General features: G+C 43.2%; 3 protein-coding genes across 4 annotated transcripts; 2 read left to right on the forward strand and 1 right to left on the reverse strand.

The window, feature by feature from the left end:
- Window positions 1-1,430: 1,430 nt before the first annotated feature.
- Window positions 1,431-30,360, forward strand: LOC311111190 (polycystin-1-like protein 2; the record flags this gene model as incomplete). Its single annotated transcript, XM_084153886.1, has 40 exons — window positions 1,431-1,755; window positions 3,534-3,692; window positions 3,848-4,036; window positions 10,648-10,758; window positions 10,953-11,100; window positions 11,189-11,418; window positions 11,515-11,922; window positions 12,014-12,271; window positions 12,553-12,745; window positions 12,925-13,042; window positions 13,358-13,499; window positions 13,761-14,150; window positions 14,324-14,466; window positions 14,600-14,779; window positions 15,451-15,588; window positions 15,701-15,853; window positions 17,640-17,764; window positions 17,940-18,060; window positions 18,263-18,394; window positions 20,175-20,400; window positions 20,526-20,713; window positions 20,821-21,051; window positions 21,245-21,346; window positions 21,447-21,625; window positions 21,743-21,889; window positions 21,989-22,188; window positions 22,273-22,505; window positions 24,056-24,278; window positions 26,793-27,250; window positions 27,346-27,442; window positions 27,585-27,725; window positions 27,816-28,001; window positions 28,146-28,476; window positions 28,582-28,715; window positions 28,813-28,940; window positions 29,059-29,219; window positions 29,337-29,547; window positions 29,711-29,812; window positions 29,905-30,036; window positions 30,205-30,360. The coding sequence occupies 40 exons, from the start codon at window positions 1,431-1,433 to the stop codon at window positions 30,358-30,360; spliced, it is 7,629 nt and encodes a 2,542-aa protein (XP_084010012.1).
- Window positions 30,361-30,765: 405 nt separating this feature from the next.
- On the reverse strand, window positions 30,766-37,809 carry LOC311111191 (26S proteasome non-ATPase regulatory subunit 7). Its single transcript, XM_084153887.1, has 7 exons — window positions 37,640-37,809; window positions 37,075-37,166; window positions 36,879-36,971; window positions 36,680-36,777; window positions 36,441-36,521; window positions 36,072-36,163; window positions 30,766-31,376 (listed from the first exon to the last, which is right to left on the reverse strand). Exons 1-7 carry the CDS (start codon window positions 37,711-37,713, stop codon window positions 30,947-30,949), a joined length of 960 nt encoding a protein of 319 aa, XP_084010013.1. The 5' UTR covers window positions 37,714-37,809; the 3' UTR covers window positions 30,766-30,946.
- Window positions 37,810-41,741: 3,932 nt separating this feature from the next.
- LOC311111537 (nuclear factor of activated T-cells 5-like) lies at window positions 41,742-101,822 on the forward strand. Of its 2 annotated transcripts, XM_084154282.1 has the most exons (14): window positions 41,742-42,054; window positions 72,207-72,335; window positions 87,464-88,130; window positions 89,291-89,480; window positions 90,403-90,593; window positions 90,803-90,975; window positions 92,141-92,275; window positions 92,405-92,457; window positions 93,081-93,213; window positions 93,833-93,901; window positions 94,049-94,152; window positions 94,294-96,238; window positions 96,377-96,633; window positions 96,839-101,822. In XM_084154282.1, the coding sequence occupies exons 1-13, from the start codon at window positions 41,982-41,984 to the stop codon at window positions 96,613-96,615; spliced, it is 4,101 nt and encodes a 1,366-aa protein (XP_084010408.1). In that variant the 5' UTR covers window positions 41,742-41,981; the 3' UTR covers window positions 96,616-96,633; window positions 96,839-101,822. The 2 variants fall into 2 exon arrangements, with proteins under 2 accessions (XP_084010408.1, XP_084010409.1); XM_084154283.1 differs by lacking the exons at window positions 41,742-42,054; window positions 72,207-72,335 and adding an exon at window positions 75,521-75,728 and having other exon boundaries at window positions 86,791-88,130.
- The last annotated feature ends 21,891 nt before the right edge of the window (window positions 101,823-123,713 follow it).

Below are 123,713 nucleotides of genomic sequence, written 5' to 3' on the forward strand. Positions count from 1 at the left end.
TTTGAGCCAAGCATATGCTACTGGCAGGATCAACCAGGTAGCCCCTAGCAACATTGAGGTTAACCTTGGTGCACAGTGAGGAGGAGACCCGCTCGCACCCAGTGGGAGGCCTCGACCTATCCAGAGCAGCCAGCAGCAGCAGACCATGCGACACAGTCCCCCTAAAAAATTAACCATATTTGGTTGGTAGAGACCCTACTGAGTCTTTCCACCCCACTTTAGCTGAGACAGGTAGTAACGTTTTTTCTCTACAGCCCAATATTCTCAGCATACCAGTGTCAACATTGTGTTTTTGCATTATTGAAAAAAACGTTTTTTAAACCATATCTTTTGTTTGATTTCATAAATTACTTATGGCCTTTTCTTGTTGCCACAATAAAAGTGGCCATTGATTAAAATTCAATATCTTTTTAATCAGCTAATGAGATTACAATCTGTTGAAATGCAGGCTTTTATTTTATTAAGGTTTCCTCATTCCCCTATGAAAGTACATTTACATTTTAGTCATTTAGCAGACGCTCTTATCCAGAGCGACTTACAGTTAGTGAATACATATTTTTATTTTTTTCATACTGGTCCCCCGTGGGAATCGAACCCACAACCCTGGCGTTGCAAACGCCATGCTCTATCAACTGAGCTACATCCCTGCCGGCCATTCCCTCCCCTACCCTGGACAACGCTAGGCCAATTGTGCGCTGCCCATGAGTCTCCCGGTCACGGCCGGCTGCGACAGAGCCTGGATTCGAACCAGGATCTCTAGTGGCACAGCTAGCACTGCAATGCAGTGCCTTAGACCACTGCGCCACTCAGGAGACTAAGTAATGTCATCATTTGTGCTGCTGGCAGAATAGTACTGGGTTGAGAGCGGGAACATAGTTCATGGTGGCTCTAATACTCTACTACTAAAAATACAAACTTTTTTGATATGTCCTTGAAATACTTTGAAAAGGAAATTCTGACTGTAAAAATATGTTGATTTCTTATCATTTGAATAAGACAGGTTAGGGCTTCTGCTAGGGTTTGAATAGTGGTTGGATATACAGTATAAAGGTCTCTCTCTCTAACCAGAGTAGCCTACTGTAGTCTATAGCACTGCCTACTGGGCACAATTATCTTATACTGCATGGAGGCTGCAATGAGTGTTACATTATTGGCAGCCTTAAAGGCAGAGTAAAACTTGGAGGCTGTTGACAGAGGACCTTATTACAGCCCATTCACCATAGGCCTGTGCTCTGTTTGTTTGTGAACAAGGATAATGCGTCCAATGGGAACTCACAAAGCCAGATTGTAAGGCGGACAGCCCTTTGTTGGAGCCAGAACAGATCATTCTGTGGTGTTGAAGTGGTGGCAGGGAATTGCTGACGTCAGTCCCCTTTAAAGACAGCATGTCACCAGGCTGCCAGTAACAGTGCACAGGTGAAGGGGTGAAGATGGACAGCACTAATCTCTCTGGGTTGCTCTTGATGGTTCTGCTCTTAAGCCTGTCTTGTGCTGAGGATGAGATAGCAGCTTTATCCTGCCCAGAGTACCAAGAGGGCTTTGACGGCTCCTGTTATGAGTTTGTGGGTCTACAGCGTTCGCGTTCCTTCCTCAGTGCACAGGGTTGGTGTGAGCGGGGTGGTGGACACCTGGCCTTTATTTTAAACGATGAAACCCAGCAGTTCCTGCAGAAGCACCTGCAGCCGGAGCAGGACTGGTGGCTGGGTTTGGCACCTGCCTCCCCAAACCTAACACTGGACTCTGCTGCTGCTGAGGGTAAGAGGACAACTGAAGAAAACACTAATTGCCATCAACATATTGTATAATAATAGATATGATTATGCAAAGGAAATCAAATGTTGAGAGCAAACTGTTTTGTGCAAGGACGTATTTGCAAGGAGTTATTTTATTATTTGCCATAAACCTCTGAGGTGCCTTATTGCTATTATAAACTGGTTACCAACGTAATTAGAGCAGTAAAAATATACGTTTTATCATATCCATGGTATTTGGTCTGATATACCACGGCTTTCAGCCAATCAGCATTCAGGGCTCGAACCACCCAGTTTATAATGAAAGCTATATTTTTGAAAAATTAAGGCACATATAATTTTTTTCAACCATTTTCTATCCTAAATATTAGGAATAATGAGCAAAGGCTTTGATTGCTGGTCAAACAGATGGAAAAGGGGTCTTAGAAAACATCTACCAGAAAAACTTTTAAAAGTTCAATGACGTAAACGTCTATGATTGGTTCAAATTTTGTCTTGTTTTGGGAGGAGCTCGTTAAAATAATAGCCAGTGTGTAGAATAATACCCAAATATGCAAAGATGGATATAGCATATTTCTACCTGTGTACCTATTAAAGGTTACATCACCATGAAGAGCATGACTTTCATATCCATAATGATGCATTTCTGTGTAGTACAGATCAGGGACCCATGATTAAATTCTGTTACCGCAATTCTGTTACCTGGTCTGTAAATCCACTTAATTACTGTAGTTTAATAACCAAAATATCTTCAAGGTTAAAGGTTTCATGTCATAGCTGACACCCGATTGTTTCTGTAGACATCTTTGAATCTTAATTTGGGGCAGATATTTAACTGAGTTTTTGGACAATGTGGTCACATAAAAAACTGAGGGAGATTTTACCGAAATTCTGTTACCAAACACTCATCTGCACAGTTCTTCCAGTAAATGTTTTTTTGTAAAATGTTCAGTGTAAATTGTTAAAAGTAGGCTTATGTGAAAAAGTCTCAGCGCAATTACATTTCCATGGAATTGCCCATGATGACTTTGTGTGAGAGTAGGCCTAGATATTTAACTGATATTTGAAAGAGGTAATAGTGTCTTGTGTTTTTTATAGAACAATCCTACTCATTTACTGAGCTGTGGTGGAAGTATTCCTCCAAATCATTTTTTTCATGATTATTTTAATCAGAAATCAGTTCAATTCCCAGTCTCCTAAAATAACATGATCCGCCCACCTGCCTACCACTTCTCTTGAGACAAAGATGGTTACTCTTGGTCTTGTTTTATCAGTGGACCTTCTTTGATCTGCCAGTAAAACTGGAAGTAGACAGAGGCTGGGTTTGGTGGCTATCTCACAAGTCAGCTGGCCTGTCTGTCTCTCACTGGGAGATTTATAATGTATTTATCTCGCACCATTGCTAGGAGATGGTCACATTTGGATATCTCCTTTTAGCAGCACCTGGCTGTTGAGGAACACTTGTCATTCAATAAGGTCTTCAATAGGGTATGCTGTCCAGTCCCTTGATTTAGACAGGCCTTTTTTTATTCCCACACAAAGGATTAACTTTATCACCTATTCACAGCCGGCTCCTGTGGCATTGACTTTGCTTTCTTACGTCATATCCCTTACTCTGCTTTATTACGTGTATTAGAGTGTTAACTGAATGATGTATCAGGATGAACAGCTGGAATATCATTTTGTAGGAATATATGTCATAAATAGAATATAAAAATATAGAATAATTATATACTCTATATAGAATAGAATACTTTAATTGTGTGTGCTGTACATCCTCAGGTCCTCTCTCCTGGCTTGATGGCTCTGATGTCAGCTACTCTAACTGGGTGAACGACCCTGGTCCAGGGGCTGGCTGTGGTCACATACTGAGGAGCTCAGGGTTTCAGTGGGAGGCAACAAGCAACTGTAGCCAGGAGCTACACTTCATCTGCCAATTTGGTTTGTATTTGTTGTGTTTGTGTGCAAACACATACAATAGGTGCATGCATCTGATCATGCATGCAGAATAACAAGGTAGCGAGGAATATACTGTGTGTGCTTGCTATTCCCTTTCACTCTGAAATTATTCAACCTTATTTACTTCTTTGTCTCAGAGTCTGGGCGCTCCATTGCTTGTGCTGACCACAATGCCACACTACAGTGTGGTTCTGGTCAGGTAATAGAGATTGATGACAGCTTCTATGGTCGTAAGACGGTTCACTACTGCCGGACGAGTCCCGCTTCTTCAGCCACCTCCACACAGGAGGAGTGTAGCTGGATAGATGTTATAGATTCAGTGACAGGTATGGTGTGAAGTCTAATGTTTTTGAAACTGTTGAAATATTGTGCAAGGTGTATTTTGTCCATGAATGTTGCTCCATCCATCACTTAGGATCTGGATATATGTTTTGGTTTGACTATTGATTCAAGAATAGTCTTGTTCTTACATTGTATGAGTAAGAACATTAAAGGTCCAAAGCAGCCATTTTTATCTCAATATACAATTATTTCTGGGTAACAATTAAGTACCTTACTGTGATTGTTTTCAATTAAAATGGTCAAAAATAAATAAAAATAGATTCTTAGCATACAGCCATTTCTAAAGCAAGAATTTTGCTAGGACTGTCTGGGAGTGGTCTGAGTTGGAAGGGGAAAACTGAAAAATAGCTGTTATTGGCAGAGAAGTTTAGATTGAACTATATTTCTTATTGGTTTATTAACTAATTCATCGCGTGGTGATGTCGCCAGGCAGGACAAAAATTTCACGCAGTCTTTTCAAACAGCTCTTACACTAAAGGGGCATTATCATAATTTTCACAATTTCATAGTATTATTCCACCCTAATAGTGTGGAAATATACAGTACCAGTCAAAAGTTTGGACACACCTACTCATTCAAGGGTTTTTCTTTATTTTTACTATTTTCTATATTGTAGAATAATAGTGAAGACATCAAAACTATGAAAGAACACATATGGAATCATGTAGTAACCAAAAAGGTGTTAAACAAATCCAAATATATGTTATATTTGAGATTCTTCAAATAGCCACCCTTTGCCTTGATGACAGCTTTGCACACTGTTGGCATTCTCTCAACCAGCTTCACCTGGAATGCTTTTCCAACAGTCTTGAAGGAGTTACCACATATACTGAGCACTTGTTGGCTGCTTCTCCTTCACTCTGCCGTCCGACTCATCTCAAACCATCTCAATTGGGCTGAGGGTGGGGGATTGTGGAGGCCAGGTCATCTGATGCAGCACTCCATCACTCTCCTTCTTGGTAAAATAGCCCTTACACAGCCTGGAGGTGTGTTGGGTCATTGTTCTGTTGAGAAAAAAATGATAGTCCCACTAAGCCCAAACCAGATGGGATGGTGTATCGCTGCAGAATGCTGTGGTAGCCATGCTGATTAAGTGTGCCTTGAATTCTAAATAAATCACAGACAGTGTCACCAGCAAAGCACCCCAACACCATAACATCTCCTCCTCCATGCTTTACAGTGGGAACTACATATGCGGAGATAATCCATTCACCCACACCGCGTCTCACTCTAATGAACTTATCCTGTGCAGCAGAGGTAACTCTGGGTCTTCCATTCCTGTGGCGGTCCTCATGAGAGCAAGTTTCATCATAGCGCTTGATGGTTTTTGCGACTGCACTTGAAGAAAATGTCAAAGTTCTTGAAATGTTCTGTATTGACTGACCTTCATGTCTTAAAGTAATGATGGACTGTCGTTTCTCTTTGCTTATTTGAGTTGTTCTTGCCATAATATGGACTTGGACTTTTACCAAATAGGGCTATCTTCTGTATACCCCCCTACCTTGTCACAGCACAACTGATTGGCTCAAACACATTAAGAAGGAAAGAAATTCCACAAATTAACTTTAAGAAGGCACACCTGTTAATTGAAATGCATTCCAGGTGACTATCTCATGAAGCTGGTTGAGAGAATGGCAAGAGTGTGCAAAGCTGTCATCAAGGAAAATAATCTCAAATATAAAATATATGTTGATTTGTTTAACACTTTCATAGTGTTGATGTCTTCACTATTATTCTACAATGTAAAACATAGTAAAAATATATAAAAACCCTTGAATGAGTAGGTGTGTGTCACGCCCTGACTCTGGGGACTCTTATTTGTTGAGTCAGGGTGTGATTTTCTATGTTGTATTTTCTGTGGTTATATTCTAGTATGTGTATTTCTATGTTGGCCGGTGTGGTTCCCAATCAGAGGCAGTTGTCTCTGATTGGGGACCATACTTAGGCAGCCTATTGGCACTATTGAGTTGTGGGATCTTGTTCCGTGTGAGGTTTGTTGTTTGTGTACCTTGGACTTCACATTTCGTTTGTTGTTTTGTCGTGGTTTATTCGGTTAAATAAACATGTATGCATATCACGCTGCGCCTTGGTCTGACCCGTCTATGAACGAACGTGACAGAAAATCCCACCAAACGAGGACCAAGCAGCGTGTCCAGGAGCAGACAGCCTGGACCTGGGAGGAGATCCTGGACGGTAAGGGATCCTGGACTTGGGAGGAGATTCAGGCTGGGATGGATCGCCGTCCTTGGGAGGAGACAGTGGAGGCTCGGTATAGAGAGGAAAAACGGCGCCAACAGTGCCGACGACGGAGACCCGAGAGGCAACCCCAAGAAAAAAAAATTGGGGGGCACACGGTGTGGACGACGAGGCAGCAGGAGGCCGTTAAAGGGCGGGTCTGCAGGTTAGGAGAGGAGGCCACCATGTTACGGGGGCTATTGGTTCAGAGGGAGCAGGAGTTATTCGGTCAGAGGGAGGTGCTACAGGAGGCTAAAAGGGAGAAGGAAAGTGTAGAGGCACGGCGAGAGGAGCTGGTTAGGCAGCAGAAGGAGCGGGGGTTAATAAAGGAACCCAGTCCCGCTCCTCGCACCAAGCAAGTGGTGCGTGTCGCCAGTCCGGTCCGGCCCGTTCCTGCTTCCCGCACTAAGACAGTGGTGCGTGTTCCCAGTACGGCCCGGCCTGTTCCTGCCCCTCGCACCAAGCCAGTGGTGCGTGTCGCCAGCCCGGTCCGGCCTGTTCCTGTCCCTCGCACCAAGCCAGTGGTGCGCGTCGCCAGCCCGGCCCGGCCTGTTCCTGCCCCTCGCACCAAGCCAGTGGTGCGCGTCGCCAGCCCGGCCAGACCTGTTCCTGCCCCTCGCACCAAGCCAGTGGTGCGCGTCGCCAGCCCGGCCCGGCCTGTTCCTGCCCCTCGCACCAAGCCAGTGGTGCGCGTCGCCAGCCCGGCCCGGCCTGTTCCTGCCCCTCGCACCAAGCCAGTGGTGCGCGTCGCCAGCCCGGCCCGGCATGTTCCTGCTCCTCACACCAGGCCAGTGGTGCGCGTCGCCAGTCCGGTACGGCCCGTTCCTGCTCCCCGCACCAAGCCAGTGGTGCGCGTCGCCAGCCCGGTCCGGCCTGTTCCTGCTCCTCACACCAGGCCAGTGGTGCGCGTCGCCAGTCCGGTACGGCCCGTTCCTGCCCCCCGCACCAAGCCAGTGGTGCGCGTCACCAGCCCGGTCCGGCCTGTTCCTGCTCCTCACACCAAGCCAGTGGTGCGTGTGTCCAGTCCGGCACGGCCCGTGCCTGTTCCACCGGTGCCCAGTTCAGCTCCGGTCAGCTGCTCCACTCCGGAGCCAGAGCAATCCGCTTCACCGGGGTCCAGTCCAGCTCCGGTCAGCTGCTCCACTCCGGAGCCAGAGCAGTCCGCTCCACCGGGGTCCAGTCCAGATCCGGTCAATGGCTCCACTCCGGAGCCAGAGCAGACCGCTCCACCGGTGCCCGGTCCAGCTCCGGTCAGCGGCTTCAGTCCAGACCCAGACGTCAGCCCCTCTCCAGGTTCGGGGTCTCCCACACCAGGATCCAGACAGGGCTTGGAGTATAGTGGGAGGAAGGAGAGGGGAAGCAACGCGCCGATGTCTAGACCAGACCAGGGGCGCAACAGGGAGGCGAAGAGTGAGAGGTCGTCACGCCCTGAGCCGGATCCGCCTCCGAGGCGGAATGCCCACCCGGCCCCTACCCTGTTATGTTTATGTTGTGCGGTCGGAGTCCGCACCTTTGGGGGGGGGGGGGGGGGGTACTGTCACGCCCTGACTCTGGGGACTCTTATTTGTTGAGTCAGGGTGTGATTTTCTATGTTGTATTTTCTGTGGTTATATTCTAGTATGTGTATTTCTATGTTGGCCGGTGTGGTTCCCAATCAAAGGCAGCTGTCGCTCGTTGTCTCTAATTGGGGACCATACTTAGGCAACCTATTGGCACTATTGAGTTGTGGGATCTTGTTCCGTGTGAGGTTTGTTGTTTGTGTACCTTGGACTTCACGTTTCGTTTAGTTTGTTGTTTTGTCGTGGTTTATTCGGTTAAATAAACATGTATGCATATCACGCTGCACCTTGGTCTGACCCGTCTATGAACGAACGTGACAGTGTGTCCAAACTTTTGACTGGTAGTGTATATATAAAACACAGGAAAATCATGTTTTTGACAGCATTGGGCCTTTAAGCAAAGTGCTTGTAATGGGTCAAAGTAATTGCCTGCTGTGCAGTATTTGATCATTGCACTTTTAGGACATGCGGCTTAAAGTAAAAAGCAGAAATGTAAATATTGTAAAGCTAACACAGATTCAATAAAGGGCCCAGATACAGTTGAAGTCGGAAGTTTACATACACTTAGGTTGGAGTCATTAAAACTCGTTTTTCAACCACTCCACACATTTCTTGTTATCAAACTATAGTTTTGGCAAGTCGGTTAGGACATACACTAAGTTGATTGTGCCTTTAAACAGCTTGGAAAATTCCAGAAAATGATGCTAATTGACATCATTTGAGTCAATTGGAGGTGTACCTGTGGATGTATTTCAAGGCCTACCTTCAAACAGTGTATCTTTGCTTGACATCATGGGAAAATCTAAATAAATCAGCCAAGACCTCAGAAAAAAATGTGTAGACCTCCACAAGTCTGGTTCATCCTTGGCAGCAATTTCCAAACGCCTGAAGATACCATGTTCATCTGTACAAACAATAGTACGCAAGTATAAACACCATGGGACCATGCAGCCGTCATACTGCTCAGGAAGGAGACGCGTTCTGTCTCCTAGAGATGAACGTACTTTGGTGCGAAAAGTGCAAATCAATCCCAGAACAACAGCAAAGGACCTTGTGAAGATACTGGAGGAAACAGGTACAAAAGTATCTATATCCACAGTAAAACGAGTCCCATATCGACATAACCTGTCCAGGCTCTATCACAACCGGCCGTGATTGGGAGTCCCATAGGGCGGTGCACAATTGGCCCAGCGCCGTCCGGGTTTGGCCGCTGTAGGCCGTCATTGTAAATAAGAATTTGTTCTTAACTGACTTGCCTAGTTAAATAAAGGTAAAATTAAAAAAATAAAATTAAAACCTGAAAGGCCGCTCAGCAAGGAAGAAGCCACTGCTCCAAAACTGCCATAAAAAAAACAGACTACGGTTTGCAACTGCACATGGGGAGAAATGTCCTCTGGTCTGATGAAACAAAAATAGAACTGTTTGGCCATAATGACCATCGTTATGTTTGGAGGAAAAAGGGGGTGCTTGCAAGCCGAAGAACACCATCCCAACCGTGAAGCACAGGGGTGGCAGCATCATGCTGTAGAGGTGCTTTGCTGCAGGAGGGACTGGTGCACTTCACAAAATAGATGGCATCATGAGGAAGGAAAATTATGTGGATATATTGAAGCAACATCTCAAGACATCAGTCAGGAAGTTAAAGCTTGGTCACAAATTGGTCTTCCAAATGGAATATGACCCCAAGCATACTTCCAAAGTTGTGGCAAAATGGCTTACGGACAACAAAGTCAAGTTATTGGAGTGGCCATCACAAAGCCCTGACCTCAATCCTTTAGAAAATTGGTGGGCAGAACTGAAAAAGTGTTTGCGAGCAAGGAGGCCTACAAACCTGACTCAGTTACACCAGCTCTGTCAGGAGGAATGGGCCAAAATTCACCCAACTTATTGTGGGAAGCTTGTGAAAGGCTACCCGAAACGTTTGACCCAAGTTAAACAATTTAAAGGCAATGCTACCAAATACAAACTGAGTGTATGTAAACTTCTGACCCACTGGGAATGTGATGAAAGAAATAAAAGCTGAAATAAATCATTCTCTCTACTATTATTCTGACATTTCACATTCTTAAAATAAAGCGCTGATCCTAACTGACCTAAGACAGGGAATTTTTACTAGGATTAAATGTCAGGAATTGTGAAAAATTGAGTTTAAATGTATTTTGCTAAGGTGTATGTAAACTTCCGACTTCAACTGAACATTGAGGCAGCAATTCAACTTCATTCCACTTTAGCAAGAAGCTATTGCGAAACAACAACCTGATGAACAATATTTAAACATTGAGCTCTTAGAACATGCTTGCATTTGCAAAGCATAGAGCAGAACTGTAAATATTGTAAAACACACACAGCTTCAACAACGGCACCAGATGCACTGAGGCAGCAATAAAAATGTATTTGCGTCTCATCGAAAACCATAATAGAGGTACAGACGCTAATACAATGTCAAGACTGAAAGCAAAGCCACAAAATATATATCCCTTCTTTTGAAATTACAAGCTTTAAATGGTTGTAATACCATGAATGAAATCTAAATGTACTGCACTAAATATGGACCTTAGGTTTAAGTCATTGCTTAAGCTAGTGTTTCATTTATGAATGGCAAATAGAATAGGTGTTGTGATAATAATCCTTCCTCTGCACAGTGTGCACACATGATTCTTATTTTCAGACCACTTGCATAAGTCTATTATAATGATGATGTGGATGATCTTAATGATGATTTTGATAATAATTATGATGGAAAACTCTCCTCTTCTATTTCTTCACCTCTCATATCTCTATTTAATGTGCATCATTTCCAGGAGACTGCCTTGGGCTGCAGGCGTGCCAGGCCACAGCAGATGTGGCCTCCTTTGGTGAACCTTGCCCAGGGCTGGGAAGCTACCTGTCTGTGGAATACCACTGCAAAGATGGTCAGAACACTCTACCTCTGTCTCTCTCACTGTCTCTCCTTTCCTCCCTTCTACATTCCATTTAAATACCCAAATATGTTTTAAGATAGTGAAGGCCTCGATTTACGGTTTTCTAATGTTGTATTTCAACACATTATGAGTGGTGGCTAGCACACACAGTCACAATTTAACCTAGCCATATCTGTGGTTCACAGGTCTCCACTTATTAATGAGCAAGTTGGCTGCCGTCTTTGACAACGTCTCCATAACAGTGAAGTGGCTTCTCCATCCATTCCAGGGTAACCTGACCTGCACTCTAAGTGCTGGAGATGGGCACAACATTGATCCTTATAGTCCAGAAGAGTGAGTAACTGAGTAATGTAAATCACCCAACATCAATGGCAAAAAGTCCCTAATTCATCCACAATTAATGGAATTTCCACTCTCACAGGTTGGAGAGCAGTGTGGTTCATAAATACACCCGTCCGGGTGTCTTCATGGTTGGGGTGGAGTGTACCACCAGTGAGTGGCATGTGACAGCTCAGAAAGCCATCACCATTCAGGAGCCCATCGGGGAGTTTGGCGTCATTAAGTGCTATAGCATGAACCAATCAACAGATAGCGTAAACTGCAAGGCCATGTATGGAAGCCCCCTTCAAATCCAGGTTGAAGTAGAAGCTGGTAAGTAAAAACAACATAGGCAGAAATAAAAGCATCTGGTCTTCCATTTCCGAGAGTACAATTCTTGGTAGAATGAGACAACTTTGCTATCTACAGGTACGAATGTGACCTACAAAATCCACAGTGGTGAGATGTTGGTGGCCAATTCATCAGCAGTCAGAGGAATCATCCCCCACAACATCACAGTGGGACCAGAGGTGGAGCAACAGCTGGGCTCTGGCTGCCATCAGCTGACCCTGCATGCCTCTAACGGGGTCTCTGTCTTGGGTGTGTCCACTGAGCTGCAGGTGTGTCTGCTGGAGCCTGTGGAGGGCCTCCTGGGATCAGTGATGGCTGAGGAGGGAGAGTGTCCAGACTCAGACCTTTATGTTAGAGTCTCCCTGGATCGGGGAGCCCCGGTGCAGCTTCTCTTCCAGGTGTCTGGAGCCAACGACAGCATCTCTGAGACCAGAGACATGCAAAACAGCAGCATGCAGGTTTACAATATCTCAACCACTATCCAAGGTACCTACGCAAATACAATCAGAAACATTGACAGAAGATAGGTAAAGATTAAATGTTTCCTTGTTTATTTATATCAGCTGTTTTGTTACAGGATATTTGCAAGTGAAAGTCAGGGCCTGGAATGTCTTCTCACACATGGATGTGGATGTGGGGAACACAACAGTTGTTTGCCACAATAAATCAGACTTTCAGACAGAGGAGCATAAAAGACTTTCCCAAACTAATATGGAAATCACTTCCGATCCAGAACGTCCATCTGACTTCACTCAAAATATCACACTTGGATTGACTGGCTTGAGTGGAGTACCCAGAATCAGTGAGCCTGGGATACAACTTGAATGGGAATGCAGTAAGTACCAGGGCTGTCAATGAGAACACTCACCTCTCAGTTCAACTCATTAGTAGGCTACAGTAAACATTTTGGTCAAGACTATTTACGTGGCTCACTTGTTCAAGTCGTATCTTCATGGCCTGTGCTAGATATAAATGAATTCTATGAATATAATTGTTCTTCTAAACTCACTAAGTATTTCTCTGGTTTCCAGTTGACAGTATCGATTGTCTAGGACCTTTAATGTGCTTTCAGCACAGATGTTTTACTCAAACCATGTTCCCCATTTATTCCAACAGATGAACAATGTAAATGCAGAGACAAAACAAACCAGGAGTCTCATGTGATTACAGCAGCCTGTCTTCCAGACCCATTTCTTTTTTATATATACAGTTTCACTGTGCGGAAGAAAAATGGTCCTGGGGCTCAAGTGGCTAAAGCAGAGAAATGCATCACTGTTACTCCGCCAGAATTCACAGATGTTGCCATAAGGTAAAACAAGGGAGGGAATGGCTCATTTGACAGATGTGTAATCCTGAGTGACATTTTGTTTGTTAGGAGAGGTTTGCATTATCAAACGAGGAAGCTAAATTTGAATCAAATTCTAATTTACAGTAATCTATGTCCCAGAAGATCTATTGTATGATAAAAGTGAACCTTTATTTTTTTAGTTGTTCTAATTGTAACCCAGTGAACATAAACAACGATGTAATGCTAAAATTGGAGTGTACCACCACAACGAGTTGCCCAACAGTAGTTTGGCATGTTGAGGACACAAGACCTTTGACAGTAAGTCTGAGACTCCTCTATTGTGCATATTTATGAATAGTGCTTTTCAGTGCATGAATAGATAGAACTTCTGTTGTCTCATTTCAGATTGAATCAAATAAGATATACTTTATTAGTCCAGACGGAAATGCGTCTTCTGCTATTAACCAACCCCTCCGATATGCACACAAACACACAGGTGTTTGAACACACATACACACATTAATTTGTAATTTGTCACATGAGCAAAATAAGTAACCGAAATGAATGCATGTGAAGTTCGATTGTTTAAAAGCTGTAGTCATACATATTTAATTTTGAGCTAATTTCTTCTAGGGCGCCCTCAAACACTGCTACGAAAAAGCAAAGCAAAGACCACTGCTACACAGAATAGATGGTGGCAATGAATACATGGTGACAAGTGAAAATCTAAGAAATGCACAGTCCAGGTCTCTGAATCTCAATGTGATAGCGTATGGTAGGTATTCATTGACTTTAGAGTATGTGTTGTTATATGGCTTTAGTTACAGGTAATAGTAGGATGAGTATCATGTATGTTCAACTTGACATCAGAATGTCAAATTAGCCATTGTAATGTGGGCCATAAAACTAATCACGGCGTTCCAATGTGTTATATTTGAGGTAATGTATCACTTGATCATGGATATTTAGAGTAAATACTGTACATCCAGACCAAAATATACAGAATGTATTTATTTATATTAACTTTTTTTTCTAGGTAAGACGACATCTGGAGTTGTCAAGTACACCATTCAGATACCAGGTGTTGCAACACCTGCACCTGTTGCCACTAACATACCGCCTGCTACTACCCTACCAGCTGCTACCACCATCCTACCGGCTGTTACTACTCGTCCAGCTGCTACTACCATACCAGTTGCTACCATCCCACTGGTAGCTACTACCCTCCCGGCTGCTACCACCATACCGGCAACTACTACCGTACCTGTAACTGTACCTGAAACCACAGCCCCAACTACCATCGCCAGCATCCCTTCCTGTATAATTTCCCCTCAGTCAGGCACAGTTCTAGATGCTTTTAATATCACCTGTGCAACAACCTCCTGCTCCACAGGCAAATGCCAATATTGTTTCAAAACTGACCAAGGTGAGTTGTCTGAAATCTGTCCACAATGTAATCTATTTCAGGAGACTTTCCCCTATCAAAGAAGTTGAGTAGCAGGACCGTAAATAAAAAATAAAGAATGATGTGCCGTGTATTCAGATAAAGCTTCATCCACTGTATGAGAATACTTTATATAATATTTATTTATATTTCAGATAAACATTTGCGCTGCAGTTACGTAAATGAAGTTAAGTCAATCTTCCTACCTCTCGGGAACAACAGTTACAACTACAGTCTGTCTGTGGTGGTTACTGTAATAAATGGGGATAGAAAAACCAATGCCACAATCACCACTGAGGTTTGTCATCAAGTAAAAATCATATCATTTACTTAATGATTTAATGCATGGAATATGTCCTGCCTTTCTGCTCCATAGAGCTCACATTTATAATTTAGTATATGGAGCTCTCATTTCATTGTTGTCCTCCAAGGTTTGGCCAGCCAACTCCAGTTCCCCAGTGGAGAATCTGCAGTCTGTGGTGGAGAACACTGTCGCTCAGCTACAGCAGCAGGGGTTGCTCACTGGGGAGACCCTTGGTCAGATGTTCAAGTCCGTGTCCGACATTCTGAATATGGGCTCCAGTGAGGATCAGAAAGGTGCCAGGGAGGAGGTGAGAACGGGGTAATATGCTAAGAAGGTCATAGGGCGTATGGGCTTTGATGCCAGGAATGTCTACGGCAGGGATGGGCAAGTGGCGACCCGCTTTTGTAGGCCCGTGGATCCATTTCCAAAAACGAGGCACCAATTATTAAATAGTGTTTATAAACTAATAATGAGCAGTTCATAAACAACGTATCAGGGTCGGCTCCAGGCATAAGCGACATAAGCAGTCACTTAGGGCCCCCGGCTGCTAAGAAGGGGACCAGTCAAGACAGAGACCAGTAAAAAAAATTGGCCCACCAGGTGCAAGGCCAAATCTCGTTTAGGGCCCCCAAAAGACTAGGGCTGGCCCTGGCTACTGGTATAATGCATTTAGTTAAGAGAGGTAAGTAATTTAACTGCACAAATGGATTGATTGCACAAATCAGTTGACTGCATGTGTGGGTATGGATGTGGGTACGCAGACTCGCGAGCCACTGCAGCTCCTCATGATGAGTTCACATTTTTTGTGGCCCCCACCCCCATTAAAGTTGCCCATCCCTGGTCTAGGGACTCTGTGTATTGTTGAAAATAAGACATTACACCAAACTAAAAGAGTTACGCTAAATTAGTATGAAGTTCAAGACAAAAGGAGTGTGTCTTCAGATGGATGTTTGTGAGGTATTCTGATTTATGTTCCAGCTGCGAGAACAGATGCTGAGCAGCATGACTGCAGTGCTGAAGAGTGTCCCCAACAACACTCCTCAGGAAGTGCAGGTGATGGCCAGAGCAGTGGCAGGGATCACCAAGCGGGGGGACGAGGTCAATTCCGCTGCTCAGGTACACTTGTAAATGAGAGCAAGGCAACATCATCTTTCCCAAACATGTATTGCTGAATAAGAGCAGAGATTTAGTTCCCAAGGGTCTATGTTGTGCTGTGGATCTTTTCCAGCTAGAAGCTAGCTCCCTGGTGGCAGACCTCAGCTCTTCCCTCCTCTATATGAATGTCAGTGAGCATGGTGGAGAAGAGATGGTGCAGGCAGCTACACCCATAGTAGAGGCAGCCAGCAATATCCTGGGAGTCTCTTCAAATGCAAGCACACAGGTGACATACAGGACATTCAGAAAGTATTCAGACCTCTTGACTTTTTCCACATTTTGTTACGTTACAGCCTTATTCTAAAGTTGATTATATTGTTTTTTCCCCTCATCAATCTACACACAATACTCCATAATGACAAAGCAAAAACTGGTTTTTAGAAATTTTAGCATATTTATTAAAAACAAAAAACGGAAATATCACATTTACATAAGTATTCAGACCCTTTACTCAGTACTTTGTTGAAGCACCTTTGGCAGCGAAAACAGCATAGAGTCTTCTTGGGTATGACGCTACAAGATTGGCAAACCTGTATTTGGGGAGTTTCTCCCATTCTTCTCTGCAGATCCTCTCAAGCTCTGTCAGGTTGGATGGGGAGCGTCGCTGCACAGCTATTTTCAGGCCTCTCCAGAGATGTTCGATCGGGTTCAAGGCCGGGCTCTGGCTGGGCCACTCAAGGACATTCAGAGACTTGTCCGGAAGCCACTCCTGCGTTGTCTTGGCTGTGTACTTAGGGTCGTTGTCCTGTTGGAAGGTGAACCCTCTACTCCAGTCTGAGGTCCTGAGTGCTCTGGAGCAGGTTTTGATCAAGGATCTCTCTGTACCTTTCTCCATTACATTTACATTTACATTTTAGTCATTTAGCAGACGCTCTTATCCAGAGCGACTTACAGGAGCAATTAGGGTTAAGTGCCTTGCTCAAGGGCACATCGACAGATTTTTCACATAGTCGGCTCGGGGATTAGAACCAGCGACCTTTCGGTTACTGGCACTACGCTCTTAACCACTAAGCTACCTGCCGCCCATTAATCTTTCCCTAGATCCTGACTAGTCTCCCAGTGCCTGCCTCTGAAAAACATCCCCACAGCATGATGCTGCCACCACCATGCTTCACCTTAGGGATGGTGCCAGGTTTCCTCCAGTCGTGACGCTTGGCATTCAGGCCAAAGTGTTCAATCTTGGTTTCATCAGACCAGAGAATCGTGTTTCTCATGGTCTGAGAGTCTTTAGGTGCCTTTTGGCAAACTCCAAGAGGGCTTTCATGTGCCTTTTACTGAGGAGTGGCTTCCATATGGCCACTCTACCATAAAGGCCTGATTGGTGGAGTGCTGCAGAGATGGCTGTCCTTCTGGAAGGTTCTCCCATCTCCACAGAGGAACTCTATAGCTCTGTCAGTGACGATCGGGTTCTTGGTGACTAAGACCCTTCTCCCCCGATTGCTCAGTTTGGCCGGGCGGACAGCTCTAGGAAGAGTCTTCATGGTTCCAAACTTTGACACAATCCTGCCTCGGAGCTCTACTGACAATTCCTTCGACCTCATGGCTTGGTTTTTGCTCTGACATGCACTGTCAACTGTGGGACCTTTCCAAATCATGTCCAATCAATTGAATTTACCACAGGTGGACTCCAATCAAGTTGTAGAATCATCTCAAGGATGATCAATGGAAACAGGATGCATCTGAGCTCAATTTCGAGTCTCATAGCAAAGGGTCTGAATACTTATGTAAAAAATGTGTTTTTTATTTTTAATACATTTGCAAAAATGTCTAAAAACCAACCTGTTTTTGCTTTGTCATTATGGGGTATTGTGTGTAGATTGATGAGGAAAAACATTTATTTAATCAATTTTAGATTAAGGCTGTAACGTAACATAATGTGGAAAAAGTCAAGGGGTCTGAATACTTTCCGAATGCACTGTATATACCTTCACTGAGTTCCCTGATGACAGTAATGAACTATGGTTACTTTTCAGCCCTTTTCAGGCCTACTGAATTTTGTTTGTCTTTTACAGAGAAAGGTCTCAAAGATTCTCCTTAACAGTATGGACAATGTGCAGAGTGCACTGTTAAATGGGAAAAAGGTTGGTCAGGAGCCTACCATTATCAAGAGCCCTGAGATCAGTGTGTATGCTAACAGGTAAGAGAACGAGCATTGGAGAGGAAACAATGCTATAAAAAATGTGAGGCCTGTAAAATAAATGTCATTTCAGATATGTAATTTATATTTACAATACAATATGTCAAAAACAAAATGCTACTGTTAAGTTGCCTCAATATTGAGTTACAGTATATTATACACTGTCTTCTCTTAGAATGTCTCCAAATAGCATTCAGATGCAGTCTATAAACATCCCAGATAGCTCCTCTGCAAGCTTTTCCTTCCCTCCCCTGGGTGCTGACGTCCTTTCTCCAGATGAACAAGTGGATGTGCGAGTAAGTGTGAATGTCTACGAGAGAATGTGTGGAGGTTAGTGAGGGATTTATCATGCAAGTGGATACGGCAGTGAAAGTGAGTTTTTTTTTGTGTCGAGCATTGGAGGGTTTTCATTTGGTTAATTGTTCATATAGCAATTGTCTATTAGTCTGTTGTGGACGGTTTTCATTCTCTTGTTTCATCCTTTCCTTATTTTTACAGATGCTGAGTTTTGAGAAGAACCCTTATTCTTGGAGTGAAGGAGGTAACATCAGTGGCGCCATGGGGTCTGTGTCTCTCACCAGACAGGATGGATCAGCCATCCCTGTGGAGAACCTGTCTGAGGAGATTGAGGTCAGAACGCTGCAAACATGTAGCAATTTTAGTGGGTATTTTCTCTTGAGTGCCCTTGATGTCCAAGACTTACAGTATACAGTGGGGGAAAAAAAGTATTTAGTCAGCCACCAATTGTGCAAGTTCTCCCACTTAAAAAGATGAGAGAGGCCTGTAATTTCCATCATAGGTACACGTCAACTATGACAGACAAAATGAGAAAAAAAAATCCTGAAAATCACATTGTAGGATTTTTAATGAATTTATTTGCAAATTATGGTGGAAAATAAGTATTTGGTCAATAACAAAAGTTTATCTATACTTTGTTATATACCCTTTGTTGGCAATGACACAGGTCAAACGTTTTCTGTAAGTCTTCACAAGGTTTTCACACACTGTTGCTGGTATTTTGGCCCATTCCTCCATGCAGATCTCCTCTAGAGCAGTGATGTTTTGGGGCTGTCGCTGGGCAACACAGACTTTCAACTCCCTCCAAAGATTGTCTATGGGGTTGAGATCTGGAGACTGGCTAGGCCACTCCAGGACCTTGAAATGCTTCTTACGAAGCCACTCCTTCGTTGCCCGGGCGGTGTGTTTGGGATCATTGTCATGCTGAAAGACCCAGCCACGTTTCATCTTCAATGCCCTTGCTGATGGAAGGAGGTTCACTCAAAATCTCACGATACATGGCCCCATTCATTCTTTCCTTTACACGGATCAGTCGTCCTGGTCCCTTTGCAGAAAAACAGCCCCAAAGCATGATGTTTCCACCCCCATGCTTCACAGTAGGTATGGTGTTCTTTGGATGCAACTCAGCATTCTTTGTCCTCCAAACACGACGAGTTGAGTTTTTACCAAAAAGTTATATTTTGGTTTCATCTGACCATATGACATTCTCCCAATCCTCTTCTGGATCATCCAAATGCACTCTAGCAAACTTCAGACGGGCCTGGACATGTACTGGGGGACACGTCTGGCACTGCAGGATTTGAGTCCCTGGCGGCGTAGTGTGTTACTGATGGTAGGCTTTGTTACTTTGGTCCCAGCTCTCTGCAGGTCATTCACTAGGTCCCCCCGTGTGGTTCTGGGATTTTTGCTCACCGTTCTTGTGATCATTTTGACCCCACGGGGTGAGATCTTGCGTGGAGCCCCAGATCGAGGGAGATTATCAGTGGTCTTGTATGTCTTCCATTTCCTAATAATTGCTCCCACAGTTGATTTCTTCAAACCAAGCTGCTTACCTATTGCAGATTCAGTCTTCCCAGCCTGGTGCAGGTCTACAATTTTGTTTCTGGTGTCCTTTGACAGCTCTTTGGTCTTGGCCATAGTGGAGTTTGGAGTGTGACTGTTTGAGGTTGTGGACAGGTGTCTTTTATACTGATAACAAGTTCAAACAGGTGCCATTAATACAGGTAACGAGTGGAGGACAGAGGAGCCTCTTAAAGAAGAAGTTACAGGTCTGTGAGAGCCAGAAATCTTGCTTGTTTGTAGGTGACCAAATACTTATTTTCCACCATAATTTGCAAATAAATTCATTACAAATCCTACAATGTGATTTTCTGGAATTTTTTTCTCTCAATTTGTCTGTCATAGTTGACGTGTACCTATAATGAAAATTACAGGCCTCTCTCATCTTTTTAAGTGGGAGAACTTGCACAATTGGTGGCTGACTAAATACTTTTTTTCCCCCACTGTATCTTCTAAGATAATGTCCAAGACTTATACTTTAAAGACTATATGATCAAGTAGACAGAATTATGATTACAGTTGTAAATATTACAACATCTTCTATGATTCTCAGATCCTCTTGCCGAGACTTGAAGGAGGGCAGGTGAACAGCACAATCCTTGACCTGGGAAACTACAGCACACTGATGATTGTCGTCCCTTCACCGGACGTAACACTGGTGCTAAAGATGGAGCCCTCAGAGGAAATACCATTTGTACTGTTGCTGGGGTATAAAGACTACCCAAAGGACAAGCAATATATAGCCAAGACTCAGATGCCTCACCAAGGCAATTCACAAGGTGATCAACCTCCTGAACTGACTTCTTGTTAATGGCAGAGACATATAACTATTGTGAAGCACAATGAACAACACTGAGTGTTTAGAAAGATAAATGTGTTTGTGTTGTGTTTATTTTGGGTACAGAGAGATACACCTGGGTCCTGGGTCCCAATGATTTGACAGGAAAGGTTGGGGTGCACTACCTTGTGGTGAGGCCCATTGTAGAAGCAGGGGTTAAATCTGTCAATGCCACTGTGACTGTCACCTCCATTGCTGCTCAGTGCAAATATTGGAATGAAACCAAATCCACCTGGAGTGAAGATGGCTGCAGGGTAAATGCAACAAGTACTACACAACACCTTTATAATAAAATATTGGCACATCATTGCAACCAGGCACTGCTAAAATCAAATGCATAAACTGACTGTGGTCTCCTTAGGTTGGTCCTTTAACCACGCCATTGGTCACTCAGTGCTTATGTAACCATTTGACCTTCTTCGGGAGCTCTTTCTTCGTCATGCCTAACCTTGTGGATGTGTCCCGTACTGCTGAGCTCTTCGCCACCTTCTCAGACAACCCTGTGGTGGTGTGCTTTGTTGGAGCCATCTTCGTTGCTTATCTCTTGGTGGTCGTGTGGGCACGCAAAAAGGACATCCAGGACATAGCCAAGGTCTGTCTTGAACAATCGCTGCTGCCATTTTCTAGACAATTTTTGTCCAGACTATACAGACAACTTGAGAACATGCTACTGTGTTGACCCAATCAGCAGATTTACAGTGCTTAGATTTACCGGTTTGAGAATGTAACATCCTGTTGGTTTGCTGTTGATGCAGAGTTTTACCTTCAAATGTTACTTGTTGTAGGTGAAGGTGACAGTGCTGGAAGATAATGACCCCTTGGCTGAATACCGTTACATGCTGAATATCAGCACTGGGCATCGGCGTGGTGCTTCCACCTCCTCTCAGGTCAGTAGCAACAGTTCCCACTGCTGCAGGACATCATATTCTGTTCTCTGATAAAACCACACTCAGTGACCCTGACCCTGACCCTGTGTTGCTGCTGCAGGTTACTGTGACTCTGCTGGGCACGGAGGGAGAGAGTGAGCCACACCACCTCACTGACCCTGACAAGCCTGTGTTTGAGAGGGGTGCAGTGGATACGTTCCTGTTGACCACACCCTTCTCCCTGGGGGAGCTGCAGAGCATCAGGCTGTGGCACGACAACTCAGGGGGGCACCCTGCCTGGTAGGAGAGTGGTTGGGGAGGATGTTTCACAGTAGTAGAGGGACAGATAGATTTGACATTCATTCAAGCTGACGTTTGAAATTGTGGATGTAGTTGACAATAACGGTTTTCATGCAGGTATATAAACAAAGTGATGGTGCAGGATCTAGAAACTGGACAGAAGCGGCACTTCCTGTGTAACTCATGGCTGGCCATAGATATGGGCGAGTGCATCCTTGATAATGTCTTCCCTGTTGCCTCGGACATAGAATTGAAGAAATTCAGGTGAGGTAAAGCATGGATCCACCTTGTTATAGCAACATATGAATCCCAGAACAATTGTCCATCATGTAACTAAATCTTCTTACACTGTATATTCTGCAGTAATCTGTTTTTCATGAAAACGGCAAAGGATTTCCGTGATGGCCACATCTGGTTTTCTGTGATCAGCCGGCCTCCAACGAGCACCTTCACATGTGTCCAGCGAGTCTCCTGCTGTTTCTCTCTGCTGCTCTGCACCATGCTGACCAGCATCATGTTCTGGGGCATCCCTACCGACCCCTCTGAGCAGACCATGGACCTGGGTATGGATGCCTGCACAGTATTGATGGCATTTGCAAATGGTAGGTTTTCAGAACAATAACTCTTTCTTCTTTTTACTCCTGTAGGTCATATCGAGTTCACATGGCAGCAGGTGATGATTGGAATTCAGAGTTCAATCATAATGTTTCCAATTAATCTCCTCATTGTGAGTATCTTCAGAAACACTCGCCCCCGAGAGACGAAGCCTGGAAAGCCCAAGGCAGAGGGGTCCAAGCAGGGGAAGACTGGCAGAGTGTCTCCCTCACAGCCCCCCTCCCCACAGAGGGAGAGAGACCTCACACCAGACACTGTCATCAAGGTAAAAGAAGTAAACAATTTCAACATAATTTATGATCAAGAGTCAGCCTGTTTGCCTCGCCACATTAGCAAAGCTGTTAATACAGTGCATTCGGAAAGTATTCAGACCCCTTCCCTTTTTCCGTATTTTGTTACGTTCTAGACATATTCTAAAATGGATTAAATAACAAAAATCCTCATCAATCTACACACAATACGCCATAATGTCAAAGCGAAAACAGGTTTTTAGAAATTGTTGGAAATGTATAAAAGATAAATAACAGAAATACCTTATTTACATAAGTATTCAGAACCTTTGCTATGAGACTCGAAATTGAGCTCAGGTTCATCCTGTTTGCATTGAGTCCACCTGTGGTAAATTCAATTCATTGGACATGATTTGGAAAGGCACACACCTGTCTATATAAAGTCCCACAGTTGACAGTGTATGTCAGAGCAGAAACCAAGCCATGAGGTCAAAGGAATTGTCCGTAGAGCTCCGAGGCAGGATTGTGTTCAGGCACAGATCTGGGGACGGGTACCAAAAAATTTCTGCAGCATTGAAGGTCCCCAAGAACACAGTGTCCTCCATCATTCTTAAATAGAAGAAGTTTGGAACCACCAAGACTCTAGAATCGGGGGAGAAGGGCCTTGGTCGGGGAGGTGACCAAGAACCCGATGGTCACTCTGACAGAGCTCCAAGTGTTCCTCTGTGGAGATGGGAGAACCTTCCAGAAGGACAACCATCTCTGCAGCACTCCACCAATCAGGCCTTTATGGTAGAGTGGCCAGACGGAAGCCACTCCTCAGTAAAAGGCACTTGAGAGCCCGCTTGGAGTTTGCCAAAAGGCACTAAAGGACTCTCAGACCATGAGAAACAAGATTCTCTGGTCTGATGAAACCAAGATTGAACTTTTTGCCTGAATGCCAGGTACCTGGCACCATACCTACGGTGAAGCATGGTGGTGGCAGAATCATGCTGTGGGGGTGTTTTTCAGAGACAGGGACTGGGAAACTAGTCAGGATCGAGGGAAAGATGAACGGAGCAAAGTACAGAGAGATCCTTGATGAAAACCTGCTCCAGAGCGCTCAGGACCTCAGACTGGAGTGAAGGTTCACCTTCCAACAGGACAACGACCCTAAGCACACAGCCAAGACAACGCAGGAGTGGCTTTGGGATAAGTCTCTGAATGTCCTTGAGTGGCCCAGCCAGAGACCGGACTTGAACCCGATCGAACATCTCTAGAGAGACCTGAAAATAGCTGTGCAGCGACGCTACCCATCCAACCTGACAGAGCTTGAGAGGATCTGCAGAGAAGAATGGGAGAAACTCCCCAAATACAGGTGTGCCAAGCTTGTAGCATCATACCCAAAAATACTCTAGGCTGTAATCGCTGCCAAAGATGCTTCAACAAAGTACTGAGTGAAGGAACCGACATTATGGGGTATTGTGTGTAGCTTCATTAGGGAAAAAAAAATTGAATACATTTTTTAATAAGGCTGTAACGTAACAAAATGTAGAAAAAGTCAAGGGGTCTTTCTGAATGCATTGTATATACGTTATTCTCTCAGGACATAAAGAAGCTTGCTCAGTCACTCTCCAAGGCTATGAAGAGCCCCATTCCACGCCTGGAGTTAGAGATGAAGCCTGGACAACAGACTGATATCAACACTCTGCTCTCTCTGGTGGAGGACATCATCCGGAAGCAGAACCGAGCCGGTGGGGAGTTCTACACTGATGCCTCCAAGAAAGAGGGGGCGCTCATTCTCTCACTAGGAGTAGCTAATCTGCAAGGTACAGCCCAGTTGGGCGGGGGGGGAGGGGGGGGGGGGGGGTTGTCGTCTGCATTGCACTGCTGGTTGATCTGATAACATGTTCTGGTAGCATGTCCAGAGATGCAATATTTACAGTATATAGTGGCCAAAGTTTCATCAATCAATCAAATCGTATTTATAAAGCCCTTTTACATCAGCAGATGTCACAAAGTGCTATACAGAAACCAGGCCTAAAACCCCAAACAGCAAGCAATGCAGATGTAGAAGCATGGTGGCTAGGAAAAACTCCCTAGAAAGGCAGAAACCTAGGAAGAAACCTAGAGAGGAACCAGGCTCTGAGGGGTGGCCAGTCCCCTTCTGGCTGTGCCGGGTGGAGATTATAACAGTACATGGCCATTAAGGCCAGATTTTTCTCCAAGACGTTCAAATGTTCATAGATGACCAGCAGGGTCAAATAATAATCACAGTGGTTGTAGAGGTTGCAACAGGTCAGTACATCAGGAGTAAATGTCACTTGGCTTTTCATAGCCGGGCATTTAGAGGTTGAAATAGCAGGTGCGGTAGAGAGAAAGAGCTGAAAACAGCAGGTCTGGGACAAGGTAGCACGTCCGGTGAACAGGTCAGGGTTCCTTAGCCGCAGGCAGAAGAGTGGAAACTGGAGTAGCAGCACGACCAGGTGGACTGGGGACAGCAGGGAGTCATCAGGCCAGGTAGTCCTGAGGCATGGTCCTAGGCCTCAGGTCCTCCGGGATGTCAGTCAGCCAAAGGATAATCATATGATATATGGCTTAAACCGAAACTCAGAATTTATAACCAGATTAAAAACAGCTAGGATCCAGAACCCTCTGTCACCTTACAAGAAACCAATTGCCTCTGGCAATTAAGGTAAGTAGCTTAGTGGGTAAGAGCGTTGTGCCAGTAACCGAAAGGTCGCTGGTTCTAATCCCCGAGCTGACTAGGTGGAAAAACCTGTCGATGTGCCCTTGAGCAAGGCACTTAACCCTAATTGCTCCTGTAAGTCGCTCTGGATAAGAGCGTCTGCTAAATGACAAAAAAATAAAAAAGGTTTAACGCAATAATTGAAGAAGAGCAGCTAGGGGACGATTTAGGGGAGGTTGAGAATTAACTGTACTTTACATTTTGATTTACATGATATTAAGAGTAACCTTGTTTGATAAAATTCAACAACTGAAACCAGAAATATTATTGGTTAGATACGAAGAGAAACTGGAATGGTAATTTAGAAAAGAAGTGTTCCTGGTTACAAATGTTGTTTCCAAAGCATGGAAGATACATCAAGATAAGCTACACTCAGTATACACAACATTAAGAACCCCTGATCTTTCCAGGACATAGACTGACTAAGTGAATCCAGGTGAATGCTATGATCCCTTATTGATGTCACTTGTTAAATCCACCTCAATCAGTGTAGATGAAGGAGAGGAGACAGGTTAAATACGGATTTGTAAGCCTTGAGACAATTGAGACATGGCTTGTGTATGTGTGCCATTCAGAGGGTGAATGGGCAAGACAAAATATTTAAGTGCCTTTGAACGGGGTATGGTAGTAGGTCCCAGGTGCACCGGTTTGAGTGTATCAAGAACTGCAATGCTGCTGGGTTTTTCACGCGCAACAGTTTCCCGTGTGTATCAAGAATGGTCCACCACCCAAAGGACATCCAACCAACTTGACACAACTGTGGAGTCAACATGTGCCAGCATCCCTGTGGAATGCTTAACAAACCTTGTACAGTCCATGCCCAAACAAATTGAGGCTGTTCTGAGGGCAAAAGGGGGTGCAACTCAATATTAGGAAGGTGTTCCTAATGTTTTGTTCCTAATGTTTTGTACATTGTTTTTGTCAAAATTGTTCAAGCTCAGTAAATTTGGTTGGGAATAATTTATGGACAACAATATTCAAACCTTGTCTCTGATTTTTAAGCTAATTTAAGTCAGGACTGAGACTGGACCACTCAGGAACACTCAATACCTATTGGAAAGCCAATCCGGTGTGTCTTTGGCAATACCCATAACATGATGCTGCCACCACAATACTTGAAAATACAGAGGATCAACAACATTGCATTCACTCCACATCACTGGCCTGTATGACAAAGTGAAAAGAAGGAACCCTGCGTAAAAACATCCACTCCAAATCATCCATTCTGTTTGCAACAAGGCAGTTAAGTAATACTGCAAGTCAACACGGCAAAGATATGAACCTTTAAAAATGACATGTTTTGGTCAAATACAACACAGAGTGAAGCCCTCTGTAATTTCAAGTATTGTGGTGGCAGCATCATGTTATGGGTATGCTTGTCACCGGCAGGGAATGGGGAGTTTGTCAGGATCAAAATAAATATGAAAGGAGCAGTTTAATTTTGACTGGGGAGTTTGTATGCATGCATATATATCATTATTTTCTTTGCTACTGCAGATACAGTGTCTTACAAGCCCATGTGGGCTGGGCATCTTGAAAATGCAAGACACTTTCATAATGTAATAAATCAAATCAATCAATGCTGTGTTTTCAGAGACCAGCCTGTGTGGGAGCCCTGAGAAGACTGGGGATGGGAGCCAGAAAAGGAGCAACAACAGCCAGTATCTGTACAGGCAGCTACGTCATGTAGAGAAGGAGCTGAGCCTACTGGGACCCTCTCGCTTCCCCAACCCAGACAGCTACTGCCGGGCAGTGCAGCAGGTCCAGGGCATGAAGGGACTGCTAGAGTCTTCCAGCCTTGGAGGGGACCAGCTGGCTCGAAGCCCCAGCCCAGCAGAGAGCAGTGAGGGAGACAGCAGCAGTAAGAAGCAGGGCGGGCTTCCCTGGTGGTTTGTGTTTATTGGCTGGATACTGGTGTTAGCCACCAGCGGAGTATCAGGATACTTCACCATGATGTATGGGCTGACCTATGGGAAGGACCGCTCTATAAGCTGGCTCATCTCCATGGTTGTGTCTTTCTTTGAGAGCCTCTTCATCACTCAGCCGCTGAAGGTGAGACCTACAGTACAATACATCCTGTACAATGTAAAATGTCCTGCCTCATGTATCTGAAATCTGGGTATTACTTTGTGGATTTCCTATCACAGGTGTTAGGTTTTGCAGCCTTCTTTGCTCTCGTTCTGAAGAAAGTTGATCAGGAGGAGTATGGGGATCCAAAGTTTGAGGGGGAGCTCCGAAACCCAGGTGCTTTATCTTAAAGCTAATTTCCCATATTTCAGGCATAACGGCATATCCTTTCTGCTTTCCTTATTCGTTATGGATATTCTGTTTACTTGTATATGAGCAAGCTAAGACTAGATACCTTTTACAACCATCTTGTCCACAGATGACCCTGATGCAGTGCGGGCTGTCAGGAGGGATAGCACATGCAGCTTCTACCAGCCCCCTCCTCCCACAGACATCGACAGGATGAGGAACAACATGATCAAGGAGCAGAAGGTCTTCGCCCTCATCAAAGAGATTCTCAGTAAGATGAACCGCTTTTTCATTCACTGCACTGTCATTCACCGCACCTATTGGTTAACATACATGCTTAAGGCCTATGATTCTTTTGCAGCCTACATGGGGTTCATGTGGATGTTGCTCCTGGTGGCGTATGGTCAGAGGGACCCTAACGCTTACTTCCTGACTCAGCACATTCGGCAGAGCTTCAGCCAAGGGATCTCAGACAGCATGAGCCACGGAAATGTGTTCACCTGGGCAAATACCTCTCTTCTCAGCAACCTCTTCGGAGAGAACCCAGGTAGCATTCTCAAAAGAGGAGGTTTATTTCATAGAGAACGTTAATTTCTAGAAGGTTAAAGAGAAATTGTATAGATGAAAGCGTGCTAGCGTTTTGTCTTTTAGTTATTCTTTGCCTTAACATTTTCTGCATGCTGTGTTATAGGTTTCATCACAGATGGGAACTCCAAACTGGTTGGTAATGCCCGTCTTCGCCAGGTGAGGGTGCAGAAGAACTCCTGCCGCATCGCCCGCTCCATGCGCCAGTCTGTTCCTGACTGTCATGCTCCATACTCATGGGAGGTGGAGGACATGGGCTCCTATGGGCCAGGCTGGAACCGCTCGGGGAGTGAAAACACCTCAAAGACCCTCCGCAGCCCCTGGCAATACCAAACCCAGGCCCGACTCAGAGCCCAACCTATCTGGGGTAGTGTGGTTCTCTACCGGGGAGGGGGGTTTGTGGTGGACCTGGGCCCTGACTCACAGAACGCTAACAGGTAAATTAACATTGACCAAATGTTTAAAAATTATCAGAGTTATCAAACCATATTTGTGGTAGAGAAATATGTTATTTTATTCATGCATGTCTTCTGTCCCTGCAGTACCCTTCAGTATCTGTTTGACAACACCTGGCTTGATATGTTCACCCGGGCAGTCTTTGTAGAGTTCACCGTGTACAATGCCAATGTCAACCTCTTCTGCATTGTCACACTCATGCTGGAGACCACAGCTGTAGGTGAGACAGTTGTTATATCACTCCATGAATACAGCACAAAGTAAGTATTTAAAGGCACCCAAAGCTCAGATTGTCAGCACCTGTCTTATTCTCTCAGGAGCGTTCCAGTTTCGCAGTGAGCTGCAGAGTGTCCGACTGTACCAGTCCACCGGTGGACTCCACACCTTTGTCATGGCCTCTGAGGTCATCTATTTCCTCTTTATCCTCTACTACATGTTTGTTCAGGTAAGCTGTAATTTAAATACCTTTCTTATGTGTAAAGAGTATAAAATCAGTGCCACAATGGTCTAGTGCCATTGTTCTGGAATTCCTCCTCAGTCTAACTCTTCTCATCTCCTCACAGGGAAAGCTGATGAAGCAGCAGAAGTGGGCTTACTTCAAGACAAAGTGGAACCTGCTGGAGCTTGCCATCATCCTCCTGAGCTGGAGCGCATTGTCTGTCTTCATCAAGAGGACCCTGTTAGGGAACCGGGACATGGAGTACTACCACAACCATAAAGACCAGTGAGTTCACACTGGGTTGGGGTATCATGGGTTTCTGCTTTACTTTCGCTAGTCTTTTATCCCTATTGTTGGTCAGTTGCTTCTGTGTGATGTTAAACTTCTCCGCTCTCTGTCCAGGTTTGCCAGTTTCCATGAAACAGCCATAGCAGATGCAGTGCTGGGGTATCTGATCGCATTCCTGGTGCTACTGGCTACAGTCAAACTGTGGCATCTGCTGAGGCTCAACCCCAAGCTACACATGATCACAGCCACACTGCAACGGGCCTGGACAGACATATCAGGCTTCCTCGTGGTCATCACCATTATGTTCCTGGCCTATTCTATTGCTGTAAGGGTCTTTCTGAAACACCTAGCCTATAAGTTGTCCATGGTGCTGTCATTCTCCAACTTCATCCTCATTCTCTTCTTATGTGATGTTGTGCTTGTGTATGATGGGTGTCCCCTTGACTTGCAGTGTGAGTGACTAAACTGTGATCATTCTCCGTCTGCAGTCTAATCTGATGTATGGCTGGAAGCTGTACTCATATAGGACTCTCCTGGATTCTGCTCTAGCCATGGTCAGCTTGCAACTGGGCATCTTCAACTATGACGAGGTTAGTAGAGGACAGCTCTACTAGACTGATTACTGCTGTAGTCATGATGGTAGCGTTGTGATTAAATTCTGTAACTTCTCCTTCTAATCCAGGTTCTTGATTACAACCCGGTGCTTGGTGCGTTCCTCATCGGCTCCTGCATTATATTCATGACCTTTGTGGTTCTGAACCTGTTCATCTCTGTCATCCTGGTGGCGTTCACTCAAGAGCAAATGCATCACAAGGTACTGTGCATCAATCTTACACTATGTAAAATTAACCTTCTCCTGGTCATATTAGGTCTTATTTGAACATCAATATATCAGAATCAACCGGGACCAATACCTTAATACATTTCGACTGAGGCGGTCACTTGACTATCCATTCTGAGCTGTCTGTTCACTGTTCCACAGCCCTCAGAGGAGGAGGAGATAGTGGATCTGATGCTGATGAAGCTCTGCAACTTGTTTGGAATCAAAATTAAGAAGAAGGAAGACAGTGACAGCCCCAAGGAGAATGGCATGACTGCCTCAGCAACTAACAAAGGATTCTTCACTATATCCTCATAGATGATTACTTCTAAGTACTGGTGTACCACTCTGTATGTATTCATAGGGAGCTGTCATTTTCAGTTCTGTTGCTTCATAGGAGCGGTGATGCATTTTGTTGACTTGTTGCCTCTAGCCGTTTAATTATCTAATATATCATGCATGAATGAGGCTATTTGTGCCGTTTTGTGATCTAATGCAAAGCTTTAAAAATATGTTAAGAGGAAATAACAGCTCCTTCTTTTCCCTCACACTTTTCTGTCACAAATACACACATGTATGGTTACTATGGTAATGTGAGGAGTAGACAACACTGAGGAGTAGAGCAGGATAAAAATATAATTCAAATGTTGTTGTATTAATGTTTGTTGTGAAATTAATAGCAAACTAGTATTTTGTCAACATTAACCAAATGAGCTACATAAGAATGAAAAATGATTAGACTTATGTGGAGTAGATAACCAAATAGCCAATTCCCTTCACTCTTTTAATACATAAAGAAAATGCGAGGGTCTTCTTCATAAAAAAAAAAAGATAAATAGTGTCCGACAGGTGGGAAGAACAAAAACAAACAGTCAGTCCGTAGTCAGAAATCAGCATTGCTTCCTCATTTTTTCTCCTTCTTATCTTTCTTAGTGTCTCCCTTCTCTTTTTCCTTGTCCTCTTTCTTCTCTTTCTTGCTGTCATCTTTTTCCTGGCCTTCCTTCTTCTCTGCATCTCGGTTGGCGATCTTGTTGTTGATGAGGTTGTGAAGAGCAACCACGGAGCGAATGAGTGAAGCCAGGTAAACCACCAGCATCTGGTCATTGGTCTTGAGGTAAAATGCCTTGATGAACTCTTGAAGGTTGACGTCAGGCAGCAGGTTGAAGACGTCCTGCAGCTGGTAGATGATCTGGTGGTTGATGGGCAGCTTACCTGTGGCAACTTTCTCCAAATACCCTTTGATATCCACTAACTTGCAGTTGAGGCCCTTTAGGCCGTGCACCTGGTTGGTGATGCGTTGAGACAGGGTGCCAACTGTTGTGTCCTTGATGTCTCTGGATAGAGATACAAAACATTTTATTTCAGTGACTTGCATGTTTTAAGTCAACCGGTTTCCCTTTTTGGTGGCAAAACTGGCCTTAAATTTTTATGGTAAGAATCAGACCTGGGTCCAAATACTAGTTAAAATTGTTCAATTACTTTCACATACACTACCAGTCAAAAGTTTGGACACACCTACTCATTCAAGGGTTTTTCTTTATTTTTTACATCGTAGAATACAGTGAGGGAAAAAAGTATTTGATCCCCTGCTGATTTTGTACATTTGCCCACTGACAAAGACATGATCAGTCTATAATTTTAATGGTAGGTTTATTTGAACAGTGAGAGACAGAATAACAACAAAAAAATCCAGAAAAATGCATGTCAAAAATGTTATAAATTGATTTGCATTTTAATGAGGGAAATAAGTATTTGACCCCTCTACAAAACATGACTTAGTACTTGGTGGCAAAACCCTTGTTGGCAATCACAGAGGTCAGACGTTTCTTGTAGTTGGCCACCAGGTTTGCACACATCTCAGGAGGGATTTTGTCCCACTCCTCTTTGCAGATCTTCTCTAAGTCATTAAGGTTTCGAGGCTGACATTTGGCAACTCGAACCCTTAGCTCCCTCCACAGATTCTCTATGGGATTAAGGTCTGGAGACTGGCTAGGCCACTCCAGGACCTTAATGTGCTTCTTCTTGAGCCACTCCTTTGTTGCCTTGGCCGTGTGTTTTGGGTCATTGTCATGCTGGAATACCCATCCACAACCCATTTTCAATGCCCTGGCTGAGGGAAGGAGGTTCTCACCCAAGATTTGACGGTACATGGCCCCGTCCATCATCCCTTTGATGCGGTGAAGTTGTCCTGTCCCCTTAGCAGAAAAACACCCCCAAAGCATAATGTTTCCACCTCCATGTTTGACGGTGGGGATGGTGTTCTTGGGGTCATAGGCAGCATTCCTCCTCCTCCAAACACGGTGAGTTGAGTTGATGCCAAAGAGCTCGATTTTGGTCTCATCTGACCACAACATTTTCACCCAGTTCTCCTCTGAATCATTTAGATGTTCATTGGCAAACTTCAGACGGGCCTGTATATGTGCTTTCTTGAGCAGGGGGGCCTTGCGGGCGCTGCAGGATTTCAGTCCTTCACGGCGTAGTGTGTTACCAATTGTTTTCTTGGTGACTATGGTCCCAGCTGCCTTGAGATCATTGACAAGATCCTCCCGTGTAGTTCAGGGCTGATTCCTCACCGTTCTCATGATCATTGCAACTCCACGAGGTGAGATCTTGCATGGAGCCCCAGGCCGAGGGAGATTGACAGTTATGTTGTGTTTCTTCCATTTGCGAATAATCGCACCAACTGTTGTCACCTTCTCACCAAGCTGCTTGGCGATGGTCTTGTAGCCCATTCCAGCCTTGTGTAGGTCTACAATCTTGTCCCTGACATCCTTGGAGAGCTCTTCGGTCTTGGCCATGGTGGAGAGTTTGGAATCTCATTGATTGATTGCTTCTGTGGACAGGTGTCTTTAAGAGTGTGCTCCTAATCTCAGCTCGTTACCTTTATAAAAAACACCTGGGAGCCAGAAATCTTTCTGATTGAGAGGGGGTCAAATACTTATTTCCCTCATTAAAATGCAAATCAATTTATAACATTTTTGGCATGCGGTTTTCTGGATTTTTTTGTTGTTATTCTGTCTCTCACTGTTCAAATAAACCTACCATTAAAATTATAGACTGATAATTTCTTTGTCAGTGGGCAAACGTACAAAATCAGCAGGGGATCAAATACTTTTTTCCCTCACTGTAATAGTGAAGACATCAAAACTAAGAAATAACACATATGGAATCATGTAGTAACCAAAAATGTGTTAAACATATTTTATATATGAGATTCTTCAAATAGCCACCCTTTGCCTTGATGACAGCTTTGCACACACTAGGCATTCTCTCAACCAGCTTCATGAGGTAGTCACCTGGAATGCATTTCAATTAACAGGTGTGCCTTCTTAAAAGTTCATTTGTGGAATTTATTTCCTTCTTAATACGTTTGAGCCAATCAGTTGTGTTGTGACAAGGTAGGGGGTATACAGAAGATAGCCCTATTTGGTAAAATACCAAGTCCATATTATGGCAAGAACAACTCAATTAAGCAAAGAGAAACGACAGTCCATCATTACTTTAAGACATGAAGGTCAGTCAATACGGAACATTTCAAGAACTTTTAAAGTTTCTTCAAGTGCAGTCCCAAAAACCATTAAGCGCTATGATGAAACTGGCTCTCATGAGGACTGCCACAGGAATGGAAGACCCAGAGTTACCTCTGCTGCAGAGGATAAGTTCATTCGAGTTACCAGCCTCAGAAATTGCAGCCCAAATAAATGCTTCACAGAGTTCAAGTAACAGACACATCTCAACATCAACTTCAGAGGAGACTGTGTGAATCAGGCCTTCATGGTCAAATTGCTGAAAAGAAACCACTACTAAAGGACACCAATAAGAAGAAGAGACTTGCTTGGGCCAAGAAACACGAGCAAGGGACATTAGACCAGTGGAAACGTGTCCTTTGGTCTGGAGTCCAAATTTGAGATATTTGGCTCCAACCGCCGTGTCTTTGTGAGACGGTGCAGGTGAACGGATGTTCTCTGCATGTGTAGTTCCCACCGTAAAGCATGGAGGAGGTGGTGTTATGGTGTGGGGGTGCTTTGCTGGTGACACTGTCTGTGATTTACTTAGAATTCAAGGCACAGTTAACCAGCATGGCTACCACAGCCTTCTGCAGCGATACGCCATCACATCTGATTTGGGCTTAGTGGGACTATCATTTGTTTTTCAACAGGACAATGACCCAACACACCTCCAGGCTGTGTAAGTGCTATTTTACCAAGAAGGAGGGTGATGGAGCGCTGCATCAGATGACCTGGCCTCCACAATCCTCCGACCTCAACCCAATTGAGATGGTTTAGGATGAGTCGGACCGCAGAGTGAAGGAAAAGCAGCCAACAAGTGCTCAGCATGTGGGAACTCCTTCAAGACTGTTGGAAAAGCATTCCAGATGAAGCTGGTTGAGATAATGCCAATAGTGTGCAAAGCTGTCATCAAGGCAAAGGGTGGCTATTTGAAGAATCTCAAAAATAAAATATATTTTGATTTGTTTAACACTTTTTTTGGTTACTACATGATTCCATATGTGTTATTTCATAGTTTTGATGTCTTCACTATTATTCTACAATGTAAAAATAAATAAAAACCCTTGAATGAGTAGGTGTGTCCTAACTTTTGACTGGTACTGTACATTTAAAGTACGTATTCAGAAACATTTCATTTGAAAAGTAGTTGAATATTTTAGTGTACACTGAACAAAAATATAACCGCAACATGTAAAGTGTTGCTCCCATGTTTCATGAGCTGAAATAAAATATCCCAGAAATGTTCCATACGCACAAAGTTTTTTCTTTCAAATGTAGGGCACTAATTTGTTTACATCCCTCTTTGTGAGCATTTATCCTTTGTGTCATTACACAGGTGCCACTTTTGCTGGGGACAATAAAAGGCCACTTTAAAATGTGCAGTTTTATCACACAACACAATGCCACAGATGTCTCAAGTTGAGGGAGCGTGCAATTGGCATGCTGACTGCAGGGATGTTCACCAGAGCTGTTGCCAGAGAATTTAATGTTCATTTCTCTACCATAAGCCGCCTCCAACGTCCAACCGGCCTCACAACCGCAGACCACATGTATGGCGTCGTGTGGGCGAGCGGTTTGCTGATGTCAACATTGGGAACAGAGTGCCCTATGGTGGTGGTGGTATGGTATGGGCAGGCATAAGCTACGAAAATTTTTATCGCTGGCAATTTGAATGCACAGAGAAACCGTGTCGAGATCCTGAGGCCCATTGTCGTGCCATTCATCCACCGCCATTTTCAGCATGATAATGCACGGCCCCATGTCTCAAGAATCTGTACAGAATTCCTGGAAGCTGAAAATGTCCCAGTTCTTCCATGGCCTGCATACTCACCAGACATGTCACCCATTGAGCATGTTTGGGATGCTCTGGATCGACATGTACAACAGCGTGTTCCAGTTCCCGCCAATATCTAGCAACTTCGCTGGAGGAGTGGGAAAACATTCTACAGGCCACAATCAACAGCCTGATAAACTCTATGCGAAGGAGATGTGTCGCGCTGCATGAGGCAAATGGTGGTCACACCAGATACTGACTGGTTTTCTGATCAACACCCCTACTTTTTATTTTTTTAAGATATCTGTGACCAACAGATGCATATCTGTATTCCCAGTCATGTGAAATCCATAGATTAGGGCCTAATTTATTTATTTAAATTGACTGATTTCCTTATATGAACTGTAACTCAGTAAAATCTTTGAAATTGTTGCATGTTGCGTTTATATTTTTGTTCAGTATATTTAGAAATACACTTGGAAAGCATTTGAAAATACTAAAATACACTGACTCAAATACACACCCATGCACTTAACTCTGGTATTTGAACATAGTATTTGAAATAGGTATTTGAAAATGGTCTCAAACACAATTTGCTAGACTATTTCGTTTTTTTACAAATAACCATTCAAATACTCTAATAAAAAAACTTGTATTTGAACCCAGGTCTGGTATGAAAAAATTATGAGCAATAATACAAGGAACAAGTACATACACATTGACCACATGCTTGGGTCCAGTCTTACCGGAGTAAATGCTCCACGCCCACTTCCTCTGCTTCTTCAGCGCCAATCTCACTGGTGACATGTTCAAATGTCTTGGATGTGGGAGTGCCATCCTAAAAACAAAAGGAATGTTCCAACCATTAGACCTTCTTCTCAAGCGAGTTTATCCGTTTTCCTCAACATTAAAGCTCAAAAAGGCATCCGTTGCTCCACAACATAACAAACTTTGATTTTTACAGTGACATTCTTTCTAATCCTACAATTTTTAGATTTTACTTAGTGGTAGATGTAAGACTGACATGCAGCATAAACCTTTGTTGCAGAGGTAATAGTAGAGAATTGTAATTCCACTATTACATTCTTTCAATAATTCCACTGATAAAAACGTACATCATGCACTTCCTCCACAGATATGTAGGCCTCTGTTGGTAGACCCAGGTCTTTCGGTTTCACATCAATGATGACTAAAACCTAAAACGACCAAAAAATCCAATTAAAATCTTTGTACCATAGTATATTTATTATTATATTTACTACAGTGACATCAGTAGTAATTGGCTAATTGCTAAGTAAAAAATTACATCAACGTTTTGTATTAAATTCAACTAAAATGTTGTACTTATACTTACAGAATTGGTACAATATTGCTTCACGAGTTCATTGATGGCAATGTCATTCTTGTGCAGTTTGGGGCCTGTGTGATACCAACCAACTATTCTTTCTCTTGCTGAAACACAATGGGAATACATGTTCAAGTTCAATCACATTGTAGAGTAAAATCTAGTGTTATTAAAATGCATACTAATTTACAAAGAACTCCATTCTTACCATTGACTTTCTTGAACATGTTATACATGTTCTCCAAATAGTCATGGTCCAGGAACCACACAGAATCATCCTTGTCATCCTCGTCAAAGGGCACTGTAAGAAGAGCAGGGGGGAGATCAGCCATATCAACAAGAAACCAGAGTGTTATCAAAGAATGGACCGTGGTTATAGAAAGAGGTAACGTTAGGAAACTCACCTGCAAAGCTGTTGGACACATCAAGAACCTTCTTATGCCATGAGCCGAGTAGTACACCCACAACCCTCTTCTGACTTCCAACTTTACCGATTCTGATCAAATTCAGAATGAGAATAGGCTGTTAGCTACAGACATGGGGTTTCTGAACTGTCTTTGCTACAGACATGTGACAGTGACATCCCTGACTAGAGAGCGGATGGCGCTAACGCGTTACAAGCTGGTTAACATTATCTAGCTACAATAGCTAATAAAGTGCATAAAACGATGCACTAATCGTAGAGGAAACCTGCAATTTGTGTAATATGAGAACATGTTGTGTATCTAGCTAGCTACTAGCTATACTGGATAGCAGGTGAATCAGAGCCTTCTGAGGTGAATCAGCTATCTAGCTACACAGTAGCTAGTTAGATAACGTTAGCTTGCTTGCTCTAACGTTAACTTACTGTCGCTAGCTAGTCGCTAACGTTAGTTAGCTATCTAAACTGTACTGTTATTTGGGAAACAACAATGAGTCCACATTTTTTAACAATCATCAACAACTGTCGAGCTCATTCGAATCCTTTACCTGTTAAAATGATCCACCACACTCAGGAGCACCAAGGGATGGACAATAACTTTTTCAACAGCTAACTCCGGCATGTTTATGTGTGAATTGAATTAAATATAAAATATTTTCGCCATAGAGCACAACAACCACAACCACTGTCAGTGCTCCACGATCCCTTCTTCTTCAGTGGGGTTTATCAGCGGTTGGCATCCAACGTTATGGTGCATTACCGCCACCTACTGTACTGGAGTGTAGGCCAGAGACAGGGAGAAACGAAATCCTACCTGCCAGCCCCGTTGCTCTTAAACAAGTTAACAAAATATGTGAGACTATATCTAATGACGTTCTACTCAATATACTCTTTAAACTAATTTTCTGTATCCCCTTCTCCCTCATACTAGATCTCATCCTCTCTCTTTCCCTCTGATACTGCCCACACTGTAGCAATACATGCTCCACTGTCTCTGTTTCCTGACAATAATCACACTTTCCTGTTGGATGCTTTCCTATCACATTTAATGTCTTATTCAACTGGCTGTGTCCCACCCTTAATCGACTTTCCTCTGTACTTGAAATACATGCCTTTCCTTATTATCTCTATTCCACTGCTCCTACCATCTCTGCACCAACACTTTATATACCTTTGCCTTGCTCATTGAAACTTCAACAACAGCATCCCCACTACTAAGTGCTTGTTTAGCCTGTTCATCTACTGCCTCGCTCCCCTCCACCCCCACATGGGCTGGGACCCAAGTAAATCTTATCTGAATACCCATCTGTTTAATCCTGCCATGGGTTTGTAGCACCTCTTAAAGCAGGTATTGTCTGCTACGTGAGCTAAAGGACTGGAGACTCATCAACACTGCACATGAATCAGAGCAAATAACTACCCTGTCTTGTTTGACTTCCTCCACCCCCACTGCAAGACCAACAGTTTGGCCATCAGCTCTGCCGTATATACAGCCAGCTGATCTGTAATACGTTTCCTGACTTCCATCCCACAACTCCACAATCCCACAATCCTTTGCTTAGGGTCTTGTGACCAAAGAGCCAAAGTGGATCGATTTGTCAAACTGCGCAAAAAAATGCTCCGTTTGGATTGTAACGTGCATTTTGCATTCATTTGAGTATCCTTTCAACAAAAAAATGTCGGTGTGGGAAATATCATAAATGCATTTGGCAAGCTATTTTTTTTTTTACCCAAACGAGTCGAGAACATACTTTGTGTAGATTCATTGCGAAGTTGCAGTTCAAGCTTTTTTTGTATGGATTCCTCCATGGGTTGGGCTGTCCCTGGTTTCAACACTAGAGGGCTGGAAATGCATAAATAAGCTCTTAGAGTTGGGGCTTCACTTTATAGTGAACTCTCTTCTTGCATTTCTTCAGAGTTAATAATAATCGTCCCTTGGTAACTTCATTACCCTCATGCTCATCCAAGGTTAGTAGTAGTTGCCACATGCTGTGTGGATGCAGGCCTCACCCTGGGTGTGTTATCTAAGGTACATAATATTTACAATTCTGGTTGTATGGTGTTTTCTACTAAGGTTGATGAGGCTTCTTGTGATGGAGGAGTTAGGGTAGTGCCTTTATAAACTAATAATGAGCAGTTTATAAACTACTTATAACCCTCTTTATAAATCCTTAGGTTGTTAGGTTGTTACAAGCTGGGCAGGGAGCTATTCTATCGCTGGCCTACTGTATTGTCTATTTTACTTCAAATGTAGCCTACTGGTCAAACTATTTTTTTGATTAACCGTTTTCTTGTGTCCACCATAGGTGACAAATTAAGATGTCACCACTGAACAGAAAGTATTGGGAAGGGTGGTCAGAGAGGCCTAGTTATCAACAGAATCAGAGGGACAATAAAGGCATAAAATCCCAAGGACAGGGTCATAAACACTAAGGCTGCAGGTCGTTTGAAGTTTCTTTTTCAGTGCTCCTTTCTTTTTATAGAAAGAGTAATGAACTTGTGAATTTGAAACAACTGACGAAACATTTGCTGTTTATTAACTCAATGCACTGAGAAAGTAATGATCAAACGCAGATTTAGACCATGGCATGTGAATGGCTATTTAAGGAGGTATGTGGTGAGTGCAGTGGTGAGATTAGGGATATGATTAGGTCTCTGCATTGTTGGGAATGGGCTCATAAGTAAGCATTTCACGGTGAAGTCTACACCTGTTGTATTTGGCAATACAATTTGATTTGATTGATTTGATGTCCAATGATGTTGGGATTTGTATTGTGCCATTCTCCAATCATCACTATAATGTCTATCTTCAAACCTGCAGGCTTTCTAAAGGGTTCATATGACATGAATAACAAAATCGTCTCACATACCTCACAACATCTACAGTACAGTGCAGTACACGCATTGTTACAGTCATGCCCCAATCAACAAACAGGTTTCTGCAATTACCTTGCTGCTGCGTTAACCTTGCTCTTGGCCATTGTTAGGATTTATAAGCATATCATTATTCATTCCATCAAGAAGCCCATTGTGTTTTATAAACGCTTTCATTTTTTATTTTAAGTCTGTATATCTATTTAAACGGATAGTTATCATACTTCAACAGGTGGCATAAGTGAAAAATATGTAACTGCCAAATCAAATAGTTTCTCACACTGAATCCAAATCCTCTTATTGCAGCAGATAGTTTGGCCTTATGAGATGCATATCATAGAACCTTGATCCTTCATTATACTCTAATATCAAATCAAATCAAATGTTGTTTGTCACATGTTAACACCTGTTTAGCAGATGCTATTGTGGGTGTAGCGAAATGCTTGTGCTTCTAGCGCCGACAGTGCAGTAATATCTAACAAGTAATATCTAACAATTTCACAACATATACCCAATACACACAAATCTAAGTAAGGAATGGAAATAAGAATATATACATATATGGACAAGCAATGACAGAGCGGCATGGACTAAGATACAGTAGAATATTATAGAATACAGTATATACATATGAGATGAGTGGTGCAAGATATGTAAACATTATTAAAGTGACTAGTGTTCCATTTCTTAAAGTGGCCAGTGATTTCATTAGGCAGCAGCAGCCTCTAATGTGCTAGTGATGGCTATTTAACAGTCTGATGGCCTTGGGATAGAAGCTGTTTTTCATTCTCTTGGTCCCAGCTTTGATGCACCTGTACTGACCTCGCCTTCTGGATGATAGCTGGGTGAACAGGCAGTGGCTCGGGTGGTTGATGTCCTTGATTATCTTTTTGGCCTTCCTGTGACATTGGGTGCTGTAGGTGTCCTGGAGGGCGGGTAGTTTGCCCCCGGTAATGTGTTCGGCAGACCGCACCACCCTCTGGAGAGCCCTGCGGTTGCGGGCGATGCAGTTGCAGTACCAGGCGGTGATACAGCCCGACAGGATGCTCTCAATTGTGCATCTGTAAAAGTTTGAGAGGGTTTTAGGTGCTAAGCCAAATTTCTTCAGCCTCCTGAGGTTGAAGAGGCTCTGTTGCGCCTTCTTCACCACACTGTCTGCGTGGGTGGACCATTTCTGTTTGTCAGTGATGTGTACGCCAAGGAACTTGAAGCTTTCCACCTTCTCCACTGCGGTCCCGTCGATGTGGATAGGAGGGGTGCACCCTCTGCTGTTTCCTGAAGTCCACGATAATATCCAAGAAGGAGTTGTGTGCTGTTACTTTTTAAAGTTATAGGAGTTGCAGTGCCACAGTCTTTGTTTACTAATATAATATCATATATATGACAAAACACGTCAGAAATAGTGGATGCACCTACATGACTTATATCCACTATGCCCGAAAGAAAGAAAGAAAGAAAGAAAGAAAGAAAGAAAGAAAGAAAGAAAGAAAGAAAGAAAGAAAGAAAGAAAGAAAAGCTGTGAACAATCTCATCAGGACCATTTGCTTGTGCATTATCCTAGAACTACATTGAAATTAGGGGGAGATCACCAAATGCAAGAATGGAAATGATCCCTTATTATTTGAGTAGGCCTAGAGTTTTTACACTTTCAATTATGCAAATTTCAGACTAGTTGTAGGCCTACAATCATGTGACAGATTATTGTCCAGTGGCTACTGTCTTATCTTGAATGACGGGTTTGCGTCATGGGGGGGCGGGGCTGTCCAGAAAATAGACGAACTGAACACATTTGACGAACACGCATGTAACGGAGTCAGAAAGAAGCGTGTTACACAGGCTAATAACGACTGGTTCAAGCTATACATAGTCTATATGTCAAATAGAGTTTTGTTTGTTGTCAGTAGTATTTATTTACCATTAATTCAGTGTCAGAGAAATATGTATTTCTAGCTTGCTTGCTCAGCGACGTTCACATCTGAGGGGGTCCGATTTCCCCTCTTCTTCAGAGGCATTGCGATGCCCTCTGATTTTATATCTCTACTCAGCGCGGATCTCGACCTGAATTCCCCCAAATCCCTATATTCCAAAGGTAATACATCTATTTTATATTAAGCAGAAACTGTCCTCTTTTCTTGTCTGTGTTTTAGTTATTTTCGTTGATATACGCTGTTGTTATTCTCGTACATGTGTTTTGTGAGAGCGCTGTCGTGCTGTTTTTTCCGCCCCGGTCGGCGTGAACGCCAGCGCACCGCATCCCTCTACGTCGCTTTGGCATTGCATCTAAACAGTAGAGCTATAGCTAATGCCGTGTTCAGAACAACTGGGAACTCGGAAATATCCGACTTCAGTGCATTCACGACAACTGGGAACTCGGAAAAGACGAGCTCCGACTGGGGAAAAATTGGTTTGAAGGGTCATCCAACCCGGAATTCTAAGTTGGAAACTCAGGCATCTTCCTAGAGCGCCGACTTTCCGACCTGAAGATCACTGATGTCATGATTTGACCGCGTTTTTTCCAAGTTCCCAGTTGTCTTGAAAGCACCATCAGTGCAACGTCACACGTACATCTTTTTTTTATTATTATTAGAATATTTGCTGTAACACTAAAGCTAGTTGAAGCATGTTTGTTTCCTCTATGTATTTTCGACGACTATGTCATTTAAAAAAGGAGATAGGTTGCCTAACATCCTGTCAATTTCATACACAATGGCACATGGCACATTTACCCTTTTGACCCAGTTTATTATTTGTCCCCCTTACAAAGGTGAGGACTTATTTGGCAGATCTAGCCTAATTGTTTGCATTCCTGCAGTCTAGAAAATATTAGTAGGCATTGGCCAAGTGATCTGTTATGTATTAGAGCCATGTGTAGATTTATATAAGAAAATAGAAAATTGCCTCTTAATAATAGGCTAGTCTTATGAATGTAAGACATGATACGATTTTGATACCATTCAATGTAGCTTTATATGATATAAAGACATGTATCTGATAATGGACCAAAAGCTGCTTACCTTGATGCAATGTCAACATGTTACTGTTGTTCGTCATAAGTCAACTAGGCATTTTATTCAGCTGGTAAATGACTACACTATCTTTTTTTAAAACATGTAATGATGGTAATAAAGCAATTTGTGTTTATGGTCCCATACCCTACACATATTTTTTGTGCTATCATGAGTGTGAAAGGATAAAGGCTGCCTCATTGAGGTCACAACACAAAAATGGTTAATTCCTGATACCCTATGTTGAAAGCCATTCATGTATTCAGTGGAAGTGTTTACCAACACTGTGCCAGCAGTCATTTAAATATTTAATGTTTAAACAAACACACTCATCACTCAGATGGTGATTTAAAAAAAGAGGCAGATACTAGAGTACAATATAGGTAGAGGCCCTATTTTATGGTATAGTCGTAGCTCTAAATAGAATCTATTCACCATGGCCTAGTCCCACTGAACAACAGCCAAGGGAGAGTGCACTGGTTGGCTGAACAGTTTGGGGTGTCTCTGCAGCAGCATGCCAGTCCTCCTGACTGATGCAACAGCAGAGCTGAACTGGGGTTGCAGGAGATCTGCAGCAAAGAGCAGAGTCAACGAGAGGAGTGGGTTGCTGCACAGTCAAAGGTGAGAGTGTAGAATTTGAGATGTCATTAAGTATCTCACACTGTAGTTGCTTAAAGGTCATGTGCTATTTGTGTGGCAAATTGACAACCGTTTCAGAGCAACTTTTGTTTTTCCAAGGGTGTGATGTTATGTTGGCAATACCCAGGGCCAGGTACACTGATTCATCCTCCAAATCTCTTTTTCATATGGTTTGGCAATATGTCTCAATACAGCACTTCAACAACATATCTATAAGCCCTTTGACAAACAACAGTATTAAACATGTCCAATTTCACAGTAAAAGTGAATTGTGAAGCAAACAGCCAGTGGACTTAGGCTAGCCCCTGTCTATTTTTTACTCCCTCAAATCCCCTACAAAGTGGAAAATGCAGTCTTTATTAAAATCAGAACTTTTTTGTGACCCATTCCTGAAAACATGTTTTTAATTTCCTGAGTATACTGCAGAGATATATATTCTGTTTGTAAATATACACGCATCTTTGGTTCCTAGTACAGGACCCCAGTAATCTCTGTGCAATTTAGTCCAAGATAAATTAAACATTTATCCTGGTATCTTTATCAAACCCCTAATTACCATACAGTTACCAGCATTTTCATGCAGTCAGTCCCGAGGGTGCATGTAAGTATTCAACTTCAATCACAATATTGGACAAGTAGGGACTCTGCTGGTGTAGTGTTGGACCTGCGTCCTGAGTGCCTTAGCATTTTAGAGGACTCTTCAGTCTTCATTGCCTACTTTCAAAGATAGATACTGCATAACTTAAGCTGCATGTTCCCTCAACTGAGAAAGGAGAAAAACAGTGGGTATGTTTTTCTGGTGTCTTTGGTATGTTTGTGGTTTGCTGAGGGTAACCATAAGACTGACTGTGTTTTTCAACTGAATTCACAAGAATCTGGGTAACCTAAAGTATAAAGGGATAGTTCTGTTAGGGTCTATAACAGAAGGTGCTGAAGTAAAGAAGTGGATGTGTCTGACCGTGCTGTGTAGTGCTGTTAATCCTCTACCTGGCTGGCTGCTGCCAGTGACCACAGAGGCTGCATGCCAAGAGTAATCTCTGCACAAACGATCACACTGTTTCTGTGGCTCAGATTTGCTGAGGGTAGTCTAAATGTCATAGGCCCAACAGTTTTGGAGAGGTGGCAGACTGAAGCCCAGAGGGGGTCAAAGAGCCACCCTTAATCAGTGTGACTTAAAAGCCAGCGGAGTGAAGAGTGGCGCATTCCTCAGTTGCTGTTAAGCCAGGTTTAAAGTGATGTATGAAAATGTATGCACTCACTAACTGTAAGTCGCTCTGGATAAGAGTGTCTGCTAAATGACTAAAATGTAAATGTCTTCATAAAAATTACTTAATCATCCTCTTGACTGATGTCAGGGAGTTGCTCATAAATGGGTTAACTTGAGTTGGCTTGACTTGAGGCTGTAATGGACTGCCCCATGTCAGAATATGAAAATGATTAGGCTAGGCCTAGTTTCTTCACTGAAAGTCTGCTTCTTTGAGGAGCTACAGATGGCTATCATTATAGTGGGCTCACAGGGCTATCTATTTTTCTGTTTCACTACTTTTAAGGGTGGAGTGAGTGACCGGGCATCAGCTTGGAGAAAAAAGCTATTAGTTTTGCTCTCCAGATTTATGATTCTCTAGACTGCTTACATAATCGTAATCCAAAAGAGTTTGTGCTGGCTTAGGGGAAGTTTATCCACTTTTGTAATAAGAAGGGAAAGTAGGGAATTGGAGGGAGAGAGAGCTTCCTCAATTGCTGCCCTGTAAACTTTTTGAGAGGTTGAAAACGCTCAAATTTAAATGAGACACTGTGTTTCCATTGTCTGTTTTTACTCATTACCCAAATTACTCATAGTTTACTGAGTTTTACAAGCATTGACATAACAAAATGTCATGTGTCATTTTGATGGACTAGAACATATTGACACTGAAACCACTTGTATGAAAACTAATCTCTGCATCTCCAAAAAAAACAACCTGAAACATAATATTTACATAAGTATTCAGACCCTTTACTCAGTACTTTGTTGAAGCACCTTTGACAGCGATTACAGCCTTGAGTCTTCTTGGGTATGACACCACAAGCTAGGCACACCTGTATTTGGGGAGTTTCTCCCGTTCTTCTCTGCAGATCCTCTCAAGCTCTGTCAGGTTGGATGGGGAGCGTCGCTGCACAGCTATTTTCAGGTCTCTCCAGAGACGTTCGATCGGGTTCAAGTCCGGGCTCTGGCTGGGCCACTCATGGTCATTCAGAGACTTGTCCCGAAGCCACTCCTGCGTTGTCTTTGCTGTGTGCTTAGGGTCGTTGTCCTGTTGGAAGGTGAACCTTCACCCCCAGTCTTAGGTCCTGAGCGCTCTGGAGCAGGTTTTCATCAAGGATCTCTCTGTACTTTGCTCCGTTCATCTTTCCCTCGATCCTGACTAGTCTCCCAGTCCCTGCCGCTGAAAACATCAATTTTGAATCTCATAGCAAAGCGTCTGAATACTTATGTACATAAGGTATTTCAGTTTTTAATTTTTAATACATTTGCAAAAATTTCTAAACCTGTTTTCGCTTTGTCATTATGGGGTATTGTGTGGAGGTTGATGAGGGGAAAAAATAATTTAATCAATTTTAAAACAAGGTTGTAACGTAACAATGTGGAAAAAGGGAAGGGGTCTGAATACTTTCTGAATTCACTGTATATACACAAACATTACATATTTATTGCAGCTAAAGTAATATAAGTTTCACACTAGGATGATAAAGCAGATGTTGCTGGCAGCTGAGGCATGGTGATAAGCATTAAACAGACAGGACAGAGTGCAATGAACGTCAAATGTTCTGTTGACTCTCAAAACCAAATTTTTAGGCTATAAGTGGTAGTTTGTTAAATCAATTGTCAAACACCTAAATCCTTGTAGGTAGGCTACATCTGTTCCAATGTTTTTTGGCTGGTATAAAACTGTACATGGACTTCTTTGATGAATAAGGATTTTCATCCTTTTCATCCTGTTAAAGGATAGAAATGTATGTGAATTGAAACACTGACACTACATTACTTTTCTTAAACTTGTTGATTGTTTTGTATGCAATGTTTGCCTGAGTCGAAAACATGAAACATTCACAGCTTACATGGAAGTTGGAGCAGACAGCTGTTTTTACCTCATGGCTGCGTGAGGTTGTGTCATCATACTGTACTTTTATTTTCTGTCCTTTATGGACAGATGATGATCATATTGTGGTGTTTCCCCTCTGGCTCAGAAAGTTCTGGGGCCTCTAGGAGCACGCTCTCTAATGAGGCAGTGAATCACTGCAAACGCTGCTTTGGAGATGGAGCCAAGCATATGGCCGTTTCTCTGCTGTCCTGAACCATGGCAGAATGCCCTAGAGATGAAACACTTCTATTTCTATTACACCTCTTCTATGACATCTGTTTTTAGTCATAATTCACGTAGTCTATATGTAGATATTAAGGCAGTTCAGGTGGGTTTTGTAATGTATTTTGCTCACTATGTGTTTGCTGCAGAGAGACGAGGGAGCATGAGATAATTAGTTTTGATCAGTCATGATAATAAAAGTGCTGAAACATGTTGGCTCAATATTTATTTAAAGAAGATTGAGAACAAGTTATAGGATGAAAAATACTGGAGTTTTGGCGCAGGTACAGCCGACTAGCGTTGGCTAATGCTACCTAGCAAAATCGATACTTGGAGTCAAAGTATTGATATAATATTGTCCAAAATAATATTGCGATATGTAACTGTAGATTTTTACCCCCATCACTAGCTTGCCTTGTCAAGTTGCAATGTGACAGGCATTTTATGAGAAGGTGTAACTGCCATTAGAAGTCAAATGGAATTGGTAGATTATAAGGCAAGATATTTGAAATGGCCAGCCACACAATGAAACCTTTACTCCTGAACACTCACTTCACTGTTAAGCTAACTGGTTGGCCCAATTTACAAGCCCTGTGGTTTTGGTAAGCTTAAGAGCTCAGTCCTAGAGAGCCTGGTCCCTGTCTTAATGACTGCATTTCACAGTGATGCTTTCTGTCAGTATTGATGTCTTTGTCCTACCCTGGACCACAGATCTCCCTTTGGGAGAGGCCCTCTTTATCTCTACTAAACTGGCCCACCAGAGCCCATAGGGTCAATCATTAACCATCACAAGGGGAGCGGGCTGCTTTGTGTGTAAACCTGTGCTTGCGCTCAATTCATATTGACTCTGCTATGTTAAACAAACTTGGCGGCATGCGCTTCAAAATATTTGATTGCCTTGAATGCTAATATATTTATGATGATGAAACACCAAAGACCTCAGAGGGACAACAAATGCAGCCAGTTTTTGATTAGATTCTTGATAATAATTTGAAATGTTTGACTTTCTGATTGGAACAATGAGACTACAATACCAATCTCCTCTCTCTTTTAAAACCGATGCACAAACATTCAGTTCCACACTCCTGTGCTTGCACTTCTACCTCAAATCTGAATGGCATACACAGAGAAAGGACAGATTAGTGATCTCTCTTTTTAACCTTTGGGATTAACATGGATTTAGAGAGAGGCCGGAATCTAAAATAAAATCAGCTCTCCCACTCTTTTTCTGCGCTACACAATTTCATTTAGCCTAATCACAGCAGTTGACGGTGTCAGTTTCACAGTACTACCCAGGCACACATTTGAAACATGCCCTAAAGCCTTCTGTTGATGTTGTGCAGAATAAGGCCTAGGTTCTAATTTCTCAGACCTGTCCTTATGAAATGATCTCCTTGTTCACTGGATGGTTGCTTGTGTTTCTATTAATGGTATTAGGAGGCTCTAAAGTCTAAAAAAATATATATATTGTTTTGCGTTTCAAGAGGTACAGAAGGTGTTTTCCTCTCAAACACCAGGTTATAATAAGCCATGCAGGGTATAGTAGGAGAATGCCAGCTGGGGGGCTATAGGTAAAAGGGTCACAGAGGGCTGTTACAGGGCCATCCGTGTCAGCGAGTTAGGCTATAAGGATCTACAGTGGGTTAGTTAAGGGCATGTGTAAGGTAACAGTATCTTTCTGCCAAAGTGGATGCCTGTCTCAATGCCTAATTACATGTAGATAAATCCGCTGGATTTGGTTTTGAAGAACCATCATATGATTTAGTCTCTTTAGGCGTAGACTACTGCTTTAGGAATATTGTCATAAAATAGGCGAAATCGTTTAATACTGTACAGTGCCTTTGGAAAGTATTGACACCTTGACTTTTTCCACATTTTATTAGGTTACAGCCTTGTTCTGAAATTGATCAAACTGTTTTTTCCCCTCATCAATCTACACACAATACCCCATAATGAGAAAGTGAAAACAGGTTTTTATAAATTTTTGCTAATTTATAAAAACAAATGTATGGAAATATCACAGGTTGGATGGGGAGCGTTGCTGCACAGCTATTTTCAGGTCTCTCCAGAGATGTTCGATCGGGTTCAAGTCCGGGCTCTGGCTGGGCCACTCAAGGACATTCAGGGACTTGTCCCGAAGCCATTCCTGTGTTGTCTTGGCTGTGTGCTTAGGGTTGTTGTCCTGTTGGAAGGTGAACTTTCGCCCCAGTCTGAGGTCTGGAGCAGGTTTTCATCAAGGATCTCTCTGTACTTTGCTCCATTCATCTTTGCCTCGATCCTGAAAAACATCCCCACAGCATGATGCTGCCACCACCATGCTTCACCGTAGGGATGGTGCCAGGTTTCCTCCAGACGTGACACTTGTCATTCAGGCCAAAGAGTTCAATCTTGGTTTCATCAGACCAGAGAATCTTGTCGGGTTCTTGGTCACCTCCCTGACCAAGGCCCTTCTCCCCCGATTGCTCAGTTTGGCCGGGCGGCCAGCTCTAGGAATAGTCTTGGTGGTTCCAAACTTCTTCCATTTAAGAATGATGGAGGCCACTCTGTTCTTGGGGACCTTCAATGCTGCAGAAATGTTTTTGGTACCCTTCCCCAGATCTGTGCCTCGACACAATCCTGTCTCGGAGCTCTACAGACAATTCCTTCGACTTCATGGCTTTGTTTTTGCTCTGACATGCACTGTCAACTGTGGGACGTTATATAGACAGGAGTGTGCCTTTCCAAATCATGTCCAATGAATTGAATTTACCACAGGTAGACTCCAATCAAGTTGTAGAAACATCTGAAGGATGGTCAATGGTAAACAGGATGCACCTGAGCTCAATTTCGAGTCTCATAGCAAAGGGTCTGAATACTTATGTAAATAAGGTATTTTTATTTTTAATACATTTGCAAACATTTCTAAAAACCTGTTTTCACTTTGTCATTATGGGGTATTGTGTGTAGATTGCTGAGGAAATTGTTTTATTTAATCCATTTTAGAATAAGGCTGTAACGTAACTAAATGTGAATGAGACTATTAATGAATGGATTGTTTTGGTTTTGTATCCAAAGGCTATTGGTATTCTTCATGTACATAGATAGGCCTACTTTACAGTGTGGTCTGGACATTTTGAAATATGGCAGGTATTTTTCAGTCCATTTCCTTCTCTAGGATTAGCTTAATCCAGAACTATTAAAAAAAAATAATGGTTAATAAAGTTGCGGTGTACTTTAGGCAAAAGGAATGTTCAATGTCAAACTATATCTTAGGCCCTAGTCTTTTTTATCTATGGGTCTGGGTCTCTCTTTGTTGTGAATCCATCGAGTGGTTACCAAAATGCTCTGTTATTTCTGAATCGCTCATTGCTGATATGCTTGTCTGCATATTGAAAGCTGTATGTCACCACCAACATGGAAGGAAATGGGTTGGCATCGCGTCCGCTGTGTTGACATGGCTGAGAGTGGTAGTCCTTTCTCTTGGTTCAAAGAGCAAATACAGATGACAGTTACAGGTATGGGATCTTAAATTGACCTGTATTGCCACAGCAAAATAGTCCTGCAGCAAAAGGATTTGAACGTTTAGTCCATAATGTTGCTTGATCGGTGGTTAGGCTATTAGCTGGTCAAAGTGAGGCTACATGAAACGTGGAATACTGTTAATTTAACTTTGTGTTAGTGTGGGTTTTCAGTGAATTTCTGTAAATCACAATCTGCATTTCCTGCGGCGCAAGAAAATTCTCAGCAACAAAAGTGTGATCAAATTAAAGTCCTTCATCTATATGTGAAAACAACACGATTTCTGGTAGATGATAGGTTGACCAAAAGCCTACTTTTTTTCACCCAATGTTATTGTTCGAACTATGTATTGGGTCTGGGGCCAACATGCTTAACAGGTTCTTAAATGCTTCTTATGCTCTCAGCGTACAATGTTGTCAATGAACAAGAGCTGTCAACACTAGCTGAGTTATTACAGCGGTGTATGCAAAAACGTGAGCGGACTTGTTTTGAGCAATGAAATTTGATCGCACAGTCCTCTCCCTCAACACACTAGCCTACTTCAAACCAGGCTGTACATTAAGGCTTCACTGATGGATCTTAAATCCATTTTATGACGCAACAGCAGGGCTGTTTCTAGCTTTTTGGGGGCCCTAAACGATATTTGGTTGGGGAGGCCCTGCCACCTCACGGGCAAAACATATTTTAGTGCCCCCCCTCTTGGCGGTGGAGAGAGAATTGCAGCTTTAAAGTTAATGTCAAGCAATTCTACACATTTTGCCATGGGGCATAGAGATGTTCTGCATTTCTAAAACGAAGTCCATGGGGCAGAGAGAACATTTAGCAGTTTAAAAACTAATTTCATGCAATTCTAGTCATTTTGCCATGGGGGTTGAAAGAAAAAATAGTAGTTTTAAAGCTGATTTCCTGCAGTTCCTACACATTTTGCCATGACTTATGCCATGTTCATATGATATCTGAGAGAGAGTGAATATCAAAATCAATGGGGGCCCCCTAGAGGTCAAGACCCCTGGGCATGTGCCTTGAGTGCCCAGTCACTAATTCATGATTACTACAAGGTTTAGATCGCTGGTTAGACTAACTTACCTAGCAGTCTATAAACTATTAGCTGACATGGGCTTATTGACTGACTGACATGACGAGGAATACTTCCTTCCTTTTTGGTTGGGGGCCCCATATCGGCCGCGGGGCCCTAAGCGGCCACTTATGCATAGAAACAGCACTGCTTTCCCCCATAACTTCCTTTTTAGAAACACTCAGGAGGTTAATGGTTAACACTAACCAAACCTCAGTAAAAAGGAGTAACAGGCCTCAGGTCGAAACATTACCTCTTCCAGTATTTACCGTGACTTTGTTTCAGCTCTAACCATCCTATGCATGAGCAGTTTAACCTCCTAGCACCCCTAGCAACAGTCACTGATAATAACATCAACACTTGTCATTTCACCTTGCAAGGTTGTGTAGTGGTTATCATCACTCTTGTTCTCATATCATGGGGCGGCAGGTAGCTTAGTGGTTAAGAGCTTTGTGCCAGTAACCGAAAGGTCGCTGGTTCTAATCCCCGAGCCGACTAGGTGAAAAATCTGTCGATGTGCCCTTGAGCAAGGCACTTAACCCTAATTGCTCCTGTAAGTCGCTCTGGATAAGAGCGTCTGCTAAATGACTAAAATGTAAATGTAAAAATATCAAATTGACAGATTTCTGACGGTATTATGCTATGAGGGTTTCATTAATCAATGTTTAAAATGACTGCAGAACACTGTAGGCAGTGTCATAGACACCCTGATCATAATTTGGCAAGGGAATACTAGGTCAGATGAGCGTGATAAAATATGTAGAGCAAAAGCCACAATAGTTGCAGGGCTACAGTCTTTATAAAGCATGTCAAGAGGTTGGCAATACAACAAGGCCAGTTGGTTAATGCCTACCTTTCTCAAAACATCAGTATCCCATAATGATCGACACACCAGTCCCTGTTGTTGGATGGTTTGTATTAATACAATCATAGTCACTGCTGTGAATTGAGTGCCTCGCCTCATTGAGTTTTTAAAAGCGTGGCTTTTATCAGTACTGTTAAATGCTATTTGTGATTTAGTGAACATCAAGACTTTGGTCTCATGTGACTCTAATTGATTACATAGGGCTCTTATTTCAGAAACCCTGTTTTAGGAGCTACTGGAAGGATGCCCAGATCAGTTGTCTGTTGGGGACAATTCAAGAATGACACAATCGTGCAGGAAGAATGACACATCGGGCGGCAGGTAGCCTAGCATTTAGAGAGGCGAGCCAGTAACCGGAGGGTTGCCCATTTGAATCCCGGGTCTGACAGGGAAAAAATCTGGCTGAAAGTGAGCCAGGCAATTGGAGGGTTGTTGGTATCCTAGATGCCATTGCCTACCGTTGTGTCCTTGAGCAAGGCACTTAACCCCCCACAACAACTGTTCCACGGGCGCACAGTGTGACAGCCCCCCTGCTCCAACCTCTCCAACCTGTATGTGTCTTTTGGAGGGGTTGGGATAAAGCAGAAGTCACATTTCTGTTAGACCTTCTGTACAATTGACAAATAAAGTTATCTTAATCTTGTGCCAAATGATGTGCACGTTCCCCAGTTGTAGCTTATTTTTGGAAATCAGAACATGACACTATTTGATTTCAGCTACTGCCAGTAACTATAAAGAAATAAATGTGGGCCTTATGTAGGCCTATGCACTTAACAGCATAGTCTCTGACCAAATAGGGCCTTAAATTGGGCGATACGAATGCCTAGTCTCAACACTGTCCCTTGGCTTTTGTCTCAGAGACAGATCCTACTGTATACAGTGATACTCTGTGCCCACAGTTGAACTCCGGTGGTAGACTAATTCTCACGTTTTCAGTATTTCATAAATCTCGTGTCGACAGATGAACGTAACATAAATGGTAATAGCAGCTGTCGACAGACTGTGTGATGCGACGACTAAAGCCTGTTGCATGCTTCCCTATCGAAACATTCTGCGGATATATTATGACAAAATTCAGTGAAGTTTTGGTGTTTGGCAGGTTTTTTTTTCATCTGTTCACGCGCACAAAAAATGTTCTTGAGGTAAGTCGAAGTTCGGTAGCCGAAGTCTGCTCCACTTCGTCAGTGATTGGTCAACAGTACTACTCCTAGTAGGAGTGGGAACTATGGACAGGATTTTTCAATAAAGTGTTTGTTGTCATTGAACGAGAGACAACTAGTTTTCATGCCAATTTTGTTCACTTAAGAAATACTCCACCAAACATCTTAGCTAGATGTGAAATTGCACAACTAAGACCTCCTTTGCAAAAACTTCAAAATGAATGACAGATTTCTTGATTTATCTTAGATTAATTATTTTGAGGAAGTGTTACTGGGTATGTTGTTGCTACAGCGTCTCAAGAGGGACAAACAATAATATTGCCGCTTTTTTCAAATTTTTCAAGCTAAGGTCTTTTTAAGGGATCATGCGAGGCACAGACGTTCACTTCGCCTAGCCGAGTTCTGCTAGGAGCAAACCGAACCTAGTATGCGGACGCCTTTACGAGGAGCTTTCAGGTACACCGATTTTGTCACTGGTCATTTGGACAAATCACGATTTAGCAGGTCCTCGCATCTTTCGAATTTCAGAAGCGGAAGAGATATTTGGCCTGTAAACTTGCCCCAAACTGTCTGAGAGTTTATGTTTAGAGGGGTGGAGACTTTGCTAGTCTCATTACTACGTTATCGAACACGTCTCTCCCTATAACCTAATCGATCATCTGACACAATTACGCAAGGTTTTAGTTCTGGGTGTCCGAGGTTAGTGTTCTATTAAATCCTCTCTGGCCACAGGTGCTGTACCAGTGAGAGGCGGGAGAGGTTGGCTGTGGCGCCCTCTGCTCTCGCTGTCTCTCTCCCTCGTAGGAGACTGATTTGTGACACCTTTCTGTGAAAACCCAAAAGCGTCTCCGAGCTCTGATCCCTCTGATGTTTCTACCCAGAGCGAAATGCACACTTTTTTTATGTCAACAAAGATGTTAAATATTTAGAGGGCTAAATCATAGCTGCCAGGAGCTTTTCCATTGGCAGATGAGGAGACAAGGTCAGGTTTCAGTGTAGGCTTACAGCTCTGGTAGTCCCGCCTCAAAGAGCATGGCTCCTTATGTGGACTTCGTGACATGTCTGCCCCACTTGGATCCACCGCTAATGAGCATTGTTCATCAATCTTAACCAAAGGACATAAGCCTTTTCCTCTTGTGGTAGTTTTCAGATAACCCCTTGCTCTTTAGTGCTATTTAAAGTCCTGTGATTATTGTTAAAGCTGTCTCTCTCTCCTCTCTCTTCTCCCTCTCTGCTCCTGCCATTGCCACACCCACACGTGCTCTGTGTCAGAGAGCTTGCCCAACGGCAGATTATTATACACAAAGGGTATGTCAAGGGCTTCGGCAATGCTGTGTGACTACACAGGGGGGTATAAAGAGACAAACATTCCAGCGCACCATAACGCTTGTGCAATCTCAATTTCCTGTGTTTTCATTCCTTTTTCCTGAGTTACCTGTTAGTTCCCAGGGAGGTAGGGGCAGAAAGAATGGCACCTTTGGAGTGACAGTGTCCTATTTTTCCCCCTAACATCCTGTCGTTAAAAAAACATATATTTGACGTTTTATGTAAGTAGCTTAGCTACCCCTCTTAAGTCTCAATAACTTGAAATTGGGAGCATAATAAGGTTCACTTTCACTGAAGTACAGTTAGTTATCACTTTACCTTCGCAGAACTGCCTCTTAGTCACAGCCTGATAAATTACGAAATGTTAGATGGGTTTTGGTGAATGGGAAAACCAGATGTCATCATCAGGTATGACGGTGCCCCACTGCCAAGCTCTGAACTGGATGGAACCGGCTTCTGGTTAGAGATAGGAATTATTACATTTTATCTCAGGACCTCTGTCAGGATCTGCTTGATGGCATTGTATCCTGTTTAATCAATCTGTGTTGCAATAAATTGGGCTACTACCTTTCTCAAAACTTATCTGGAACAGCATTCATTGTCCTTCATCGTTTTGAATCCCCCTCAATACAGCCTTAGCAACAAAACAATTCTGCTGAACTAAATTATATAGCCTAATTAATTTTGTTCTTCTCAGGATAACACCCTCGCCTACAAACATTGCAAACTGAGTTCCTATCAATTATTGATTTGTTGTGGTGTTGGCTTGTACCATTGCTGTGATAATAGCTTCATTCTCCCATGGTTATTTCGAATTAATCAGCAGACATTCTAAAGCCTTAATTAGATTTTGTTCCAAATCCTCTTAGGTGATTAATATATTGTAGGTGTGGTCTTAGTCTGGTTGGGAGAGGTGAGACTGAAGAACAAATTAGCACTGCTGTGCAGCACTGGCCAGGGCAAAGACTGCTACCACCACACACAGCCCTCCATGCAGCCCCATCATGGTCCAACTGAAGAATCCAATCAGGAATGTGGTCAATGTGTACAGCAAGGCTATCTCATCATGGGTTAAATTATAAAAATAGGTAAATACACAGTTGGTTTTATTTTGGTTGTTCTGACTGCTGTTCTTCATAGTGCTCTGCTCAGTAATAACCTATGTTATATTCAGGTTTATCGATTTTTCTAAATGCATCAACGACCTCCCTCCCCAACCCCCAAGGCCAAAACAACCCTTCCTAACATAAATTGTTAATGCCAAATATTTTATCAGCTTATTGCTACATTCTTATCAGCAGAGTCAACATGCGCTCGTAGCAAAATCAAGAGCAAATCCACAAAGGTTCCAAATTTGTAGCCTTGTGACGCCGCAGGCTATTTTTAAGCATGTTACTAATAACTCTCCTGGGCTTTATAGGTGGATGGTAGGAGAGGAGTCTCTGTTTCCCCATGCTCTACAGAGCTGACGTTTGACTGTGGATTTCATGGGCTGCTGGGTAAATGGTTTGAAGTCTTTCATAGTTCTTCTATGTCAACATGGCTGGTACTGATAGAACCTCAACTACTAACCATTGTTCATCAATCATTCACTTGGGAAGAGATGCATTTTTCTCCTTCATATGATCCTGGCTATAAATAGTAGGGCCGGGACAATAACAGTATTGCAATATTTTTTCCATGACAAAAATGAAACCATGAAGCGGACCTAACTCTTTGGTCCTTTAAAAACCTGCTGTATGTAAAATATTGTGTGCTATAGCTTGGAAAATAAATAAATGTGACTCTGGATGACAACATAATGATGTTTGTCTCCAACATTAGGGCTGTTTTCCTAAAGAAGTTAAATCTGCTTTGTGTTTTGTTTCCTTGCCACGATACTAACGAGTATTGTGATACTGGTACCGTCCCGGCCCTAGTACATAGTATTGCCCTTTTGTCTTTTAACCAAATCAAAATCTAATCAAATTGGATTTGTCACGTATAGAGTTTACAGCAGATATAAAAGGTGAAGTGAAATGCTTATGTGCTAGCTCCACTGAGGTATAAATGAACTAGTGACTGCCTCCAAGATGGCCGACCGTTGTTTTCAACTTAATCTACTTGCGTTCGCATACACCGTTCCGTGGTTGCTGCCATCTTTCTTACTGGGACTACTCCACCTGTGCATTAGCACTGTGTGCACTGGACAGACAGCAGTATCGTGCAAACCTGCTCCGGGAACTCTGTCAGAGCACATGGGCAGCTAAACAAGACAACCGGTACTTCCCCTGGTTAGCTGGGGTCATGACCTCAGACCAAGAATATAAAATGTTAATAACTTCTGCTGTGAGTGATGGAAAAACTATCGGCCTCAGCGACAATTATTTGAATAATTTTGTGCATAAAGGTGATGACTAAAGTTTCTTATTAGGGATTTTCTAATTTGACTTCTCTATGGGGCTGCCTTTCTTGGCTGTGATTCAGTTAAACTGCAATACCGACGCAATACTGTAGGTGAAGTCAAAAGCGTGCTTCCAGACCGGAACCCTGGCCTCTTGATTAGCTCCCTCAACAATGCAGTACATCAGTCAATAACAATAATACTGAAAAAATAACAAGTAATATAATTAATAAGAGAGGTAGTATGCATAGTAATAATGGACTGTATTATACTGTATTTATACATATAGAGTGGATAGTGTCTTGGTCACGCAGTGGAATAAATATTATATAGTAGAACAGCAGTGTTGTGTGTGTGAACAGCAGTGTTGGGTGATAATATTGGACCTCACGATACAATATTATCACGATATTTAGGTGCGGATACGAAATGTTGCGGTTCTCTCTATTCTATTGCAATTCGATATTTACATTTTATTGCTGTTCTATGTTACAAACGTATTGCTCACCATATGTCTTCTGCAGCGGGACAAGAGAGAGCCATGAGAGAACGAGTTTTGATCACTCATGGAAATAAAAGTGCTGAAAAAAATGTGCTCCCTATTTAAAAAGAAGACAAGCCATGAAGGAAAAATACTGGAACTTTGGTGCAACTAGCACAAAAATAATATTGCGATATTGTCAAAACAATACGATATATCGTCCAAAATGATATCCCGATATGTAACTATCCATTTTTTTTTCTTCCCCCATCACTAGTCAGTGCATCTAATCTCTAAAGTGCGAATAGTCTCTGAGGTAAATTAACTCTAATTTCAGTGTTGTATGGCTGGTTGTTTTTCTGTTGTCCTGTTTGGGAGGCTGAGAAGCTAAAAGCTCTGAGTGTAGCCCTGGCTTGGTGATGTCATGCAGTGAGTGTGTTTGTGCGTGCTGAGTGACCACAGGCCTCCTTGTTGCCTATGCATGGTTTTCCCACTGGCTGGAGAAATGCCTATGTTGGCACACTAAGCTCACTGTGAAGCAGCGTCCTTGTGATAATGGGGGAGTGGGGGAATGGCAGTCCTGTGATTTGTGTCCTATGAATGAGACGGGCAGTAACAAGATGGATATAAGCAGATGGACCCTATTGTGACTGACAGCCCACACCTGATGGAATGCAAGGCCTGGTTCAGTAAACCCATCCCGTGGGTGGGGGGGGGGGGGGGGGGGGGGGGCTGGCTTGTGTAAATAGCTTGAATTCCACAGCTTTCTGAAGTCTTTCTTTCATCTTATCCCAGTGTCTGTTTCTCCTCTCTGAAGCCACTGGTAAACACAGCACAGACAGACCAGGGTTTCCGTTAGGAAAAAGTGGCGCAGGACATTTGAATGGCAGCATGTTAATTTACCGGACATTTGAGAAATGTACCGGGTCCATATGCATTGGGTGCGTAACCTGATTATGGCGTCCACCCACGGTGCTCAGAATGACAGAAATCACATTTAGATTATGGTAAATTAATCTTAACAGAACTAGAGATATATCGGGCCGATATTGGCCTTTTCTAGTCTATCAGCTGTCGGCCCTTCTCTATCGGCCTTGCCGATTAGTGCCTCTACATAGCAAAGCTTCCGCTATGCCAGCCACCACTCACCGCCTGAGCCACGAGCACTGCACAATGCCGAGGAATGTCTAGCTGGGAAAATCATCATCAACAGCAAGCTAGCTCATTCTCCAACAGTAAGGTGCAGTATTGAGAAATTGATGAATTGACAAAGTGACCAAAATCGAATTCCTGTTGTTTAGTTAGCGAATACACTAATAAGGCTTTTGTCGACGTGCCCGGACATACATGCAATAAGCAAGCTAGCTAAGCAGATAGCTATGTGACCTGTTAGCAAAGATTACGATAAATGACCCTTTCATATGTCGTGTTGGCTAGCTAGCTATTATTAGCTACTATGCTAGCTAGCTGGCTAGATAAACATGGTGCTGAGATATCAGATAACATTAGCTAGCTACGTTGGCTATTAGCTGCTATCTGGATATCATTTTGAACATGCGCCATGTTCGGGAACGAGCCAACTGACTTGCGGTGTAACGTTAGCTATTTACTGGTGTGGTGTGCTAATCTGACCAGACGCAATCGTACCCATAAATTGACAGTTGATAGTCGGATTAGATGATTGTCGTAATAGGGAAAGATGGAAGTGTTTTTTTAAATTGCTAAATAAAGGTTGGCAATAGGTTTAGCTACCTAAGAATCTTACTGCATGTTTATGGACCAAGAAATCTGTAGATCAGTGCATATGTGAGCATTCTCACTTCTCAAACTATGGTCAGATTTTAGCCATTCAGACAGAATCTGCATTGTCGTTTAATATTTTTTTCATACCCTCGCTCTCCCTGTTAGATATATTATGCACATATATGGCTTGGTAGCAAATGTAATCGCCATTGAGCTAGTTCTCATAGTAGCAGTGCCTATATGATGTCCTTCCATGCAGGCGTGACATGCTGGAGTGGTCCTTCTATGCAAATGTTGTTGATCAGTAGGCTAATATAAGTCCCAAATAGAAGGCAAACAGATTGTCATCTGTAGCACTATAGACTCCACTGATCAGCCAAAACAAGCTCAATAACTCAATGCATGCACACACTCTAATTGAATATGCATTCACATGTATTGTGAGTAGGGCTATGCCATCTTAATATACCCAGTTTATCAGGAGATTTACCATTCAAATACAATTATGTTATGTAGTTATTGTTGTGCCTCCTCCCAAACATTGGACTGCAACTGGGCTCAAATTGTCACTCATTAAGTAATTTATTTGAGCTGGAGATGTCAGTCTAAGTTAGGTAGGCCTATTTCACCAACCCTATCAGAGATATAGTGAGCTTTTTTAACATTCTCAGAGTTGGTTTTGAATCTTCCAAGATTGATACAGCCTGCCAACGTCGGAGGAAGTGGACTGGAGGCTCAGGGTATAGGCCCCTGTGTTGTTAGTCACACATTGTGTTTGTTTTGTCTTTCAGGTGGTTGATTCCTCTCTGTCTCTGTGTGAAGAATATATCTGCTCTGGGATTCAATTCCATGGAGAGCAATGTCGTAAAACATTCATCAGTGGATGGCTTAGGTGACAGGACCTGGCACTTGCCATGCATTAGGAAGTAGGTGAGAAGACCAGACCTGCTCTATTGGATTAAAGAAGCCATTACGTTTTTTTCTCAGGTACTGAGAGATTGTGGCTGGTCGCTCTCATTTGCATTTGGTTTCCAGTGTTCAGGTACCCTAGATGGAGATATGAATGTTCCTTTGGTTATGCACAGATAGAGACCCCAGTTCAGCTGTGTGGTGGGGCAGTGTATTGGAAACCTGTAGGAGTTTCTTCTGTGTCTGTGACTGGAACTGTGTGTTGGAGAGAACATCAAGTAATAGTTGTGTCTATCTGTTGTGCTTTTATCCAAACTGGAGGTGTGCTGGTGACCACGTCTATAATGATGTCACTGGACCGTGTGGTCCTTGCTTACACCTCTGTTTGGGAAGTGGGCACAGCAGCAAGAGATGAGGGTTGATGACTGTATGGTGACACTGATAGTGTGTAAAGGACGTGAACATTTGCATTCCTGATACCAGAGCTGGCGACCCCTCATATTCATTCTCCACCACCCCTCCAGTTTTCCCGGAGAGCGTGAAAGGGGACAGATTTGCTGTTGGGTGATACCGTGGAAGCATTTTATCACTCCACCCCTTAGTTGTCAGGCTCATTTCAATCATGCCTCTGTTAGGTTGGCCAAATTGAGACTCAAGGGCATGGCAACAGTTGTGATTGTCACAGTTGTCTTTGGGAAAACCTTTTTCATGTGGCTTGAGTGGACTCTAGCTGATATAGGTAACTGTTGGGTGTGAGAATCACAGTGTACAGGTTAGGCTTACTTGTCAAATAACTTTTGTTTCTCTTTACCGATTTTGGTTGACATTTCTGTGGTGAAAACTATTAGCACCTCTTTTTTGTCGCAACAATTTCACCATGTTTCAGTCATACATTTTATCAAGCCGCATGGATGGCAACATCTTCCTTCCTGTTGAACAAATCTGAGACGACGCTTTTGACCTCATCATTCAACATTCATCACTCAATATCATATTTTTCTGTGTCAATGTTTTACAAAGTAGGTGGGCCATATGTGAATTGTGCTTCAATGGTTTGTATTGGTTTGCCGTTAGGAGTGCATTTTGCGAAGATGTTGAGTTCTCCCTCTGGGCTCATACCAGAGTAGCACCTGATTTGAATATAGAATTGATGGCTGCCTAGATCCTTTGACAGCTTTAGATGTCAGGGGAGGCCGTAGGTGGCGTTTAACGATAACATATTTTTTTTAACACATGGGTTATCATTGCTTACTGAGCTGATTCTGCAGTATTTACAGTAACTCTGGCAGTTGTTGAAATATCCACCTGTAATGGTAGGCTAACTTCTTTATTTTGGCGTTTGTATTTACGGATATACACTACCGGTCAAACGTTTTAGAACACCTACTCATTCAAGGGTTTTTCTTTATTTTTACTATTTTCTACAATGTAGAATAATAGTGAAGACATCAAAACAATGAAACAACACATGGAATCACGTAGTAACCAAAAAAGTATTAAATAAATCAAAATATATTTTATAGTTGAGATTCTTCAAATAGCCACCCTTTGCCTTGATGACAGCTTTGCACACTCTTGGCATTCTCTCAACCAGCTTCACGAGGTAGTCACCTGGAATGCATTTCAATTAACAGGTGTGACTTCTTAAAAGTTAATTTGTGGAATTTCTTTCTTAATGCATTTGAGCCAATCAGTTGTGTTGTGACAAGGTAGGTGGGGTATACAGAAGATAGCCCTATTTGGTAAAAGACCAAGTCCATATTATGGCAAGAACAGCTCAAATAAGCAAAGAGAAACAACAGTCCATCATTACTTTAAGGACATGAAGGTCAGTCAATCCGGAACATTTCAAGAACTTTGAACGTTTCTTCAACTGCAGTCGCAAAAACCATCAAGCGCTATGATGAAACTGGCTCTCATGAGGACCGCCACAGGAATGTAATACCCAGAGTTACCTCTGCTGCAGAGGATAAGTTCATTAGAGTTACCAGCATCAGAAATTGCAGCCCAAATAAATGCTTCACAGAGTTCAAGTAACAGACACATCTCAGCATCAACTGTTCAGAGGAGACTGTGTGAATCAGGCCTTCATGGACACCAATAAGAAGAAGAGACTTGCTTGGGCCAAGAAACACGAGCAATGGACATTAGACCAGTGGAAATTTGTCCTTTGGTCTGGAGTGCAAATTGGAGATATTTGGTTCCAACCGCTGTGTCTTTGTGAGACGCGGTGTGGGTGAACGGATGATCTCTGCATGTGTATTTCCCACCGTAAAGTATGGAGGAGGAGGTGTTATGGTGTGGGGGTGCTTTGCTGATGACACTGTCTGTGAGTTATTTAGAATTTTAGGCACACTTAACCAGCATGGCTACCACAGCATTCTGCAGCGATACGCCATCCCATCTGGTTTGGGCTTAGTGGGACTATAATTTGTTTTTCAACAGGACAATGACTCAACACATCTCCAGGTGGTGTAAGGGCTATTTTACCAAGAAGGAGAGTGATGGAGTGCTGCATCCCCCGACCTCAACCAAATTTTGATGGTTTGGGATGAGTTGGACCACAGAGTGAAGGAAAAGCAGCCAACAAGTGCTCACCATATGTGGGAACTCCTTCAAGATTGTTGGAAAAGCATTCCAGGTGAAGCTGGTTGAGAGAATGCCAAGAGTGTGCAAAGCTGTCATCAAGGCAAAGGGTGGCTATTTGAAGAATCTCAAATATAAAATATATTTTGATTTGTTTAACACTTTTCTGGTTATTACATGATTCCATATGTGTTATTTCATAGTTGTGATGTCTTCACTATTATTCTACAATGTAGAAAATAGTAATACAAAAAATAAAGAAAAACCCTTGAATGAGTAGGTGTTCTAAACCTTTTGACCGGTAGTGTGTGTCTGTTTTTTCTCCTCATTAGCTCATGAGAAGAGACAACTCTCTTATGGAAAGTGCCCCCATGTTCCTTGTTGCTATGGTGTCAGTGGCAGCCCTCATGTAGGCTTGGTTGTAAACATATCAGGAGCGTTGTAAATAGCTCACTGCAGGTGCCAGCCCTCTGAATGGGTTTCTCCCTGTCTGGGTTGCATATCAGATGTGCTGCTGTGAAGGTAAGCCTATTCTTTATCCTTCCTTGTGTCTCTTCATTTAATGGTGTCCCACCACAATGTAGCGTAGCCACCCTGCAGCTTTCTCCTACTTTGGCTGTTTGTGCTTTTCTCAATGGCCCCCATTTCTGCTTGACAAGCTTCCAATGTCAATGCCACCAACCTGTTGAACAAGCTGTTAGAAAAGAGTCTGTGTACACCGTAACAAGACAAATGGAGGGAGGGGAGGGGGACAGAAGGGGGGTTAACAGTCACTCAGCCAAAACACAGTGCCACGCCCCAGGTGCCAGGGCTAGTAAGAGCAAGCAGCAGGAATGTGAGGGAAATGAATGGGAGTGTAAGTCTTGCCTTTCCCATCGTGAGTGGTCTCTCTTTACACTTTTACTTCAACATAGAGTTGTGCAGTAAAAACTGAACACAAGCGTGGCGCATGGTATGGGCACGGTATTTAACTGTGTGGACGTTTTGATCAACTTTGCCTGGATTTGCCTCTAAAGAAGGTGAATCTTTGAACAGTAGGCTACATGTGGTAGATCATAAGCTTGGCAGAGTTAGGCTAAATACATTGTACCTGTAGCTTCATTATAATTTAAACCCTATCATCATTGCATGTATAGTAACAGCATTCTTCTTTGAGAAATGGCATCTTAAATTCAGTTTTTGAACTGTGAACTGATTCAATTTCTGAATTGTGACATCTGTCAGAGTAGGAGAGGAAATGAAGTTATCCTCGTCTGACTTGATCAAATTCACAGAACAGCAAAACAGGGTGGAAGAATATAGAGTGTGTTAGAATGGAGGCAACACATGGTGTCGGGTCAATGTGTTTATTTTGCCAGTTAATGATATTGACCCTTGTTTTTCTTTTCCCCATGCGAAAGGAAAACCGTGTTTAGCGATGTGAAAAGAAAGCACTGTGCTCTGTTTGCGAGGGAGGAAACTATGCAGCAGAATAGGAATTTTCACTCTTTATAAAGTCCTGGGACTGTGGAAACACTGAAACAGGCCAGCCACTGATTCGAGAGCAGAGCTCTGAGAGCAGAGTACATATTTTCTGTCTGTGCGGTCTGCATTCTGTTTACTGGAAGGGCCCCGTGCAGAGTGCACATGCTCCCACATGTGCCGTCAGTGTGCCCAGGGAGGACTGGTAGAGGGAATGGTAAACGGAGGGGCAGACTCAGAGAATTAGAGAGAAAGTGTGTTTATTTATGCCTTTCTTTTCTGAGGAGGTTAGGTAACATAGAGGCATTAAAACCACACCAGGTCCCCTTGTGCTGCTGCAACGTGAAGCTGGGAGGAGGAGGCGGAGGAGTTTGTCATTTTCAGGCCCCTCTGTGTGGGAAACTGTGTTCTCATCCAAAATGAGCAGTGCTGTGGGACTCTCGAGGCCTGTGGGCTGGTTTCACTGCTTGCTTCCCAGGTTTGGCTGTAGTAGACAGGCAGCGGTAACAATGGGAGGGTTAAGTATCTGATACACACACACACCAAACCCCGGGACTCAGCTGCAAGTAATTAAAGCTGGCAGTTGGCAGAGAGTCAGGCGACTGTAATGGCCGCTGTAAGTTCATACCATAATATGTGGAAGATGAATAGGGTCTGGTAGTAAACGTGTTGTCATGTTGTTGACCTAAGGCTTTCTAGCTCCCCTCCCTGTGTCCCGTTCGCCCTGAGGGGGGAGTCCGAGGGAGAAAGGTCCTCTGTAAATCCTCCTCTCTCTACTGTAATCAGATCTGAAACACTTCTTATTGACATGCCAGGGCTTTTGCTGTGACCTGCATAGTCTTGTTAGGCATATTATTTTTTCCATAGAAGTTGTTTATCCCTGAGGTGTTACCGTCTCAGGTTTGAAAGTAAAAGATGGTTCCTTCTCAGAGAACCCTCAGCAGGCCATTCATTTGATTCTAGTTTGACATGACTGCATGGATTCATTCAGATCTGGTGTTGCAATCTCAATCATAAAGAGAAAAGTAGCTATGGAGCTTTTTGTGTTGTAAAATATATAAAGTATCAGCAGGGGCTTTACCAGGACACTAAAAGCAAATTATATTCAAATGATAATTGTGAAAGGGAGGACTTGTTTGTATGGGCTGACTATGGCCCTATTCCCACTACGAAATATGAAGGAGGGTCTGAGGTGCGGGGTGGTGAAAGATAATTCTACTTTTCAAACATTACATCCTTGCCTTACATTTTGTTGCAGCTGGCTACACGACATTCTTTGTCTGCAGCTCAAATTTAACGTAAATATCACAGTAGCCACCAGCCAGAAAGCACAAACTATTCAACAATGACAAACTTTTCTTCTAAAGCATATTACATTATTGAATAATGCAACCAAACCATATTACACTCTTGAATAATGCAACAATTCACAAGCATGTACAGTTGAAGTCGGAAGTTTACATACACCTTAGCCAAATACATTTAAATTCAGTTTTTCACAATTACTGACATTTAATCCTAGGAAACATTCCCTGTCTTAGGTCTGTTAGGATCACCACTTTATTTTAAGAATGTGAAATGTCAGAATAATAGTAGAGAGTGATTGATTTATTTCAGCTTTTATTTCTTTCATCACATTCCCAGTGGGTCAGAAGTTTACATACACTGAATTAGTATTTGGTAGCATTGCCTTTAAATTGTTTAACTTGGGTCAAATGTTTCAGGTAGCCTTCCACAAGCTTCCCACAATAAGTTGGGTGAATTTGGGCCATTCCTCCTGAAAGAGCTGCTGTAACTGAGTCAGGTTTGTAGGCCTCCTTGCTCCCATGCGCTTTTTCAGTTCTGCCCACACATTTTCTATAGGATTGAAGTCAGGGCTTTGTGATGGCCACTCCAATGCCTTGACTTTGTTGTCCTTAAGCCATTTTGCCACAACTTCGGGAGTATGCTTGGGGTCATTGTCCATTTGGAAGACCCATTTGCGACCAAGCTTTACCTTCTTGACTGATGTCTTGAGATGTTGCTTCAATATATCCACATACTTTTCCTTCCTCATGATGCCATCTATTTTGTGAAGTGCACCAGTCCCTCCTGCAGCAAAGCACCCCCACAGCATGATGCTGCCAACCCCGTGCTTCACGGTTGGGATGGTGTTCTTCGGCTTGCAAGCTACCCCCTTTTTCCTCCAAACATAAATGATGGTCATTATGGCCAAACAGTTCTATTTTTGTTTCATCAGACCAGAGGACATTTCTCCAAAAAGTACGATCTTTGTCCACGTGTGCAGTTGCAAACCGTAGTCTGGCTTTTTTATGGCGGTTTTGGAGCAGTGGCTTCTTCCTTGCTGAGCGGCCTTTCAAGTTATGTCTATATAGGACACGTTTTACTGTGGATATAGATACTTTTGTACCTGTTTCCTCCAGCATCTTCACAAGGTCCTTTGCTGTTGTTCTGGGATTGATTTGCACTTTTCGCACCTATGTACGTTCATCTGTAGGAGACAGAACGCGTCTCCTTCCTGAGTGGTTTGACGGCTGCGTGGTACCATGGTGTTTATACTTGCGTACTATTGTTTGTACAGATGAACGTGGTACCTTCAGGCGTTTGGAAATTGCTCCCAAGGATGAACCAGGCTTGTGGAGGTCTACAATTTTTTTTTCTGAGGTCTTGGCTGATTTCTTTTGATTTTCCCATGATGTCAAGCAAAGAGGCACTGAGTTTGAAGGTAGGCCTTGAAATACATCCACAGGTACACATCCAATTGACTCAAATGACATGGTCATTCCCAAAGCCAACACCTCCTTTGGCCGCCATTCCTTCCAGTTCTCTGCTGCCAATGACTGGAACGAATTGCAAAAATCTCTGAAGCTGGAGACTCTTATCTCCCTCACTAACTTTAAGCATCAGTTGTCAGAGCAGCTTACCGATCACTGCACCTGTACACAGCCCATCTGAAATTAGCCCACCCAACTACCTCATCCCTATATTGTTATTTATTTTGCTCTTTTGCACCCCAGTATCTCTATTTGCACATAATCTCTTGCACATCTAGCATTCCAGTGTTAATACTAATTGTAATTATTTTGCACTATAGCCTATTTATTGCCTTACCTCCATAACTTGCTACATTTGCACACACTGTATATATATTTTCTGTTGTATTTTTTTGACTTTATGTTTTTTTACCCCATATGTAACTCTGTGTTGTTGTTTTTATCGCACTGCTTTGCTTTATCTTGGCCAGGTCGCAGTTGTAAATGAGAACTTGTTCTCAACTGGCTTACCTGGTTAAATAAAGGTAGAAAAAAATAAAAAAATAAAATGAGAAGCTTCTAAAGCCATGACATCATTTTCTGCAATTTTCGAAGCTGTTTAAAGGCACAGTCAACTTAGTGTCTTTAAACTTCTGACCCACTGGAATTGTGATACAGTGAATTATAAGTGAAATAATCTGTCTTTAAACAATTGTTGGAAAAATTACTTGTGTCATGCACATTTACATTTTTAGTCATTTAGCAGACGCTCTTATCCAGAGCGACTTACAGGAGCAATTAGGGCTAAGTGCCTTGCTCAAGGGCACATCAACAGATTTTTCACCTAGTCGGCTCGGGGATTAGAACCAGCGACCTTTCGGTTACTGGCACAACGCTCTTAACCACTAAGCTACCTGCCGCCCTATGCACAAAGTAGATGTCCTAACCGACTTGCCAAAACTATAGTTTGTTAACAAGACATTTGTGGAGTGGTTGAAAAACTAGTTTTAATGACACCATCCTAAGTGTATGTAAACTTCCGACTTCAACTGTATGTGACAATTAAAGGGTTTATTTTCTCATCTATAGGCTACAGTCATTACATTTTAACGTCAAGACAAAAGCACAGAGTTGCTATACCAGCATGTCTTCATCAAGTAAAGTTAGCCTAGCAAAGCTGTTTTATTTGGAAGCCAGACCTGCCACAAAATTGTTTAAATAAAATGCCTCATGATTTGTCAACGTGCACAATTAGTCTGATCTTCAGTCTGATCAACTGTAGTCTACTGATAACAACCACAGCTGCAGGTAGCCTAGAGAAGCCTATGCAATCTGATCCCATCTGGTCCAGGGGAAACGTAATGTCATGTTTTTATAGCCTAAGCTATGTATTTATAGTAGGGATATAACAAATGTAGCATGCATCAGTCAGAAAATATTTCAAACATTGTGAATCACCGGTTCACATAATTTTTTGCTCGTACTACTTTATTTCTACCTTCCGCAACTACCTCATATTTTGTGACAACTGATGTGTCTCATTCAGTGTCGAACTAGCCATATAACTGTGTTGACAGGCATTGATCTACAAGTAATGTTGTATGCCGAAAAACCCCAGGGAATATCAGTAGCCTATTCAAACTGCACACTGTGCCCAGCTTTGCGTGCTGACCAACGCGAGTTAGGTAGCCTGTCCCTGCAGGATCTTGCACATATGTGTGGCACTTTCAGCATTCAAATGCTAAAATGGCTTGCGCAGTATTAGGCTTCATTAGTTGAGTGACAACCTATATAATTTGCTAGATTGTTATCAATGCGCTGTTGAAAATTGTGTTTTACCGGAATAAAAGTAAGCTACAAGAGACTACTCTAATCTGGCTATACCTGCTGAACGGGGCTTACAATAGATTTTATTTCAATTGTTCAGGTTCACCACCAGCAATAGTTTTGGTAGTTTTGCTTTAAACGATCAGTGTACAAAACATTAGGGACGCCTGCTCTTTCCATGACATAGACTGACCAGGTGAATCCAGGTGAAAGCTATGATCTCTTATTGATGTCACCTGTTAAGTCCACTTCAATCAGTGTAGAGAATGGGAGGAGACAGGTTAAAGAAAGACTTAAGCCTTGAGGCAATTGAGACATGGATTGTGTATTTGTGCCATTCAGAGGGTGAATGGGCAAGACAAAATATTAAAGGGCCTTTGAACAGGGTATGGTAGTAGATGCCAGGCGCACCGGTTAGAGTGTGTCAAGAACTGCAACGCTGCTGGTTTTTCACACTCAACAATTTCCCGTGTGTATCAAGAATGGTCCACTACCCAAAGGACATCCAGCCAACTTGACACAACTGTGGGAAGCATTGGAGTTAACATGGGCCAGCATCCCTGTGGAACGCTTTGACACCTTGTAGAGTCCATACTCCAACCTTGTAGAGTCCATACTTTTTTAAACAATTTTATACTCCGACAAAAATAGAAGCTGTTCTGAGGGCAAAAGGGGGTGCAACTCAATATTAGGAAGGTGTTCCTAATGTTTTATATACTCAGTGTATATGGTAATGTTTTTATATATAGGGTAAAGTTGATAATTTCAAAAACAAGGAATCACTTTTGGGAGCTGCACTGCATTGCTAAAACGGGAGGAGAGAAGAAGCTCGCTAAAAATGTAAAACGTTGAAAACCAATCGGTTTTGAGATGGCGTGAAATCTAAAGTTGTGCTATATATTCATTTGCTATGTCATATGTCATTTGTAAACGATAAATATTGATACATTACTAGCTCAAACACTTAATCTGCAAAAATTACGAGTTAATTAGTGGGCAAAGGTGATTTCAGAACCAAAGAGACAAAAAACGTAAGCTACATTGCCCCCCCTAATCTGATAGTGGTAGTAGGGTGGTAGATGTCTAGTCTCCCTTATGGCTCAGATCAGGTGCCTACACAATATACACCATAGACATACATCATTTACACACAGACAGATCCAGCTCAGCGAGGCCCATCTCATAAGCTCTATCAGCAGCTGGTTTTAATTTAGAATGGAAAATGAATGTGTTTATGCAACAAATGTTACTGCATCGAATCGTATCGCATTGCTTCGTTCTCTAATCAAACCGTGTATCGTATCGGAGCCCATGTATCTAAATACGTATTGAATCGTTGTGAAAGGGAAAGATTCCTAATTTATAGCCTAAAATGGGCCCATTTATTTGTTTTCTGAGAAAATGTGAATGTGATCAAATTTGGTTTATATTCATACTTCAGGTGGCTAGGCTACCTAGGCCTTTTTAATCCAAAATTATTGACTGGATTTATTCAATCAACAAAATAGTGATGACTTGCTGTATGAGTATCTTTTTAATTACAGATGCAAAGGCCTACACAATGCAACCCTGCATACAGCGAGCTCAGCCCTGTTTGTTGTTTTGTTTGTTTTTGTCCAATCGCAGTTGTCTCTTAGTCTGTGTGAATGGTTGTAATGTTTTCATCCTCCTTAGGGCCATGAGTTTTTCCATTATTATATATATATTTTTTAAACATGACTTGATTAGAAAGATTATCTGGTCCCATTATAGCTCATATAAAACCGTTTTTTACTATGATTTATTACTATGTCATACACTTCAAATAGGGTCCGGAGTTGGTTAGGTTAGCCTACTACCAGATCAGGAAAAACTCTAGGCCCCAGGAAAACAATTGCCCTCACCACCACTCTAGGTCCTGTGGTGCCACCTCTGAAATCACCACACAATGTTACAAATGAAAAAACATATCCTATTTGTATGTTTTTGGTGGGATGGGCTTCCATAATTTTAACATGGCTCAGTGCAGTCAGCACCTACTGCGACAATTTCAGAATGTAACAGGCTTTTACTGCAATTTCAGGTAGAAAATCTATAAAACAAGTCTAAAATATTAGGAAAATGTCTATACATTTCAGCTGTTTCAAAAACATTGCTCTGCTATTGCCATTTATACTGTAGGAGTGTTGGGCTGAACGAGACAATTGTGTTCACACTGCCCTGCTTCAAGGGGGGCAACTGTTGGACAGGTGTCATGCGCTACCTCCGAAGGTAGCGGTCGAGACAGTCCCGTGTAGCTCAGTTGGTAGAGCATGGCGTTTGCAACCCCAGGGTTGTGGGTTCGATTCCCACAGGGGGCCAGTATGAAAATGTATGCACTCACTAAAACGGTAAGTCGCTCTGGATATGACTAAAATGTAAATGTAAGTAGTGTAGCGCTTGAAGTCACCTCCCTCCACACCCGGCCTCCTCCAGTCCTCCTCGAACCTTTGGCTTTCAGTGTGGTGCTCATCAGCATACTAAACATGGCTCGGGGGCATTGTGCTCTTGTTCCCCTAAATAGCTCCCTGCCATTTTGCAGGGAGGGGGCCGAGCGAGACGTCCCAGGCCCCTGGCACAGACACGTGGTGATGGGGGTTGGTAGGTGTTGTGGGCACCGGGCAGCAGCAGATAGACCACGCTGTGGAGACATGGCAGGAATCTGGACTGGGGCTGTATTTATCAATATGCTCTTGTTGTTATAGTACATTTAGAAACTGCTAGGCCATTTTCCAGAGTGATGGCCAGGCAGGACAATGCTCTGGGCCTGGTACAGGGTCAGTGTCAACCGCCAAAGGCATGCTGTACCATGTTTACGAAGGTTATTGTTTTTCGCTGTTGAAAGTTTTGCTTGATGTCTATAAGGAGAGCCTATAAGTATAGCCTATAAGTGAAAGGGAAAAAAGATCCAAACTCACAGAATTGTATTTTACATTTTTGAAAGTTGACCATCTTACTCAAATTTTGAAAAGGAGGAACTGCAACTTTGCTGTATTTACAATTGTCTTCTTGAATTCTGAAAGAGCTTCATCTACAGTAAATCTGCTGACTTCTTTGCAAGCACTCCCATGCTGTGAGATTATGAACAGCCTTTCAAATCCTTGCAAAGGGACTTGACTCACCTTCTGAACCCCCCCCCCCCCCACTCCTCTTTCTCTCTGTCTACAGAATCAGTGTATGACCTTCTCCCCAAAGAGCTGCAGCTGCCATCCTCCACTCAGCAAAACACAGCAGCAGCCATGAGCCAGAAGAGCGGTGGAGAGGCGGCTCCTCCTCCCTCAGCTGCCCTTGACTCAGGTAAGCCCCTCCTCCTCTACCCATCTCCTCTTCTGCCTCCATGGTAACAGTGAGCAGTGCTGGTAATGGTTCCATCCTGTTTCCTGGAGTCAACCCTTCTTTAGGCTACCTGCAAGACCACTTCCAACTACATTAGGGGTAGGCAGCACACAGTCTGTACCTGTAGGCTTACACCTGCATGTAGAGAGTACAGCCAACCCTCTATATTTCATATTATGCGTCCATCACATGCCTTGACAAATAGGCATGGAGCAGCTGCTGAAGACCGGAGTTATGAGGCATTATTGCCCTCTCCCTCGGGCATCCTGTGGCCCTCAGCAAAACACACTGCACACAGTGCCAGCCAGCCATCCCTGGGCCCTGGGGGCTTGCTCACGTCTCTGAAGACTGTGAACAATTCTGACTGTGAGGGATGGGAATGACCTGTTCCTGTTTTTTTGTGTTGATGTGCATTATCCCCTGGGTTTTACACAGAGATAATTATTGGAGACATGCAGAACTATGAGCACCCTATATCATGATCTGTTGGTGGTTGCTATAAACCTCACAGCTCAGATGTAATCAGCTCCAGCTGCAGCCCCTTTTTAGAACCCCAATCAGAGGGCTAGACTGAAAATGAGCAGTAGTAAAGCATTGCCTGGTTTTATGCTGACACAATGATTCTATACAGGGGCTATAGGATCCAAACATCTCTTTATGACATAGGCCTACAGGTTGCAAGCAGATCAGAAAGGCCTCTTTTTAATACTTGTGCTTTAGAGTATACATTTTTAAAGGTTCCCCATCAGGGCGTAGGGGCTGTAACACACAAACAGAGAGGGCATTCTTTCTCTCCATAGAAATCCAACTTCATGATCCCAGCTCAACAATTGGCTATAAGGATAAGCACTGTTTTGAGTGGTTGGGTTATGCTAAAACAAAGTAATGCCTACAGTCCTTGCTGGGAACACTGTGCCTTGCAGTTGGAGTCTAAGGAAACCCTCTTCATTCCTTCCCGTTAGAGGACACCCCTGATTCTTTCGGGGCACACAAGACCTACAGAGTCCCCATCTTCTTGGGCTGTCTTAATGATCTTCAATACGGCAGTCTCAGTCTATTTGGGGTCCACTAAATAATGAAAAGCAAAATGTACCCCATTAATTGACAATAGCAATTGGCTTCCAGTCTGATATGGTACATTTGTGAAGATAAACATTATAAAAATGCTAACCATCTCTCTTTGGGACAAGACACAAGTCAGAAGCAGGGTACAAAACCATTTCGGTACTGCTCACAAAAGCATTGTTTGAGATCCAAAAATTCAGTGATATCTCCTTGCAAAATACCAGAAATATCACTAACTGTTTACTTATGTGTTTTGCAGCTATTTTGCTTAACCAGTTATTGCCACACCATTATTTAAAGAAGTATCTTCTGACACCATGCATCAGTCTGTGTAAGGCTAAATAGTACATCTAGTACACTACTTGCACATAAGGAATCCAGAAAATCACTGAAACTAGTATGTTTGCAACTGTAGGCCTAAATGTTAATTAACCCAATATCATATTCAAAGGAAGAGAAAAAAGATCAAACAAAACTTGTCACAACCTGAACATTCAAAATGCAATTCACTTTAGCTCTTTTTACTCTGCCCCTTACCAAAGTGTCCCGGTTTAGAGTGAGTTTCAGTAGAACCAGAAGTCTGTTGCCTTCGGACATCAGTGCTTCAATGAAGCCAATGCAGCCCTCAGACAAGGCGGGACATACTGGCTGTAGCTGGAGGAAGGTGAAGTATTTTTCAGTTTACATGAAATTGAATTTGGGACTGTAGGTTTCACTGCAAATTGGCCTTACTTCTTCTGGCTATCTCTTCTTCTTTTCACTTTTATGTGAACTTTATTTTGTACCCCAAATCTTTGCAATCAAGTATTGAAAAAATACTTTGACATTAAATTGTAGGTTTTTATTGGTCAAATGAGGACAACTCTTTAATTTTAGGCTGTCCAGCAGTTCAGGTTTTTTTTGGTCACACCAGCCAATTTTGGCCGTCGCTTTGGCTCTTTGTTCAAGTAGTTTCTTCCTCCCCATATCCCTGCACAGCCTTCCTCCGTTTGCCAGCCAGATAGCGCTCTGCTGAAGCATCTCTGCTCTGGAGCTGCTGCTTTGGCCTTTTTACTACTGTACTGTGTTGTTACTGTACTTTGCAAGGCGGGTGCATGCTGGCTGTGACATTACCCTACTCCCATCCTACGCCTGCCCTGCTACTGACACTGCTTTTTATAGCTTGGCCTGGCTGTCACCACATCCCTGATGCCAGTGTCCTTACTGTTTAGCTCTGTACGGCTGCACACTTCCCTGCCCCTGTTGCTATCCCTGTTCTTGTCCCTGTCCTAGCGCCCCTGCCTGTAACCTTAAGGCTTCATTACTTTTGTCCTGTTTGTCCTCCATTCCCTTCCCTGACCCCTGCACTTTGAGATATGGCTGAATGGAGATGTAGCATCACTCTAGGTTGGCTTCAGCTGTTATGTAGGAATGTCTGTTATTTTTAGTCAACTCTGGCCATACAAAATTCATATTGCTTTTACTTTGCTGATTAGCTCTCCCCTTTTTATTTTTCTAATTGATGTAACATGTTATTGATTTCCATCTAGAAGTCTGAAATGAGCATGAATTATTTGTTGTCTGAGGTCAACTTTCTTCCTTGCCTTTCAGTCAGTCTATATGGGAAAACGTTTCGTAAAATGAAATCCAAATTGGTACTAATGCCAGGCCATTTTTAAGGGAGGTCATTTCAAATAGTGCACTTCACAAGAGAGTCTGTTTTTCAGTTTTAAGTAAGTAATTGCAGTGGGAGTCTTTTTATAGGTGTATACCCATTAGAGAGGGAAAGGACCTTATGTTACTTTTGCCCATAATTTCATCCAGTTGATCTTTAGGAATGTTTGTTCAGTTCACATCTTGCTATCCCAGCCACTCCTTCTCCTGCTTCCCACCCATGCCAAAGGGTCAGAGTTTGCTTGTGCCAACTTAGCTTCTGCATGAGTTTAAAGTGGAAATACATGTTATTTTACAAGCTCCAAAATGACACTCAGCCAGTACATTGAACAGCACCTGATCAATATCAGCATCCACACACCTCAGCAATATATTGACAAGTGAACATACTCCATAAAGTCTTTATGAAATGTTCTTCCTTTATTTGTTTCAATAATATTCAGCAAATGCACAAAGTGAATTGCTTTTTTGTTGATTGGATGCAAGTTGTTTTGCTATTAATGAACTTAACTTGCATTTTAGCTGGGCCCCACAGGCGTCGTGATGGGTTGTGTGACTGTGTCTGTCTATCAGTAGTGAAGACATTTAGTCCCAAGGGCTCTTAACCCATCAAAAATCACCCAGGGTGTCGAGTAGGTCCGTCTAAACTTTTAGACTTCTTATTATTTAAATGTATTGCATTTTATTGCATTTACAGTTTTTTGTATTGTATTGCCACTGAGTTTTTGATGTCAAAGTTTTGTTTCTTTAATTCTGTATTTAAATGGTAGTGGAACACAGTGTAGAAGGGGTGGGGTTAAAGGGACATAAAAAAAAAAACGTCATATTCATCATCTCCAGCACCACCCCAACATGAACATATGTGAAAATGGCGCATTTCTGTGTTTTGTAGTAAAAGAAAAAGATAAAGATAAGTGTTTCCAATGACATCAGCCAATTAGTAGGCAATGTGTACTCAAAATCTGTCCAAATCACACGATGCACACCGATGATGCCATTGGATACACTTATCTTCCACTATCTTTTTTTACTACAAAACATAGAAATGCACCATTTTCACATATGTTGATGTTGGGGTGGTGCTGGAGATGATGAATATGACGTTGAAAAATTGTGAAGTTTCCCTTCAAGGGTTTAAGGGTAAAGAAAAGCAGAACTTGGGCTAGGATGGAACATGCAATGGTCCCATAGGTGGAGGCATGGGTCTTTGGTAATGCCATTTACAATAAGAGCAAGTGTTTATTAAATGTTTATTATGTTCTATGTTTATTTCAAAATGTATTAAGTCTACGCTGTAATACACCTTGAATCCCATTGCCTCCATCTGCTGGGACTGTGCAATAATCACATTGGTTTTAAGAGCATGGTGATTTGCAGCCACTGAGCATTTTTGTTGAGTGAAAATTGGTAGGGTTTGTGGAAAGAATAGCCTACATAAATTGAATGATATACTACCGATACTACCATTTTATGGCCGAAACAAATAGTTACAGTGCCTTTAGAAAGTATTCATACCCCTTTACTTATTACACATTTTGTTGTGTTACAGCCTGAATTTCTCTCACCCATCTACACACAATACCACATAATGACCAAATGAAAACATGTTTTTAGACATTTTAGCAAATTTATTGAAAATGAAATACAGAAATATCAAATTTACATAAGTATTCACACCGCTGAGTCAATACTTTGTAGAAGCACATTTGGCAGCGATTACAGCTGTGAGTCTTTCTGGGTAAGTCTCTAAGAGCTTTCCACACCATTTTTGTATATTTTATGATTATAAATTATTTTATATAATTGTATTTAAAAACTAAAATGTAAGTACTGTCAAATTGGTTGTTGATCATTGAAAGACAATCATTTTCAAGTCTTGCCATAGATTTTCAAATATATTTAAGTAAAAACTCGGCCACTTGGGAACATTTACTGTCTTCTTGTCAAGCAACTCCAGTGTAGATTTGGCTTTGTGTTTTAGGTTATTGTCCTGCTGAAAGGTGAATTAATCTCCCAGTGTCTGGTGGAAAGCAGACTGAACCAGGATTTCCTCTAGGATTTTGCCTGTACTTGGCTCCATTCCGTTTCTTTTTTATCCTGAAAACCCCCCCAGTCCTTAATGATTACAAGTATACCCATAACATGATGCAGCCACCACTATGCTTGAAAATATGGAGCGTGGTACTCAGTAATGTGTTTGTATTGGATTTGGCCCAAACATAACACTTTGTATTCAGCACAAAAAGTTAATTGCTTTGACACATTCTTTGCAGTATTACTTTAGTGCCTTGTTGCAAACAGGATGCATGTTTTGGAATATGTGTATTCTGTACAGGCTTCCTTCTGTTCTCTGTTAATTTGATTAGTATTGTGGCATGCCTATAATGTTGTTGATCATGCTCAGTTTTCTCCTATCACAGCCATTAAACTCTGTAACTGTTTTAATGTCACCATTGGCCTCATGGTGAAATTCCTTAGCAGTTTCCTTACTCTCTGGCAACTGAGTTAGGAAGACACCTGCAACTTTGTAGTGCCTGGGTGTATTGATACACCATCGAAAGTGTAAATAATAACTTCACCATGCTCAAAGGGATATTTAATGTCTGCTTTTTTCATTTTTACCAATCTACCAATAGGTGTCCATCTTTGCAAGGCATTGGAAAACCTCCCTGGTCTTTGTGGTTAAATCTGTGTTTGAAATTCACTGCTCAACTGAGGGACCTTACAGATAATTGTATGTGTGGGGCACAGATATGAGGTAGTCATTCAGAAATCATGTTAAACACTGTTATTGCACACAGAGTGAGTCCATGCAATTTATTATGTGACTTAAGTAAATGTTTACTTCTGAACTTATTTATGCTTGCCATAACAAAGAGGTTGAATACTTATCGACTCAAGGCATGATTTATTGACTCAAGCTTTTCATTTTTGTAAACATTTAGAAAAACATCATTCCACTTTGACGTTATGGGGTATCGTGTGTAGGCCAGTGACAAATCTCAATTTAATCCATGTTAAATTCAGGCTATAACACAACAATTTGTGGGAAAAATCAACCGGTGTGAATACTTTCTGAAGGCACTGTATATAATTTGTTCATAATATACACCATTTTAAGTGTGAAGTTCTCTAGCTTCAATCTGTACTTTGTTCCTCTGGATGTCTCTGTACCAAACCTCCTCAGAGTAATTATACATGAAGCCTTCAACCTTTTGACCTCCATCTCACTTTGAATCTTGAATTGCAATGCATTTCGTTAGCCAGGGTATTATGCACAAACAGAGCAGGTGATGACTCAAAATTCTAACAAGAAATGAATCCTGAATCTCTGCCCTTCAAGTCAGCCATTTTGGTGGTTATAGCTGTCTTATTGGCCAGCTGTCTTTTTCTTTTAGAATGGATGGGCTCCTATTGAACAGGATGTCTTCATTACCACCTGGCGTTCAGCATTTCAAGGTTATCAGATGTACTGTGCTGTTTGCAGGTATAATAGTTTGTCAAGATCAAAAGGTTTAAAACCAGGCAATGCTTTATGAGGGCCAGTTTCCTGGACCCAGATTAAGCCTACTCCTGGATTAAAAAGAATCTTAATTGAAAGTGCTTTTTAGTACAGAAATAGTCTTCACTTGACATGATGATGACCAAAGACACATTAGGCTTTAACGAGGCTAAACAACAGGGGTTAAAAGGTGTCTGTAATAAATGCCTCTTCCTGTGGCCAGGTGCCTTTCTCCTGTGATAAATCAGACATCCTGATTTAAATTATTTATACCCTGGATAAAGAGAGGCAGCAGTGCTCTCCTCCATCCTACCTGTAGGTGTCTGAGTTTACTCTTCTTTAAGACCTAGCTACATTTTAAACAAACTATCAGCCTTGCGTGTTTAGACTAGAAGGCTAATGGTGGCGTGGGAGAGACAGAGAGGGAGATTCTATCCAACAGCTCTACTGCTCCACAGCACAGGCCTAAAACAGAGGGATTTCATTCTCTCCCGCAGCGTTTGCTGTCCTGCCATTTATTACACGGTTGTCTTTAGTTTCATTACACTCAAAGCAGGGCAACTTGTTTTTAGATTAGAAAAAAATAGGTTACCTCCTTCCTCTGGAGAGACAGCATGACATAAAAGGGCAGTTGTTTGAAATGTGTACACAACTCACGGATGGGACGATTTACTCAGGCATATTTGCCAATGTACAGTAGTCTACAGAAAGCTTTTAGGCCATATAAATAAGTCAGGAGGGAGCAGAGGAAGAGCTGTGAACCTTTACAAAGCTGGAGGGGTTTACTGGACTGGGTTTCTTTGAGGCCTTTGTTTCTCCATGTCATGGGCCTCTCACTCCACCGGGTTACCACCTTAATTTTCTTCCACTCTGCTCACCACTCTCTCTACTCAGCCTAACTAGCTCCACCTGTCCCTGCTCTGCTCTGCTCTAATTACTCTGCCAGCTGCGCTGCATTACCCACTACCTCTCCCAGTATTTAAGGCCCTGTCTTTCAGCTCTCCGGTGTCAGATCGTCTGCAAAGCTCACACCCGGAACCTGTTTGCTCGCGCTTCTGGCTCACCCTGGTTTTGTGACCCCGGACCTGCCTGTTTTTTGGATACTCTTCTGCCTCAGGAGATCCAGACCTGCTTCTGCCATTACGACTCCTGACTACTCTTCAATCCCGGTAACTCTGACCAGCCTTCTGCCTTGCTACTACGTATTTTGGATTTCCCTTGAACTGTACTGCTGCCTGGTTTCATTCCGCCCTGTTGTGTCTGTGTCTCCCCCCCCCCAGGACTTCTGGACCACCCACCACCGGCTTCATAGGACGCATCGCTGCCACTGGGGGGGGCACAGACCCAGCGCATTGGACGGGATCCCTGTTACCCCTGGAGCCTTCATTCACTCCCTACTTCCCTTTTCCCTTAAGTTTAATAAACTTTCTGGTGTGACGCAATTGTGGTCCTCTGGTCGTCTGTCTGAAGCGTGACAGTACGATCTGACCATTATGGACTCAGCGCACACTTTCCCCGACATGGAAACCGATGAGCATGAGCAGCAGTTCCAGCAGCAGCAACAACAACTCGCCATGATCATTCAACTCCTCACCAACCTTACCCCAGCCAGTCTGCCCACCAGCCCAGCCCCCGAGTTACCTGCCCCGGTCATTGCAGCCGCTGCTCCGGAACCCAAGATTGGAAACCCCGAGCGGTTCAACGGCGATTCAACCCAGGTCCGGCCATTCCTGACTAGCTGCCGACTTCAGTTCTCCTTGCAGCCAAGGACCTTCGCCACGGAGGGGGCTAAAGTTGGGTATGCCATCACTCACCTGACGGGCCGAGCTCGACTCTGGGGAACAGCAGAGTTCGAACGTCAAACCCCCGCATGTGCAACCTTCGACCTGTTTGCTGAGGAGATGCTGAAGGTGTTTGACCTGGATTCACCCACCGCAGAGGCGTCTCGTGAACTGTTCAGTATTCGACAAGGCAGACGTACAGTCGCAGACCATTCCATCGACTTCCGAACCCTGGCTAGACGAAGTTCTTGGAACACACCATCGTTGGTGGACGCGTTCTTCCATAGTTTGGCTGACTATATCAAGGACGAGTTGGTCTCCCATGAACTGCCTTCCACTCTTGATGAAGCCATCGCACTGACTGTCAGGATCGACAGAAGGATACAGACCCGTCGTCGTGAGAGGGGGCGCCAAGGTCCACCTACTACCGGCATTCGGAGAGATCCGACTGGGCTCCTGTCATCTACTGCCACTCACCCAGGTCAGCTTGATCAGTCTGAGCCTATGGAGATTGGGCGAGCCTCCCTCACTCCTGCAGAGCGCCAGCGCCGCTTCACCTCAAACCTCTGCCTCTATTGTGGAGGTGATGGACATCGTGTGGTAACCTGCCCTTTAAAGGGCCGAAGCTCACCGGGCGTAGGGGGAGTCCGGTTGAGTTCAATGACCATCCAGTCCTCCGACCGCAAACCCCTGCTGCAAGTTCACCTCCGCCTCTCTGACTCAACTCACACCCTGGCTGCTCTGGTGGATTCTGGCGCCGAAGCCAACATAATGGACATCAAGCTGGCACGCCAACTGGGACTGGAGAACCTCCGTTTGACACCTCCTATTCCTGCCCGGGCACTGGACGGACACTTACTCGGATCGGTCACTCATGTCACGGCCCCGGTCTCGATGGGTCTGTCCGGAAACCATCAAGAAACTATCCAGTTTCACCTGCTCCCCTCTCCAGGCCAACCCCTCATCCTGGGTTACCCATGGCTCCGCCGGCACAACCCTCAGCTCGACTGGGTGACCGGGGTGATCAGGGAGTGGGGAGAGGACTGCCACCGAACCTGCCTGCTTGCTGCCGCACTACCCCCTCGGCCAGTACCTACTAACTCCGCTCCTGACCTCTCCAATGTCCCAGAATGCTACCATGGTCTCAGAGAGGTGTTTAACAAAGCAAGAGCCACATCTCTGCCCCCTCACCGACCGTACGACTGTGCCATCGACCTCCTCCCTGGAACAGCTCCTCCAAGGGGTCGTCTTTATTCGTTGTCTGCTCCTGAAAGAAAGTCCATGGAGGACTACATCAATGGCTCTCTGTCCGCAGGATTAATCCGTTCATCTTCATCTCCTGCTGGTGCTGGCTTCTTCTTTGTGGGGAAGAAGGACGGATCTCTTCGCCCCTGCATCGACTACAGGGGACTCAACGACATCACAGTGAAAAACCGTTACCCTCTGCCTCTGCTCACCTCTGCTTTTGAGTTGCTCCAGGGAGCCACTGTTTTTACCAAGTTGGATCTCAGAAACGCTTACCACCTAGTGCGGATCCGGGAGGGAGATGAATGGAAAACCGCATTCAATACACCAACAGGCCACTACGAGTATCTGGTTATGCCTTTTGGCCTCACCAATGCTCCTGCTGTGTTCCAGGCTCTAGTGAATGATGTACTGCGGGACATGTTAAACAAGTTTGTCTTCGTTTACCTGGATGACATCTTAATTTACTCCAGAAACCTGTCTGAACACACCCGCCATGTCCAGCAAGTCCTTCATCGTCTTCTGGAGAATTCCCTCTACGCCAAGGCAGAGAAATGTGAGTTTCACGTCAAGACAGTGGCCTTCCTGGGGTACATAGTGGCAGAGGGAAGTATCCAAATGGATCCTGCCAAAGTATCAGCAGTCACTTCATGGCCAGTTCCGGAGAACAGAAAGAAGCTGCAACAGTTTCTGGGGTTTGCTAACTTCTATAGGAAGTTTATCCGGAACTACAGTACCGTTGCTGCCCCTCTCACTGCTCTAACCAGCACCAAGCAACCCTTCACCTGGACCCCAGCAGCCGACAAAGCCTTCAGTACCCTCAAGGTGAGGTTCACCTCCGCTCCCATCCTCCAGATGCCTGATGTGGACCGGCAATTCATTGTGGAGGTGGACGCCTCGGATGTGGGAGTTGGTGCTGTGATTTCTCAGTGGGCTGCGGAGGATAGGAAGCTCCATCCCTGTGCCTTTTTCTCACGTCGGTTGTCCCCCTCTGAGTGCAATTACGACATAGGGAACCGTGAGCTGCTGGCTGTGAAGCTTGCCTTGGAGGAGTGGCGTCACTGGCTGGAGGGGTCCACCATTCCATTTCTCGTTTGGACCGATCATAAGAACTTGGAGTACATCCGCACGGCCAAACGGTTGAACTCCAGGCAGTCCCGCTGGGCCCTGTTCTTCACCAGGTTTAATTTCACTCTGTCATACCGGCCTGGATCACGCAACACCAAGCCAGACGCCCTCTCCCGTCAATTCCAGAAGGATGACACCCCCTCCAAGGACCCTGTGTCGATTCTGCCAAGTCCCTGCATCGTTGCAGCTCTGACCTGGGCTGTTGAGGAACAGGTGCTGGAGGCTCTCCGTAACCAGCCAGGTCCCAGCACTTGCCCAGCTGACCGCCTTTTTGTCCCCGAAGACCTGAGGTCCCAGGTCATTCAGTGGGGACATGACTCCCGCCTAGCTTGTCACCCTGGCTCCACCCGCACTTACAACCTGCTCGCCCAGAGGTTCTGGTGGCCCTCTCTGAGGAAGGATGTACGGGAATTCGTCCAAGCCTGCCCCATCTGCAACCAACACAAGTCGTCCTGCCAGCCCCCAGCCGGATTGCTGCAGCCCCTGCCTGTGCCCAGACGTCCCTGGTCTCACATCGCCCTTGACTTTGTCACGGGGCTGCCCCCTTCAAGTGGCATGACCGTCATTCTCACCATCGTTGACCGTTTCAGCAAGATGGCACACTTCATTCCCCTCCCCAAGCTCCCAACCGCCAAGGAGACCGCCCAGGTGGTCCTGGAACACGTCTTCCGGATCCACGGACTGCCAAAGGATGTTGTTTCTGACCGTGGTCCACAATTCTCCTCCGCTTTTTGGAAGGAGTTCTGTCACCTGCTGGGAGCCACAGTCAGTCTGACTTCCGGATTCCATCCCCAATCCAATGGGCAGTCAGAGCGGGCTAATCAGGAGCTCGAGAAGGCACTGCGATGCATGACTTCACGCAACCCCCACTCCTGGTCGCAGCAATTGACATGGGTGGAGTACGCACACAATTCTCTGACCTGCTCTGCCATCGGTATGTCCCCTTTCCAATGTGTTTATGGATACCAGCCTCCTCTATTTGCCAGCCAGGAGGAGGAGGTTACTTGCCCATCTGCACTTGCTTTTGCCCGTCGATGTCGCCGCACCTGGTCACAAGCCCGAGCCACACTCCTCAGGTCCGTTGCCAGCTACACTACCGGGGCCAACCGTCGGAGAATTCCTGCTCCCACCTACCATGTTGGTCAAAGGGTGTGGTTGTCATCGAAGAACCTGCCACTCAGGGTGGAGTCGCAGAAGCTGGCACCTCGGTTCATTGGCCCATTCCCTATCATAAGAGTGATTAGCCCAACTGCTGTCCGGCTCCAACTGCCTAATTCCCTGAGGGTGCACCCCACTTTCCATGTGTCTAAGATTAAGCCCATCCATGAGAGTCCGCTGGTCCCTGCTGCGCCTGGTCCTCCTCCTCCACGGCTCGTCGATGGTGGTCTGGTTTACACCGTCCGCCGCCTGCTTCGGTCCAGACGGAGGGGTAGGGGTCTCCAGTACCTCATTGACTGGGAGGGCTATGGACCTGAGGAAAGGACCTGGGTGCCAGCTAGTCGGATTGTGGATAGGACTCTCATCACCGCTTTCCACCAACGGCATCCTGATCAACCTGCAATCCGTAGGGGCCGCCCCAGAGGGGTCCCTAACCGTCCGGCCCGCTCGGCTTCCTGTCCTGTGCCTGATCCTGTCTCGGGACCTGTCCCATCTCCCGACCACGGCCCTCCGGCTTCCTCCGAGGATGAGGACGTTCACTCGGACCGTTCGGAGGAGTTCTAGCCCTCCTCCGGCTCCCCTCCTCCCGCCCGGCGTGGTGTTGCTCTTGGGACTTCTGGGGCCGTCCCTTGGGGGGGGGGTTCTGTCATGGGCCTCTCACTCCACCGGGTTACCACCTTAATTTTCTTCCACTCTGCTCACCACTCTCTCTACTCAGCCTAACTAGCTCCACCTGTCCCTGCTCTGCTCTGCTCTAATTACTCTGCCAGCTGCGCTGCATTACCCACTACCTCTCCCAGTATTTAAGGCCCTGTCTTTCAGCTCTCCGGTGTCAGATCGTCTGCAAAGCTCACACCCGGAACCTGTTTGCTCGCGCTTCTGGCTCACCCTGGTTTTGTGACCCCGGACCTGCCTGTTTTTTGGATACTCTTCTGCCTCAGGAGATCCAGACCTGCTTCTGCCATTACGACTCCTGACTACTCTTCAATCCCGGTAACTCTGACCAGCCTTCTGCCTTGCTACTACGTATTTTGGATTTCCCTTGAACTGTACTGCTGCCTGGTTTCATTCCGCCCTGTTGTGTCTGTGTCTCCCCCCCCCCAGGACTTCTGGACCACCCACCACCGGCTTCATAGGACGCATCGCTGCCACTGGGGGGGGCACAGACCCAGCGCATTGGACGGGATCCCTGTTACCCCTGGAGCCTTCATTCACTCCCTACTTCCCTTTTCCCTTAAGTTTAATAAACTTTCTGGTGTGACGCAATTGTGGTCCTCTGGTCGTCTGTCTGAATCGTGACACTCCAGTGTTTTTAAGTGTGGTGAGAGGGCGCTCAAAGTGGCTGCAAATCATTCACTGTGGTTCCAATCTTAGTAGGGCCTATATGTTTCTCATGTTTGTTGCTCTTCTAAAAATCTGCATGAACTGCACATCATGAAATGTTTCAAAGGAAAGCATCATATTTAGATTTTCTACTTGACATAATTTTGTAATGAACTAATCCTTCAGCATTTCAAAACCACTACTGTTATGTTTATTCTTGTTTTTAAACAGATTTTCATTTGATATTACATGGTTGTGAAAATGGAACTAGTTCTTTTGCCTCCTAGGATCTGCATGTGGGGTCTGTGGGAGGAAGCTTACAGCTGCCATGGGGAACAAATTGCTGTCTTGCTGGATCCCAATTGAACTAAAACTATTCCTGTCTCTTGAATAAAAAATGTAATCTATAATCTATTGGGTAAAATAGCTGCTCCCTACCATCTGCAATCAGGTGAAAGTTTTTTGTCTGTTTGCTAGATTGTATGGATTTCCGCAAACAGAAGCAATGTGCTGTATGTTTTGAAAGCATTCTTGTTCACCAGAGCATAAATAGATGTATGGCTTTATCCATTTCTTCTGTTTATCATGGCTACTCTTCAATAAGTTCAATCAATTTAGCCATAAAAAAATAATTTGAGAAAAATATAAACCTATTAAGGCAAAATTGTGCTCCACATTGTTGCACTCTGGCATGGTTCCTATATGAGTGCATTTGGAACAGGAAAAGTGAGAGGGCTTGTGGGTGGAATGTAAAGTGACTGGAATTTCCTCATAGACAATGCACCACATTGGATTGTAATGAGTCATAGATATCTGGCATTCTTCCGATTACCATCAAAAAGCTATCTTATTTTTCAGTCATAAGGACTGTAACTACAGTTTTGAATGAAGTGTAGCCTAGTTGCACCTCTTTTATTTTTGATTGTTTTTAAATTCAGCGTATCGAGATAGGTTTTACAAATTAGGATAGCTTGTCTGCCTGTCCTCTCACTCCTCTCCCTTCTCCTGCAACAGTCTTCAGGTTTTCACCTCCATGCTCAGACCTTAGCCTAGTGCTAGGCCCTTAGGCTACCAAGGCTTCCACTTCTTCCATCATATCTCTAGTAGACAGTCAGGTATTGCTTGTTTGTAATGCTTTATTTCTTACCATGGGGTGTGATAAGCTTTCTCCAACTCCATGTTTTTGTTGCCCTTTTATGCCAGGGACAAGCCCTACAGTAGCCAAACAATCCAGTTTGTCATCTTCCACTTCTGTGCAAACAATCTACCATGTAGCATCTGCCATTTCACCTGCTTGAAGCTGCACTGTACTGTACCCTGCATTGAAGACCTGATAACTAGGAATGCTTTTGAAATGTACTCAACATTTGCTGCTATTTTCAACCCTGGCTAAGGTTTCCTAAAGTGTCTTAGGAGGACTTTCAGAAAAACATATTGAGCAGGAATAGAATGAGACCCTTGAATGACGGTTCCATTTTCACATACTTTTTGTTCAACAGGTTTTTATTACATTTGAATGTTCAGCTCTTATTGCTCATTCGCTGTCTCGTTTTTATTCCAGGAAGTTCCCTCTGAAGCAGGGAGTGTCTGCATATAAAATGGTCTGCAGTTCTCTGCTTCATAGGTCAGAAGCTTGTTTATCTTGTCTCTGTGGCTACGCTCAGTCCCAACTAAATTGTTTGAACCTGTATGAAAAAAAGCTCCAATTGGCACGCATCATCTTACACACCAGATAATCTTAATTTCATTTGAACATCCCTCTTCATGTAGATTTCCCAGTTAATTTCTGTTCATGGTAAATGCTATTGAAAATCAAGTCCCAGTGTCACTGAAAGATGGCTAAAGAATTGGATTACTTCATGTTCTGGGGTACTATTTTTTGCAGATTGAATTAGAAACTGAGTATCAATTTCAGATAATTAGATTTTCATGTCAGAAGATTCATGACTTTCCATTTATATCATATCCTATAATATGACCCTTTCCCCCATTTTTGGGTCAGAACACACATGTACAAACATACTCACCTACACACACTCATACTCCCACATAGAGACACACTTACACATCATGATGCAATAAAAGAAAAGTGAAAATTATAATTGGATGACCAAAGAAAAGCAAAAACTAAAAAAACTAAAAACAATCATGCACAAATTTCGCTGCTTGAATGGGACTGCTAGCCAATGCTGGTTGAGATGCCTTTATTTACTGTCCAATTGTATGCACTGTAGATGCCACCACCGTCTCCTCTTCTATGACCATGGGAGGCCCTCGCAGTGCTTTTCCCACCTCTTCCAGCTCCACCATGCACTCCACTACTTCAGCCACCGACCAGACCTCTGCTCACACCGGCATCGCCGCTCCAGACGAAGGTGTAAGTAGCAGAGTGGTGGCAGAGATGCTTGGCGCTGAGGGCGGGACTGGCAACAGTGGGAGTGCTGGTGGCGGCAGGGCTGGCGGCGAGAAAGGAGGAGGGGCCGGATCCCTAGGAGGAGGAGGAGGAGGAAGAGGGGGGGCATCCCAGGAGGCCCAGCAGCACCACCAGATGACCCCCTCCAAACGGCGGACGGTGCTGAACATCTCGCCTCCGCCCGAGGACCTGTTTGACGACAGCTGCATGTCCTGCCAGGAGGATCAGCTCCAGGACTCAGAGCAGAGCAACAGCATCTGGATGGATGACTCCGCCTCCAACTTCAGCATCGTCAGCTCCAGCTCCTACAACGACAACACAGAGGTGCCCCGGAAGTCCCGCAAGCGCACCCCCCGCCAGCGGCCCGGCCCCAAGCCTGCCTCGGCCGAGGAGGCCAGCATGGACGTGTTTGATGCAGACAGTGCCAAAGGGCCGCACTTTGTGCTCTCGCAGCTGGGCTCAGACAGCAAGGCCTGTACCAAAGGAAGGTGGGTGCCCCTGGATCTCTTTTACAGTGAAATTAGCCCATGTGGAAACCTATCTAACCTACTGTTTACTTCCTTTTGGTCTGCAGAGTTAACTTTCCTTTTCTTTTACATCTCTGTAAAGTTGTGGTTAAGTTTCAGTTCTCCGTTTGAATCTTGAACATTAAGACAAGTTACATGTCAGAGAAAGTGATTAATTCATGGAAAAACACTGATAGACTTATACCATTGAAATTGGCAGTGGCCATTTACAATTACTATTGAATGGACATCTCAACAGAACTGTTCATTTTATACCTTGCCTGATTTTTGAAGAAGTTGATCTAAATTAGCTCCATACTTATTCCCATTGTTAAGAGGTGTAAAACCACTATACAACAAGCAGAAATCGTACCAAACCACTGGCTGAACGTTTTCCTCTGTGCTTGAAGAAGAGCGGGCATATCAGAGGCTAGGGAGGGGCAGGATACCACAGCACAAACAATGGTCAGCCATGGTGAATCACACTGAGCCTCTTTGAAAAGCGCTGAGAAAGCAGAGCAGATTAAATAAACCGATAAGTCTGGATCCCCTAAGAGGTTCTGATGGACTCTGCTTGGTAGTGGGCCTCCAAACTCTGCATTGCTCGCTAGTGTCACTGGGAAACCATGGCAACTATTTGGGGATCCCTCACTAGTCTCCTGCTGCTCTCTAGTTCCAAATACCCCCTATGCTCCACCATACACACACACACACACAAACACAAACACACACACAGATATTTGCTGGTGGGGTCACAGCTTGGCTGGAACTTTGATAGTAAGTGGACGGTCTCCAAGTCCTGTCAAGTTCTCTTCTACCGAGAGGACGTTTGGTGCCAGCAGTGGAGCTGCTCTTTCCTCCCCTTACATAAATGAACACAAGGAGGAGAGTAGGAGTGGGGGGTGAGGGTTGCTGCCAGTGCCACCCAACGCCAAGTTGTGCACCCTCAGTCCCCAATGATTACAAGGACACAGGCAGGGTTAGGGTTAGCAGGGGACAGTGCTGTGAATGAGTGAAAGGAAACAGTCCCCTGCATTATATATAAGCAAGCGTATTCTAGTCAATGGTAGTGTTGCTTGTTTCAATGTAGGTTGTTTAGGAGCTGTTGGGCTGACACTGTAGCTAACCAGTCTGTCTTGCAGTTCGGCAGATGGCCCCCAGACAACCCATCAGAAAGGGGGGACCCTAGCGAGCCAGTTCCCTCAGAAGAGTGAGGGCAAAGAGCTGAAGATCCTGGTCCAGCCTGAGACCCAGCACAGAGCCCGCTACCTGACTGAGGGCAGCAGGGGGTCAGTGAAGGACCGCACTCAGCAGGGCTTCCCCACCATAAAGGTATGCCTTAAACCAACAACAAGAACAGGGGTGCTGGGCTGGGGAATCTAGGGCTTTTTGTGGACAGTCAGTGCCCCATACACTGTTCACTGTTTTGACTCTACTCCTTTGTAAGTATGCCTTTATCTGTCCTTCACCAAACACCACCATCAACCTGCTCCATACTCATTGTTACATAACACCTCTACATTGGGTTAACATGCGTAAGTCAGTGATTCAGTGATTGTCACAGGCTATGTAGAAATTGTATAAGTGATGCAACGTATCAACCCCAGGGTATTTTCTTTTTATGAAATAAGGTTTTATAGCTAGCTGTTACAACACACCTTGTAAGGCAGCACTCAGTTGGTAGAGCATGGCGCTTGCAACGCCAGGATAGTGGGTTCAATTCCCGGGACCACCGGTACGTAAAATGTATGCATGCATGACTGTAAGTCGCTTTGGTGCCTGCTAAATATTATATAACCTACATAAAAACAACAGATGTTCTTGTCCACCGAGAAAAGAGGTAACTATCATTATTCTCTTGAAGTGATTACAACGTCAAATCGTGACTTTGTTTGCATTTCTTTGTCATATCTCTGTATCAACAATGCTATTCACAATGTATTGCATACCTCAAATGTTTTACTCAAAGTAAATGGCAAAACAGGCAGTTGTGCAGTTGCAGTTCTATTATCATAGAATGCTATAAGATATGGCATTATCATCTTACTAAGCAGAAAGCTGGTACTATCTATCACGTATTCACTTTTGTACATTATTTTAGCTGCACCCTTTTGGCTCTTGTGAAAACTATCACTTGCACAATACATTCAACGCTCGAAATTCTCTAGTAACTTACATAAATAGGTAGAGTTGACTTTGGAGCAGCTGCGCTATTTTCTGATCTGAGTGTTCTTTGTTTCCTTCTTGTCCACAGCTGGAGGGTGTGAATGAGGCAGTGGTGCTCCAGGTGTTTGTGGGTAATGATGCTGGGCGTGTGAAGCCACATGGGTTCTACCAGGCCTGCAGGGTGACGGGGCGCAACACCACAGCCTGCAAGGAGGTGGACACTGAGGGCACCACTGTCATTGAAGTGTCCCTGGACCCCAGCAACAACATGACCCTTGCGTATGTATCTGCTTATTGCCATAGCTGTTGCAATTCTGTAAAATCACACATAATGGAGACTGCTCCTCTTAGTCATCCTCCATTGGGAGTGTGTTAGTGGCTGTTTCAGTGTGTTAGGGGCTGTCGGGGGCTGTTGCAGCCGCTGGGGCCTTGGTCAGCAGGCCTGCCTGCCAGTCTAACAGCTGTGCTGTGTGTGTCTCTCTCTGCAGGGTGGACTGCGTGGGGATCCTGAAGCTGCGTAACGCTGATGTGGAAGCTCGTATCGGGGTGGCCGGCTCCAAAAAGAAGAGCACGCGTGCCAGGCTTGTGTTTCGGGTCAACATCCCCAGGCCGGACGGCTCGGTGCTCACGTTACAGACACCGTCGTCCCCCATCCTGTGCAGTGAGTGGCTTTAGGTTATTCATAGCATCTGCTTACCGGAGTTCTCTCAGGAACGCTGTCGGAGCTCAGAGCTGACGCACGTCACCAGGGGATTAGGGGGAGGGAGGAAAAAGTTCCTTCAGGGGGTTGGGTGGACAGGAGGAAAGTGAAAAGGAGCTTGGGTCAGGACAAGGATGTCAATAATGAAGTCTCCATTGGGAGCCGTTACTGTCAAAATTGGACTGAATAGCCATATGAGCATTTGTAATATAGGTTAGTTTGATTGTTTTCATCTTGTTTTTAAGTTCCAAGCTGAAGACTTGAACACTCTGAAGAGATGATTCAGTCTAGAAGTTCCATTTCTAATGCGTTATGTATACTTAGCAGATCGTTTTCTAATTTAAGTAAATGTTCAGAGACAATGTATATAGACTCTCTTCAGCGTCATGTGTTCCTCCCGTTGTGGGCATAGGGTGTGGCTGTGAGTGGCAAAAATAGGAAAGACTGCTCTGGGGTATAAGAAATTCTATTTGTCGGTGGTTTTAGAAGCAGAACTTCTCAAAAGAAATTAGGGAGAGAAAGAAAGGGGGAAGAAAGAGGTGTGGACTTCTATTGTTTACAATGTCAGAGTGCAATCCGACCAAGGGAAAATCTGGCCAGAAAATATAAAATATAAATCTCCAATGGCGTCTGTCTGTCTGTGTGTGTTGTGCTGTGGAGCGGGGTGGTGAGAGTGAGGAAGGCCTGTGAAAACTGGGGAGGGCGGAGGAGTAGGAGGAGTCTGAGCTTGTTGTTTATAGAAACTTGGGGATTTCTATTTGCCTGTGAGAAAGGGGGACTGCAAAGATAGTGTCAACTTGACCTATAGTACAGTCATTTTACTGTCTGGATAATGATTATATACTAAAAAAAAAAAAACGAACAAATCTCAAGCACATGCACATACACACTATTTTATTAATGCCAGCTCAGCTCACATTTTTCCTGGCAAAGCAATTAAAGCACAATTACTATTTCCCCAAGATTACATGTGTGCCTTCCAAGAAATCACAAGGTACTCTTGAGCAATTGGTTTAAGCTTTTCTGTTGGCATCCCCTGGTTCTTCCTGAGAAGGCCAGCAGTTCTGTACCCGTGACAGAATACTAGTTAAAGAAGCCTGACAGTCTGTTTGTGTCTTGTCTACAGCCCAGCCTGCAGGGGTGCCTGAGATTCTGAAGAAGTCCCTCCACAGTTGCTCGGTGAGGGGGGGTGAGGAGGTCTTCATTATTGGGAAGAACTTCCTCAAGGACACCAAAGTCATATTTCAGGAAAATGTATCAGGTAGGCCTACACAACCAAGTATTGTCTGAAATCCATGTCCTTACTTTATATGAATAATGTAAACTGGGCCATTTTATATTTATTCCTTTACCTACCATACTAATGAAACCGATCATTTTTCCCCCTAAGATGAGAAGTCTTGGAAGGCAGAGGCTGAAATTGACATGGAGCTGTTTCACCAGGTAAATAAGAATATTCTCTGCTTATTGTGGTCCTAGAATGATTAATGCCAATGATTTAACGGGTTGATTAGATAACAGCAGCCATTTGAGATTTGTAGGTTTAGATGTAATCATCTTAAATTGCTACTCACTCAGTGAGGTGAATGGCCTCATTGTTTTGTGACCTAATTACTGTGAGCCACAGTGGTAAGCGTGTCTCAACAGTCCTGCATAAACCTTTGCCCTTGGGAGCCAGAGGGTCAGAGCTGTGTTAGCTAAGCCTCAATCAGTTGTCTGAGCCCTGAGGTGTTAGACGTCTTTCACATATTATTCACAATTTGTAACCAGGCAAACCATGTAAATTCACCACCACACCTTTTACTAGTCAGCAAAGTTAGAAAGGTGTTGTGTGTCTGAACTAGTTGATGACGTACAGAGTCCATTGTGTCTCTTTCTCTCTTTCAACTCTACATTGTGCTGACGTCGCTTGATTATTGAATCAAAGTAATTTTGCACTTGCACATGTTTTATAAGGGATGTTGACACACGTTTGTCACATGATTTGATGTATGTCATTTTAAGCTTGGGGCTACTGTACATTTCTGTTAGCTAAGTGGATTTGTCTGTCATGCGTTTCCCCTCAGAATCACTTGATTGTGAAGGTTCCTCCATACCAGAACCCAGCCATCGCGTCAGCGGTATGTGTGGGGATCTATGTGGTGACCAATGCTGGCCGATCCCATGACGTGCAGCCTTTTACCTACACTCCAGAACCAGGTCTGTGATAAGTCAATGAACAAACGTTCTTCCTTTTACTCCTCCTGCGCCACCTTAAAGCAGAATTTCCTCAGAGCACGTCTTCAGCCACTCTAAATTACAACCATTACTCTACCACCACTACTGGATTAGGTGGATATATCCTCTAGCCTGCTCTAAATGTACCATTCCAGTCTTTGGTGCAGGAAGCCATGCCCACTCGGGAACAGAGGGGGATTTGTCTCCTCCTTTTCTCTCTCATCACTTCCAGTCGTCAAAAACGTCCTTTGGGCACTGTGGCACGAACTGTCAATGAGCAAGCAGGAAGTGGCAGAGAAAGGAACTAAAACAATGAAACAAAACATGGAAGTGTAGATGATCCATCAAAAAAAAAAAACTTTTATAGACAGTATGTACTAAACATGATACCGGATTAGGCAGCACCCTTTACAAAACAGTCAAGTCATACAGATTTATTCCTCATTGTTTTTCACTCTATACAGTAACATTTAATTTCATATTATATTTTTGTAAATGAAATCCTGACATGCAGAGGATGGAGAATGAGACAGGGTATGAAGAATAAGGTCATCTGATTTGCATGTCGATAACTCAACCTGCTTATTTGTGTATGTCTCAGTGGACATATCTGTGAAGAAAGAAGTCCCATCTCCAGGCAAGCCCTGCTCTTTTGATGAACGGATGAAAGGTAGAGTATATCTCTACCGTGCTGTACATGCTGTATCGTATGTTCTTGTTTGTAATGTATAGGTGTGTGTGAGGGGTGTCAAGTGTACTCCTGTATCTTGGCTTTCAGTATGACAAAATTGTAACATTGTCATTCACGCCCCTACAGTAATTGATGGTGCCTTGATGCCCCCAATGTTGCCTCTTGTGAAGAGAGAAGAGGTCACGCCAATGGAGGTTTCCAGCAACCTCACTTCTGCTGGCGTGTTCAAGGTAAAAGATCTACAAATGCATTCATCAGCCTTGGCCATGATAATGCCTCATTAAATAGTTGAACCATATCCATATGAACCATATTTTCCACCCAAAATATATAAAAAGCTAGCAGGTATCATCTGTTTTTTGTATTCTCAGCGGACCCCTGATGTCATGTGTTCGGCCCAGCAGACGCTGGACATGAGTTCCAACCTTCCCAACAACAGCCCGTTCTCCAACTCCTTGCCGCGGCCTGCCAGTGACCCTGACGAATCCCAAACAGCAGTCTTCAACAGTGCAGAGGCCCTGAGCACCATACAGAAGCAGGACATCGCTCCCACCAACTCCTTCCCTGTGCCTGCAGACTCTCTACTCCAACCTGGGCCTCAGCAGTTCCTCCTGGAGCCCAGAGAGGGGCTGGGGCAGGACAGGGCCGGCAACAACGCTGGGGCGGTAGGGAGGCTCGGTCAACTACTGGAGGCCCCTCAGCCTGCCCCCCAGCAGCACCAGCTGCCCATATTCCCCCCAGACGAGGTGGCCCAACTGGAACAAGCAGTGAGACAACTGCAGGCCAAAGGGTACTGCAGCCAGCAGCAACAGCGACAACAGCAACAGATTCAACAACAACAAATTCAACAACAGCAGCAACAAATTCAGCAACAACAGCAACAACAAATTCAGCAACAGCAACTACAGCAACAACAACAGATTCAACAACAACAAATTCAGCAACAACAACAGCAACAACAAATTCAGCAACAGCAAATTCAACAGCAACAAATTCAACAGCAGCAGCAGCAACAACTTCAACACCAGCAGCAACAACAGCAACAGCAAGTGTTGGAGAACCTGCAGCTGTTTCAGTCACAGATGCCCATGCAGTGTGGCATATTCCAGGGCGGTTCTCGAGGTGAGAACACTGAACAGCAGGGTTCCCAGCAGGGCATGGTGCAGAACCATGGTTCCCTCTTTCAGCAGGCCCAACAGCAGCAGCAACAACAGAAACAGCAGCAGCAAGCAGCGCTCTTTCAGCAAGCTAATGAGCTCCTCTCCATTCAGACCAACTTCCTCCAGCAGACCCCTCCTCATCCCTCTCCACCCCTCTTCCATAACCCCAGCCCCCTGGCTGAGGCACAGGACCCACAGGGGGCGCTGTTCCACACTCAGAAGGCCTCTCCCACCCAGGAGCAGGTCCAGGCAGCCCTCTTCCAGAACACCCTGACAGTGTTGAGTAGGACCAGCCTCTCCCCAGAGCAGCCCCCCTCTGCCGCCAACCTGTTCCTCCCCCAGAGTGCCCTGCCCGGGCAGCTCTCCGCTAACGGCAGCCAGCAGCAGCAGCAGCAGCTGGCCTTCCTCAGTGCCCTGCAGACCTCTGCCCCTGAGCCCCAGTCAGTGTTCCAGGCTCAGACCCAGCTTTCCCCAATCCAGCAGGGGACCCCCATGGAGCAGCAGCAGCCTTCCCAGCCTCAGCCTCAGCCACCTCAGCAGAACTCCATGTTTCAGAACATCTCCCCTCATCCACCTGCGAACACTCTCTCTCAGACCCAGCAGCAGCAGGCCGGCCTACTGTTCTGCAGCAACCCCCTCTCCACTCCGGAGCAGCCCCCCAGTCTGCTGTTCAGCGGCCAGGGCCAGATGCCCCCTATGAGCAGCAGCAGCCTGAACTCTCAGGAGCCCCAGAACCCCTCCATGCTGTTCTCTCAGGCCAGCATGGTGACGGTTAGCCAGCAGGAGCCCTCTGAGCCCATGGCCTTCCAGGACCAGAGCCAGGTGGTGGGGAACCCCTCGGAGCCTCTCCAGCAGGGCCTGTTCCAAGAGCAGCAGCCCATGCAGCTGATCACCAGCTCCAACAATGGCCCAGAGCAGCCCGTCTCCCTCTTCATGCCCCAATCTAACATGGCTGCCCTGCAGGGTGGCATGGCTGCCCAGGAGCTCCCGCAGACAGGCATCTTCAGCACCCAGAATGGGGTGGCAGGCCTGCAGACCACCACCTCCTCCCCCGTGCAGCAGCCAGGGTCTCTGTTCCAGACAGCAGTCAGTGGGACCCTCAACCAGCCCAGCCAGGCCCAGCAGCCAGGCCTCTTCCTCTTTGGGATTCAGAACGGTAAGGATTCATGATTATGATTTCTGTCCTTTTATCAAATGTCGTCTTTTTTAGTATACTCCAGAAAACAGTATGATGCTAACATTTAACATTTCATGTGGCATGTAGTCAGTGAATACCCCTTTCTTCCCCATACAGAGTGTGGCCAGCTGATAAACTCTCCTGGAACCACTCTGTCTGATCAGATCATTGCCATCAGTCAGTCTGGTCAGAACCAGAGAGAGAGCGAGGCCCAGATCCAGTCGCTGCTCAACCAGTCCATGTCTGAGTCAGGGAGCATGCAGAACAGCATGACCGCCTCCCAGAACATGGAGAAGATAGATGACCTGCTTGTCAGCTTGCAGGAGCAGGGCAACAACCTCACTCGCTCCTACTAGGTCTACTATAGGTTTCAGGTGAATGCTCATCTCTATATAAACATTTTAAAAGTTTGGTTTGCCAATTTGTTTAAAACGGCTGCTTTTGTTGTTCAGTTTAAACATCTTGAGGGTATCTCAGAAAGCAGGATTAACCTGTTGGAATTCTAGTTCAAATTTGAATTACTGACTACTGTTTACATGCTCCTATGTCCTTTAAACATGTAATTGCCCCTCCCTTTAGGAGCCCAGAAGACCCCCAGTGTGGACCCCCATTACAGACGGCAGAAGACCCCCAGTGTGGACCCCATTACAGACGGCAGAAGACCCCCAGTGTGGACCCCCATTACAGACGGCAGAAGACCCCCAGTGTGGACCCCCATTACAGACTGCAGAAGACCCCCAGTGTGGACCCCCATCATAGACGGCAGAAGACCCCCAGTGTGGACCCCCATTACAGACTGCAGAAGAATGGAAACAAACTCAACGGTGGGCTCCTGTCCGAACTCCAAGTTACATGTAAGCCTCAGCGGCCTTCTTCTCCAAGGACGGTCTTCATGTGTAGATGCTCCACAGTGGCGCCGAGTGGGGCACCAGTCCTCCACTGCATCTAAACCTGGACCTCAAAATAGGACATAGGTTGTAGTCACCCCACAACTATCAGTGTGGTCAGTGTATCTCGCAGCTAGTCCCATCCAGCTGTTAATGAAACATATGACACTTTGTAATGTTTGGCTAACTCATCAGTTCTCAGAGCAGCACTTTGCGGTGTGGTTTTATAAAGATGGTGGTGGAAGCTAGCACAGCATTCTGTATTCTCCTGGACCAGAGTGTGGGCTCACAATTGTTTGTAACGCATTGTTGTCCTTTTTATATGATATTAAAAGTATTTTAGGAAATAGCAAAAGAAAATATATAATTCGTGAAGAAACCTTTTGTAAGATATTTTGACATTTATTCTTTCAGCACTTTATGATGCTTTTCTTTGTGACCAGTTACTCATTAAATTGGCCCATGCATTCACTAGTCAGCTATTTATCTCTTCTCATGTTTACTGGATGTACATCTCGACTACTGTATTACTCATGCATGTGTGTTGAGTTGTGGCTTTAGTTTTTTATTGTTCCTTTCATGAAATATCAGTTTATCTTATTGGCAGCCATCTTCCCATTACCCATTCCTGAGAATAACTCCCAAGTACTTGAGTATTACACCATGGATTTCTCTCCCTGATTAGACTCTGGAGTACATTTTACGAGAGATGCTCTAGATTAGGGTAAATGTGGATCAAGAGAAAAAACCATCCAGCCTTTAAATCATTCATTTCCAGTCAACATAATTAAATAATAGCCCTACAGTTTGAATAAATCATAACCATATACCAGTGCGCACGGTTCTCTGATTGATTTAATTAAAGAGTATATTGTTATTTGTATCATTCTATGGCAAATGTAGATAATGTGTTGTTTTGTAGTGATGTCTCCATGGCAGATGTTTGTATTAGCTCACGTCTGGCACGCATGAACTGGACATTTATCCATAGATCAGAGAGGAGTTTTCTGCCCACTGCAACATTGAGGTGGGCTTAAAGAATACTGCCATGTTACAGAAAGGCATCATCCATTTATTATTTCATCAACCGGTTAATGTTGCCATGGTGCTACATGCAGGAGTAAAGCACATCGTTCATTTTGTCCCTGATAATTAAATCAGTTTAAATAGTTCCGTATGTTTGTCTTACTGTAACATACCAAATCTCAGTGGGCCACCCAAGGACCTGAGTCAAGGCCTCGAGTCACAGCCTCCTTTTTCTTCATGAATGGCCAGTTTTATGGCTCATATTGATTGGTGTGTTCATATTTGTCGTTTGAGACTCGCCATGCTTTGACAGGGAGAAAGTGGTGAAAGTGACTGGAGCAGTTTTCTGTTTTGCCTTGACCATGTATGGTTGTTTGTAGTTGGATTATTAGTGTCAGACGTGATCTACAGATGTAGGATCTTAATTTGATCACTCTTTTGTTGCAGAGAATTTTCCTGCACAGCAGGAAATGCAAACTTGTAGTGTATTTGATTCTTATATTTATTTTTTTGGTACTTTTTACCCCCAATTTCGTGATATCCAATTGGTAGTTACAGTCTTGACCCATCGCTGCAACTCCCATACAGACTCAAAAGAGGCGAAGGTCGAGAGCCATGCGTCCTCCGAAACACAACCATGCCAAGCCGCTCTGCTTCTTGACACACTGCTCGCTTAACCCGGAAGTCAGCCGCACCAATGTGTCGGAGGAAACACCGTACAGCTGGCGACCGAAATCAGCGTGCATGCGCCCGGCCCGCCACAAGGAGTCGCTAGAGCGCGATGGGACAAGGACATCCCGGCCAGCCAAACCCTCCCCTAACCCGGACAACGCTGGGCCAATTGTGCGCCACCTCATGGGTCTGCAGTGATGCCTTAAGCACTGCGATGCAGTGCCTTAGACCGCTGCGCCACTCGGGAAGCATGTGTATTTGAGTTTTTAAAAGGCTTCTAAATTTCGACTTTTACATTTCATACTTGATTTGCCCTAATGTATCAACCCCTACAAAAATGTCCATGAATTATAATCCACAGAATAATTCACATTTCCTTTTGCTGCATGATTATTTTTCTGCTGAAGCAAACTTGCTCAAATTAAGATCCTACACCTGTACTGCTGCCAAACTGGTTTGTGCGTTTATTCTTTACATGTGAGTATTGGGCTGGAGTGGAGCCAACAGTAAGATTGTGTCTTGTTTTTAGTCTGAATCTGAGTATACGCATGAACAAGGGGCTGGTCTCTGATGACAACAAGAACAGCTTAATTGAGTGCCTCCATCTTTCTCTCTTATTGTTGTTGTCTGTTAGTGTGTGTTCTTAACATCAATACCTTTTATTCACTTTAAAAACAAGCAGATTTTTAAAATGGAGAGTATTTAAACTATTTTGAGTAATGTGATTGGTGGGGCCTATGGTATGCCCCATATTCCCCATCCCAGAGCTTGAGCTGTGTTCTTTTAGATATTTAAAGGGACCCTACTCATGAAGAATGAACCGTTAAGTTGCTTTGGAGAAAGAGCTGTCTGTGATTGGCTTTCTTCAACTCTTGTGAAAAACTAGTACTTTTGTTTCCAATAGTCATGAGTATTTATGTGAATTTATAAGATTTACAAATATTTTATCATATTTTTTACTGGTGTAGTTCTAATACATCTTTTCAGAAATCATATCTAATTTATTTTGTATTTTTTGTCTTAGATATTGTCTAAATTGTGTCCCACAATCATCTTTTTGCTACAAATGACTTGACGTACAAGTTTAATTCTGATTTAACTCTGTAATTGTATTAATATGTGGATTTGGCCCTTCCCCACTTGTTGAAACTGTAATTGGCTGTGGTCTTGTGTGACATATCTGTCAGTGAAGCTTTTCTTCTCCTTTTAGATGTGAGGACAGGGATACAACTTTATGGTTGAGGGAGTTAAAATGTACCATGTACACTGAGTCACATGTACATTCCTGTGCATTGTTTTCCTCTGATAGATTTTCGTTCATATGCCAGGTTGAGATCAATTGTACAAAGCTGATAGTTTAAAGTCAAACCCTTGTGATATTATTTGTGGAACATTGAACCTATACTGTCACATCTACAACTTATTTCACCTCTTGAATAAGGAAAGTGCAGGAAGTTATTGGACAACTATGCCAGTTATAAAGCCATACAGACCGTTAAAACAGCATCCATTAAATATTTGTTAATAGGGTTTACAAAAAACTCCAAAATCGAATGTGTTTGTTACCTCAACCCGAGCAGGTTGCTAATCAAGCCACCTTACTCAACATTGGACCAATTACAATGATAAAGTACATTCTTTATATATAGTATACATAGATATACAATATTTTGGCAGCAGCATGTTCATGTTTTGTGTTATGAATACACAATAAGATCATTGTTATTTTCAAGCATAAGCATATTGAGGAACAAAATACCTGTTTTCAAATGTAACCCATGAATATCACAAGTAGTATGAGCTTTGACAAAAGAGGGGGACTATTTGTCAAGTAGACTACATGTTTTACATTGATGACGACATGAGTCTTTGTAATTGAGTGGCACTATACGTTGTAGTGCCGGTAAAGGTTTAATTTATTGAAGACCTAAAAATGAACTACTTTATCTAACCAACCAATGACTACAGAAATTCAGGGGTCACCTTGAAAGTTCAGCTATATTTTTAACAAATTTGCACCCAGACTAACCAATGATTTATGACATCACAGTGTACAGCAAATATATTTTAGAAGTATTGCTCAGTACATTGGATGATATACTTGTGCCTTGACAAACTTTTATAGTAGATACCAGATTTATCTTGTACCATTGTTGCCTGTTTTATTTACCACTGTGACACTATTGTCAGTGGTTATTAGCCCTTGATAACTAGTAACTTGCAAGCCATACGACTTGTGTGCTTCAAATGCCGTACAGAAATGAGTGACCAGATAAATGTATAGTGTTGTGCAATTTGTTTGTGCATCTGATTTATTTTCACATATTAATTGCATTTGTTGTTTAACGTAGGTGCAATTGAAGTGTTGTATCAAACTGCTATGCAGCTTGATTCAATGTAAATGTATATCTGTTACTTTTTAAATATATTTTATCTATCTAGCCTCTCTTGATTCTTCATTGCAAAGGGGAAACTGTAACGGAACATTGTAATTCTGTTAATTATTTATGTAGCTTTTTAAAATATTATTGATAATGTGTGCCACCAGGATTTATTTTTATGATTGGGATTATGTCAGTCAAGACAAACATAAATTTCACCTAATTTAAACAAACTTGTCATTCAGAATTTTCATCATGGGTGTTTTGTTTTTATTGTAAATGTCTGTTCACACACTGTGTGTCCCCTTAACCTGTCTGGCTTTGGTTTGATGTGAAAGTCTGCTTTATTTCCATGATTTTGTTTCTTCTTCTGGGCATCAGTAGTGAATCAGTTGATTACACTGACAGGTTATGTGTATGGGGAGTGCATATCACCTATGTGTTTTTAGCTACCATGTCAACAACCGTGAAATATTACCTTTGAAAGAATTAATCTATATAAATGTATTTTTGCTTTTGTTGGGCATTTGTATACTCTTGCAGATATATTTATGTAAACCTGCTGGTATCTATATTAATAAAGATAGATGATACGTTTTCCTTTGTCTAGTTAATTTCCCCACCCTCTGATGTTTGGTTTTGGTTAGATTTTTGCATTGATCAACTTTTGTTTTTGCTCAGGAGAGACACAAAGACAACATGAATCCCATACTTTGAAAGATTTGAAATTGCAAAATCACAAGCACATCAATCTAATTACGTTTGAAGAGTAACATAACTAATCATCAATTAAATGCATCATGGCCTTACCCTAGTTGTCCATCTAAAACATGTTTTAAAATGATGAAGTGAGGAGAGCAAGGGAAGAAGAAAGGACAGACATGCTCAGAAACCAGATGAATATGATCACATATTCACATGTATTTTAATATTCTGATTAGACATTTATAATTAGTAAAGGACCTGTGTTTTTCAATGAAGATAAATGAAGACCGCCCATGGAGTTATTTGAAACAACAAAATAAACTCATGTGATCCCCCTGGTGGTCTGAGTGCAGAACTACTTTTGCACAGCGTCTTCCGTGACTGATCCCCTCGAACACACCGAGACATCATTGCGTACAGTTCAACGTCAAAATTAGTGTACGTGCGTTGATCTCGCTTGCAGCTGGAGAGGCCAGGATAGAAGTAAGGTAATGTGGTGTGGGGATTTTAATGGGAAACTGATGGATGGAAATGGCCAAGTGATGGAAAATCTGATAGACATGAAAGATCTGGTGTGCCTGAATGATGGCAATAGGGATAGAGTCTGCCTTGGACCTTACTCTGGTATCTAGTACATGGGTTGAGTCGACAGGAGGGAGTGATCATTACCCCATAGTATGTACAGTAGGAGGAGGAGGTGTCAGTGGGTGGAGTAGGCAGGTGGGTGTTTGGAAGGACAAAGTGGGATCCGTTTCAGGAGCTGAGTGAGCAGGTGATGGCTCGGGTGGATATGAGAGGGGATGTGGATAGTATGAATAACTGAGTGGGGGCAGCTACTCAGGCTATATCTAAGAGTTCAGGGAGGAGGAGGAAAGCAGTCCCATGGTGGACGGAGCAGTGTGGGGCAATGGTGAGGAGTAGGAACAGGGCATTTAGAGTACGGAAAAGGACGCATAACTTCCAACATCTGATTCAGCATAAGCAGTCCCTGGTGAGGAGAACTATCCGTCATGGAAAGAGGTCATGTTGGCGTCGGTTCTGTGACACCATTGGAAGGGCGACACCTGTGGGAGAAGTGGGGTTAGAAAGGAGTGAGATTATCCAGTGTTGACGAGTGGGGAGGATATGGCAGTAACAGATGAGAAGGCAGAGATGATGGCCAAAGCATTTGTCCAAGAGCATAGCTCAGCAAATTTGTCAGAGGAGGAGGAGGAGAGAGAGAGAGGGAGAGAGAGAACGAGAGAGGAGCACCTTGGAGTGCTGGATAGGAGAGAGGATGTAAATGATGTGTTGAATGCACCATCTACCAGTGGTGGAAAAAGTACCCATTAAGCTAAAGTATAGATACCTTAATAGAAAATGACTCAAGTGAAAGTCACCCAGTAAAATACTACTTGATTAAAAGTCCTATCCTATCTCACTTCCGTAATGCGATGGCTTGCTAACTAGTGGATTTAGCTACCTACTACTAGGCTACGTTGCCTAATGACTGATCAGCTCAGAATGAAAGTGAAAATATTCTCACTACTCAGAATGAAAGTGAAAATATTCTCCCTACCCAGTGGAAAAGTACCCAATTGTCATCCTTGACTAAAAGTAAAAATACCTTAATAGAAAAGGACTCGAGTAAAAGTGAGTCACCCCAGTAACATCCTACTTGAGTAAAAGTCTAAAAGTATTTGGTTTTAAATATACTTAAGTATGAAAAGTAAATGTAATTGCTAAAATATACTAAAGCATGAAAAGTTAAAGTTAAAGTACAAATACTTTCAAATTCCTTGCAGTGAGGGAAAAAAGTATTTGATCCCCTGCTGATTTTGTACGTTTGCCCACTGACAAAGAAATTATCAGTCTATAATGATAATGGTAGGTTTATTTGAACAGTGAGAGACAGAATAACAACAAAAAAATCCAGAAAAACACATGTCAAAAATGTTATAAATTGATTTGCATTTTAATGAGGGAAATAAGTATTTGACCCCTCTGCAAAACATGACTTAGTACTTGGTGGCAAAACCCTTGTTGGCAATCAGAGGTCAGATGTTTCTTGTAGTTGGCCACCAGGTTTGCACACATCTCAGGAGGGATTTTGTCCCACTCCTCTTTGCAGATCTTCTCCAAGTCATTAAGGTTTCGAGGCTGACGTTTGGCAACTTGAACCTTCAGCTCCCTCCACAGATTTTCTATGGGATTAAGGTCTGGAGACTGGCTAGGCCACTCCATGACCTTAATGTGCTTCTTCTTGAGCCACTCCTTTGTTGCCTTGGCCGTGTGTTTTGGGTCATTGTCATGCTGGAATACCCATCCACGACCCATTTTCAATGCCCTGGCTGAGGGAAGGAGGTTCTCACCCAAGATTTGACGGTACATGGCCCCGTCCATCATCCCTTTGATGCGGTGAAGTTGTCCTGTCCCCTTAGCAGAAAAACACCCCCAAAGCATAATGTTTCCACCTCCATGTTTGACGGTGGGGATGGTGTTCTTGGGGTCATAGGCAGCATTCCTCCTCCTCCAAACATGGCGAGTTGAGTTGATGCCAAAGAGCTCCATTTTGATCTCATCTGACCACAACACTTTCACCCAGTTCTCCTCTGAATCATTCAGATGTTCATTGGCAAACTTCAGACGGGCATGTATATGTGCTTTCTTGAGCAGGGGGACCTTGTGGGCGCTGCAGGATTTCAGTCCTTCACGGCGTAGTGTGTTACCAATTGTTTACTTGGTGACTATGGTCCCAGCTGCCTTGAGATCATTGACAAGATCCTCCAGTGTAGTTCTGGGCTGATTCCTCACCGTTCTCATGATCATTGCAACTCCACGAGGTGAGATCTTGCATGGAGCCCCAGGCCGAGGGAGATTGACAATTATTTTGTGTTTCTTCCATTTGCGAATAATCGCACCAACTGTTGTCACCTTCTCACCAAGCTGCTTGGCGATGGTCTTGTAGCCCATTCCAGCCTTGTGTAGGTCTACAATCTTGTCCCTGACATCCTTGGAGAGCTCTTTGGTCTTGGCCATGGTGGAGTGTTTGGAATCTGATTGATTGATTGCTACTGTGGACAGGTGTCTTTTATACAGGTAACAAACTGAGATTAGGAGCACTCCCTTTAAGAGTGTGCTCCTAATCTCAGCTCGTTACCTGTATAAAAGACACCTGGGAGCCAGAAATCTTTCTGATTGAGAGGGGGTCAAATACTTATTTCCCTCATTAAAATGCAAATCAATTCATAACATTTTTGACATGCGTTTTTCTGGATTTTTTTGTTGTTATTCTGTCTCTCACTGTTCAAATAAACCTACCATTAAAATTATAGACTGATCATTTCTTTGTCAGTGGGCAAACATACAAAATCAGCAGGGGATCAAATACTTTTTCCCTCACTGTATATTAAACATAACAGATGGCACTATTTTCTTGTTTTTTTAATTTACGGATAGCCAGTTGCACACTCCAACACTCAGACATAATTTACAAACAAAGCATGTGTGTTTAGTGAGTCCGCCAGATCAGAGGCAGCCAGGATGCCCAGGGATTATTGCGTGAATTGGACAATTTTTCTGTCCTGCTAAGCATTCAAAATGTAACGAGTACTTTTGGGTGTCAGGGAAAATGTATGGAGTAAAAAGTACATTATTTTCTTTAGGATCGTAGTGAAGTAAAAGTTGTCAAAAATATAAATAGTAAAGTAAAGTACAGATACCCCAAAAACCTACTTAAGTAGTACTTTCAAGTATTTTTACTTAAGTACTTTACACCACTGCCATTTGGCAGAGATGAAAATGGCAATAGGTAAGGCTGGGTTATCTTCACCTGGGAAAGATGAGGTGTGCTATGTTATGTCAGCCCATCTTCATGATGAGGCACTGGATAAGGTATTGGTGTATACAACAGAGTGTGGGAGGAGGGGAAACCACCAGGCATCTGGAAGGAGGCAGTAGTGGTACCAATCCGGAAGCCAGGGAAGGACCCAACGAGGCCAATAGCTTTATCATGTGTGTAAGATTATGGAACGTATGATTACGGAGAGGCTAACTTACTTCCTGGAGAGCAAGGGGCTAGTATCGCCACATCAGAGTGGGTTCAGGAACGGGAAGGGAACTATGGACCCAGTGCTCTGCTTAGAATCAGAGGTCAGGAAGACTCAGGTGAACAAGGAGAATGTTGTAGCTGTCTTTTTTATGTGGAGAAGGCGTACGATATGATGTGGAAGGAGGGGTTGTTAATTAAGCTTGATATTATGGGAGTAGGAGGAAGAACGTACAACTGGATAAAGGATTTCCTGTTTGGAAATTCTATCCAGGTGAGGGTGGGGAAGTCTATCAAATCAAATCAAATTTGATTGGTCACACACATATTTTGCAGATGTCATTGCGTCTGTAGCAAAACTCTTGTGTTCCTAGTTCCAACAGTGCAGTAGTAACTAACAATTCACAACAATACAACAATACAACTAATCTATAAATATTAGGATGAGCAATGTCGGAATGGCATTGACTAGAACACAGTAGAATACATTATATACATATGAAATGAGTAAAGCAGTATGTAAATATTATTAAAGTGACTAGTGTTCCATTATTAAAGTGACCAGTGATTCCATGTCTATGTACATAGGGCAGCAGCCTCTAAGGTGCAGGGTTGAGTAACCGGGTGGTAGCCGGCTAGCGATGGCTATTTAACAGTCTGATGGCCTTGAGATAGAAGCTGTTTTTCACTCTCTCGGTCCCAGATTTGTGCCGTACAAGGCGGTGATACAGCCCGACAGGATGCTTTCAATTGTGCATTTGTCCAAGGACAGACGTACTGGGTCAGCATTTGTAGTGCAGGAATGTGGGGTGACATTCAGGAAACGTATTACAGATCATCTGGCTCTATATACGGCAGAGCTGATGGCCATACTGTTGGCCTTGCAGTGGGTGGAGGAAGTCAAGCCAGACAGGATAGTTATTTGCTCTAAATTCATGTGCAGTGTTGATGAGTCTTCAGTCCTTTAGCTCACGTAGCAGACAAGACCTGCTTTATGATGTGCTACAAACCCATGGCAGGATTAGATAGATGGGTATACAGATAAGATTTACTTGGGTTCCAGTCAATGTGGAGGTGGAGGGGAAAGAGACAGTTGATGTACTGGCTAAAGAAGCACTTTGTTTGGGGATGTTGATGTTGTAATTTCAATGAGCAAGGCAGAGGCAAAAACCCTGATATGGACAGTGATGATGCAGAGATGGCAGGAGCAGTGGAATAGAGATACTAAGGGCAGGCATTTATTGCAAGTACAGAGGAAAGTCCGGGAGGGGAGGACAGCAGTAAGGGACAGAAGAGAGGAGGCCAATCTTACAAGACTAAGGCTGGGACACAGCCAGTTGAATAAGACTTTACATTTGATAGGAAAGCATCCAACAGGAAAGTGTGATTATTGCCAGGAGATGATCGTGGACTACAGGAAAAGAAGGGCCGAGCACGCCCCCATTCTCATCGACGGGGCTGTATTGGAGCAGGTTGCGAGCTTCAAGTTCCTTGGTGTGCACATCACCAACAAACTATCACGGTCCATACACACCAAGACAGTCGTGAAGAGCGCACGACAACACCTATTCCCCCTCAGGAGACTGAAAAGTTTGGCATGGGTCCTCAGATCCTCAAAAGGTTATACAGCTGCACCATCGACAGCATCCTGACTGGTTGCATCACCACCTGGTATGGCAACTGCTCGGCTTCCGACCGCAAGGCGCTACAGAGGGTGGTGAGTACGGCCCAGTACATCACCGGTGCCAAACTTCCCAAAGACTCCACCCACCCTAGTCATAGACTGTTCTCTCTGCTACCGCACGGCAAGCAGTACCGGAGCGCCAAATCTAGGTCCAAAAGTCTTCTTAACAGCTAATCAAATGGCTACCTGGACTATTTGCATTACCTCAATTACCTCGACTAACCTGTAGCCCCGCACATTGACTCGGTACCGGTACCCCCTGTATATACAGTGGGGGAAAAAAGTATTTAGTCAGCCACCAATTGTGCAAGTTCTCCCACTTAAAAAGATGAGAGAGGCCTGTAATTTCCATCATAGGTACACGTCAACTATGACAGACAAATTGAGAAAAGAAAATCCAGAAAATCACATTGTAGGATTTTTAATGAATTTATTTGCAAATTATGGTGGAAAATAAGTATTTGGTCACCTACAAACAAGGAAGATTTCTGGCTCTCACAGACCTGTAACGTCTTCTTTAAGAGGCTCCTCTGTCCTCCACTCGTTACCTGTATTAATGGCACCTGTTTGAACTTGTTATCAGTATAAAAGACACCTGTCCACAACCTCAAACAGTCACACTCCAAACTCCACTATGGCCAAGACCAAAGAGCTGTCAAAGGACACTAGAAACAAAATTGTAGACCTGCACCAGGCTGGGAAGACTGAATCTGCAATAGGTAAGCAGCTTGGTTTGAAGAAATCAACGGTGGGAGCAATTATTAGGAAATGGAAGACATACAAGACCACTGATAATCTCCCTCGATCTGGGGCTCCATGCAAGATCTCACCCCGTGGGGTCAAAATGATCACAAGAACGGTGAGCAAAAATCCCAGAACCACACGGGGGGACCTAGTGAATGACCTGCAGAGAGCTGGGACCAAAGTAACAAAGCCTACCATCAGTAACACACTACGCCGCCAGGGACTCAAATCCTGCAGTGACAGACGTGTCCCCCTGCTTAAGCCAGTACATGTCCAGGCCCGTCTGAAGTTTGCCAGAGTGCATTTGGATGATCCAGAAGAGGATTGGGAGAATGTCATATGGTCAGATGAAACCAAAATATAACTTTTTGGTAAAAACTCAACTCGTCGTGTTTGGAGGACAAAGAATGCTGAGTAGCATCCAAAGAACACCATACCTACTGTGAAGCATGGGGGTGGAAACATTGTGCTTTGGGGCTGTTTTTCTGCAAAGGGACCAGGACGACTGATCCGTGTAAAGGAAAGAATGAATGGGGCCATGTATCGTGAGATTTTGAGTGAAAACCTCCTTCCATCAGCAAGGGCATTGAAGATGAAACGTGGCTGGGTCTTTCAGCATGACAATGATCCCAAACACACCGCCCGGGCAACGAAGGAGTGGCTTCGTAAGAAGCATTTCAAGGTCCTGGAGTGGCCTAGCCAGTCTCCAGATCTCAACCCCATAGAAAATATTTTGAGGGAGTTGAAAGTCTGTGTTGCCCAGCGACTCCTCTAGAGGAGATCTGCATGGAGGAATGGGCGAAAATACCAGCAACAGTGTGTAAAAACCTTGTGAAGACTTACAGAAAACGTTTGACCTGTGTCATTGCCAACAAAGGGTATATAACAAAGTATTGAGAAACTTTTGTTATTGACCAAATACTTATTTTCCACCATAATTTGCAAATAAATTCATTAAAAATCCTACAATGTGATTTTCTGGATTTTTTTTCTCATTTTGTCTGTCATAGTTGACGTGTACCTATGATGAAAATTACAGGCCTCTCTCATCTTTTTAAGTGGTAGAACTTGCACAATTGGTGGCTGACTAAATACTTTTTTTCCCCACTGTAGCGTCGTTATTGTTTATTTATTGTTACTTTAATTTGTTTATTTTACTTTCGTTTATTTAGTCAATATTTTCTTAACTCATATTTTTCTTAAAACTGCATTGGTGGTTAAGGGCTTGTAAGTAAGCATTTTACGATAAGGTCTACTATTAGAGATGTATTATTCTCCTAAATTGATGGGATGACTAACTTAGAAAGAATGCATTCTTGACTGGGCTAATGTAGGTTGTGACACCTGGCAAGCTGTGATTGATGTGAAGAGCTGTTATAGGGGGTAAAATGAGATAAGGATTTGTGTCTCCAAATGCTAGACTATGCTGGTCCTTTGTGATCTGTGAACCTTCCTTGGACGTAGGAATGGTGTCTAGGGGAGCTGGCTCTTCTCACTATGACAGGTTGTTATGATAAACGTATGCCTGGTAACAGAAGAGGCGGGGAACAGCCGGTGCGCCAACGGATAGGCTGAGTAAGTCTAAACCACGCTCAAGTCTCTATTCTGATTGGCCAGCAGAGAGGTGGGAAACTCTCTCTGTCAGAGTATTTGAGTATTAAACCTGGAACAATGGATTAGTTCTCTGGGGTACCCTGCGAGGTATTTCAAAGAGCCCTTATATACGAAACATCATATTTACCATTGAAGGTTTTTGCATTAATTAAAATAACTAGTATATCTTAGAAGTCGTGTTGACCTCTTTTGTTCCTAATGCCAGATTTGTATTGACGCAACTTTGACACTACACTTGTTGTATTCAGTTAATTTGGTAGTACATGATTTTGAAACAGAGATAGTGGAGAATGTATTGATACAGTGTGGGCAGTATGAGAGGGAAAGAGAGAGGCTGAGATCTAGTATGAGGGAGAAGGGGATACAGGAAATGAGTTTAAAGAGTATATTTATTAGATACAGTCTAAAATATGTTGTTATATTTTTTAAGAGAAACGGGGCTGGCAGGTAGAATTTAGTTTCTCCCCGTCTCTGGCCCACACTCCAGTACAATAGATGACGGTAATGCACCATAACGTTGGATGCCATCGGCCGACAAAGCCTAGTGAAGAAGAAGATGGCCGACGTTACCGAGATGGATGCAGAGAAACTCAGCAAAAAGTAAGCCATTGTCGATTGACTCGTTTATTGGACATCATTTATGAAGACGTGTGCAACACTTTGATGGTGTGTGTGGATCACTTCCGTGTTATTATTCGATAAAAGTAGTAGGATAGTGTTGCACACAGTTGCATCAGATCGGATAAAGCCCAATGGAAAAACGAATGTAACATGGCGAATGTGCATTTAAATTCCAATGGTCCATTCAAGCAGCAATAACTACAAAACCGCATCATACAAATTACCCAAGGTTATTTGCTGATTTGAAGTGTCTTATTTTCGTGTAGGTTGGTTAACAAAACCATGTTTTAGCTAAAGAAGTGTTTGCCTTTTTGGCTATACCATAATGAGTTGCTTGTGTCAAAGTCGCGTCAATTCAAATCTGGTATTAGGAACAAAAGAGGTCAACACGACTTCTAAGATATACTAGTTATTTTAATTAATGCAAAAACCTTCATTGGTAAATATGATGTTTCGTATATACGGGCTCTCTGAAATACCTCGCAGGTCACTGCAGAGAACTAAATCCATTGTTTCAGATTGTTGCTCAAATACTCTGACAGAGAGAGTTTCCCACCTCTCTGTTGGCCAATCAGAGTAAAGGACTGAGTATGGTTTAAACTTTACTCAGCCAATCCGTTGGCGCAGGGGTTGGTCCCATCTCCTCGGCGCTCCATTTGTTGCACACTGTTGCCAGGCACAAGTTTATCATAACAACCTGTCATAGTGAGAAGAGCCAGCTCCCTTAGACACCATTCCTATGTCCAAGGAAGGTTCACAGATCACAAAGAACCAGTATATTCCAGTATCTGGAGACAAAATCCCTATCTCACTTTACCCCCTAAAACAGCTCTTCACATCAATCACAGCTTGCCAGGTGTCACAACCTACATTAGCCCAGTCAAGAATGCATTCTTTCTAAGTTAGTCATCCCATCAATCCAATTATTAGAAAATAGAACCCAACAATTGCCAACTTCACCAACCTTTCAGGACATACTGATATGCTATTTATGTGGGGAAATATTGAATTCATCAGCTTTATGCTTCCAAGCTAAATATCCTATAATCTCACTTCTGTAATGGGATGGCTTGCTAGCTAGTGGATTTAGCTAGCTACTAGTAGGCTACATGGTCTAATGACTGATCAGCTCAGAATGAAAGTGAAAATAATCTCACTACTCAGAATGAAAGTGAAGATATTCTCCCTACTCAGTGGAAAAAATTACCCAATTGTCATACTTGAGTAAAAGTAAAGTTACCTTAATAGAAAATGACTCAAGTGAAAGTCACAGAGTAAAATATTCCTTGAGTAAAAGTCTAAGTATTTGGTTTTCTATATACTTAATTCTCAACAGTTGTAAATGAGAACTTGTTCTCAACTGGTTTACCTGGTTAAATAAAGGTGAAAAAAAAAAAAAAAATTACAGACAGCATGATTTTTCTAGTTTTTTTTTTTACACTCAAACACTAACTAGTCAGAACATACCAGAAATCAAGAAAACGGGTTTATCAAAAATAAATATCTCACAGCACTTTTTTGGACTCATTCAGCAGTTTTTACCTGATTAATTAGAATAATTGGAAATCAATGTTAAGTTCCATTGTTATTCCTAAAACATAAATTGAAAATGATTCTGTTGCTGCTTCCTGTTGACAATAACTTTTGATAAATAGCTCAATGTCAAAACAGCGTTTCGAAGTGTCCAAATCAATATGCAGAAACAGTTTGTGATATATTGAAAACACTCATATCAATTAGGGGGGAAATCAGTTTGTATGCGCTGTTGAAACCCCAAAAAAAGAAACTGGAAATATTGTTTACATCACTGGTTAAAGGACAACCTGCTGAAGACAGCCAGCTACATTTTGAAGTGATGCATTTTTGACCCACCACCTCAATTCGGTCTTATGTAGCAACATTTGAAATTGTGTTTTTTACATTGGATAAAAATACAGACTCAGAGCTACAAAATGGAAGATCATACACTACACTGGTTACCTTGTAACCCCACTTTTGAGAAAATGGCCCTTGAATGTTTTGGTAAACCTACTGGAGAGCTCTTCTTTGTCTATGCCCATTCAGTATAGTTCACACCCTCTAAAGCCTTAGCCCCACCCATCTCTTTAAGGATTCACATGTGAGGCCATGTACTAAGCAAACAAAGATTTGTGTGGTGTAAGTAGTGGTGTAAGTAGTAGCAAAAAGTGGTGTAAGTAGTAGCAAAAAGTATTAGTAAAAATACACTTTATTTAGTCCTTGACCTACAGTGGGGAGAACAAGTATTTGATACACTGCCGATTTTGCAGGTTTTCCTACTTACAAAGCATGTAGAGGTCTGTAATTTTTTATCCTAGGTACACTTCAACTGTGAGAGACGGAATCTAAAACAAAAATCCAGAAAATCACATTGTATGATTTTTAAGTAATTAATTTGCATTTTATTGCATGACATAAGTATTTGATCACCTACTAACCAGTAAGAATTCCGGCTCTCACAGAGCTGTTAGTTTTTCTTTAAGAAGCCCTCCTGTTCTCCACTCATTACCAGTATTAACTGCACCTGTTTGAACTCGTTACCTGTATAAAAGACACCTGTCCACACACTCAATCAAACAGACTCCAACCTCTCCACAATGGCCAAGACCAGAGAGCTGTGTAAGGACATCAGGGATAAAATTGTAGACCTGCACAAGGCTGGGATGGGCTACAGGACAATAGGCAAACAGCTTGGTGAGAAGGCAACAACTGTTGGCGCAATTATTAGAAAATGGAAGAAGTTCAAGATGACGGTCAATCACCCTCGGTCTGGGGCTCCATGCAAGATCTCACCTCGTGGGGCATCAATGATCATGAGGAAGGTGAGGGATCAGCACAGAACTACACGGCAGGACCTGGTCAATGACCTGAAGAGAGCTGGGACCACAGTCTCAAAGAAAACCATTAGTAACACACTACGCCTTCATGGATTAAAATCCTGCAGCGCACGCAAGGTCCCCCTGCTCAAGCCAGCACATGTCCAGGCCCGTCTGAAGTTTGCCAATGACCATCTGGATGACCCAGAGGAGCAATGGGAGAAGGTCATGTGGTCTGATGAGACAAAAATAGTCTAAACTCCACTCGCCGTGTTTGGAGGAAGAAGAAGGATGAGTACAACCCCAAGAACACCATCCCAACCGTGAAGCATGGTGGTGGAAACATCATTCTTTGTGGATGCTTTTCTGCAAAGGGGACAGGACGACTGCACTGTATTGAGGGGAGGATGGATGGGGCCATGTATCACAAGATCTTGGCCAACAACCTCCATCCCTCAGTAAGAGCATTGAAGATGGGTCGTGGCTGGGTCTTCCAGCATGACAACGACCCGAAACACACAGCCAGGGCAACTAAGGAGTGGCTCCGTAAGAAGCATCTCAAGGTCCTGGAGTGGCCTAGCCAGTCTCCAGACCTGAACCTAATAGAACATCTTTGGAGGGAGCTGAAAGTCTGTATTGCCCAGCGACAGCCCCGAAACCTGAAGGATCTGGAGATGGTCTGTATGGAGGAGTGGGCCAAAATCCCTGCTGCAGTGTGTGCAAACCTGGTCAAGACCTACAGGAAACGTATGATCTTTGTAATTGCAAACAAAGGTTTCTGTACCAAATATTAACTTCTGCTTTTCTGATGTATCAAATACTTATGTCATGCAATAAAATGCAAATTAATTACTTAAAAATCATACAATGTGATTTTCTGGACTTTTGTTTTAGATTCCGTCTCTCACAGTTGAAGTGTACCTATGATAAAAATTACAGACCTCTACATGCTTTGTAAGTAGGAAAACCTGCAAAATCGGCAGTGTATCAAATACTTGTTCTCCCCACTGTATATCCTAATCTGACTTTGGTGCAGGTCATGTTCTTCACATTACCGTCTCTGGTAAACACACACTATATTTCAAATAAAATCTAAGTTTATTTGTCACATGCAGAGGATACAGAAGGTGTAAACGGTACAGTGAAATGGTTACTTGCATATTTGCATAGTAGCAATATCAAAAATAAGAAAGTGTCCAGATAAAAATATTGTATAAATATTTTATTATTATTAGATGATGTTATTGTGAAGTGGAAACGTCTAGGAGCAACAACGGCTCAGCTGCCAAGTGGTAGGCCACACAAGCTCACAGAACAGGACCACCGAGTGCTGAAGCGCGTAAAAGTAATCTGTCCTCGGTTGCAACACTCACTACCGAGTTTCAAACTGCCTCTGGAAGCAACGTCAGCACAAGAACTGTTCATCAGGAGCTTCATGAAATAGGTTTCCATGGCCGAGCAGCCGCACACAAGCCTAAGATCACCATGCGCAATGCGATTGGTGTAAAGCTTGCCACCATTGGACTCTGGAGCAGTGGAAACGCGTTCTCTGGAGTGATGAATCACGCTTCACCATCTAGCTAGCTAAACAATTAACCATAATCCCAACCCATACAGTACAAACAGATTGCCATAGCTAGCCACCATGCATGCATTGCTGTAGTATGAATCTGCAGGTAGAAAAAGCTATCCAATTAGTGATGTGGAAAATGATCACTATACTTTTGTCACAAGAATTTTGCTATCTCAATGGTTGAACTCAACTATCACTCAAGCTTTGAATAATTCCCAGAGGTTGTAAGGCTCTGGTTAACAAAGAATTAAACAAAGTCCCAGTCTGCAATAGATCAGTCCTTTATTCAGAGAGCTCTAAAAATCATACAATGCACATTGTCTTTTATACCTTCGATACAACCCTAAGTGAGCCAATGAGAGGGCTCCTAGTCAGCCTTAGTCAACTGTCACATTCTTCTTCAAGCTTATACAACAGCCTTTTGTTTCCTCTTGTAGCTATTTCACGACTGGGTTAAGCTCATGTGGTTTCCTTCTTGTTTCTTAAGTATCAGATCACACGTACACAGACTTCCTCTTCAGGTGTCACAAGACACAAACACTCTGTTGCTGGGCAAATATGCATCTTATACAAGCACATATGATTAACTCTCTAAGCTCTAGTCTTCTAATAGTCATACAATATTAGTTTAACTGAGGGTTTGACATTTTAGTCATAACTTATACACACATTTCTTTATCAACTTTATTAAAAATCAAAGTTCTTCCAGAGTTTTTGTAGAATCAAGATTGACTTTATTACACAAAGTAACGTAAGTCGAGATTATCTGCAGAGCACCTCCCCTCTCCCTCCGCACTCCGTTTATCTAGTCATATTCACACACATCCTAGTTTGGAGCCCATCCCTCTGGGGTTCCCCACCATTATCTTCAGTTTCCCGCTCTCTACCGCTCCGCCCACTCCCTTTGTCTATGATAGCGGCTCAATTTGACTGTCATTCAGTTTAGAAACAATATTATTACAATCAATCACGCCCTTGTCATGTAAAAACACTCATGTTCAGTTTAAACTCTGTTCAACCACAGCTCTCCCAGGCTTGACCTGAATATTGATTGTTGGACATGACAGGTCCATACTTAATCTTTCAAACAAACACAAACCTCACCCCATCATGCTGTAATCAATCAAGAAGATAGCCAAGGAGAGACAAAGGGTTTAGCCTGAACTCTGTTCAACCCTGGCTCGTTCCAGGGATATGCCTAAGGAGAGTCACAGGGTCATAGTCCATTTGCTGTCAAAGATAAAATAAGACAACTGTAGAATTTGACCCAATGACAGGTCAGATGCCCATTTTACACACACACAAACCTAGTGAAAGGAACCATTCAAGTTCTTGCCTAGCAACAGAGAATTCTAACTATATGTTCGTGATTAACTCAGTTTTATCTCATAGTCCACTAAAAAATCCACCTCAATAGGTGCAATGTTAGCTAACACTAGGCTATAACTAGCAATATAAATGGACTTCTGAGATACAAATAATATTACTACACAGATCATACCCGTAACGTTAGCTAGCGAGCCAGCATGCTATTGTTAGCTAGCTAGCTAACAGTATGCATTATCTTGCAATGAAAACTACTTTCTGACCAAATTTTAAACTTATAATATTTGAAAATGTAGCTAGACTCGTACCCGTATACATGGATGAACGCTTGTTTGGCCCATTGTGTCAAGTCACTTCGGTTCACACTGACCGTGTGCAGAAAGTAGTCCATCACAACTTTTTATCACTGACCTTTGTCGATAGGGTAAGGTTGCACATCCTGTTCAAACTAACCCTACTGAAAAAACACACAGAATCAGGAAATAATGTGCATATCACTGGTTAGAGGACAACTTGTAGAAAACAGCCAGCTACATTTTGGATTGTTGCATTTTGTTTCAAGTGGGTCACCAACGCGGAAAGATAAACGCAACACTATTTTGTTGATCACTCATATTGATATCACATTAAAATCAATAGAGCGGGGGCTCACAATTGTTTATAACGCATTGTTGTCCTTTTTATACTGTACTAAAAGTATTTTAGGAAAACTAAATAGCAAAAGAAAATATACAATTCGTGAAAAATACATTTATTATTTTAGCAATTTACGATGCTTTTCTTTGTGACCAGTTACTCATTAAATTGGCCCATGCATTCACTAGTCAGCTATTTATCTCTTCTCATGTTTACTGGATGTACATTTCAACTATTTTATTACTCATACATGTGTGTTGAGTTGTGGCTTTAGTTTTGTATTGTTCCATTCATGAAATACCGGATTTTCTTGTTGCCAGTCAGCCATCCACCCATTACCCATGCCTGAGAATAGCTCGAAGTATTTGTGGAATTCTCTCCCTGATTAGACTCTGGAGTACGAGAGATGCTCTAGATTAGGATAAATGTAGATCAAGAGAATAAATCATCCAGCCTTTAAATCATTCATTTCCAGTCGACATAATTAAATAATATGCGTACAGTTTGAATATTGTTGTTTATGCTTTTCATACATGTATGTGTATACAGTTGAAGTCAGAAGTTTACATACACCTTAGCCAAATACATTTAAACTCAGTTTTTCACAATTCCTGACATTTAATCCTAGTAAAAATTCCCTGTCTTAGGTCAGTTAGAATCACCACTTTATTTTAAGAATTTGAAATGTCAGCATAATAGTAGAGATAATTATATATTTCAGCATTTATTTCTTTCATCACATTCCCAGTGGGTCAGAAGTTTATGTACAATTATGTAAATACAATTAGTATTTGGTAACTGTTTAACTTTAACTTTTCGTGTAGCCTTCCACAAGCTTCCCACAATAAGTTGGGTGAATTTTGGCCCATTCCTCCTGACAGAGCTGGTGTAACTGAGTCAGGTTTTTAGACCTCCTTGCTCGCACACGCTTTTTCAGTTCTGCCCACACATTTTCTATAGGATTGAGATCAGGGCTTTGTGATGGCCACTCCAATACCTTGACTTTGTTGTCCTTAAGACATTTTGCCACAACTTTGGAAGTATGCTTGGGTTCATTGTCCAGTTGGAAGACCCATTTGCGACCAAGCTTTTAACTTCCTGACTGATGTCTTGAGATGTTACTTCAATATATCCACATAGTTTTCCTTCCTCATGATGCCATCTATTTTGTGAAGTGCACCAGTCCCTCTTGCAACAAAGCACCCCCACAGCATGATGCTGCCACCCCCGTGCTTCACTGTTGGGATGGTGTTCTTCGGCTTCAAGCATCCCCCTTTTTCCTCCAAACATAACGATGGTAATTATGGCCAAACAGTTCTATTTTTGTTTCATCAGACCAGAGGACATTTCTCCAAAAAGTACGATCTTTGTCCCCATGTGCAGTTGCAAACCGTAGTCTGGGTTTTTTATGGCGGTTTTGGAGCAGTGGCTTTTTCCTTGCTGAGCGGCCTTTCAGGTTATGTCGATATAGGACTAGTTTTACTGTGGAATAGATACTTTTGTACCTGTTTCCTCCAGCATCTTCACATCCCTGAGTGGGATGACGGCTGCGTGGTCCCATGGTGTATATACTTGCGTACTATTGTTTGTACAGATGAACGTGGTACCTTCAGGCGTTTGGAAATTGCTCCCAAGGATGAACCAGACTTGCGAAGGTCTACAATTTCTTTTCTGAAGTCTTGGCTGATTTCTTTTGATTTTCCCATGATGTCAAGCAAAGAGGAACTAAGTTTGAAGGTAGGCCTTGAAATACATCCACAGGTACACCTCCAATTGACTCAAATGATATAAATTAGCATATCAGAATCTTCTAAAGGCACAATCAACTTAATGTATGTAAACTTCTGACCCACTGGAATTGTGATACAGTGAATTAAGTGAAATAATCTGTCTGTAAACAATTGTTGGATAAATTACTTGTGTCATGCACAAAGTAGATGTCCTAACCGACTTGCCAAAACTATAGTTTGTTAACAAGAAATGTGTGGAGTGGTTGAAAAACGAGTTTTAATGACTCCATCCTAAGTGTATGTAAATTTCCGACTTCAACTGTACATGCATGCATACCTAAATCATAACTATATAGGCGTACCATACAGTGCATTCGGAAAGTATTCAGACCCCTTGACTTTTTTCACATTTTGTTACGTTACAGGCTTATTCTAAAATTGATTAAATTGTTTTTTTCTTCATCAAACTACACACAATACCCGATAATGACAAAGCAAAATTGTTACTAATTTATTTTTTTTAAATCAAACTGAAATATTACATTTACATAAGTATTCAGACCCTTTACTCAGTATTTTGTTGAAACATCTTTGGCAGCAATTACAGCCTCAAGTCTTCTTGGGTATGACGCTACAAGCTTGGCGCCTGTATTTGGAGAGTTTCTCCCATTCTTCTCTGCAGATCCTCAAGTTCTGTCAGGTTAAATGGTGAGCGTCACTGCACAGCTATGTTCAGGTCTCTCCAGAGATGTTCAATCGGGTTCAAGTCCGGGCTCTGGCTGGGCCACTCAAGGACATTCAGAGACTTCTTGGCTGTGTGCTTAGGATCATTGTCCTGTTGGACGGTGAACATTCACCTCAGTCTGAGGTCCTGAGCTCTATGGAGCAGGTCTTCATCAAGGATCTCTCTGTACTTTTCTCTGTTCATCTTTCCCTCGATCCTGACTAGTCTCCCAGTCCCTGCTGCTGAAAAACATCCCCACAGCATGATGCTGCCGCCACCATGTTTCACGTAGGGATGGTGGCAGGTTTCCTCCAGACGTGACACTTGGCATTCAGGCCAAAGAGTTCAATCTTGATTTCATCAGACCAGAGAATCTTGTTTCTCATGGTCTGAGAGTCCTTTAGGTGCTTCTTGGCAAACTCCAAGCAGGCTGTCACATTACTTTTACTGAGGAGTGGCTTCCGTTTTGCACTCTACCATGAAGGCCTGATTGGTGGAGTGCTGCAGAGATGGTTGTCCTTCTGGAAGGTTCTCCCATCTCTACAGAGGAACTCTGGCGCTCTGTCAGAGTGACCATCGGGTTCATGGTCACCTCCCTGACCAAGGCCCTTCTCCCCCTGTTGCTCAGTTTGGCCGTGCAGCCAGCTCTATGAAGAGTCTTGGTGGTTCCAAATTTCTTCCAATCAAGAATGATGGAGGCCACTGTGTTCTTGGGGACCACAATTCCTTTGACCTCATGGCTTGGTTTTTGCTCTGACATGCACTGTCAACTGTGGGACGTTATATAGACAGATGTGTGCCTTTCCAAATCATGTCCAATCAATTGAATTTACCACAGGTGGATTCAAATCAAGTTGTAGAAACATCTCAAGGATGTTCAATGGAAAGAAGATGCACCTGAGTTCAATTTCGAGTCTCATAGCAAAGGGTCTGAATTCTTATGTAAATAAATGTTGAATACATTTGCTAAAATGTCACTTTATCATTATGTGGTATTGTGTGTAGATTGATGAGCAAAATGTTTTATTTAATCCATTTTAGAATAAGGCTGTAACGTAACAAAATGTGGAAAAAGGGAAGGAGTTTGAATACTTTCCGAATGCACTGTAGGTGCAATTGAAGTGTTGTACCAAACTGCTATGCAGCTTGATTCAATGTAAATGTATATCTGTTACTTTTTAAATATATATTTTATCTATCTAGCCTCTCTTGATTCTTCATTGCAAAGAGGAAACTGTAACGAAACATTGTAATTCTGTTAATTATTAGTGCAGCTTTTTGAAATAGTTTTGATACTGTGTTCCACCTGGATTTTGTATATTCTTTATGATTGGGCTTATGTCTGTCAAGACAAACACACATTTCACCTAATTCAAACAGACGTGTCATTCAGAATTTTCATCATTGGTGTTTTGTTTTTATTGTAAATGTCATCAGTTAGTCTTTTCACACACTGTTCTGTTTGTGTCCTTTTTACCTGTCTGGCTTTGGTTTGATGTGAAAGTCCTATTTCCACTAGTTTTTTCTTCTTCTGGGCATCAGGAGTGAACCTGTTGATAGCAGTGACAGGTTATAGGTATGGGGAGTGCGTATCACCTATCTGTTTTTAGCTACCATGTGAACAACGGTGAAATATTACCTTTGAAAAAATTCATCTATATAAATGTATTTTTGCTTTTGTTGGGCATTTGTATACTCTTGCAGTTATATTTATGTAAACCTGCTTGTATCTATATTAATAAAGATAGATGATATGTTTTCCTTTGTCTAGTTGATTTCCCCACCCTCTGATGTTTGGTTTTGGTTCAATTTTTGCATTGATCAACTTTTGTTTTTGCTCAGGAGAGACACAAATAAATAAAATAATATGATCCCCCTGGTGGTCTGAGTGCAGAACTACTTTTGCACAGCATCTTCCGTGACTGATCCCCTCGAACACGCCGAGACGTCATCGCAGACAGTTCAACGTCAAAATTTGTGTACGTGCGTTGATCTCGCTTGCAGCTGGAGAGGGTGAAGGGCCAGGATAGAAGTTAGGTAATGTGGTGTGGGGATTTGAATGGGAAACTGATGGATGGAAATGGCCAAGTAATGGAAAATCTGATAGACAGGAATGATGTAGCAACAGAGATAAAGTCTGCCTTGGACCTTACTCTGGTATCTAGTCAGTGGCGGCTCCTGAAAAAATTCTCTGGAGGGGCAATTTTTCTGATGATTTAGGTGACCTACACACATTTAAAAAAAGATATGTCCAGCAACAACATGAAGACAGGGGCAGCATATAAGTCAATACCAGAAGCATTTATTGACTGATCTCAAAAGTGTTGGCTTACCAGGGTTGGTGGAGCCCTCAGTTTCATCTTTGCCTCGCAAAGCTAACTCAAACACTCCGCAAAACTTCACACACTGGATTAGCCGGCTGAGGATGTGGCGGTTCTTGCTAATGTCGTAGTAAATATATTTGTTATAGTGAATATGGAATATGATATGTTGAGTAAAATGTTGTGCTAAGATCTATTTAGGTCAGGAGCTGGTTATAAGTTCTGTTCCTATCCAATAACAATGGACAAAAGGGTCCTATCTTGTCAGCCTTGTCAGCAGGTGGCCAAGGACAACACCCACGCCATAGGCCTCTCAGTTCTTCCAACTCACGAGTTCTTGCTCTGAGGACACACACACACACACAAACACACACACACACACATCATCACTGTTAAACACACACACACACACACACATCATCACTGTTAAACACACACACACACACACACACACAAAAATCCCCTCTCTTAGGCTGAACATTTGAAGACAGAGAACCCGACTCAGAGCCAATGCAACAGTGACAGTAGCCTGCAGGGGACCTCGCCCAACTCATCAGGACCAATCAGAAGATCAGAACTACTAGATTGAACCTACTTCATTTATTGCATAAAATGTCTGCACACAATGTTTCGGGGCTCTCTTCAGATAATAATAATAATAATAATAATAATAATAATAATATGCCATTTAGCAGACGCTTTTATCCAAAGCGACTTACAGTCATGCGTGCATACATTTTTGTGTATGGGTGGTCCCGGGGATCGAACCCACTACCTTGGCGTTACAAGCACCATGCTCTACCAGCTGAGCTACAGAAAGTGGATACTCATGGATGCGCATTGCAATTGTAAAATGTCAACACAATTGGAGACACCACGTCATTTTTGGAGACATGTTATTGACAGTAAACTATTGTAGATGCGACTGCTAACTAAATAAAACATTTTAGCTGGCTAGCTAATCATCTTAGCTAAATGTGGGGCAAACAATTCAGTTATTTACCGTTAATTTGAGGGATTGGGGTGAAAGAAATCGAGTTACATAGTGATACTTTACGATATACTGTATTGACAATATCGCAATATTTTAGCGCTAGTTGGCTGTACCTGCACCAAAACACCATTATTGTTCCTTCATAGCTTGTTCTCAATCTTTTCACATTGGGAGCCAATTTGTTTTCAGCACTTTTATTTCCATGACTGATCAAAACTCGTTCTCATGGCTTTCTGATCCCTCTGCAACAGACATATGGTGCGCAATAAAATCACAGTATCGAATCGCAATACGTATAGAATCATGAGACTCGCAATGCTGATGCATATATCTTATCGTGAGGTTCCTGGCAATTCCCAGCCCAAGTTCATTTGCCACAACAAATCTCTTCGCTAGCAAACGCGATGTCTTCTCCAAAACGGCAATGTGTCTCCAGCAATGTTTACTTTTTTGACGTTCTATGGCATCTCCACTTTCCAAGCATATATGACCACATGTAATATTTTGGTAAGTGATGCAAATAGTGAACTATGTAGGGCCAGGATGTAAAATATATGTAGCTGCAGCAATTTCTCTTATCTGATATGGTAAGTAATGGGGCTTAATTTATAGCTCCCTAAGAGTTTGACGAACGGGTCCGTGAACGCGATTCCAGATATATTTACCTCGGAATAAACTGCCTTTATTACACCATATCCACATCCAGTAAACTTGTGATTATCAACACTAACCTCATCGTTGTGGCGGCGGACAGCTAGCCTGTATCCCTCGTCATCCAGTTGAGTGAGTGGCAATGTCTTTTTTCGTTCGTACCAATTTTTGGAAAATCCTCGGGTGTAGGACTTTCCGCCTTTAGTAGAAACCTGTTGAATTATTAAATTTGGTCTGGGAGGTCCTAATTGTTTCGTTGCCAATTTATCTTAATTTGTTCGCCGACAAAAAGGAACTTCTTTCA

The sequence above is a fragment of the Coregonus lavaretus genome (assembly GCF_964263955.1).
Source record: "Coregonus lavaretus genome assembly, chromosome: 37".
Lineage (NCBI taxonomy): Eukaryota > Metazoa > Chordata > Actinopteri > Salmoniformes > Salmonidae > Coregonus > Coregonus lavaretus.

Bases quoted from the DNA above. Each gene is read 5' to 3' on its own strand.
- LOC311111537 (XM_084154282.1), top strand. From the start codon at position 41,982: ATGCCCTCTGATTTTATATCTCTACTCAGCGCGGATCTCGACCTGAAT. The intron at 42,055-72,206 runs GTAATACATCTA...CTCTGTCTACAG, and splicing joins CAAATCCCTATATTCCAAAG to AATCAGTGTATGACCTTCTC. The intron at 96,239-96,376 runs GTAAGGATTCAT...TTCCCCATACAG, and splicing joins CCTCTTTGGGATTCAGAACG to AGTGTGGCCAGCTGATAAAC.
- LOC311111191 (XM_084153887.1), bottom strand. From the start codon at position 37,713: ATGCCGGAGTTAGCTGTTGAAAAAGTTATTGTCCATCCCTTGGTGCTC. The intron at 37,167-37,639 runs GTAAAGGATTCG...GAATTTGATCAG, and splicing joins GTGGTGGATCATTTTAACAG to AATCGGTAAAGTTGGAAGTC. The intron at 31,377-36,071 runs GTAAGACTGGAC...ATCTCTATCCAG, and splicing joins GGCGTGGAGCATTTACTCCG to AGACATCAAGGACACAACAG.